This window comes from Micropterus salmoides, unplaced genomic scaffold (assembly GCF_014851395.1).
Source record: "Micropterus salmoides isolate LMB-PRFRI ecotype aquatic unplaced genomic scaffold, ASM1485139v1 Ms_hic_scaffold_7, whole genome shotgun sequence".
NCBI lineage: Eukaryota > Metazoa > Chordata > Actinopteri > Centrarchiformes > Centrarchidae > Micropterus > Micropterus salmoides.
Window position 1 is genome coordinate 27,484,553 of NW_024044459.1, and position 129,590 is coordinate 27,614,142.

The window sequence follows — 129,590 nt, forward strand, 5'->3', positions numbered from 1 at the left end:
CTGGGTCTTCACCTATCCCATGCAGATTTACCCCAATCTGGAATAATCCTGACATCCTGCAAAATAAGAAAACACTAAATTCCCCACTGTGGTATGACAAAGGGATAAGACATCTAGAGCATGTAGTGCAAGGCAGTAGCTTTATTCCATTCCAGGATCTAGTGGCACAATATGGAATTAGCCATAATAGATTTCTGGAATTTCAACAGTTTAAATCCATAATTCAGGCTAGATTTAAGGATAAAACCTCCAATGATAACAGACTTTCTTAAACTCTCGCCTCCAAAACTATTATCAAAAGTATACATGTTACTGTTAAAAACAGTTCAATCTCTCTCCCATTCTTAAAGTGGGAGACAGATCTATCCATTAGTCCAGACCAAAACTTTTGGATGCAGATATGTTTAAATACCTTTAGAATGACTTCAAATCCCAATCTACAACTTATACAGTAGAAAACTCTCCATAGAACACACTATACTTGACAAAGGATGTTCAGAATGGGTCTTATGCAGTCAAACATCTGCTGGAAGTGCTCAGGTAACATATCTGATAGTTACATACATACATACTATGTGGCAATGTGCACCTGTTCAAAAGTTCTGGCAGAAGATATGTGAAGACCTATCGATATGGCTAAGTCCCAGTTTCCCCATCACTCTGCGTGCTGGGGGACCTAAGCGACATTAGTATAGAGGTTGACACATCATACATGCTTCTCACTGCCTTATGCATCGCCAAGAAAACTATCCTCATGAACTGGAAGGCCAAAAAAGAATATAAGTATCACCCAATATCGGAATCACCTTATAGATCACATTAACATGGAGAAAATGTCTGCTATAAAAAAAAACTAATTCCAATCTCTCTGGTTCCCCTTGATCAACTTTATCACTTAATGGGGGTGGGTATGTACTGCCTTGCTGGTCAGGGACGGCGGGGGTGTGTGTGTGGGATGCTTCGCTGCTAGGGAGGAAAGGGCGCGGGGGTGGGGGTCTTCTGACCTGGCCTGAGTGACATTGCCTCCTGGGTGTGGGTGGACCTTCGGGTCTGGGCGGGGTCCTTGGGGACTCTGGGGTGCTGCCGGTGCTAGAGGGGCTCTTGCTACAAGCCCTGCATCCTCCTGCTTAGGGGGGTGGGGGACGGGACTGAATGAATGATGGAGCCAGTCAGGAATCTGGTCCCAGTGAGGAGGACCATTGTAGCCTCCCTATGACCTCCTTCACCTTTCCCCCTTTGGTCATGTCTCACAACATACACCCTTAGGACTCGGTGGGCGGGCAGGCTGCAGGGCGTTTGGTGGGTGGGGCTGCTTTATTGCGGCCTCGCCCTTCTTCCTCCCCCACTGGCCGCCCCTCAATTTTAATTACACATTAGATACAGAGGGCTTGAGGGGTGGGAGGGGCACGATGGGAGGCCCCACTACCTGACAGTTGTGGGGTGCCTGTGTCACAACTACCCTCCAATTTTAACTGCACCTTAGTTACCACACATCTTATCTTTACTCCACCATACAACACTTCACAATCCATGACATGCATCCAACACAAAACAATACATTTACAGAGGCAGGCAGAGGGGTTGAAGGAGTTGGGGAGATTCTCATTGGCCTCGTGTCCTGCCCCTGGAGCCCCGGGCGTCGGGGGTGCTATGGGGTTAGTGACGGCCTTGCCTGATCTGGGGTGGGCTGGGGGGGTCGGGGCTCCCCTGGCGTGGGGGCCCGCTCTTGACCTAGGGATCTGGGGACTCGGGCTTGTGGCTTTTGCTCATTTCTGGGCGGGTGGTGTGTCCTTGGGGCTGGGGGCCCGTTGTCTCCTCTCCTCACCTGGGCCCTCTTTGGCAGGGGTGGGGCTCCCGCTGCTTCCCCCTGCCAGCTCTCTCGCAGTGGGGGCATTTGGGAGTCTCTGGGGCGCATGGCCAGTGTTGTCGGGGTAGGTTTTGGTGCTCCTCCTTGGGGGTGCTTGACTGGGGGGGCTGGGCCCCCGTCCAGAGATCGGCCTCGGGGGCTGCTGGCACTGCCTGCACTCTGGGGAGGGATGCCTCTGGCTGGGCTGGGGGACCGTTGGCCTGGTTCTACCCCATTATCACTCCTTGGCGGCAGGGAGCTTCCCAGCACGGCTTTCTGCTGTTCTTCCTTGGGGCGGGGTACAGCTTCCCCCGGGACATGTGGTCTGGGGTCCTTTACGCTTTAGGGGGTCGCGGGGTGCCCTGGCTTCTGGAGGTGGGGGTCTCTGCGCGGGTTGATCCGGTTGGCTGCTGCTGGGCGTTTAGTTTATGCATTGGAGTCCGGGGGAGGCATTTCCTCATTGGCTTGGAGGGACCAGTTTGCGTCCCTGTTTTGCTTCGTTGGCCTCGGCCCCATGCTTCCCCATTTCTCTGTCGGCCAGTTGTTGGACCCCTCTGGATACTGAGGTATATAGTTAGTTTTCGGGATGTGCAGTGTGGGTGCGGGGCAGGGCTGTGCTCCGGTTTGTTCTGGGCTTGTGCCTGGAGTTCTCGGCCCTTGACGGGTGGGTGGGTTGCTGGTGGCATGCAGCTGAGCTGGTTGATTTTGCCTCGTTGTTGGTTTGGCTGGTTTTGCATGGCGGCTGGGGGGCGTGCTGGGCATGGGGGATGTCGGCTGGCGCCGGTGGCCTTAGTTTTTTTCCAGCGGTTGGGGGGACGGCGGACTTTTATCGGCAGGTGCATGGTGACCTGTGCGGCGCGTTTGCTGCCAGGCTGGGACTTGCTGCTGGTGTTTCTCTTCGCTGGCTTTCGCTGTCATGTTAATTCGCTTGCTCTCTCTCGTTTGCCAGACCTCGCACGCAGGATTCGCAGGGGGCTGCTGGGCATTGGGTGTCGCCGTGCTCGCGCAGTGTGCGCATTTGGCTCGTCACTTGTGCATTGGTGTTGATGATTGCGTGGCATTTGGACGTTTTGGTTGTTCACTGCGCGGCGGTGGGGCACTGGGGAGCACTGGTCTATGTTGTGTGCGCGCCACGGTCGGTCCGGGCGCTGCTCTTCCGCGGGTTATGCTTCTTGCGTTCCGTCGGCATTACGTTGTCAACTGGCATTTGGGTCGGGGCCTTCCGCGTTTGCATCGCGGTGCATCTGGGAGTCCTTGTTTTTTTGACTGATTTTTTTATTTATTTTTTCTTTCTCCCACCCCTATTGGCTACTGGGGTTCTTGCCTGCCTGTTGCTGGGGTAAGTGTGGCACAGTCGTGGCATCCCACTCTCACTAACAACTACATTCTTTAACAGGCTTAGGCGCACACACGTACACACACACATACAGACACATTCACCCACACGCACACAGACACACACAGTCTCACACATAGACACACAAAAATTTAGGTTGTCCCTGGTAGAATTATTCCTGATGCTTTTCTTTCAGTTACTTATTTAAATTAATTGTTATTATTCCAGCTCTCATGGCTGTGCTGTGTTGCTTATTTAGTGTGCTGGACTGTTTCTTGTTTTCATTTTTCTCTTAGTTGTCATACTATGTCAGCTGTTTATTGCTGCTGTTCAGCTGGTTGTCTTTTAATATTATTATTATTTTTATTGTTTGTGTTTGTTTGTTGTTGTTTTTCTCCTCTCCAAACCCCCCTCTCTGTTCAATTGCAGGTTTCGTTGCTTTCTGCAATTGGTGTTTCCCACTGCTTTTTCCTGTTGTCCCCACCTTCCATCCCCCTTCTCTTACAGGTCTTGTCCTTTCTCTGTGCTGTCTGTTTGTGGCCCCCCATCCCCGTGTCTGCCCCCCTGTCCGGCCCGGTGACAAATCAATACATAATTAAATAAATAATAAAACAGACAAAGGAGTATATTAATACTCTCTTGTTAAAGTAAAATCTGTCTGGCACAATATGGTATCCAGGTCATCATACTCTATACCAGGCTGCTGGGCAGGACAGGTTTTAAAAAAAAAAAAAAAAAAAGGTCTTCCACTGTGGTGTTGTCCTGCGGGATTATGTTGCATTGTTATATATTATGTGGGTCACATAAGTTATAGCCACTGACACGGTGGAGAAGAGTACCTGAGTCAGTAAAACGACAATAATCAAAATTGAACATTACGAAGCAAACTGTGGCAGATCCATGCTAACGTTAGCTGGCTGCCCATGCCTTGCATAATAAAAGCAAATTATATCGCTCCACATTTGCATTTTACCATTACATTTCTTGCAGGCTAAAATCAACATTTTGAAATAATACTGTTGGTATACAGTATAGTAATATGGGTCGCGTTTGCTGGTGAAGTAATGTGGAAAGCTCAGTATTAGCCCCCGAGTTTACATGAGCCAGCTAAATCACAATATCACAATATATTTCACATGCTTTGCAGTAATTTTAGTTTACCTGTCCAATAGGATGAAAGCCAACTCTGTAGGTTTTGTCGGTTCCAAAACAAAGCAAAGGTCACTTTGTGACTCAAGCCTTTCTAATGTTTACTTTTATCCAAAGAAGGTTAAATTCAAAGGCAACTGGACTTGGTTGAAGATAGTAGACGTTTCATCCCTCATCCAAAGGACTTCTTCAGTTCTGACTGACTGGTAGGGAAACTAAGCCTTTGACTCCTCCGCTCAGCTTCAGCCTCAGTCCACCATTTCTTCCCCTCCCTCCTCAGAGCTGGCCAGCTCCACCCCCTCCCCTCCACTCTCCATCACAGAGAGGGAAGTCAACGGTCTTTTCAGGAGGCAGAAACCCTGCAAAGCAGCTGGGCCGGACTTTACAGACATTCTTAACACCTCACTGGAGACATGTCATGTGCCAGCCTGCTTCAAAGCCTCCACTATCATCCCTGTCCCCAAGAAACTAAGGACCACTGGACTAAACGACTACAGACCCATCGCCCTGACCTCTGTGGTTATGAAGTCCTTTGAACGCCCTGTGTTGTCCCACCTAAAATTCATTACAGACCCACTCCTGGACCCCCTGCAGTTCACCTACAGAGCCAACAGGTCTGTAGATGATGCAGTAAACATGGCCCTTCACTACATCCTCCAGCACCTGGATTCCCAGGAATCTATGCCAGAATCCTGTTTGTGGATTTCAGCTCTACTTTTAACACCATCATCCCGGCCTGCTGCAGGACAAGCTCTCTCAGCTGAACGTGTCTGACTCCACCTGTAGGTGGATCACTGACTTCCTGACGGACAGGAAGAAGCACGTGAAGCTGGGAAAACATGTATCTGATTCCAGGACCATCAGCACCGGTTCCCCTCAAGGCTGCGTTCTTTCCCCCCTTCTCTTCTCCCTGTACACCAACAGCTGCACCTCCAGTCACCAGTCTGTCAAGCTCCTGAAATTTGCAGATGACACCACCCTCATTGGGCTCATCGCAGGTGGGGATGAGTCTGCCTACAGGTGGGAGATCGACCATCTGGTGACCTGGTGCAGCCAGAACAGTCTGGAGCTCAACATTCTGAAGACCGTGGAGATGGTCGTGGACTTAAGAAAGAGCACAGCCCCACCCTCCCCCATCATCCTGTGTGACTCCCCAGTCACCACTGTGGACTCCTTCCGCATCCTGGGCACCTTCATCTCCCAGGACCTCAAGTGGGAGCTGAACATCACCTCCCTCACCAAGAAGGCCCAGCAGAGGATGTACTTCCTGCGGCAGCTGAAGAAGTTCAGCCTGCCAAAGACAATGATGGTGCACTTCTACACCGCCATCATTGAGTCCATCCTCACCTCCTCCATCACCATCTGGTATGCTGCTGCCACTGCCAGGGACAAGGGCAGGCTGCAGCGTATCATTCGCTCTACAGAGAAGGTGATTGGCTGCAATCTTCCTTCTCTTCTGGACCTGTACACCTCGAGGACTCTGAGGCGAGCAGGAAAGATTGCAGCTGACCCCTCCCACGCCAGTCACAAACTCTTTCAGACTCTCCCCTCTGGCAGGAGCCTGCGGTCCATCAAGACCCAAACCTCTCACCACAAAAACAGTTTCTTCCCGTCTGCAACTAGCCTCATTAAGTCCCGGGTCCCCTACTGACACTACCCCCTTGCAAATGATACAAATGTTTCTGCATGTAAATACTGTTTCATCTCGTGTCGGGCACAGACCTGGCACGTCGCACATATTTGTTGTTGATTGTTGATCTTTGTTGTTGTATATTTTTATGTTGTCAGTTTATATATTTATATGTACATAATATTCTCTTCCGTTGTGTTACTTCTGCACGGCACAGACCCAGAATAATGCACATGTATATATCTGCAACGTTGTTCTTCCATTCCATATTTATATATTTCTACATTTATTTATGTTGACTGTATGTTTGTCTACGTGTAGCACCTTATCACCACAGCAAATTCCTCGTATGTGTAAAATACTATTTGGCAATAAAGCTCCTTCTGATTCTGATTCTGATTCTGATTCTATTTAACCTCAGTGGGATTGTTTGTCAGGATCATCGATACCGCTGGTTCGTTAGTGTTTCTGGCTGTTGTAACGACAGTCGTTATTATCGTTAGGACTACCTGAGGCCAAGACTGAACGACCATCGTTGGCATCCTCACCTGAGGCCAATAAAATGTGCACCTGGTGGTCCTCAAACGTGTCCTCTGTCCTTTAGATGTAAGACTGCAGAGTCTTGACCTGAGGAGTTGGCCCTTCTGTGTTGAGCCATGCATTTGTGTAGTGGTTGTTTAGTCTCCCCAATATACAGGTCTGTGCATTCCTCACTACATTGGACCGCATACACTAGATTGCTTTTCTTGTGCTTGGGGGTGCAGTCTTTGGGGTGTACCAGCATCTGTCTTACCATGTTCTTGGGTTTAAAAAACACAGGGATGTTGTGTTTGTTGAAAATCCTCCCGAGTTTCTCTGATACTCCAGACACGTATACTGTAGAATCACAATGTTGTTGCATTTGACCTTCTTTTCCTCATCCATAGTTTTGTTCTTCCTGGATCTTGTGGCTGTTTTCACAAAGGTCCATTTAGGGTATCCACAGGCTGTAAGTGCCCCTTCAAGTGTTTCTGTTCCCTCTCTCTGGCATGGGTGCTCATGACCTCTAGCTTATGCTCCAGAGGGTGGTGGGAATCGAAGAGTAGGTATCGGTCTGTGTGTGTGGATTTTCTGTAAACACCGATTTTCAGGCTCCTGTCCTCTTCAATGTGTACAGCGCAGTCCAAGAAGGCCAAACTGTTGTTGTGGACATCTTCTCGTGTGAACTTGATGTTGCTGTCCACAGAGTTGATGTGTTCTGTGAAGGCTTGCACTTCCTGGCTTTTAAGGTTGACCCAGGTGTCGTCCACTAGTGGCTTGGTGCTGTTGCTCTGAAGGAGTTGAGGACTTTGCTCTCCACTTCTTCCATGTAGATGTTTGCCACAATCGGGGATACCGGTGAACCCATGGCACAGCCATGCTTCTGTCTGTAGAAACCTCCGTTGTCCAGCGTGTGGTCTTCTGTTAGCGGTTTCTACTGCTTTTATGGTGGGGATGCATGTGAAGAAAGAAGTCACGTCATAGTTTCAGTCCTCGAACTTTGTTTACAAAGACAATGGAGTTTTGGATGTTGTGTGGCGTGTTTCCCACCAAGGGAGGTAAGATGGTAGAAATGTGTTTGGCAATGTTGTAAGTGACTGAGTTGATGCTGCTGATAATCGGCCGGCGGTAGTCCATAAATGCATGGAATGGGTTCTCCAGGATACAAACGGTAATATTGTTCACGGGAGATGGTGTTGTCTTTCTGTAGCTGTTGGAGAACACTGCACCACAGAGAAAACATAGAAACCAAAAAGCGCCCAACCCAGAGAGAAGGAACAGAAACACCTGAAGGGGGCACTTACGGCCTGTGGATACCCTAAATGGACCTTTGTGAAAACAGCTACAAGATCCAGGAATAACAAAACTACAGGGGATGAGGAAAAGAAGGTCAAACGCAACAACATTGTGATTCAATGTAGTGAGGAATGCACAGACCTGCATACTGGGGAGACTAAACAACCACTACATAAACGCATGGCTCAACACAGAAGGGCCAACTCCTCAGGTCAAGACCCTGCAGTCTACTTACATCTGAAGGACAGAGGACACTTGTTTGAGGACCACCAGGTGCATATTTTAGACAGAGAAGATGGATGGTTTGAAAGAGGTGTCAAGGAAGTCATCTAACGACAATAACGACTGTCGTTACAACAGCCAGAGCTGGGAATGGCTCCAGCCCCCGCGACCCTGTACGCAGGATAAGCGGTTGACGATGGATGGATGGATGATTACAACAGCCAGGAACATTAACGAGCCAGCGGTATCGACGACCCTGACAAACGACCCCACTGAGGTTAAATAGCTTAGTTTCTCCACCAGTCAGTCAGAACTGAAGAAGTCCCTTGGAACTGAACGTCTTCTAGTATCTTCAGTCCAGTCCAGTTGCCCTTGAATTTAACCTTCTTTGGATAACTATGAGCTTTTTACTCAAAACATGACGTTGATTCTTGTTTGGCCTGACGGGCTCCAGCATCTAAAATTTTGTTGTTGTTTTTTATCCTTGCATGGGTTTTTTGGGGAGTTTGTGTTGGAGCCTGGAGTCTGGCCTTTTATTGTGGCCAGCCTAAGTGCAATACCGATGCTGTCTGATCAGCATCTTGATATGCCACACCTGTGAAGTGGATGGATTATCTCAGCAAAGGAGAAGCGCTCACTAACACAGATTTTGACAGATTTACACAATATTTGTGTGCAAAAATATGCACAATAACTACAATATCATCATAGTTTAGATTTCCTAAACATTCCAATTTAAATTTTGCTAGAAAAGTAGACAGGCAGGTAGGCTGGAATGATTGGCTGGACTAATCACAGACCTGTACCAGCCACAGATACATTGTTTTTTTCTTTTCCCCCGAGACCATTTGATTTATGTAAAGAGAATCTCAGCAAAAAAAAACAAAATACTTCTGAAATGCATTACTAGATGCATATTAAGTCATTTCTTTCCTTTAATGTTTTTATATACCCTCTTTTTATAGCTTAGGAACACTCCAGTATCCCATTGAAAGAGCGGGGAGCATAGCTGAGAAAAACATCCAGGCTATCCCACCATGACTCAGATCTGGAAATCTGTCCGAAAATGAATGAAATGGATTGATGTATTTTTTAATTTACTTAATTTATTGTTCCAACAAAGGACAAAGGAGGTTTAATGGTTTTAGTGGAGAGTGATTAAAATATGGAGAGGGTGATTATAATAGGACGGAAAGGGAAATGAGAAAGGGAAGTGAGAGATACCAAGGATGAATGACGGATGATGGCGATGCACTGGAGCAAAGCTCTATAAAAAAGCAAGAGAGGAAAATCTCAGGGAGAAATCATGGAAATTGATGGTGGTCTGTTGTTTGCCCACTGGTATAGCTAGCTCTGTCAGGGGCACAGATGACCCAAAACCAGAAACTCTCCCTGCTGCCGTCCACCTCCCGGGACCTCGATGGCACTGACCTAATTTACACTGATTGATCTTCTTCCAAGCCCTAAAATGTGACCTCTAAGCCACTTTTCCCTACCTCACAACTACACATTTGGATTTGAAACTTTTAGTTTGAGGGTGTTAATGCTTTTAATTAATGTTATGCCCATTATTTATTTACATTTATCCATATTGTATGGATGTAGAAAAGTGTGCATCCATCTACCAACGAGTCTGACTACTGTCTCTTTATTGTGTTATTGCTTTTTCATGGAGCTTTTGCTTGACAGTGAGAAAGTAGTTTAATATCAAAAGAGTAGAAAGACAGAATAGAGAACATCATTGTTTAGAAAATCCACTGTAAGATCAGGCAGTGTAATTGTTTAACAACGTTAAATGTGCTGAAAAGAGATAGTGCATCTTAGGAATTGGTTTTATAGCATGTTTCTGAAAGGAAAATGTTGTTTACTTTTCTGAAGAATGTATGCCATACCATGTACAGGATGTGTCTGATGGTCCTTTTACTTGATTGGTTGATGATCCAACATAGAGTTTATTTACAGTAAATGTGAACATTTTTGTTCTCCTGGCACAAACTCAATATGATATCACAGCACAATATTTCAAACGTCTTCCAGTTTCTACTTCAGAAGTCTTTGTCTTTATCTGTGTGATTGATATGAGGTTCCCCTACAAAGCCTGTAATTTTTCACTTTATAGCCATTGTTGAACTATCAGATTGTTGGATTAGTAAGTCCGAATGAAGTGAACGAATGATTTTTGTATAAAAAATATGTTTGTAAAATCCAACATAAAGGCTTGGGGAAATTACTTTTAGCATATCAGTACAACCTGCAACAGTATCATCACCACTTCCCTCCTAAAACAAACATCAAATGAATAAAGCACACTGGGGGGAATATATGTTGCTCAATTCCAGTGTGACACCTGAACATTATAAAGGACAGTACTAAAAATTGAAACTTCAGTCTAAACGTCTTTTTGTCTTCACACTGAAATTATTTTGCATACGCACAAGATACAAAGACACAGTAAGATGAAAAACTTTGTATATATTAATTATACAGTTTTTCGCTGTTTAATATTTCTGTCATTAGTATTATTATCATTGCCATCATCGCTTCATTTTTAGCAGCAGCAGCCACAGCTGCATCATCATTATCATCAGTCACTAATGGCATCATCATTGTCTTCATCAGGTGAGTAAACAACTATGATTGCTAGGCAACACACAGCATAAATTCTGTTAAAAGATCTGAAACCCAGATAGAATGCAACTCCATCCATCCATCCATTTGTCCATCTTGAAAGGGAGGGGGAAATCAGTGAAGGCCTTAGACCAGCCTCTGTAGTCCCACGCTATCCTCTCCTGTCTGGGCAGAATCTCACTGAGTTAGACTGAGTGGCCTTGCTCCAGCATGTTGAATAATGAATTAGAGGCTGATATCCTGTGACGGAGACTGGGAGAGAGCACTTCCTCCCTGGGCCAGAGTGGGGCTTGAATACCCGTGAATAATACATGGCCAAAAGTGGGTCTGGTGAAATGACTCAATACTGGGAGTCAAGTGCGAGATTATCTTTCCACGGTTATGAAAATATTGCAGGCTTCGTAACACAATAGGAGAGGTGAGAAGATGATCGTAAGAAGCAGGCTCACAGTTACTGTTTCGTGTGAACAATTTGTTATCAAATTGGTCTGAATACCATAGTTGTTTCTAAATGCCCATCCAAAAGCATCTCTGCTGGGGCTTTGTTTAGTCATGTATTGTAGAGAGATGATATTTTTTCCTACTTTATCCTTCTATCCTACTACTACTAAAAGGAGTAATGTGTAACTATTACTTTTCACTGAACATGAAAGAAGAAGTGTGCCTCTGTTCAGCATGGAGTAAATCTGCAGTCCTACCTTATTTCTCAGTCTTTACTTTTTTCCATGTTTCATCATGGGATTCTGGTTACATGAATGTGGAAAACTAATGATCTCAGCACCTGTCTTTTCAAACAAAAATAAATCCTCCTCGATAGAATTATGATGTATTTACATATCTTTATACAGTTGTCAATTTACACATTCAGAAATGGATTTTCGGCCTCCCACAAGACTAACCAGGGCCCCCCTGTCTCTCACAGGGCCAAGTCAGCCTCCAAGAAAGCTGGAAACCACAGGCTCTCGCTCAACCCCAGCTCCCCCAGCTAACCGCTAATCCATGTGTTTGATACATTAGACGCTCTGCTTGGCTTTGTTCTGCAGGGATGTACTGTCCCTTCTCCTGCCAAGACTCCCTCTTTCCCTCGGCTATCTCTCTTGCTTGTGCTCTCAATTGCTCCTGCTGCAGTCCAGAGGATTATGCAGGAGTCCATGGGATTTATCTAATTGTGTTTAATTAGGGCTGGGTGAGGCCAGAGTCACAAGGCTCAGTGCTGTTGGATTTGAGGTAGCAGATACTGTGGAGTAACCCCTCCAGATCTGAGGCTGGCAGGTGGGTCTGAGGAAGGTGAGAAAGAGCCAGAAAGAGAGACGAAAGAGAGGATAAATATATAGATTGAGAGTGAAGAGAAAGAGATAGAGGGCAGAGAGAGGTGGAAGAGAGGAATCAGTAAGGCGACAACAGTGTCTGTGTTGGCTTCCCCTAAGGAGAAATCGATTGCCATGCGCCTCGCTGTTCCCCAGACCTCTGCTCCTCCATGCTTCTCTCCATGACACCATGCTGTGGGGAGCAGTAACTCACTGTGCCCTTGGTCGAGGCTTAAGCGGATTGTGGGTCAGGAAGTCTTCCCTTTGGCATGATGCACTGTATCCCTGCTAAAATAAATTCTCCGCTGAAGAGCATTAACAGCAAGCGGCCTCTTGCTCTTGTCTGCCGAGGACTACCAAGGGCTTAGAGGAAGACAAAGGCACAGAGGGGTTGCAAAAGGAAAGTGCCAGTTTCTTTGATTTTCATCGACTAAAGACCTCCAAGACTACTGAGAGCATTTAACACTCTCTATATCTGGGTTACTTGGATTCTTGTCACATCACAGTTCTATAATAAGTCACCTAACAAGCCATACATGCAGTGCATCTGTGTAATATAGAAGACAAACACGTCACAAATTCCTTGGGTCACTACATCACCCAGTGTAAGACTGATCTAAGATGTAACCATAGGAACAGAATCAAGTGCTTAATGACTCTCATCTCACCCAATAATTCAATAAAATGCCATTGATATTGAAACATACCACATGTAAAAATTCAACAATGCATCAAAGGAAAATGTTTACCCTTGTAAAGGAGCTGTCATGTTAAATCTCCCGAGCATTTTCTCCTGTTACAGACAAAATGAATCTGGTCGCCTCATAATGAGCCCTTATTATGGCATTGTGTTTATGTTGGGCGAAACAAATTGTTATTCCTGTGGGGAGGGTTGGGGGAAAAAATGCGTATGTAATTTGTGTACCACAGCATTGTCATCAGGAGTTACTGTAAATGCAGGCGGCCTCTGAAATGTGAGCTGTTGACACACACACATGTACACACACAAAAACGTATGCCATAACAAAGCCACAAAAAAAAGGAGTACTGGGGCCCATAAAGGCACGCTGATGGAGCGGCAGTTGTAAATGAAATGTAATGAAATGCTGCTGCTTGCTGTTGTCTTGGTTCACTTCATCACATTGTGATCTAAGACTTTATGAGACAACCACCCCAAATAACAAATCTATATAGTGTGTTTCTTTCTTCCCTCTGTCTGTGCATGTGTGGAACTGTGTGTGCAGGAGAGAGACAGATTTGGTGTTTTATTACGTTGAAAGTTTCAATTTTAGGCTTTAGTAATACGATTGTGGACATGTCGGAAAAGCCTACAAAAGGACCGAGACAGTTAGTCTCTATATAATAGCACATGTCAGTGCCCCTATTAGATAGAATTTCAGCCTGCTGAATTGCTCCATCCAAATAACTGCTACAGACCAACCATACTATATAACCTTATGATTCCCTGATGTCTATTATAACAAATGTGTCGATTCAGCGAAAGAGACAGATGGCCAGTGATGGCCAATGCTATCAACCTCAATTGACTCCAAAAGCTCCCACAATTACTCACTATCTCTTAATCACAATGACCCATAACCGTATCCAAGGCGCTCCACTGGGCTCAGAAATGGTTCACTGTACAATTATTCAAATCACAGCTGAACAAGAGCAATGGATGGAATTGTTGAAATTGAGTAATTACAGGGGCAGCCTGGTGTGGCTCAAAATGCCACAAGATTAAGTAATAGCCTTGTATCCACGGTAACCTTTCTGAAGGAAAGTAATATCTGTATAATATGGCCCCATCTGATCAGAAAGAAAGAGCAAAGATGTCGAACATCTTTGTGACCAAGTGAAGATGGAAGTGGTTGAACAAAGACTGCTATTATTGGTTTTTAAGATAGTATAGTTTTAATTTATTTTTACAGTTTTAATATAATACGTTGTTTCCATGATGTCAGTTTTAATATGATTTCTGACAAGTTGAGAGAGCCACTAAGCTGGCTTTATGGAAATGTTGCTGCATGCCTCTGGTTCCTCACATGATACCCAGGAAAAAGCTACCCTCACAGCTCTGAGCAACACCCTTCCCCCCTTTTTTTCTGGACATCCCTGACACCTGCATGTATCCTATCATAAAGAAGAAATTGGAAACGTCAGTGTGAGGTTTCATCACATGGAACCAGAGATGGAGAAAATGAATAAAACTTTATTATTCATCACAAGGTTGGCAGAGCGAACTACTAAACACAATATATCCATTTGCATCACCCTAACAACTCAGTCCTCTGTCATCCCCAGCATTAAGAATTGAGCTCTATATATCAGCCTTGGTCAGCCCCTTTCAACTCTCTGCATCCTGTAATACTCCTTACTTGAACTTTTGTTCTTCTGAAGTGTGTGTGTGGGTGTGTGTGTGTGTGTGTCTCTCTCTCTCTCTCACTCTCCTTGGCTCTAAAATGACAATAACAAAGAAAACCATTTTTTAAGACAAGATAGGCACAAAGTATTATAATCTATAATTTAACAACTATTTGATCATTTAAAAAATGTGACACATCCCTTATAATTATACAAACATAATTTAATTTGGATTGCACCACGGGGTCATTATGTATATTTTATTCCTATTTTGGTTTCAGACATTTGATATGTAAAAAATGAAAAAATAACACTTTGTGTTACAATATTAATGATAACTGAGGATTAGTGAGGAACCTGAGCCAGATATCGCTGACTTTTCAGCAAACCAGGCATCTGAGGTGATTTTAGTCTCCACAGGAATTAATCATGTTATTTAAATCTAAGTCAAATAGAGTCTGTCTCTGTGTCCTTGCTCTACAGTCACATTTCTGTTTTCCCAGGCTCTTCAGTGCTATTCTCCATGAATCCACCAGATATCCTCAGACTTTCCCTCTTTTCTCCTTCACTGGCTGCCCCACGCAACTACACAAACTTCCCGCATCTGGTCTGCAGTTACTGGACTTCCTCACCCACCTCCTCACCTTCATCTCCCTTAGCCACTCACCATTATACCGGTCTTCTTCCTTTTTTTCCTTGCCGGATTGCAACATGTGCTCATACCTTGTCATGTGACTTAATTCACGTGATTTAAGTCACCTATGTAACGTTATTTATCTTAAAAATTTAAAGAAGTAAACGGCCCAATCCCAATCTGCATACTCAGACTCACAGACTTTGAGGCAGGTAAGTCCGCAGGGGCTTATGGCTCTCCCACTATCAAATCATCAAGCGCAAAAGGACTCTCTCGCAGAGTTTTTTTTAAGCCCTTCATGCACACTTTCCATAAGTCCGCATCTCTGCAGACTTTGCCTGAGAGAATAACCCACAGTTCATAGTATTGTCATGTTTAACACAAGGTTTCCAGGGGAAGCCCGGAGGAGTTTAAAAGTTTTAAAAAAATAAACATGAAAGAAGCAACAAGAAAAAAAGGTTTACATGTAAATGCATGATGTTGCTTTGATAAAAATTAGTAGGTTGATTATTTAAAAATTACTTGTAGTCCATTTTGTAAGGCAAAAGCCTGAAACATGTTCATATCAGGCAGTCCATCCCTTTAGTTCCTTTGCAGTGACGTTAGTAAAAACAAGTACAATATAAAGTCCCAAACCCACAATTGTGTGTAACGTGCTTTAGTATCATCAAGGTAACATGATACATCACAAAGTGCTATGCCATTATACCATTTCAGGCCCTTGCAGCCTCTCACCACTATACTTTATTACTTACTAGTTGACGTCAACTAAGTCTGTGAGGGTTCAGGGTTTAGGCTTTAGGGTGGAGATTGGGCTTGGGCCAACGTAGACTGGGTTTCACATTGGACACAAACCCTGGTCTTCTGGGTGAAAGTCCTGGGTTTGTTTGACCCATACATCCACCCCATCGACCTCCTAACGTGGACTTTGTCGCTCTTTATACTACGTCACCTGACTTCCTCCTTTGCTCTCGTCATAATTACAACTGCCACTGGAAGTCATGGCCTAATAATAAATGTAAATGTGGGTTTTAATAAGCTTCTTGCACAGTCAACCTTATGGTTATTTTTCTGGTGAGGACAGACTGCAGTTTGTTATGTTGCTGTGTGCTTCATGTCTTGGTTCCATGTTTCTGCTTCTTGTCTTGGATCTGCCTGCCTTTCCTGACTTTTTGCCTATTGCTGGTCTTTGGCATAAAGAACATATGATTCTAAATGGCACATGAGTGATATATAGAACATATAAATCAAAATGACACGTGACTATACACATGGCAGTTAAGCTTTCATGTAAATCGTAATAACCTAAATAGCAGGGAGAATAGGAAAAAAGAGAGGGGAAGTCATACAACAATGCAGCAACAAAAAATTGGATCAAGGAGGGAAACTTGATGCACTGTTATTTTCTTTGCATAAGTCACCTTTGTAGACTACTATGAAGTATAGCTGCATTGTCCTGACTGCATGAGGTAAAAGTGGGGCACAGCCAGACTTAAATTAGAGAAGCACAGCAGTTGCATGTGCACATAACATTGAGGCTGGTTGCCTAGTCACAGCGGAACACATTCTGCATTCTGGTCCCAGGGAGTGGACTGGAGATGCTGACTCAGCCAAATCCCTCAGCTGCAGGCTGGAATTGGCCCTCAGGAGCGCAATGTCTGACCCACATAACTCAATGCTAGTTACAGTACAGTACCAGTATACATTAAGTTTCACTGCACTTAACTAACATTATGTCCCTACACATCGGCTTTGATAGACTCTATTAAGATATGTTTTATTCTAGTTGAACATTGCACAAAGTGATTTTGAAGCACTCAAGCACGTAGTTACTGAATTACATGCTTGAATAGGCTGTCCTCACATGACCCATGAACCTATGAGGACATTAAAAGAATCACCTTGTTTGTGCAGCATCTGTGTAATTTGTGAAGTAGCTTGCAGCTTAGTTATTCTCTAGTAGTTGGCTTTTTTATTCAAAGTAGGTTTAAATCCCACATTGACCAAATACTGGTCAATTACACATACCCAGACACACATACAAAGGCCAGTCAGATGTGTGGTGGCCTGAGGCTTACTTGCCCTTGGCAACAGACTGTGCGACCATCGCCTCCCATTAACCCCCTTCAAAGAGGGGGGAGAGAACTGCAAACAGACAACAGCTGTAGATTTTATATTTAGAGGTGTGCTACTGAGGCTCTGCTAGAGCTATCTGTTCCGTCTTTGGTCCACCTTGAGAGGCAGCGCTTGCAGGCTAGCAGTAACCTGGCAACAGGTTAGGTACTCTTTAATGATTGTGTGCTGTTACAAAAAAAAATTGCCTGTGTAACACAGATGAGAAAGTCAGGTAAGCTCACTCACTCCTCTTGTAAAAATGCTGTCTGTGTGAATGGTTGAATTGTTTTTGATCAGTAGAAAACTGCCATGTTGGAAACTGGAGGTTAAAGACTCAGAACAAAGTCGACCCAGAGGAGAGTCAGGAAGAAACTAGGATTCTTGCATGTACGAATGTGGCCTATCATATTAAAGCTGTGGCCTAGATGAGCACTTTTACTTAGACTAGGTTCTTAGATATGTGGTGTGTTCATGCTCCCTCTGCTCTACTCTGGAGATACTATCCTCGACATTATTCAAGATCAACGTTTGTGTGAGAGCGTGCTTTTGTCTGGGATTGATCGGCAGCATGGCCATTTATCATGCTTGTAGGTACAACTTGAGAGTGCTGGAGTTTGAGACTGCAAAAAGAAGGCACATGTAGAGATGGAGTTTGTCAGATTTTATATTCCTCTCATTATATTTTACTTGATCTGTGTGCCAGAGGTGACTATTTGAACCTAAAGATGTCAAACTGTTTGAATTGATGGCACATGCTTAATATGTTCCTTTCCACAGAGGCCACTTAATTAATGTGGTTCTGCTTTTGCCTGTTGGTGCTTGTGGTCTTCTGTTAAGCATAATTTGGTTAATATTGTTCTGAAGGACTTCTTCCTTCCTCCCCATCAATAATTCAAGGTGTTTTTTGAGCAGTGAGTAAACAGTAAACAGGATCCTGATCTATTCAGATAACATGATCCCCATTATGTTACCATGAAGACATGAAGGTCATTGATTGGTGGGGAATCATTAGCGACTTTAAAACTGATTCATCTGCGGCTCGATTAATAGGCAACATGATTGTGAATGGAGAAGTAATTACATCATCTAGCCCCTGCCGCTTCTAATCAATACACGCCACTGTAACCAAAGCTCACTAACTGAATAAAAATGGTCCTGAAGCTTTTTTTACAAACTGATGCAAATGATTAAAAGAACAGACTGAACATACTGAGTGGCCATTCTCAAAAAAAGCAGACATCGTAGTGCACATTTATGGTTGTATGCCTTACACTGTTTTATTTCTTATTCTCAAGTATGAAAGTTTTTGTGTACTTTTCCACACCAACTTTGATCAAAGCCCCTGGAGGAAATGGTCATCTGGAGTCTGTAAAGGAAACTTTGTCTTAATTGTTTAAACTAACACTGTGCAACCTGTACTGTGTTCTCCCTGGATTACAGTGGGCACAACGGCAGCTAGCTCTATTTTGTTGTCAAATACAGGAAAGCAGGGAGGAGAAAAACACCATGAACTTGTATCAGAAGAGAGAGAGAGGACACTTGGTATTATTAATAGTAACAGACCCATGACAGTGAACAGAGAGGAGCCTGTGTGAGCTGCCTTTTATTTCAACCACCCTCCCATATGCCCCACAACCTCCCACTTCCCTCCACCCAAGCATCTTATGAAATATGTACAAGGCAAACAGAGGTGGGGTTGATGCGCAGACCTTCCTCCTCTATGACTAACCGCTACACGTCCAGTACCATTACTTATTTATAAGGCATACCGTGTAAGTGCCAGAGTGGCCTCGCTCGCTTCCCTCCATGCCATAAGGGCACTTTCATAACACCCTGTTTACATTTCAACCACCAAGAGAGGAGTGATAACAAAAAAGGATCTCCAATTAGTTACAGTGTCCAGAGCATGGTGAGACACAGGCGGCTGTGATGGTTCTGATAAATATTTTTTAATGTCTCTTAGAACCCATTGGTTTGTGCTGGTCATCATCCAAGGTTATTGGGGGAGATGAGTTGAATACTTTTCCATGAGGTCTCAACTGAATTTCAAACAGAGGGGGAAAAGTGCAAAAACAATAACCTCTTAGTTCTAAAAGAGCTGTTCGTTGCAATTACAATGAAGGAATAGTCTATATAAGTGCTATTATGGTGTTCCTTTACATTTTCTGCACTTTGGAAATCACCTTTTGTCTTATTTTCTGGCTACATCTGTTTTTAAGCATGGCCAGAACTATTACCAGCATTCAATATAAGCACTGTGCATGGTTTAAAAATCATTTTGTAATGGCATTCATTTCAGTCCTTTTAATGATTTCAAACAGATGTATTGCACATTGAAAGGAATGATGGATGCTCAAAAGCTGGATTAGATTCTCTTGATACACATGGATTGAATAATAATTAAAATCAATTCTGACAACATTATTATAGAAAAATCAATGAATACAGCAAAGCCTCTTGCATAGTGAATATACTGCATGTTTTCACAGAGACCGCTGTAATAGAATTTGTGGGAGCTTTTAAATGTGGAGCTTTTAAAAAAAACACTCTTTGCCACTTGCATAGAAATAAGTGGGAGGATTCATTGTCAGCAAGTAAACAAAGCAGTGTGACAAGCCAATACACCCTACCCCCACCCCGCAGTTTTTTGTAACTCAATAAAGAATCAGATCAAATCTGGATTAAGAAAAAAATGCCTATAGCATTTTACATGCGCCTTCCAACTGTATAGACTGCAAGCTTTGGCAGGGTACTTACCAAGGGACACGATCTGGTATAACTACTATATTCTACTATATATATACTATATGGTATTATTTATTCTGTGGACTGTAAACCATGAAGCTCAATGGACTTTTCTAGACATTTATCCAAATTCATACACAATACAACATACAAATATCTTTTACCAGTGCTAGAAACTGGTGCTACTGATAGAACTGATGAAAACATTGTCAACCTTGAAATATGATAGGCTGAACAACTGTACAGCAAGGCCATTTTTAGAATATACTTTCTGGAAAAATGTAGGCTGCTGACGAATTTGTATAATGAATGTCTTTGAGATAAAGTTTTACATGTATATATATATAGCTATTGTACACAAAGTATTCAGAATTGCTTCAGTGTACATTGTGAAAGCTAAGCATCCTCCCTCCCTCATGGCAATATAGGTCATACTTTCCGCCAACTCTGCCTCTTGAGTGTCACAGCATGAGGCTAGCCCTGCCCCATCTCTGGATGCCACCAAACACAGAGCTGGCACTACCTCTAGGGACGCGCACACACACATATTCCGACAGAAACGGTGCCAGGCAGACCTCAGACATGTTACCACACTGCACCACTGTCTGGGACCTCCATTTCCACTGTATCCCCAAACCACTATCCAGCACCACGCCTCATAGATCCAGCCTCAGGGCAGGCCAGCCCTGCCCAGCTGTGTGTGATCGAGCCCTGACATGGCTAATACACGTCCACCCTCCATACACACCATCCACTCCATCCTTCTCCACATTGCCCACCTAATTTCTCTCATCACTTGTCTCTGGATGGATGGGGGCTTGGGATTGACGGCAGGCTTGTCGCCTCCGTCCTTGCCATTGCCATCTGCTTGGTGAGACCAAGGAAAGCGAGAGGAATGGTTGCGTGCGTCTGCCAGCCAACCAGCTAGCCTTGCAGAGGGCCGTTGTGTCCAAAAACGCTGTGCCGTTCCACAGAACCTTAACTCACTGTCACAGGGCCGTCCAATGTGATTGATCTAGTCCATTTAGTCAGAGCAGCCAAGTCTGGAGGAGGTCTGGTCCTCCTGTAGCCCCTCCAGCCCCCTATAGCCAACTCTAGCCCTGACATCCCAACTAGCACAACACAAACACTAGAGCCCTGCCAGCTGGCCCACAGGCTTGACATGCTCTGTCTGCTTTTTAGTTAACGCGCCACAAGCCTAAAACCAGGCTTACATGGCTGTCCACAGCTCAATTCTTTTGGCTGTCCTATTGAGTAAATTAACTGAATTGAATCAAAGTAAATGATCACATCGTGATATGCTTTCAGTACATGATAATTACATTGTGTTGGAAAAGCAGCAATTTCTATCTTATTAAACACAGGTATCTGACATTTAGTGGGTTCAATGTAGTTGTTCTGCACTACCAAATAAATGTCAAAAGAGAAGATTTTTACCAGCTCTTTAGAATTGCACTGCTTCACAAAGCAGAGACCCATAGTTCACAACAAATGTGTCCTCAAGAATATTTTCAACACATTAATAAGTGACAGATGAAATGTAGTTCAGAGGAAATTAAAGAGGTCATCAGCACAGGTTTGTGCAGTTTCATTTTACATCCCCAATATTATTTCCTGTTCAGCATATTTACGTACCCCTATCCCTTTTATTGGACGGTCGGTGCTCTGGCTTGGCTCATTCTAGGGAAGACATTTCATTGGTGTTTAGTTACTATGAAAATGAGGTCCCTAGACACAGAGGTCATGGCCACAGCCCTTCATCCAGTTGCTATTTATGCTCTGTGTGTATTACATCACTTTGAAATCAGGCTAGTCCAAAGCATCGACTTCTCAATGCTCCCCTTTAACAAGCCGAGTGTTAGTTTTTGGATTTACTCATTGCCAGGCTTTACGGTTTTCCTTAAAATTCCGACCACATCACATGGGCTTATTTTTCCTTTTAGATGTCTGACTGCTGAGGAGAAATCGATTCTCGAGCTGCTCCATTTCACTATATAAACAGAAAATGATTGTAGATTTAGCGTTAAAAGTCATGTAAGGTTTACTTGATTTGTTGAAATAGATGTGACATTTAGCTGTAACAGACATTGCTGTAAAGCTTTAAGTGTGAGCAGTGGTGCAAGGCAAAGATAAAGACCTTTTAGTTTCAGCAGAGAAATCAACTCTATGTACTGCATGTAAACTGAGTGAGTTTAAGAAACTCAGGGAAGTTAGGAAAATTGTGTGTCCTATCACATTAATATTTAACAAGAGGAGAGCTTTTTCTGTGAAACTTTTCAGCATCCTTTTGGTCACTGTATTTTCTTTTCTCATCTCACCAAGCCATCTTCTCTCTGTGTCTCTGTCTTTCTCTCACGCTCTCTCTTGTCACTCTCTCTCTCTCTCCATTTTTCTATCTCACTGCCTGCTGTTTCTTTATTGCCTTTGCCGCAGAATACAGTCTTTGTGGGGTTAAAAGGACAAAGGAATAAGGTACCTTAAATAAGGCAGCCTACAGAACCCCTAGCTGGCCATGCAGATCTGATATTTTTTAACAGACCGACTTAAAATATAATATGACACTTCAACCAAAAATGCTTACTCCCCCATGACTAAAGTGATTTGTATAATGTATGCTTAAGGATACACACAAAGAAAAATGTTCTAACATTCTTCGTAAATAGTTTGCTTATAGTGGGTCAATAATTCTAATATCCTTTGTCTGAATTTGAAGGCACACTATCATATGCAAACTTCCTAATCTGACTAGGGCAGCTGGAGTGCTCATCTGCGAGCTGTCCAAGGACCACCATGGGAACATTACTAGTGGGGTTGGATGGAAAGATTGTGGGAATGCAGTGACAGTTGGGGGACTTTTCTCATGTGAAAGGTACCCAGCATTCCCATTGCCAAACACACCACTACAAACAAAGAGCATGCATGGCCTGATAATGAGGCACTCTGAGTTTGATCATTTTAAAAGTAGTGGCAGTTTCCTAGCTTTTTTTTTTTCCCATCGCCACATTCGTAATCGTAGCCAGGTTAATTAAAGAATTCTTTTAATTCCCCAGAATATAATCATGACAGTTTTACAAGCAGCAAGGTAATATGATCTCATATTTTTGTTCAGTGCTGCTAACCGTGTTGCAAAGTAGTTTTAAGCGTGTCTCCAATGGTGACATCTCATCATGGCGCAGTATGAAATGGTCCTGAAGTTGAATGAGACTCAAACAAAAGCGTGAGGGAATTAGTACATGCGAGGCACATTTCCAGAAAGTGTTTATGTTCTTCTTAAAGCCTTTCTCTGGCAGAAGCGATTACATGAACGTCTCCTACTTATTTGTTTTCATCTAAACGTTTGGCTGAGGGGTTTATCTATCTTGACAAGCACATAATATGGCTTTTGGTGCTGTGAGGGAGAAAATGAGAGAGATCGGAGGAGAGAGAGGGGAGAAAACGTGAAAGTTAAAACAGAGGCTCTATGGTGGGGTTTTATCACTTTTCTTGCTCTTCCCTTCCTCTCTTTAACAACATGCTTAACCCCCCAAAGATGTGTTGAAAGATCACAATAATCCCCTCGAAATGACATTAGTCCTCACTCTCCTCTTTGAGTAGGTGGAATGTGTCTGAGCCAAATTACTGAAGACACTCTAGGGTGTTGGGAACGATGTGATAAACACATAAAGTTCCCAATGTAATTTGATTAAGTCTAAAAAGTATAAATATGGTGTCTGCTCAGCATTCCATGCTAAGCCAATTAGAGACTCTACAGTAAATGAATTTTGGTCCATATGATAGTTTGACTTGACTTCCGCAATAGTCAAAAGGCATCTTATCAAATAGTGAACGTATGTTAAACTTTCCATCATCCTCTGATGGTCACTATAATTTCTTAAGAAAAAAGCTTGAAATCACACCACATGAAACAGGTTATTATTATTTTCAAAGTCCCATTCCTATGCTATGTTGTATTCTATAATGTACCTCGCCAACCAAAACCACCATAGTGAAAGATCAGGACAGAAAACGTTGTTTTCTTTGCTACGTAGAAAGAAGGAAAGGAAAATGCATAACATTGCCTGGCTGGATTTGTCCTCTAACACACTGTCTCAACCACTTGGACACTACTTGAAGCAAACTTCAAAATAGAGCATTACAGAATGTGGACCTCTCTCTCCATCAGTGGTGCATTTAAACATTGCAGAAAGAGCACCAAAGTGCTTATTTCTACTCCATCAAATTGGGAGCCTGGGAGGCTGGATTGGAGTGCTCAGCTCCTAAAATTGCTGCCAAGATATGCCACTGACTTTTCAACCAGCTTTCAGTTACAACAGTATAATACAGGAGGGAAGAAGATGGGCCCCTCTGTGTTCTTTCTGTCTTTGTAGGGATATTTATGATACAAAAATGTTTTACTTTAAACCCTGTTTTTCCCCCTTTTTATTATTTTTTAGCCATGAAAAATTTCCTTTTGTTCTGACTTTTCGATTTATTTGTGTATGTATGTTAAAAATGTGTGACACCTGAAATGAAACAGACATGAGTAAATATTTAGATATGTTTAGATTATTTATGTTAATATCAAGTTGTAATGCTATCTATCTGTGTCACAACTTGTGTTGTGGGGTGTATGCATATGTGTGACAGTGTTTTTGCAGCCCATATAGTTCTGTATGTGTGTGGCTGTCTGTTGGCCGATCCACTTCCCCTGGTGTGTGAAGTGTTGGATAATTAGCTGCCTTATCAGCCTGGGACACGGGCAGTCTCCTCTCCACTGACAGGTCATGGAGCCCAGGACCAGCGGGAGGTTGGAGAAAAAGAGGAGGTGGGATGATAAGGCCACATGAGGAGAGACAAGGAGGAGAGAGAGGGAGAAGGAGCTGAAGGGAGAGAGAACAGGGGAGAGGGGGAGGGTGCAGAGAGGCAGACAAAACCTGAAGGAGAGAAATAGGATGAGGAGCCAGACAGAGGAGTAGACAGAGAGATGGAGCAGTTAAAAAGGGAGAGACAGTTAGGCCCCGCAAGGACAGAGCAGCTGCTCCGGCCTATCAGCTCTTCCACGAGACCTCGGCACTCATTAACATAAATTCGAATGACAAATGTGGCCCGCTTTGGCAAAGACTAATTAATTCACGAAGGGGGGAAACTCACCAGAGTAAGAATTCAAATCATTCAATGCCACAGGCCTGAACAAGTGTTAAGAGGGAGCGTGTTGAGTTCCATTGTGTTTTGGAATTACTTCAGTTACCTTCCATGTCCTGAAAAGGTTACAGCTTTCATCATTTCAGTATTTGAGTTGTGTTTGAGGTTTTTTTATATACATTTTTGCAGTATTCAAGTTGAGCACTCAATTTTTCTAAAAGTTTAAGTTTGTAAAGGTACAATGTTGCTTTTTTTTTTTTAAAGATATTCCATATTTACAAGTTGTGGGTGTGATTAGGTTGATTCGACTGATAGATTGTGTTCACTGTATTTTCACACACACAGGCACACACACTCAGAACTTCATGATTTATAAGAGGGAACAATGGACTGGAAAAGATTGCTTTGCTCTGAAATGATGGCAGACTGCGCTGGCCTGGGAAACACAGGGAAAGAATAAGTGCTCCCCCTTGTGTTCAGCACACATACTTCTGTCTCAATCTGGTTTCATAAACTATGATATTACTCTGTATGACAGTGTAACTCTAGGTCACATTAAATTATATTGTACTGTGTCACTATGGATACCTGAACAAACTTTTGTACACCATATTCAGCCTCTTAGCACTGTGAGAATTACCTCATTTTTGTTCTCCGTTCACTTGTCTGAAAGAGAAGCAAAGTCTTTCAATGAAATGTCTATCTCCTCAACCCTTGTTAACAAGTGGATCGTTCTCAGAGGATTTGTGTGTACTGAATCAATCCAACATGTTGGCAAGTGACACCAACTGGCGTGGGGTGCCTAAATTATCCATTTGAATGAGCTTATAAAGTGTATGCTTCATGCCCCAGCCTGTGTTAGCCCTCAGTCCTTTCTTTTCCACTTTACAGCAGGCTTAACTCATCAAGTCCAGGTGTTCCCGCAACAGCGCAAGTGTGTCTGTAAATATGTGTGCTGAAAAGTGTCTCACCCTATTTCACTCAATATCTGTCTCACTCTTTCTGCCTCCTTACGTCTCTGTCTTTTTTTTTCTTTTTCCTCCCTAGTCCAAAGCCCACCAAGCTCAGCCAGGTGCAACCATTTTCCTTACCAAATCCCTTGTTAAAGACCCCACAACGGTCGCCCAAAAGCTCTCCCTGCTAAACCAGGCCTCTTCCTGCACCATAATTACATCAAAACAGAACATGTTGTGCAGTGTGAGGACTATTTATACATCCGCATCGAGAGCCAGTTTTCACTCTCTCTGCTTTCAAGGAACATCCTTCTGCAACTACTGTGTGTGCATGTATGTGTGCGTGACTCGGAGTGGGTGCTGGGGGAGTTAATGGGTGGTGGTTGGCAGGGGAAGCATGATTCTCCAGGTGGCACACAGGGGCCCCAGTTGCCGTTGCCCATTACCAATTACCCCAAGACTCCTACACCTGTGAAATGCATTATATCTTGACCAAAACACTGAAAGTAGGTGGTTCTCTTTTTGCCTGACAGTGGCGGACAGCTAAAGCGATTTGAAGGCAATGCTATAACCAACTGTTGGTTCAAAAGGGATCATTCAGGCAAAGCCACAACTATTATGGGCCTACTATTCATATCTTTGCATGAGGCCATCACAATTTCCATACTAGCTCTGTATGTAATATGATTGCTCTCTGGTTTGAACTACAGAATGGTCTTTGTTGGACAGATCTAATAATTGTACAGTATTCCAGGCTGTGATGGGCTATTACACTGTAGGCCCAGTCATTTATTTATTTAATACTGTTGCTACCATGGCAATGACATTTTTCTCATTCATACTAACAGGCTGTGATCTACTATTTCACTTTATTTCCCAAATCTCCACATTTGCAGACAGACTTTTGTCAATGACACAGTGAGTAAGGCATCATCAGTTGAACGAAGACACTTTTCCACATATTAAAGTTAGGGTAGGTAACGTTGGAGAAACTAGCAAGAGACAGCTAGATTTTGAAAGTATCCAATCAAAAAAAATCCCACCTCCTCCCTTCAAGCCTCTGTCCAGCACATTTTTATGTGCAGTGAGGTAGGCAGGTAGGTAGGTAGACTGGCAGGTAGTCAAGCCAATCATTTCATATGGACTGAAGGAAGTGATTGGCTGGGCTTATTGCACTCGTGTGATAACAAATAACAAAAAAGGAGGAAAGAAGAAGAAAAAATTTAAGCATCAAGTTTGAAAACTCATTGACTTAGTTACTTTACTTTTTTTCATGCCTGTTTCTGTATGTGTATGTGTGGAAGAGGAACGATAATATTAAACCAAAATATGCAAAAACCAGTGTGTGCCATGTAAAGAGCTCGTCAGTCTAAGTGATAGTTATGGTGTTATGTGTTGGGAGCTGGACCTGTGGTTGAACAACAGCAGCAAAACAAGAATACACAAAGTAAAGTCTGCAGAATTACACCAGATGCCTCATGGGAGAGACTGACAGAATAAAAAACGTAATTCAGATCTATTAATTGTAATATGAATACACAGTTTAGCATATTTACAGGTTGAAAGACACCTGGAAGAAAAATACGGAAATCAATAGAATACCACACTTACTGTGTAAACATTTCATCTACTAGAGAAATCATTATGCATTGTAGGCAGTTATTTGATAAAGCCATCCATCAATTATGTGAAAAATATTATCTACACAGAGTCTGCTTTGATGTAAGAGAAAAGCCCTCTGCAGGGTACATATACAAACGCAGCAAAGAAATCCAATGCCCCCACACTCACTCTATCAACTTCAGAGTGTCATGACCAGTAGCTTTGATAGGTTATCCACTGAGGGGGCTCTAACATCACTGATAAGCCTGGGGAGCTTCAGAGGCAGAGATACACAGAGCCTAAAACTCTAAGCTAGTAAAATTAACTGACAATTTCAAAACTCACTCATGTGGACTCAGTTTTTGAGGACATTATGTCGTAATCACCGTTGACCAACAAGATATTGTTATTTGGTTATGCAACAAATGATTTGACCACACATTTATGGACAGATGCAGTTTAGAAGAGGCCTTTTTCCTGTATTCCCCCTACGGTGAATTACGAATACATTTTTAGCGACTATTACTTGAGGCTTACTGTCAATTACATTCTGATTCTAAACAGCACAATTATCTAATATAGGAAAAAACTTTAAAATATGCTGTATACACCTTTGAGGCCAGTAGCTATATCTTCTTTAAACTTTTTGACTTCTTTTGAAGAAGGACAGTGACATTGAAGCTCAAGTTATACTTTCCTGTAGGCAGTTAAAACTTGATAATCTTAAGATAACGAAATTTGGAGTTACACTAAGATATAACTCTTGCTTTACCTTGCTGACGCGCATGGAGGAGAGAGGAAAAGAGTGGAGGAATCATGGGAGGAAATGGTTTCATGGCTGAGCTGACTGTTTGAATTAGTGTATCTGAAATGGGCATCGTCTGCTAGCACTCTGACATGGTGTTGCTCTCGCCTTTGGCATGCATCCATCCCTTCAGACTGACACACATGCACAGACACACATAGTCACACATGCAGTCATACACAGACGCATATGCACACACGGAAACACACATCGTGCATTTAGCTTGCCTTCCTCCGACCTCCCCGCTGTGTCTGACACAGCACCCATGATCCTTTGCCTCGCGGGCTGTGAGCTGTCAGAGTGACAGGGCATGCAGAGGTTGACATGTGACACTGCGAGATAGGATCAAATGTGTCATCATCTCTTCAAACAAAGAAACAAAGAGATGAGAAACTATTTTCTGTGGCATAAGCTAATTTTTCTCAGTAATGTCACAGCCAGGTTTAAGTTTTCCATCCAATTTAATTTTGTCAGTTTGAGCTATGATTTCGCTCTTTTAATCTGTAGGTGCATGCAGGGGAGCCTTTGTTTTGAAACCAAAACTGCTGTCAAATAGGCAAAATAAATGTTATGCCTTTTTGTCATTTGTTGTTTCCTGTTTGTATCCAAATCGATGAGGTTTCTCAAAAGAAATAAACAGAGGAAAGTACTACAAAGAAATATGAGACTTTCACAATAAATATCTTCAATATGTCCATCTTTGTGAGTGTTATATCATAGTTATATTGTACCATTTCAAGTTCTACTTTTAAAAAGATCTGAATATTATAAGCCAATTGATTTGGATGGGTCAATACTGAGAACATAAGCTTAATTATTGTCTGATCTGAACAGGCTGGGGCGTTAAAATTAGATTGGGGCAAAAGGCATATGATTACTGCAGTAATCCTCTACTCGACTCTCCTGTGTCTGACAAGCTGTCGTCAGGTAGAGCACATACAGTATGTACACACACACATACACACAAAGCTGTCCAGGTCTCACTACTAAGTCCAATCTGTCCTGGGCTGTCCAGGCTTCTGCTGTGCTAGTAGACCACACATCAGCCCTTTATTGTTCCTTCCACTGTGGTAATGGAAACAGAGTCAATGTGGCATGGAGGGGGAGGAAGTGTTGGCCAATGGCTGCAGCCCCTCGGCCCTGCATGGCCCCTACATGGTTGGCAAATGCTTTACTCACACATACACACATTCACACATACACATTACTGCACACAACCTGTCTCTCTCTCTCCCTCTCTGGTTTTGACACACACACACACACACACACACGCACACACACACGCACACACGCACACACACACACACATATACACCACTGCGAGGGAGTTCAGCAAGCCACATTGTAGTGAAAACACACACCGCCCCTGCATCCCTTCAAATGGTAGGAAATCCTGGACATGTCGAGCACATTTAGAAAAATACTTGAGGTTTTGGAGAAATTGGGATCACCTCATCTCGGAGTAACGTGATGCTGGTTATATTAAAAAATGAAGGGGTGCCCATATGGAAGCCATCGCAGAGCTCGGGCATGCACGTACAAATCAAAGGAACTCCAGTCTGGCTGCTAATGAGGGTGACCGTGATGTTTTTATGTTGTTATCCTACTGTGTGGCTTAGGTAATGGCTGTAAAGGGGAGGTTTCATCCACACATGAACAGGGGTGTCTGGGCAGTATTGTTACAGCCTAAACACATTTTTATGGTCTTTATAGTCTTTGAATTATAGTATCACACGCTCCACACATGGCAGGTAGGGTTTAGTGGTTGGTTAGCAAGCTGGATTTATTTACTTAGAATGTCTCACAGCAGCCCAACTGACACAGTGGGACTGGTTCTGTTTTCACTGTCTAACAGCAAACACCAGTGGGTCATCTGAGCAAAGCAGAATAGAAGAGATGATAGGCTTTAATTTCCATGATGCACAGGCCATGTAAAATCCTAACGGAACTATAAAATTACTGTTTTTATTCCTCTAATGCTCCAGTGTGGCATTTTCTAATTGATCTATGTGTGAACAAAGAGATGTTATATGTTGTGGTATTAATTGTCTGAGTGCTACTCCTGGTTGCTGTGTGTGTGTGTGTGTGTGTGTGTGTGTGTGTGTGTGTGTGTGTGTGTGTGTGTGTGTGCATGTGCATGTGTGTGCGCATGTATGTGTGTGAAAGGTATAGACAGTGCGTGCATGCCCGTGTCTGTATATTTGTGCATCTGTGTATGTACTTGCGTGCTCCTGTGCTATCAGTCTTGGTCAGGTCCCCGCCTGGGTGTGTTAAGGTTTGTCTCCCTGTGTTGTTGCAGCCTGTGTAATCATGGTATTAATTATTAGCTGTTTGCTCTCCATCATCCTCCTCCCCTGGGGCGGGCACCGTGCCTGGCCTGCCAAGGGCTGGCTCTGGGTGTCTCATCCACTATAAATCTGCACGGTTAACATCACAATCATTGGAACAGCAGCGTGAAGCACCAAGTTGTTGTACAGGTCTTATTGCAGGGTGAAAAAATGTAAATTGGTTAGGTTTGTTCAATCTTTACTTACATACAAACAAACATTTTTTGCCTCACCCTTGTTATTGTTGTGATGTTTTTGCAGCTACTTCAAATGATGCCATGTTGTTTTTTTTTTATGAACCACACTTACAGCCTCAAATCATGTAGTTCAGCCAAGAAATAAACAATGTGTCCCCATGGGCTTAGCCTAAATGGTGTGAGAAAAGATGTCTCACTTTATCCTGCTTAATGTCCTCAGACCAGGCTGTGAATTAGTCTCAACTCTATCTGATCTCATATGTGTCCTTTTCACACACTGCCACCAGCATATCCCCATCACTCACTAACACACATGCGCTTATATACATTTTTCTCCCTCAAAGGCCATCGGCATCGCTCCTTCAGAGATACTTGTGAAATGAATTGTCTGAGAAAGTCACAGCATCTGGCAGTGATTGTGGTGCCACTGGGTGCACGTGTGTGTGTGTGTGTGTATGTGCTAGTCTTCAGACTAGCAGATCACATTATACCACCAGGACCTGCTTTATATTTTGACTTGTGACTTCTAAAAAAAACAGTTTAATATTTCTCTATCCTTCATACATATTTGACTATTGCTTTTTATTAAAAAATATGAAAATGTGTACAATCACAAGCAATCCAAAACATTTAAAGTAATTTACTGGATTGAAAGCAATTTAGAAAATCTTAAGATTAAACCCTATTATGCAGCATTTATCTTGGCCAATTTTGCTTTAGTTGCTTTTCAACGGTTACCACAGCCTCTGTCATGTTTCCCATTTCTTTCAAATTCAATGATAGTCATAAAGACCAGAAAAGATCATTTTAGCAAAACACATTTTACGTCAATTTACTGAATGGAAACATAAATGATCGCTATGAAACAAAAATCCAATAAACCTAAACCAGAGAGAGATATATTTCTTCTGGAACCACAGCAGAGTTAATAAAAATCACTGGTTTTCAGAGAAACAACAAGATTTCATTGTCCTGGATAACTGCTTGAAGATGAGGTAACAGATTTGGACACGCCTGTTGCTAGATTCAAAGCATGACTTTTTTTTTTTCATCTTAAGAATCAGGAAAATAAAGCATTTGTACAGAGTTTGTTGCATTAATTAACAACTACCAATGTTCCCCTTTGGTTTCCAACCACTTTGAAGATTCCTTCACAATAGACTGAGAGATTTAACCATTTACAAACTGAAGGGGGAAAAATCTCTGTGATTGGATCACAATGCCACATGTTGGCTGATTGCAAGCACAGGAATTGTATCATAAAAGCAAAAACCGCCTCTTGGGAATCATGTCAGGAAAAATCTCAGGAATGCTGCCAACTAGTCTTCACCAATGACTCGTAAAAAGAGATTTTTTTTAAATCCACTTTTTTTTTTGCTGCAAGACAGAGAGATGTTCTAATCCTCTGTTCATTGTTAGGGTTGTGTGGGACTGGCCGAGGGAAATAGCTTTTTGATGGCAAAGGAGGGGAAAGAGAGCTTTGCCAAAGAAGGCTTCAGAAGTTAATGGGCCAGTTTCTATGCTGACAGTAAAATCTTGGCTGGAGCCATCAGGAGCTTCCGAGGCGTTATCTACTTCAGCGGTTTTGAAGATTATCTTTAAAGGGAAAACAGAAAATGACAATGTCAAGAACAAGAGAGATGTCTAAAAGCAAAGGTTTAATCAAGACTTACACCAGATGGAATTATCGCCAAGCTAAAGCTGATTTATGTTGAGGAAGCATTATAGTTTAGAGAAATTCTTCCCAGATAACAGTTGTAGCCTTGAGATGGTCTCACAAGCAATTCACATTTTGATACACCACCAAGGGTTGCAATGGAGTTTCTATTGCCCGTGGGTAATGTTTGATCCAGTGGATGAAATGTTGCCTCTGGTAACTGTTTCCCTGCAGAACAAAGAGCCAAAAAGAAAATGAGACCTATTTTCACAGTGAGTGGTCTTACATACAGGTGCTTACAAACAGTGATCTTCATTTCAGCAAGGGAAGAGAAAAACAGTAGCTTCTTAAGTATTTTAAATATAACACCATATGCCTGAGCTCTGCCAAGCCTGGGTACTGTTTTCATAGCATTTTAGAGTGGGGAAGATCCAACCGGGCAGTCCTCTGGCACAAATATTGGTATGGTAAGCTTAGTCTTGGGGACAGACGTGTGACCCTGGCCTTCATCTTTCCTTCTACAGAACAATGAGCCAAAAAGAAAATACATTCGCTCACACTTGCACACAGGTTCTTGTGGCTTAAGTACAATTAAGAAGGAAGGCTGAACACAGATTTATAAGACTGCTGTGGTAAGATTTTTGTCTTGTGTAAACGGACACCTCTCCCAAACACATAATTAATCACAAAAAGTTGCAGCAAAGTATTAGTTAGACGATGACAGGCAGGGTTTAAGGAGTGGCAAGGAGAAGGAGGTTGATTCCAAAATGGGGGCGTCTGCGGTTGTGTGCGCATGTATGTGTGTTTCATGTGTGTATCAGTGCCCATGTGCATACGTTTGTGCGTCTATGCTTGTCCTCCCTTCCAAGTATCTTTGTTTTCCAGAATCTGCTTCCGAGCAGAAACCCAGCCAATAAGCCACGAGCCATCAGCAGCCAGGTCTGATTAGGTGTCTGTCGTTGGCCTTTGTGCTGATAACACTACAGTGAGTGGCACTTCCCTACCGCCACTTCACCTCGGCCATCCCACACTTGTCAGTCCTCCACCGGCCAGATAGGGTCTGTCAGTTAAATAAGAGATAAATGGAAAGTCGGGGTGGGGGGGGGGGGTCTCTGGGGGGTTCTCTGTGAGTTTAGCACCCTAGTCGAAGGGTTTTTGTTACTGATGAGGGTCATAGAAGAAAGGAACAGCCTACAGACAAAAAGGGGAAGGAAAAGTTGACTGGCACATTAGCCAGTGTCTCCCTATCACTGCTTAATCTGAAGAGACAAGGGATCCCTTGAGTTGTGGGGATGACCATGGGAACGGGGATATGGCGAAGCGAGAGAAGGGGGGACACAACTGTCGAGACCAATTTGCCATCACAGATGTCCTCTCTCTCGCTCAATGTATCTTATCTATATCTTTCATGCACACCAATGTAAAATTAAATACATTTATGTTATACGACTGAGTTTTCCTTTTTTTTCTGCCCATAAAAAAGTTTGGTTTTTTTCTATCTCTCAATCTTGCTCATTTGAGCTTTTCACGGTCATCTCCTCACAACCCAATTAGTATTTTATAAGAGGCTCATCACCTTTTCATACATATCACTGGTGATTAGCCTTCTGGGATAACCTCAACGGAATAGTCTCCTGCATAGATTTAGTCAGTCTGTCAACAGGCATCAGTTCAGGCAGGGTGAGACCCATGTCAAATATTACCTCTCTATTTAAGAACAGAGGCACATCTGCCAAACACTGTTATTGAACTGGCGCTACAAGAGCGTAACCTAGTCCCCCCCATAAATATTAAGGTGTATGGTTAAGAAATATTAATGTCATATTCAATCAATCATTATTACCCTAGGGGAAAATCCTGTTTGAGGTGTAGCAGCATTAGCAATTTTTAGCTTTGGAAATGTCTGGATATCCCGCTTCTAAAATGTGTGTAACAATGAGCCTCCTCTCTGCTTGTCAAAATATTTTGCCTTTTGTCCTGAGGAATCTGTTCATTTCAGTCAGCGCTTTCTCAATAATGTTGTTACTGACAAATTGGAAAAGGCAATGTCTCCACCTATAGGTGCAAATAAAGGACTACAGGACAACTTTTTTTTTTCTTCTACCAATGCATTTTAGAATCAATGCATAAGTTAAGTCCAATAACAAAAATATGTTATTGAAATCAAGTTTGTTCATGAAAAACTTTTATAGTAGAAGATACCAAAATTGCATATTCTACCAATAAAATGAATACATTTGCTGAAAGTCTCACGATGTTCTGCTTTCATCAAGGAATAAATAACCTGTTTAGAGATCAACCTGTCTATTTACATCAGACAAAACCAAATGTGTGATCGGACCAGTGATCACCTACTCACCTGATCACTTCACTGTTATAGTTTAGTCAACATTTGTGTGTCTGTCTGGAAAACTGAAATTTAATTTTTTCTATTGCTTTATTTAAAAGTAGAAAATATATAATGGACACTTTTCAAATTCCTGCAAAATGCCTGAAGGGACATTATTATTTAGAGACACTGTGTGTCCCTAAAAGGAAGAAAAGATTGAAATTTTCTTTAGATTTAAACAAGCTCAAGACCGCATTCATTAACATGACAAGACACTATGTACATGCTATTATAGAATATTTGAAAGAATGTAGACATTCAAAATACAGCTGCTAGTAATGATAAAATCAATTACAGTTTCTGTTTGGTTGTTGAAAACTGTAAATGTGAAGAATAAAGCAGGAGACACATTTTAAAGGAGTTTGAATTTGTAGAAGCTATATATTTGTAAGTTTGGAGTAAATACAAAGAACATACATACCGTCAAACAAGCATACAACATACAGGCCAAGTATAGAAAAAGAGAAGCTCTTTGACTTTTTTATACATTCTTATATACAGTGTAGAGTATTAAGATATTACACAAGATTAAATTTGGAAGATTTTTTTCATATGTGTCGACATAATGCCACTATGAAAAAATTTAAATGAGAATATCACAAAATGTTTGGAAGGACATCACCATATGAACAAAATACAGTCCATCTTAAAGAGCAATAGAGAAATACAAGTGTCAATACTGTGGCATTTTCATCTGCTTGTTCATCTTTTGTTATGCTGCTGTTCTGGTTTAGGTAATTAAAATGTGCTGTGAAACTGTCAGTAACAAGTACCATGCTAGAAAATAATTCAGGAAATACAGGAAGATGATTATAAGATGATGTCTGATACGTGTATCTTGATTATATATACCAGTCAAGCACAGTAAATTATTTTTTAGCAATGTAACATACAAAGCAAATGGTGGGCAGAATGGAATGCTTGTTATATGTGTGGATCAAAAAGACGACTATACACTATAAAAATCTGTTTGTGTTTCTTACAAGAAAAGCAAGTTTGTGATCATTTGTCATCGTGATCTGATCCCTCCCATCAACACTCCTGCTGTATCTCAAAAGGAAATAAGTTATTTTGGTCCAGGAAAAGGTCTCCGCTATTTTATCCAAGAAAATGAGGCTGGGTAATTTCTGCATACTTGTGAGAATACTTTCTCAACAAAAAAACATCAAAATAGAGAGTCACACTTTTCTTTATGCTTTCAACAAAATAGGGAGTCGCATTTTGCTTTATCCTTCCTACAAAATAGAGGGTACAAAGTTTCAGTGGGAGGATTAAGGTAACAACATGCGCAAATGTGAGGGGAGTTGGTGTCCCTGAGTGTGTGTGTGTGTATCTGTGTGTGCTAGTGTGTCTCTGTCTGTCTATATGGTCTCCACATAATTAGCAGGGAACAGGCCTTGACGGCCATCTTTGCTCCACCCCCTCCACCAGGCCTTGTCCACCGTTTCCACGTTCCTGATGATGTCACCAGGTTCAAAGGAGATCTCAGATTCATCCTCTGTGGGAACCGCAAGATAACATAGTGAACACCCACTAATCACAGTGTAATTACTGTAAGTGGATGCACTTTATGTGCACATGTGTGGCGATTATCCTCTAAATGGCAGCTTACCTGCTTCGTAGTCATACAGAGCTCGGACACACATTTGTCGCTCAGCTAAAACCTGAAAGGGAGAGAAAAAAGGAGTCAGAGAAAGACTGTAATCATGAAATCCAGGTCTTGAAGACAGAAGAAAGGAAAAAGAAATCATTCTAAAGGAAACATCTTTTATATTATACTGACACTTCAAAACATCTCTTTTAAATATTTTTCTTGTCAACAAAGCCCATGAAAAAAACAAAACTATCAATGAACTTATATCATCTCACTAACAAGTCGTGCCGGTGCCAAAGCCTGATATATCTTATTCATATGTGCCACAAGCCTCAATTGCTAAACAAAAGCTATTAAAAACTCAGTACTGAGCATGACATGTTCTGTTATTACTATGAACATAGGAATTGTAATTTACTCTATATCAACCCTAAATCACCGACATACACTGCCCTGCTGCTTTAAATTCTCACTGGTAATCCAAATATGTATTAATCCACTGCTGAAAACCCAACAAATGCACTATATACTCCTGTTGAGTAACGTTCGCTGAAAACTACAATGCCCAACTGGTTTAGAAATACTGAGCCTTGTTTAAATGAAAGAATATGTTTGTGACCCAGCTCTGCATCTTCATTAGAAAGCAGTGGGCTAGGGCCTGAGAGTCACAGATAGGGTAGGGATGTCAATGAGTACTGAAAAACAGACTGGTTTTGGTCCTTTTGTGTAATTTATTGACAATTTTAAAAACATATGATGATTTGATGATGCTTGAACCCAACCAAATATTCAACGATAAATGTATGAATTTAAAACATATGTTACTTAATAGCATATTTCCATTTTTGGCTTTGTTCAAGACACTATAAATACAATACCTCTTGTCCATTTTCTGAGATCTCCTGTTCCTTATCCTCAACAACGTCATCCTCCTCTGCTGTGCCATGAAGATCGTAGCTAACTGCCAGCTCCGGTGAGCTCAGTTCTGTATCAAATGGACTCAAAGATCGTTCTGTGTGTGTGAAAAGCATTCATCAAAGTCCAACCAGCACGGAGAATGAATGTAATAATGAATTATCACTGAATTATACAATTATATATTGTATAATATTGTTTAAACTGATTTGTTGCCAAACCTATGCCATTCTGTTCCTGTGTGTCCTCTCCATTTGTGATGCCATTGGCTGACAAGACAACAGTCTCATGTTTGATTTCTTGACAAATTGGTACGGCATCTGAAACAATAACAACTTTTTTTTCCATCATATTATCAAATTTAATTTTAACTTAACTACAGTGCATCATTTGAAAACAAATTGTGACAGTGTAACAATATTCCTAAAATAAATAAAATCTTTGTCAAGAAGAACAAGAGGGCTACCTTTGACTGCTGACTCTTCCTCTTTCTCTGAAAGCTCAGCAGGGGCCTGATTGTCTTCTGACTGGTCATTCTCCATCTCCACCATTGCCTCCTTTTGCTCCTGCACCACCTCCACTGGCTCCTCCAGTGAGGCAGGCTCACCTTCCTGTTTGAATCCCTCTTCCTCTTCCTCCTTGTCTTCTTCCTTGTCCTCCTCCTTTTTCTCCTCCTCCTCCTCTTCCTCCTCCTCCTGATCCTCCTCCTCTTGCTCCTGCTCCCCTGACTCCGTCTGGACTGGTTCTGTAGCAGTACAAGGGTGTGGTTGTGTTTCAGCTATATTTTCCTCGTGATCCTCCACATCCTCATCCTCCTCCACCAGTACAGTCTGTACTTTGTAGCTAGTGTCAGACACCAGCTCAGTGTGCACATGAGTGGCTGTGTTGAGGTCTGTTGATTGGAAAATATAAAATAATTGGAAAATAATATATAATTAAAAGCACAACTGTACATTTGATAAGCTTACATGTTGTTAAAGTGCCCATGAAGGCTTTCTAGGTCTGTGGTAGAAAAACTGATCTATAAAGCATTCAAAAGCCAGGTTCTCTGGGCGCACATTACAGTAAAGCTTGGCATGACTAAGAGTATATGTGGTTACTTTAGGAATATTTAATTGTGACTGGACTGTAAAAATATTCTGAGCTCTGTCATTTCTATATAACAGGCCACTGATTCATAGTCCCTGGCACAGTTTAGAGTATGCGGAGCAAATTTTGGCAAAAGCATCTAAGTCACTTTAGCTTGTAATATAATTTTTAACAACCAATATTTAATGTCAAATGAGTAATAAGCAGAGTACTATTCTCTTCTTCATACCGCATCATCACCCTTAATTGGCATTTTGCTGTTTATGCAATAATGAGACCTTCTTCGCAGATTAGTTCAAAAAAGAAAAATAATATAACACTGTATAATCAGAATATAATTCTGTCTGTCCTGTCCCATCCTACCTGTGTTTAGCTGTGGTCTCTGTGGAAGAGGAGCTTTTGGAGCCTGTGGAGACTCGAGGCAGAACATTGAGAGCTCTGGCTGGGTTGGGGTATTTGGGGGCGATCCAGGGAGGGCCTCTGGATGTGAGGGGTTGTTTTTTACTAAACTGGGGGACAAGGAAGCCAAGAGAGTAGGGGAGGCCGGAGGTGCAGAAGGTTCTGTGGGTGATGGGGCTTTGGGCTCAACAACGGCCTGAACTTGGTTGTTAGTTTGTGGAATGCTGGGCAGGGCTGAGACTGGAGGGGCAGGGTGAAGAGGTGATGTGGGCGGTGACATAGGGGCTCTGGGTCTTTGCGGAGATGTGACAGGGCGGAAATCAGGGCTTGTGGGGGGAGACATGGCACGGAAGATGGGGGAGGGAGGAGCCCGGGAGAAAGGGGACACCAGGGGTGAACTGCGAGGGGAGGATGTCGTGCTCTCTTCTGCTCTGGAGAAGATGAAGGCTGTGTCTGTGAGGCTGCGCTGGTATCGTCTGAATGGTTTGCCTGGAGAGAAAGAAGAAAACAGTTTGTTCAGAAACTGAAAAAATACACATTGTTTATCCATAAACTTCCAACTACATGCACTGCAATCCTGGGCTGATCCATGTGTTTCAATGAGCCCTTTGAGTGATTATGATTATGGTAGGGTCTCTCTCTCAAGCTCAGACACAATGTACATACCAGTACGGGAGGATCCAGGGCTGGTGGGACTTTGTGATGACGATGATGACAGCTGCCTGAAAAACTCCCGAGGATTCATGGAGCGTTGGGACACTAATGCTGCTGCCTCCTACAGGTCAAGTAGCATACATAAGCAGGAAATTAAATAGATTGAACAGATGCTAGTGTAGTTACTGGAGCAGGTTTTCACAAAATTCTAGCATTCTAATGACAAATGTGTGGCCTATTCAGTTCTTGCTAATTCAAAGCAATAGTAAGTAATGTTAACTGAATAGATTATAGTCTAAGATTCACTTACTGCTGCTTTCTCTATGGACTCACTCCTTCTAAGACGAGCCCTCATATGTTCCTCATGCTCCCTCTGCTGCTGCTCCTGTCAGTGCAGAAACACAGCAGCAATCATATTTACATATCCACAGACACATTTAAGTGCGATTAATCTCTTCATCTAAAATAGAACACTTTGAAAAAGTAGACAACACAACACTTATATTATATAGATATCTGTGCCATCTTCTAGTGTAGTGACCACCAGTAATCAGTAAGCTCACACAAAGCCAGTACTTTATAGCTTTTCTCTAAGGCGTCCCTGACATCTGCAAACCCCTCGCTGCCCTTACCCTTACTTCTCATAAATATAAACATACTGTAAGCAGTCTGCACTCATAACCAAGCTCTGAGACAGCTGCAAGTACAGGCCAGAGGTAACTTTGTAACCCTAATGAGGAATGCCTCCTCCGAACTATGGCCATATATACAGCCCACCACACACAACACATTTTTCTCTTATGCTTGTTTACAAAACATCTGGTATACTGGCCAAATTTTTAAAACTCATCATATTTAGTGTTGCACAGTTTGAACATGATAGCCACAGCCCAGAAGTATTTGTGCGCTCAACATGTTGTCTGTCATGTCATTGCTATTTTTTAGTGATTTATGTGCACAGCAACCATTCAGAGGGTGGATTCAGTGAATGTATTTTGGCTTTAGGTATAACATGATAAAGCTCTTATCAATTGTTTATACCTTTTAATATATCATTATAAACTGAAAAATTGGCAGTGGGTACATAGTCCATTTTTCCTTGTAAATGTAAATCAGTCCACTGTTGTCTTTTTTCATCAACACACATCTGCACATCAGCTGATGTTGTAGCAGACAACAGTGACCATTACATGGGGTCAAAGGATCTGAAAGGGAACCAATTACAGGTGTAGAATCAGACCTCACACAGCCCAATGTTAATCCTGTTCTAACACAGGGGTCGATGAGTTCAGGCCCATCTGACCAAACTCCAAATCCAGAAGCCAGCAGAGCAGGTGTCCATTTTGCAGCTTCGCAAAGCACCATGAAAACAAGGCTTGACCACTTTTGCCAAAGGGACTTTGTCACTCACCCATCTAAATTTTTCCTTTCTGCGCAGCTCTTCTTCTTGCTCTGCCTGTTTTCTTCTGTGAGACAGAAAAACAAATGAAGCAGCAAGTGTTATCCATTATACAATCTTCTTTTTCTTCCAATCTATGCAAAGTACAGCCACTAGAGGGCACTGCTGGCAGGAAAACAGACAGTATCCCAACCTCTGCTCCTCAATCATCTGCAATTTCTCATTCATCTTTCTGTCTCTCTCTTCTGCATCCCTCCGTTCCTTTAGAATTCTTTCTCTTTCAAGTCGCCGGCTCTCCTCTGCTGCTCGTCTCCTCTCTTCATCTTTCCTGTTTTCCTCTTCTTGCTGACACACACAATGGGAAACAATGGGAGACTATATTATACTTTCATTTCACCTTCACAATGGTAAATGGCAATGAACTTCCAGCTGCACAACATTTTAGCCACTGAAATGTGGCCAAATAGATAGGCTACTTTGGAATACCTCTGCACGTGCCCAGAAGGAGTCTCTGTTTATAAGTCTCATTTCCATTGCAGCATTAGTTTTTCTGTAGTTTGTACCCTATAAGAAAAACAAATGAATAGTGAATGCAGTCAACAAACTTTCCAATAATGCATACAGAACCATTTTTGTCACTGTATTATATTTCTGTAACTACAATTACAATTACAACTACAAAACCATTTCAAATGCCATTCTATTTTGTAAAACACTGAAGTTATTGTAAAACTGAGTTTCTTCCTTGAATTGTGTCAGGTCGTGTATATGAAAGTCTCTGTCTCCATCTGATGGGCAGATGAAGTAATGCAGGAGACTCACCACTAATTCCTCCTTGTCCGCAGATCTGGAGCTCCTTCTCACCCACTGTGCAGGAGTTTGAGACTGGGCTTTGCTGAGCTCTGCTCTTATCTTCTCCTCTGTCACATCCTCTATCTTCTCTGCACTAATGAACACATGTGCTTCCTGAAACATGCAGGGCAGGGAATGAGAAAGAGATGGCAAGTGGAGTAAGACAGATGAGAATTTAATCCACCCTTACATGCTGTACTGTAGCCCCACACACACACACACACACACACAAAACCACACACAATGGCTAGAAATCCATACACAAGCACACACAGTCCCTCTGGTGGTTTTCTCTTGGTCTGACTTGGAGTTATGCAAACTTGGAGCCAAACAGTTGTGCAACTGCTTCAGTTACTGTATAAGGATTGTGAGAGAACAAAAATACTCCCTGGCTTTAGTGTGAGGACAGGAATGCATTGGTTTGCATGGTCACAGACAGTAGAGGGCGACACAGGGGAAGTGATAAAAAGATGTTGTGAAAGCATGTGTCTTTGCAAAAAGGTGGGAGAGATTTCCTCACTTAATATTCAACACTTGCTCAATAACTGGAAGTCAAACTTAAGGGAAATTCAGAGAAAACAACCACAAACCTAAACATAGTGTTCCACTGCTGCTATTTATATGGAACAGATAGGTGTTAAACATGGGCTGAACTCATGCATGTATTTGTATGTGGCCAGAACCTCAGAATAATTTCCATGGAGAAAGTCCTGGCTTGTTGATGGAGGGCCAGGTCTGTCAGCCTCCAACAGGAAACCACAGCTTTATCTGAGTGACAACACTGACACTGACACTGAACAGAGCATTCAGTGTGCCCCATAATACATGTCAGTACAGTGTCTAATCCATATCACTCCAACTGTCACTGCCAACTGCACACACACAGACCAGTGTGGCCAGGGATGCTAGGGAAATCTTGGAAACAGACATAACCATAATCTACAGCAAAAGCTCTCAGTAGCATAGTGCACTGTTCAGGTCTGCAAAGTGCAAGTGTAGAAAATCACTATGTTTGCCCTTTTGTTGACATCAGCTCTGCATCCTCATGTACTGTAATTCATTAAGTACTGGATGTGCAAAAACTGCCAAGGTTTGCGATGCGATTCTCCGACACTCAAAATAAATGTGCTCGCAGTACTGCAAGGTAGTATAAAAGCAGGATAAATTGATATTGTGAAACATGCACAATTCAGACAGGTGTAGGCAGGTGACTGTAGCAGACAAAAGAACAGTTTGCTCTCATATCATACCATTTTCATGACTCTTTTCAACATAACATGGCTGGGAGTCATTCAGGTGCTAGTACTTTCATATATCTAAGCAAAACATTTTGTATCATCTTTTTTAAGATGTAAAGGCCCCAGCTTGCTCTGAGTGTCTCACCTTCCTCTCGTTGTTCTTTTCCCTCTTCTTTTCACTCCATTTTAACCCCATAAAGTGTTTTTCCGTAAATTTAATGACTTCACAAGTGGCAATTCAAAAGCTTTAGCATTTTACTCTTTCCATGTTTTTTAGGGTTCATGGCATTAATGACCTTGGCAGTGAAAACTCGCTACGAATATAATCTCTCTGGGTGGAAAAGGAGCACAAGGTGCTGTGAGAGGTTGAGTTTACAGCTAGATATGATCATGCTCAACTCTGCCCAAGCGGTCTGCTCCAGACAGCTGTGATACTCACTCACTGTTCCCAGTCGAAGTTTGACCCAGTTGATTGATGGGTCATGTCATGTTCAGGTTATGTTAAATGCTTTTATTTGTATGTAGAAATAGAATTTTGTTGCACACATTCATTACTGTTTTGAAAATGTTTACTTTCCTTTACATGTAAAATCCTTTTTTATAAAAAGCTTGTTATGTTCCTAAGAAGCCATGCCATTTACATTTGTAATGAGAGCTGAAGTTATTGTTTTTGGAGCCAAGGAAGAACAATTCAAAGTCAGTGCTCAGCTTTAATCTGTAATGTTAAGAACCACAAATCAAGCCAGAAATCTTGGTGTAGTCATGGACTCAGACCTGAATTTGAGGAGCCACATTAAGACAATTACAAAGTCAGCCTACTATCACTTGAAGAATATATCAAGGATTAAAGGACTTATGTCTCAGCAAGACCTGGAAAAACCTATCCATGCATTTATCTTCAGTCGACTTGACTATTGTAACGGTGTCCTTACAGGGCTCCCTAAGAAATCCATCAGACAGCTGCAGCTGATTCAGAACGCTGCTGCTCGAGTCCTCACTAAGACCAAAAAGGTGGATCACATCACTCCAGTTCTGAGGTCTTTACATTGGCTTCCTGTATGTCAAAGACTTGATTTCAAAATCCTGCTGTTAGTTTATACAGCACTAAATGGTTTAGGGCCAAAATACATTTCTTATCTTCTGCTTCGTTATGAACCATCCAGACCTCTCAGGTCGTCTGGGACAGGTTTGCTTTCTGTCCCCAGAGTGAAATCTAAACATGGAGAAGCAGCGTTCAGTTATTATGCTCAGTATATCTGGAACAAACTCCCAGATAACTGCAGGTCTGCTGAAACTGTCAGTTCTTTTAAATTAAGACTGAAGACTTTTCTTTTTACCATTGCTTTTAATTAAATATTTCAGACTTTTCTTTTTACCACTGCCTTTAACTAGTAGACTGATAACTTACACTGCACTGTAACTTTTACTGTCCTGTTTTCTTTTCTTTGTTTTTAGATAAAAAGCTTAGAGTGCTCTTTTGATTCTACCATCTCATACGGCTGATCCTCAGTTAACTGGGCCGAGTAGAATTAAATAATAAATAACTAAAGGAGGGATAGAGTGGGAGATGGGGAATCAAAGGAGTAAAATAAGCAAAGGTGGGAGACCTGCCTGTTTTTATTTTCTATTTAACTTTTAAAACTTTTTTATATTTCCCTGTTGCTTTTATGTTTTATGTAAAGCACTTTGAATTACCTTGTTGTTGAAATGTGCTATACAAATAAACTTGCCTTGCCTTGCCTTGCCTCAGCTGAAATAAGATAGCAATAGAGGGCTATGTTGGTACACATGAAAAAAAAAGCCTGTGTTCCCAAGTGTATGTCAGGGCAAGATCACAGATTTGAATGATCTAAAGTGCTTCAGGGTTTAGTGCCTTCATCCAGACATGTTGGTTTATTCCTTATTTACAATAGAAGCACTGTTCTTTGTTGCAATCCAAATCTCCTGCCTCACCTTAAAAGACATTTGGCCTTGTACCAGACTGCCATGTGGCCAGATATGATTATGCTTAAAATAATGTTTGATTTTTATGAAATTAAAAGTTAAAAGTTCTGACTTATCAGATACTCTCATATCTACCTTCTCATCCTTCATCTCATCAAGTATATCGCTCACAAAATCAACATCTAAAGCCCCTGAACACATACTCCTCAGGCCTTCTGACTCAACTTTATTCTGCTGTTATTTCAGTGGAAATGCAGAACAATGGAAACATCTGCACCCTATTCATATTTTAGTTTTTATAACATAACGCCACACTGGAGTACAGTATGTAACATACCCAAATCTGCTGCTGCAGACTCGCCTTGACAACACCCTCGCACTGCCAGCTGGGACATGCAGCATAGCAAGCCGGAAAGATAAAGTGAAGGAAAAAAAGAAAGAAGCAAATAACAAACAGAGTGCCAAGGGACATTCTAACTAACTCAATCCAAGGCACTGAAAGCCAAGAAGCATATTGAGCCCCCCGTTATTACCATTAATCAATGTATGTATGTAGGTTATTTCAGTAATTTTATTTCCCGGTCATTGCAAGGTCAAGTAGGAATTTAGCTGAGAATCAAGATTGTTTAAAGCTGCGGCATCATTTACATTTATTAATTTTCAATTGCTATGTATGTCAGGGGTCGCATGCTTCTGGAGCAACTAGGGGTTAAGTGTCTTTCTCAGGCACACATTGGTGTCACACAGTGGATTTGAACCCGAGTCTCTCACACCAAAGGTATGTGTCTTATCCAGTGTTCCATCACCACAGTTTATTTTCTGCTAAATTTGGACAATATTAAAATACAACCTTGCAAGGTTGTGGGTGATTTATTATGTAGGTAATAAGGGTAACTATCCTATGAATCCTAATTCATAAATGCATTATGTAACGCCATGTCTTTGCTTAACATGGGTAGCATTGGTGGAAGAAACCTGCATATCCTTTACTCAGTGTAGAAATCCATTACAAGTACAAGCCTCACATTCACAACTTTACCTATAAATGACTCTAAATAAGCATAGAGACTTAAGACAAGCACTGCAGCTAATGGTAACATAGATTAATAAATCAATCAATCTATTGGTTTTTTTTTATTAATTTACCCAATACAATGTAAGAAAATAGGAGGAAAAAGAAATTCATAGAAACCAATGGGGACAAACCAATGGAGATTTGTCCAGACCCATAAAACGTTTTCGATAAAGTTTCTACTGACAAACTTATCAATTGATTTAGAATTAATTGATTAATAAACATTATGCTGTCCTCATTTGGCCTCATTTGGTGCTTGTGACCTTTGATATTTATGAGGTTTCCACATACACACAAACTGGTATCAGGTAAAAATATTAAACTCTATACAGTGTCACTTCTCAGACTGCAAATTTTTGCCAGGTGGTTGTGAAATCCCACATTGACTGATAGAACCTACAAAAACAAACCGGTTTGAGTAATAATTTTTAAAGAATTAATCCCACTCCAACCCCAGATGATTTCCCAGACAGAGGTATGACTCAGACTGTTGTGCTGTTTTACAAGCTTCCCATGATTAAATTATTCTCTTCCAGCTGTTTTGAAGTTTTCACAGATCTGCTGTGTTCACGAACAACGTATGTGATGGGAAAGGTGATTAAAGATGATTATCTGGCCTTGACAGATTGTGAAAACCATCATGTCTGCTAGCAAAGTTCAAAATGAACAGAAGACGGAATAGCACAGTTAAGTACCATCACCACAGTCAGGATATTTCTGCAAATGCAATCCATGTGCTTGGCTATGATGTCCATGCTGCAAGGTGATACAGTATGTTCTTTCTGAGTCTGATTTACCATTAACTAATAAATTTAAGTTTAAAGAGCTGAGTAATGGAAAATGAATCTTTCTTTTTTATATATTCTTACATTTTTAAGCTTAGTACGGTCAGAACAACATTTTGGTCTTGATTTAAAATAAACTGTTTCAGTTCCCTTTTTCCTCCTAATCACAGAAAAGTGGGTTAGCAGTCACAGTGGCGTCCAATGGTTAACTGCATTGTCTTGACACATGTCTGACCTTTAATATACAGTAATATATGTGTGTTTGATAAGTTTATAGGTCACAATTCTCCCACAATTCACAGATGGAGACTGTACATTTCTTTACAATTTTGAAATCCCACATGGAAATGTACATAGGCCCAAGGGTGCGCTCACCCACACACACACACACACACACACACACACACACACACACACACACACACACACAGAGTCTGACAGGAGGGTTAGAGGCATTCACACAGTGGCTCACAAAATCCCAAACTCAACATTCACTACTAAAAAACAACAAACATTCCACAGATGCTTCTGGAGTTGACTGGGTGATGCCTTTATATGGAAACTATTAAACCTAGGGGTCAGTTGAACCTCTCATAGTTGGACTGAAATCTGAAATGCTACATAAACACACTTTGAGGGGCGCAGATGAAGAGGAGAAGTTGCAGCTAATATTCTGATGGACGGTTTCTCATATACTGCACACACATATTTCAGAATCATAAAAATATGTAGAAGTTCTCTATCCCCCCTACTTCCTGTCTCTCCTGTCACCACTTAAGTTTGTGATGTGACTTTGGATTTTCCCACAAACAATGGAGCTTTCAACCCCAAACTCAGCTGTCTTCCCCTGTACCGACAGATCGACCAATCTAAAACAGGACCAACACTGCAATAGAACAGGAAGTGGACTGAGCACAGGAAACTCTCAAAACAATACAAAGTAAACTACTGTGTGTAAATATAGAGTTTGTGAGTACAAAGTGTAGAGTCCAGGGATAAAGAAAACAGGACACATTTTGTTCTCTATTGCAGGGATTTGGGAAAATAAAGAGTACCAGGTATTATGATTACAATGTTTCCATGTACTATACTGCTTTTGCCCCTCCTCAATGCTAAACATCTCCCAGCTGGAAAGATGTCATCTTTAATGCACAGTTTAGTGGGGAAACCAAACAAACAGACAAACCACTGGATGAAGTGCACATTAGCATATGTCAGTTCCAAAGGTTAGTGATAAGTGATAAAGCATATCTTGATCTACTGCACCTTGAAGAAGTTTTTGATGGCTGGAAGGTGGCTGGCACATTCTGTCCTTCGGTAGTCATCCACATTTGGGCCGACCTGCAGACAAACACAGGGTGTAGACACCTACAACATTCATATCATACCTCTCTTAGATGGGTCTAAAAGCAGAGGAGGAAGAGAGGCTGAGGAACAATAGGATCCACATAGCTGTATTTCATAAAACTGACCATTTCAATCGATGACTCACTGAAAACAAAGGTAAATTATTAAGTCATTATTTATAGCATATAAACAGTATTTATTGTTTTATTGCCCAGCCCTACCTTTGTACTACAATGACATAAAAACACATTCTCACAGCATTTCCCCACATGTCAGACACAAAATAAGCCAAAACATGACCATAGAATGTGAATAAGCCATTTACTTTAGGACTTTCTCCAGTGCATTTTACAGATTAATGAGTGCATAGATTTGTCTGCATGTGACCACTTAAGATGTTAAACCCTTTATCTGCTAAATGACTTTTTGTGTGTGTACCTGCTATTGTATGTGCAAAGCATAGATGTAAGATTCAGTGATTTGTGTTGGTATGTGTGTTTCTTTAACATGACAGGCCCGTGCTTACATGAGCTAAGCCTCATGAGCCTGTCTGCCACTCACCCAGCTGACGATAGCAATCCGGGTGCCTCCTGCCTCCACACTTCCCACTTTGCACAGTCCGTATTGTGGCTTGGAGATGTGAAATTTCCCTGCCAGTTCTGCCACACCACCCGCTGTTAGAAAATAATGAACAAAGGAAAAGGGTGACTGATGGAGAGGTTGACTTTAGAAATGCTACAATTTTTCTCAAAAGCAAATTGTAAGATTGTTGCGATATTCTCTAAATGCAAGAGGCCATGTGAATTCCGTTCAGGCCGAAGTGAAGAAGCTGACAAGTTTCATTTTTTGTATTTCATGTAATTTCAAACAAACATACCACATGTGACAGTCCCCCTTACCTCCTGAGTCAGCCAGTTTGAGCTTGTTGGTGACTCCATCATATGCAAATATTGCCCTGCGGACATACAGACATAAACAGACAGACAGATTTGTAACGTTAAGTGTTAGAAAAAATTTCAACAAAACACTGGTTAATTTTAAACTACTTGTTTGATTTCTGTATGCCCAAGAATAAAGGCTCATCCACAACTTTCATACCTAAGCATGAGCATGTGGACAGCTGGGTACACCATTTGTTCAGTCTTTCATCGTGCACAGGGGACACAGAGACATGCACACATGCATAGCCAGATGTTTTACTGCACATACTTTGTCTAAATCATAAAAAGCTTCCCTACAGTGCAGAGAATCTATACAACGTACCAACAAAAATTAATTTTTTCTTCAACGGTGACACATGCACTTGTTCACTTTTTTCCTTTCTAACTCCCTTCCTGCCCTTTTTTCCCAGAGGCCTTTACAGTACATGTGTAAAACAGGAAGACACTCAACAGCATAATAACCTTCATTCATAGTGTTTGTCTCATAGTTCTTCTGAATGTGAAACAAAAGCAGCCAGTTCTGTCCTGTTCCCAGCTACATGGGTTTTTGACATTTTGCAGGTGAAAACCTGCCCTAGCGCACCCTTCAGGCAGTCAAACTGCAGGTCACTGTGGCAACAACTCATGATGTGTTTCCATGAGACCGCTGAGATACAACTCCACTGAACAAACTTAATGTGTGTGTGATTGTTTTGAAGTGGCTAGATTTCTGTTTGTTCTGCTTTTTTACCAAATTTTCAAGGCAGAAATGCGTGACTTCACAATCAACCAAAAATAAACAAACTTAAAGACAAATAACATTTTTACTTTGCTACTTATTATGCTACACATCTTCCTGGCTGTTATCTAAACCACTAGTTCAGGGTCCGAAATGATACCCATATGCTCTCTGACATGACATGCTTATAACACAATCCTGATTCATGTGTGTGTTTGAAGCACAACTGGGGGTAAATGTGTCTGTGAGTGTATGTGACTTTATGAGGTGGCCTGCAGAGAGATGAATTGTCAAAGCTGTGTAGGACTGTGTGTGTCTGTGTGTTAGTATGTGTGCACAAGTACATATGTCTGACTCTGTGTCTGTGTACATTTCTCTCAGTAGGACACCTGGGGGTGTGTCAATAACATCTGGAGCTAGGTAGCAAGAGCGAAAGGCCATGAGCAGCTATTACAATGGGCCAAAGTTGTGTGTGTGAGGGGGGGGGGGGCACTAGTGGGTATGTGTTGGGAGGAGAGAGTGAGTACAGGCTGACAGGCCAGCTGAATCACTCTGTTATTTTTTCCTGATACAACAAGTCTCTCTCTTTCCAAAGAACAAAAAGCGACAAAAGTCAATCAGTATGTGTGCTGAGGACACAATAACCATATTGTGCGCCCTATTGAGCAAGTTGCATGTGTGAGGAGGCCGGCTGACACGGCTCTTTCGTTTTCTTATTGCACTGATTGTGGTGACAAGTGTTTACTGTATATCTATCATGTCACTGAGTAAAACCGAGTATTATTAAATAAGATTTCATCAGAATATAATGCAATTCTTGGAAACATTCTCCAGGTTTTCGTGAGCTTTGTGTCATCTGGATCATTCACATACGTCTTCAGGGATTAGTCTAGGAAAAGTGACTATAAAAACAACAAACTCCACTCCCTCATTAGTCTACTTACTAGCATCCAGAGCTACTGACTAGCACCCAGAGCTTAGACACCACATTTACTGATTCTTGGTCCACATCACAAGCAGTCAAGGTCAAAGGTCACTGAGCCTCTGAAGGAGTCTTAATTGCATGTGCAAATTCTCCACCCACAGGGAACAGGCTTGCACATGAGGATACACTGTGCTGTGGGAGACTCTTTGTTCGGCCAGAGCACTAAGATGGAGTTCACAAAGATCCTATTTTCAGGAATTTTTCTCCACAGGACTTTACTTAATCCTTGTCTTGGATACTAACAAGGTTAAGGGGTTTACTAATGTAATGACTTTACAAAAGCAACCAAAATATGAAATCTATGAAATCTGTTTTAGACATGTATAAAGTATTAAAATTTAATAAATTTTATTTTACTAAAGCATCTGGAAGATCCATCCCTCTACTCTTGACTGCCTTGAGGACGGACACATTTCTCTGAAATGCACTGGCACAATCAGGTTTATTGTGGGGATCAAGTTACCATCCTGAACATTTTTCTACTTTTTCTGAAAGTCTCATTTTAAGCACTGTTCACCCAGCCGCCTGTTTTATCAAAATATTATCGGGATGGCTGAAATTTAAATGAAATACGCTGTTTGTTTAAAACTGTGCTTCTATTACACTGCTGTGGTACCCTGTGGTAAACAAGTGATTGATAAGCTGGATACGCCAGCAGTGTGGTGTAGTGAGTGTAGAGAGACAGATCTCTCTCTATGCGTATTACACAGACAGGCAAAGGTTCAAGCTCACATTACAAGTGTGTACCCTGCTGAAGTGCCCTTAAGCAAGACAATGAATCCAAAACAGTTTTACGCTCACTCTTCTGTAGCTGACCCATAGTATGCCACATTCAAGTAAGCCATTTTGATGCCCTTCTCTCTATCTCTTTCTGTCTGCACCAGATGATTAGCTTTGTTAATGCAATGCAATGTTTCCCAACTAACAGAGCAGACGGACCCCCATTCCTTCACACATGCTGGTTTCTTGAGAGCTACACTGACTGATGAGAAAAACAGATTCTCTTATGTGTGTACTCCAGCCCACCTCCAAACTCAGCCAGCTATGACCTCAGCTCTGAGAAAGGGAGGGACAGGGGGTGGAGAACAGAAGAGAAGAGAAGATAAGAAAAGACATGAAACGTGTAAATGAAGGGAAAGAGGCCATCATTAAGGGGAGAGGGGGGCATGAAAAGTGGAGAGGGTGCGGCAAAGAGAAGAACAAAACAATGATGGCATAATCCAAAACAATTTAAAAAAAAAAAAAGAAATTAAGAATGAGAAATGACATGTGCATCATTACCACAGCCAGTCACTCAATGCAGCTATAAAACAAATAAACAGCAAACATTCATCTCAGAGTATACAAAGTATGCATACAGTATATAAACACAGCCATGCACACACACACACAAGCACATGCACATGTGACATACTGTAAGCCTGAGCCAGTAACAATAGGGATGGTTTGTTTTGGACTACCAGAGCCCAAGTAATACCTCCAAACAGGCTACGCTCTACCATTTCAAGATGAACATAACAGAAGCAGATGGTGAGCTGTGCTGGAGAAGGCCTTGTTTTCACTGATCCAGGCGTTCTGCTACACCAGGCTAAACTCTGGACCATTTCAGCATGGTAATGTGCAGGAAATACTTGAACACAATGTACACGCTTCTTTTGTATTGTAATTTCTGAAGAGACATAAGGAGATTTTCTTCCTTTGTACTCCAATCCAATTTTGTTTTGATGCTCTCATTGTTACTTGTGCATTGTGCACAATAAGAAAGAGAAAATGAACCTATGAGGTTTGTGATATGATATTTTGAACCAGCAACCATTCCTCGTATTCCTTGTCCACTTCAACATCCCTACTCTCTCCATATATTCTGTTATCTCACCATCATTACTACTCTAAATTCATTATTCTGACCCCCATCTTCTACAGCACATATTTCTTTCCCTCCTACATTAAATCATGCACAGCATTTCTCTTTCACAAACTGAAGCAATATCTCACCCTCATCTGTTCTCTCTCGACTCTACACTTCCTACCCTTTGTGTCTCTCTGACAGGAAGATCTTGTGGGCTCATAGGTCATTTATTCATTCCATCTATGCCAGCGGGGGAGATGTAAGAGATTTGTGGTTATGCACACTGTTGCGATATGATAAACTGTGCATGAAGAGAAAGATATGAGAAAATGGGTGAGAAGCTGGGAGCTCCCACCAGAATTCACTGCCCAGATTAAACTCTCCATCAGATAGTTCTTTCGCTCCTTTTTCTCTTGCTCTTCCCCTTCCATATATTGCACACACATCCCCAGTGGTCCCACCAGCCCTCATGTTAGGCATTTGTCAAGATTTTAACAGTGCAGTCTTCTGAATGCTTATTCCTTATCTAACTTCTTTCAGATTTGTATTTTCATAACATCTACCTCCACACTTTCCACAAGCTTCTTTCTCTGCTTAAAGCTGACCTGGGCTCCAAGTGCTATTTTTAGCCTGTCTTTCTGTCTACCTCCTGTCTGTGTTGGAGCAGGGGAACTCAGAGACGTCCCCACAGCACATAGCACTCATTTCCTCTTGCCAAACATGGGCAAAAAAAGTCCAGCCAGACAGGCTGCTGAAAAAGTAATTTTTTCCCCCCTGTCCGGTATGTTACTCATATAGTATCCAGGCGGCGACCCCAGTGGCACACACATTCCTCCTTCCGTCTGGACTGCAGAGACATGTGGAGGTTTATAGGTAGAGGTTGAGAAGTGTGAGTAAGAGAGAGGAAGTGACGGAACAAGAGGGTGACTGAAGCCAAGTAAGAGGAGATCGGAAAAAAGAGAGAATGGCATTACATTTGTCTCTCTTGCAGAGGCCTACAGAGTGGTACAGTGTGCTCTAAGGTGATGCATCACTGTAAACATCATGACTAAAAAAACGTGGCACGATAAACCACAGGGATCTTCAAATTGTAATGTGGTTAAAGATGTTGCTAGGGAGCATCCACAGTTTAAATAAAGAAAAGTTTCATTAGATTTTTATAATGTTCTGGTTAAAAGAACAACATCCACAGTTCCCAGTACTTAAAACTACAATAACCCAATCAGTGTTTTTCTCTTAGGCTAAGTGATGAAACGCGGATGTCAAAATGATGTAGTCTGCTGCTGAAGGATGATGTTTATATGAACACCTCTCTGTGCTTATTAAACATCCCAGAACAGAGTTGACCCAGATCCATTCAGAGAAAGAGTGCAAGAACAACAGATACAGAGTCAGGAAGGAGCAAGGGAGAGAAAGGATGTGACAGTTTTCTTGAAAGGTAGGTAAGGAAAGAGCAAAGTTGCAAAGAAAACTGAGAAGGGAAAAGTATTGCCGTAAAGTATTGGTCCTCATACTTGTGGCCTGCTGCAGAGGATTCAGTCAGGTGCCCTGCAGAGAGTGGGCTGTTCCCACTGTTATCCCCACAGACTAAGCAACAGGGCCCCTTAATAAGAGCTGCTGAGCAGGAGGGAAGAGAAACCCGGCACCAAAGACTGCCTGAGGAAAACTTAAAATTATATCAGTTAGGTAATATTCTTCTCATTGCCACAAATTAAATAAATCTTGGTCATGAATTAAACAGTTAATTTTAATTTACATTTGAATGTATTGCTCATTAGAAAACACGGCTGATAACGTCACAAGACATAGAGCAGACAGAAACCAAAGACAATAGCTAAAAGGATGTTTGTGGATCCCAAAATGATGTGGTTGAAGTCGCATATAAACAAGCCAAACATCCTCCAGCAGTATGTGGTTTATGAAGTAAGGTGTAATATCCCTTTGCTGTCATTTCAACTGAAGATAATACTTAACAGGCCCTTCTCCCGCAGAGATGGGATTTAAGCAATGCCCTGTGAAAAGGGCAGTGTACAACAAAATCATTACAGATGCATATTTTTATTATAAAGAATATACTGTCAAACTCCAGTCCACCATATCATGTCTGGTCTATTCTACATGTATTATTGTGTCAGGAGTAAAGCTGCCTGGAGAAAAGGCCTTATGTAAACCTCTGGTCAAGGCTCTACAGTTATGATGTGATGGTGGTGTCCAGCACAGAAATCTTGATCTAGTAACCAAACCATGCAAACAACAGCATTTACACTTAAGGATATCCTACTGGACACACACACACACACTCACACACAAAGAGTTTGTCAATGCTTCATGTACAATAAAGCCTAAAATTATGTTTAAGATGTTATAGCAGTGTTGCCGTAGATGAAAGCCGTATATTTTCTGAGAAGAAAACAATCTAGCATTTCCCATTTTAATCATAACATGTTTCAACATAAAGAACAGTGCATCTGTAAATATGTAAATATGTAAATCCTATGCTTCAGTGACATTTCACCACAAAAAACCTGATCTTCTACTCAAGTTTAATTCAGCCATCTGCAGTAATCTTACTATAATGGCTACTAACAAAGACGTTGTTGAAAAGCCTCACCTTGTGCTCTGACAATTCAGATCAACGCAAAATAATGTTGGATCAGACGTTAATCCTTATTACTGTAATACTCTGGTACTCCCTGAAGCTATAACATAAAAGTATTAATCATAATATTCTGTATTTTCATTAACTGCCAATGTTTTTTAAAAACCTTTTTAGAATATTTAATGAAGTCTAGCTGTATCAACATAAAACTACCAATTGAGTAAACCTGCAGTGCTCCAGTGACTCCAGAGAAAACAAAGAATTGCACAAACCACAGCTTCCCATGCATGCTTCATGTACGGTTGAAAACTTTGATAGTCTGAGTGCAGGATGCTGAGACATGCAGGGGACTGGAAATGTGACCTCATGTTAGTCCAAACAACAACAGTTTTTTTCTCAAGCCCCCCCCCCCCCCCATACTTTACTGTCACCATGAAAATATTTCTTTGCTTTTGTACTCACAGTGGAGCAATGCTCATACTGTTGATGAATCATCTCCCCTTTAAGCTGTGCAAGTGATTTTGAAGTATAAGATGGTGCCTGTTTGAACTGTAAGAGTATTTACTCAGATCCACCCACTGAGTAACACTGACTGATCTGCATAGTATTTGACTGGGTGGAGGACACAGCAGACTCCCCTGGAGACTATTATAGGCCAATGAAGCAATTTGGCCTGCAGCAAATGGTAAATAGTGGGAGAAATGACAGAGGCAAAGAAGAACAAAATTATAAGAAAGAACAGAAAGTGTAGCTAAGTTAAATGTAGGAAAACGTGGGTAAAAAAGTAAATCAACAGAGTGCATACAATATCAGTCAGTGGGGGGGTGAGGTAGTGAGGGGCTGAGGGAGAGACTGGATGGAATGCTGACAGGAGGAGGGGAGGGAGGAAAATTTCTGTTCTCAGCAAAACACAGAGCCAGAGAAGTTTAGAATATGACAAACTAAACAAATAAGTAATTAAATCACTGCCAAGGACCAGTGAGAGAAAACAGCCCTCTGTGTGCTGAGGCAGATGGAAAAGAGCGGGGGATGGACAAAGAGAGACCAAGAGTATGCTGCTGTATAGTAGATGTCAATTCAAAATGACGTCAAGCAACAACAAACTTGCAACAAACAGAGAAAAAATACATCATTAGCACTGAACACTATGTGGTCAGGTGATGAACTATGAGGCAGTGCGTGGAGCTGTGGGTTGCATGGGCAGCAGTTGAGTTAATACACTGATATCATTAGCTAGTCATTGGGTAAATAAAGCTGCACACATACTAATTACTTAGCCATCAGTTTATGGTTGTATGTGTGTGTGTGTGTGTGTGTGTGTGTGTGTCTGTTTCAGCATATTTTGTTTCAAGGCATAATGTGATAGCAATATTTTTAACAGTACCATGACATGCTACTCTATTTTTAAACCTTGGATAGGCTGATGCATGGAGCAGCACAGTCTTACTGGTTTTAAAGAGGTTCACAGAAACGGTATCCTCCTTTTTCAAAGCTATATATCAATTGAGCAAGAGAAAACCATCTAGACATCCCCGGTTGTGTGTTACATATGTACAGATAACAAAGACGATACAGGTCTCTTTACACTCAAAGGTGCAATTCAGCACTAATTCAACTCAGCACTAAATGCACATGTATAATAGTACTAGTTCATATACTTTTAAAATGTATATGGTAAATGGACTGTACAGTAAATTTCTAGCTATATTTATATTTATATGTTTATGTTAATGTGTACTGTTAACCAAGGCAATTTTTTTGTATGTGAAAATGTACCTGGCAATAAACTTCATTCTGATTCTGATCCATTCACCTCCAAGCCACAGCAGGCCCGCCATATCCATGTACACTTTCTTTGAGACTGATAGGTAGCAGTTGTATTATATTATATTACTTTATAGTAAAAGTTGTTCCCCTTTGAATAGAGACTATGAAGAACTGATATTATCTTCAGTGTGAAGGTACTCCATGTGTACATGCTGCGCAGTGAAAGACTATTTTTTACTCAAACACGCAGCCGAAGTATTCTCAGTCCTGTCCAATTTTCATACTTATTAAGGGTTAGTGTTAACAGTGGTGAAATATTAGTATAGTATTTAGGGTTTCATAGAAGATGGGAACATGAAGATCAGTGTCATGTAGCTTAAAGGCCCATTTATACTCCTGCATAGGGTCTGCATGCGTACCTATGCCGTAGGCTACGCACGTAGCCATGCATTTATACTTGTGCGTAGGTCTGTCCGTCATTCTGCAATTACACCCCCAAACACTAGTCGGCAGTAGCGCTACAGCGTCCACTGTGTTGACTTTTGCCGGCTGAGCAGGCTAACTTCCGGTTTAGCACTCCGCTAACGTAAATGGGGGTAAAATTGTATACGTGCGACTGGTGTAGCCTTTTCAAATGTTACCGACCGAATGGATCACATTCTGATAGTGAAACGAGTCATTTCGCTCGGGTTGCGACGGTCAAATTGATTCACTGTGTTACAGCCGCCATTTTGGCCGCTAGTAAAAGCACGGGGTACGTCCGGTCGGCTCGGAGGTATTGCGAGGCTTCCCAGCCGACCAATCACAGAGCTTACGGTCCGCGCCGACTCAACGTGTAGTTTTTTTTTGAGGAGGTGCACGTCAGGCGACGGCGTAGCTTCTGCGTACCCGCTGCGTAGTCCCGTAGCCTACGCCGTCACCTAAGCCGTCAATTTGACGCAGAAGTATAAATTGCACTTAAGAGTGATGGAGCACATGGAGAGGGTGTACTAAAGGGAGGGACGCATTCAGGTTGCAGAAAAGTCACTCAAAGATTGGGTTCACACTGAGGAAAACGATGAAAAGCACCAGGAGAAGTAGATAGGTTTGAATGGGTAGGCTGAGATGGCCACATTTAACAATGGCACACAAGGTGAAACAGCCAGCGTGTATAGGAGGTTTTCATTGTGGTAGAAGAGTATGCGGTTATTGGGGGCAAGTGTCCTGATGGAAGTATTACAGGGAATTGTCGTGGGTCTCTATGGGGTAAATTGTTATGACTCTTAGAGGGAGGTACACAGTTTGTTTAGAGAGCTACAGGGGAGTGGATGGGAACATAATTTATTTTCTAACACCTGACATGGGAGGAGAGGAAAGGAGAGGAGAGGAAAGATGATAAACTCTCTAAAATCGTGGTCCACTGGGATCACTCTGGCATTTCCTGTGCATGCTGTCTCACACTGCTACACACACACACACGTCACAGTTATGGGACCATTAAAAACATGATGGCATCTCATCTCAGCCATTTCCTTCATTTAAACAATGCCAACTCTCAAGTGTCACATTTCCACTTAGACCCCGTTTGGACTGTCTACCCTGATGCCTCTCTAAGTGCTTTGATCTTTCCCTCATTCCTCTTCACACCTCCACCTGTCTTCTCACATTCCCCTTTTCGTAGCTCTGTCACTACCTGAACTTCAATCATTTACTGATTCTGCTTTTCAACAACCTCTTGTCAAGACCACCCTGCTGAACACATCTGCGCTCACTGCAGTTCTTTCATTTTCCTCTCTCGTGTTGTCCTTTCTCAACTTGTTATTCTTCTATATTTCTTACCTAGTGTCCTTGCCCATTCATTTCCACCCACTTCCCAGCTTCCTCAGTCCCTCCCCACTCATCTCCCCCACTTCATTCAGTCTCTCTCAACAAACAACCAAGCTTTCCCACCAGGGTCGTCAGGACAACGGAGCCGACTCTCCTCACCCACTCACAACCCAATCCCACCACCAGCAAGTGAACAAACAGGACAGGAAAAAGGAAAGTGGAGTTCCCAGTAAAGGGCTTGCATCCATGTGATTTTGCTGCAAAGTGCTCATAGTTAACCCCCAGACTATCACGATTGTGACCATGGTGATTCTTGGAAACTATGGTAAAGAGGGAGCAATTGCTTAAGTAACTCAGCAAACCCAGGCGATGATACATTTTTACCTCATAGTGTCAAGACAGCTATGGGAATAACAGAGGGGTGTGTCCTTATTGAATTGTCTCAGTGTCTGTCTGTGTGTATATGTCAATGCACACTTGTATAAAATATGTATGAAAGTGTCAGTGCGTGTGTCTGATGATCTCATAACTGTGTAATTAAGAGCAAAATAACAATAAATATGTTATTGTCTGTCAAAGGATTTAATGGCTGTCTAACACTGCTGATGTTGTGCTTGGCAGGCTCACAAAAAGACGAGCCACAGCAACACAGAACATGACGAGACGTTTCAGCATGCACTTGGTTCCTTCCTTTTACCACATTCAACATTTAGTTAGCTAACAATGCCCAAAAGAAAAGAGACAGACTTTTGAAGACACCCTAACTTTTCTTTCTAGATTCACATAATTGGTTGATTTCTGGCATTAGGCAAAGCAACGCACCTCCTATCTCTCCAACAAGGACCTTTAAGACCTTTAATCTTTCGTAAATTAATGAGGTAATATTTTTTTACACAGCTGTGTGGGAGCCACTCTGGAGTTGTGTAAGCAGCACAAGAGAACATTGTGCCTCACTATCAACTGCTTCAACACTTTGCAATCCAAGCATGGCAACAACAGTAAGATAGGTAGCTGTCATACAACAATATGAGTCCCAGTGTGGTGAGTGCCAAAGGCTTGGTGTCACAGATCATATCTTTGGCAAACTCTGCAGCTCACATGAAAACATCAGCAGAAGAATATATTTCTACGATATCATATTGTTACTCAGACATCCATTAAAAGTGCCTCAGCTGGGTTTAGGAAACACACACCATGCACGACATTCATCCTCTAGCCAATGTTTGAAGAAACGATGACATAAAGATGTTTTTAGACTATCTGACACACCCTTGGAAATCCCACTTTGTCTGTTGCACTCAAGGCCCATTAGTTAGATTAAACAAACAATTCACCTCAATCCAGCTTCTACTTTTCATAGTATTTGCAAGAAAAATCCATCTGGTTTCAGAAAGACACAGCCAATGTTTTCCAGCAGTGTCTCAGCCTTGATCGTGAACTGCAAAGGGAAACAATAAGATATTTGTTGTGTTCACTGCTGTAGGCAAAAAAAGGACAGATTTCCAGTGGAAACAATGTGCAGAGGGCATCTAGATTAAGGTCAGCTGGTCTGAGGCACTTGAACAAACAAAAGGAGGATTTGATAGAAAGGTCGCGCGTGAGGACATTATTGTTCATGACAATCTTTATACAAAACCTATACTATAATAAAAACAGAGATGCCACACACCGGCCGGATACAATGCCTTTTTCAAGGTAGCACCTCTTTTGTGTTAATACTCTTTATGCTATTTTGTTCCCAATAGAAAATTGACACCGTGAAGAATAACAGCACTGCAGTGACACCGAGTCATGAAACATTAATCACCAACCTTTTGCATCTTATATGGGGCAATTACGAGTCACACTTCAACACGGTGTCAATTTGTGGTCTTGCACCTAACAGTTTGCATGCTAAGGAACCCAAGCATACGGAGACACACACAACACACACATACAGTATAACCTTCTGTAGTCACGTCTCATCATGCCCGAGACCTACTATTACCCTGCAGCTTCATCTTAGACCCCAGTTAAATCTAAACAACGTTTAAGGGTGTAGTAAGCAGTTGTTTAGTGATTACTGTTAGAATCATTCTCTAAGTTCATCCAAACAGAGATACATATAACAGCCATTACAGCCATCATTGTCATCATCTTCCAACTTGCCACCCACCGACATGCTCACACAAGCAGCTAGGTGAGCTGAGGGCACCCTTTTGTAGAATTTGCGAAACATGTCAGGTGCAAACCTTCTGTCTTTGGGAATTATGTTGGTTGTGTGCAATAGCTTTTAAAATCCTTTATTTAACCAGGATATGCCTGCGCCCTAATGTCACACCAGACACACTTCAATGTCCCAAGTACTGCTCCGTTCAGCCCAAGTTAGTGCTCAAGTGCCCCAGTCCTCCGATCAGGCCAAGTTCCTGTCTTGCTACCTCTTGCAGCTATGATGTGACCTTAATGTAAAATTACTCCTAATTCTGAATCTTTTGTCATTTTCACTGTTGCCCCTTACAGAGTGTGTGCACACCATGTTATGGAAGGCATTCATGATATTTGATTTTAGGGATTATGCAATATTTCAGTAAACATCTTATATACACATACATCTTATATTGTAAGTTTTTCACTACAACAACAGTGTGATGAGTGATATGATGCTCGCTTCCTTGGAAACCGGTGGAGATCTATCTTACACAGATAGCTGCAAAGTAATATACAAGAAGCAGAGAGAAAGAGAAAGACAGGGAAAGAGAGAAAGAGAGAGAGAGAGACAGAGAAAGTGTGGACTGGGCATTGGTTCAGTGTAACTGCCCGTTGACTTTCCATTTACATATACTGCTATTTATATCAAGGATAGATCAAACGTGTCCTGTTATCATTCAGCCTGATGACAACACTGTGTGCTACCTTTGAATCCGTACCCTGACCAGCCAGAGGAAACCAACCAGACTGCTTGTTTTCCTTCTGTGGGATTCCACAGTCAGGTAATGGATTGTGAAGGATTTGTTTTAACGTTAAAAGCTGGACAATAGTTCATGTGATGACCGCTAGCATTAATATGCCATTTAGTCTCTTTTTGACAGTTGGGTCTTTGAAGATAATTAAGGAACTGAACAAAAAGCAGAACCTGTGCAAGGAAGTTCAGGCAGTGAGTAATTTCTTGATAACAGTGTGATGATAATGGTTGTTCATCCTTTCAAACAAGAAAGCACCTAAACACATGCAGAAGCACTTAAGCATGTGCATCCACACACAATGGCAGCCTTGCGTTTCACCATCCCCCCTCCCATCCTCTCCCCACACCCATAGGTGTATTCCATGTAGCACGTAACTTTAGAGGAACTTTTCAGGTCTTGGTTAATCATGCATGAGCCTGTGGAAATTTTGGCAAGTAGCAGCAACACAAACACTGCGGGCCTATGCTGAAATAAAGGATCCCCCATTTATCATCAACAGGACAGTCCCTTCACAAGAGATCAGAGGCCTGCTGAGGAGAGGATAGTGTGTTGCTTCTTAAATGAAAATGGGTTAGCTCAGTGACTTATGTTTCCCACCGACTGTCAGCCATTTATACAGTGTTACTGAAATATGTGTTGAAAAAGGTGAATTTCTATTTCAAACAATGCTAAAATGAAAACTTAATATAAGTAATTCCATGACAACTACCATTTGGTAACAGATCACTTTGCAGCTACTGTTCTGCCAAAAGAAGGTCACGAGTGAAGCCTTTATAGCATTTAACAATAGTTCCTCTTAATTCTTACATGTTCAAATTTATCTGGTGAAGTTAAATCTGGGCCAGTAAGAAAAAAACACCCCAAAACAGGATTCATGAATTTTGTCTCTTTCAGCAATCTAGTAACAATTATATTACAATATAAACCACCTAAAAAATTCTTTAACTTCACTTTCTAAGCAGCTTCCTTTCTTTCTGGAAACATGGCTACAGCATGTTTCATTCATGTATAATAGAACCAGACTTTCAAACCAAAATGAATGAAGACCAGACTGATTGGTTTCTGAATACTCTGTCTGAACTCAATCACTTTGTTACTACAATGAAATCAGATATTTACTTTATGCGTCACTGCCTATTGACTGTAATAGCCCCTGCAAGAGAACATAGTGAAACACATAACACATTCTCAAAGTGTGGACAAGAAAGAAGCCTATTTAGAAGGTGTGTTCAAAGTCACCAGGGCCCACAGATGTCTGGATACAGCCCACACCCAAGTCTGATGAAGAGAGGTCAAACTGCTCCACAGCTCAATAAGAATTCCCATCTGATATGCTTTGCAAGGCTGAAACAATGCTGTAAACATTTTTCTAAACTGATTTCTACCCCTCTTTTACATGCTTGGCTAAGCTGGTGCTGCACTAGCTGGTGCTGCTAGTTGGCAGTAAGGCACCTCTGGTAATTCATGCTGCTTTGGAAAATTGCTCTTATTTACAGGGTTGCATTGGCTTGGAGTTGAAAATGTGTAAAATGTGCTGAGCGAATCACTGACTGGGGTATTTTATTGAAATGTACTCATCCTTTCATATAAAATGAAAAGCAAGGGCTTACATGAAAGATGTCAGCATAATTGCTTACAAACATTTCTTTTTGTGTGTGACCTTACCTAAAGTGCATATTTGAATAGTTTAGTTTGGTGAAAACTGGACATAAATCACAATTTCAAGAATTAGACAGTGTCCTTCGGAACACACATTTTCACTGCTTCTCTTTCTCTCTGCCTCTCAGAGCACACACAAACACAAAACACATGCAGACTGTGCAGGATTCCAGCCTACGAGTGAGACACTTTGTAATCCTCAGCGGTCTGGGAGAGCAAAGAGAGACCTCCAAGGCTGTATGTTGAGCAGGGACGTCTGAATGAAGGATGCATTGAAATTGCTCCTCTTTTTTTCAGTCTCACCCACAAAGGATCTGTTTCCCATTCAGGACACAAGGTCATTAGATAATACACACACAGACCTCAAGGCCACACAGTAAGGGCAGGGTCGTTCAACAAAACAAGCCCCCTACCCCTCTCCATGCAATCTTCACAACACCCCAGACTCACTTTAATAGTCTCTGCGGGATGCATAATGCACACCCAGAAACAAATTTATTCACATGCAAACTCATAAAATCCCTTCAACACACACACAGACACATGCGAGGTGGGTATCTGTTTCCGTGAGAATCATGACATCATCCTGTCCGCTTCCCACCTCTCTATTTAGTCACAGTAGAGTTATTTAGCTTTCTAAGTGGGCTCAATGAATGTGGGGAGATTTCTCTCTTTCTTTTTGTTTTTATTACCTTGCACAAGTGTGTGTGTGTGTGTGTGTGTGTGTGTGTGTGTGTGTGTGTGTTCATTGTTTGACAGCCGGTGGGCTGGCAAACCTTTAGAGATTTTCCAAATGTAAGAAAGAATGGAAAGTGAGCATGTTCTGCCTGGATGGGGAACTTCTTTCCACCCCATTCATGAAGATGTCAGATTTCAGTTTTTCAAGGTTAACTCATAGTCTTCTGAGTTTTGCCAAGTTTTCATGGCATCATGAAAAGCCAGGAGGAAGGTAGGACGATAGTGGGCTGGGTAAGATGTGGCAGAGAGAGATGTGAAGCAGAGGAAGATGAAACAGAGGTGGACAGACTCTGTCCTCTACTTCTGAGCACTTGTGTGGGCTTGGGCCTTGACCTGCTTTGCTAAACTATAACTTCATCAAAGTGAGTGGATACATGGAAAGAGTGGGGTCATAGTATATCTTATTCTCCCTGAGTTTAGCAAGCGACAGCATGGCTGTGGCTGGAGATGACAATACCACACACGCAGTATAAGCGAAAAAGAATATGGAGAGAGAGGATGAGACAGACGGGCCAAGTTAGAGATTGGTATTGTTTGGAAAAGCTGGGTGGGTCACCGTAGTTACAGACCTGCCAAACTCTGTGACAAAAGGACAGAAAGAGCAAAGTGTCAGGTGGTCAGGTTATGGCATGATATGGTCTCATACATGCCAGAGCAGAGTAAATGAAACAAATGTGTTATTCCAAGAGTCAAATAAAGTGAGCTTGTTCTTTTGGTATTTGCTTATACTGGAATTGGTCAACTGGTCTAAATACTGGCTCTGTATATGTTTCAAGGTCACTCTGCAGGTTGGTCTTTAAAATTCTGTTCCTAAATAACCTTTATTTATTGTACTCATGGTTGTTATTGCTCAACATTTAAATTAGTATTATTGGTTAGTAATGTGGATGGTACTCATGCGTGCTGTCGGTCAAATTAAAGCCTGCCTGAAAACCAACCCCTCTCAGAGATCAGCACAACGGCAGAAACATGATCCTCAGCAAAAAGAATGAAGCCTTACAGCTCCTGGGGGAGAATAGCAAAGTCATGGAGCGCAAGGCCCGGGTGAGGGCAGCGGGCTGCCGGCCAGGTGCTGCCCTTTGAGCCACAGCAGCCGCCTGACGTGCGTCCCGGACGGCAATCCACACCTCGCATCAGCTCTCCAAGGGGAGGGAGAGTCAATACATCCCTTTGTAACTAAAATACCCTGCATGCATTTCTCTTCGCTTGACTTGTAAATAAATATAGATAAGGTTGCGTGCTGTCCCCGTGCTGGCCACCTCCGTATCCCTTACCGGATTAATTAAAATCCAGACTTTGCTTATGCAACAGGCAACCTGGCTATGCGCAAACGGCTCGACTCGTTCAGTGAAACAAGATGGAGAACATGAAACTTTCATGAAAGTTACTGATTCTACTTTTCTTCGTTATTTTCGAATTATAAAGAAGCTAGATCATAAAGTTGACATTTACTCGTTTATGTTCTGATGCAGACAAAAATTAGTCAGTTATGGCAGGCAAATGCAAAATTGTTCAAGAGCACTATGTTACCAGTTGGTGGAAGAACGGGGGTTGAGGATGTCCTCTTTGGCCGTGAGCAGTGACAGGCTGTAGGTATCAAGGTTGACCGTGCTCATGATGGCAAAAGTTTCAGACTACTCCCGCTGCTTCTCTCTTCACTGGTCCCGACGGTTTTCGGGATTGGCGTATCTGCTGAAAAACAGCCACAGCGGGAACACTGAGGGTCGTTGACGGCCGTGAAAACAGCAGTAAAGGTATGCAGGTTCATGCAAAATGGGCTTAAGTTCCAAATTCAAGAGGTCTGTGCTGGCGCTGCGCACTCACAGCGTGGAGGAGACTGCGACTGCACACTGGTCTTTGTGCAGCGGGGTAGAATAAGTTTTCACTAAAAAGCCCCACCTCCTGTTGAGAGAGTGGAAACCATAATGACTTCACTAGCTGGGTCACTTGGAAGAAACGCAACCACGCTTCACGTATAGATCATAATTATCTCATACACTCCCCTTATCCTGATATTTACTATATCCTAGTATAGGAAGGCAACTTACTTGCCCTTCAACTGCCTTACACTGTGACTAACATGCACTTTGCTGTGTTAAAGCAAAACAGAACACTGGAGTTATTGCACCACCTCACCACTATTTACACAATGTTACTAGCAAATGAATGATAGCAGAGGGTCAACAGCATGCGACAATCCAATAAAATGATTTATTTTGTGAATTATTGTAAGTTAACAGGATTTGTTGATGTGGTTCAGAGGGGGCTAGTGGGGAAGTGCGGCAGCTTTGGATCTGTCAGTCTCTCTTTGTCTCTTTTTGTTTTTGAATCGGCCCCCACTGGCCCTTGGCAAACTCCAAAGAAGCCATTTACAGTGCAAGCAATCTCTGGACAAGCCAAAGAAGGGCTAATTTCATGGGAACTGAGTCTAAAGCAGGCAGCACATAAAAAAAGAGCAGGGGAGGCTGTTTCAGTGTTTAAGAACGGTCTGTTCAATGGTTGCGCAACACTTACATACACACAAACTGACCAAACGCTCATGCATGTACACACACAAACACTGCCATGCATTGATGCTCAAGCTCACACACATCTACATACACACATAGGCCTGCACATTCACTGGTATTTGACTGTGGGTCAGTGGCATGGGGGTTTAAGATCTTGGATTATGGGAATGTTCCTGAGCTCTGTAATTTATTTAGCAGCCATTTTTAGATAATCCAGGACAGATGTAGAGGATAAAATTCACAGGTTTTTATTTTCTGATGTGGCAGGCTCAGGCTGGATTTGACTTCATGAAATCTGATTTTAGGTCACTTTTCCTAACAGTTAATACTGCTAAGATTTGACCTGTTAACACACCACAGTAGCTAATGAGTAATCCTCTGGTGAATATGGGATTGACACAGTCACCCAATGCAATCACTCATGAAAGTAACCACTTCCTTTTGAGGCAAAAGGTTTCCATTTCCATCATTGTATTGCTCTTCCTTGAGTTGCATTTTTCACTGTCAGGGCTGCAGCTGGTTTTCAATAATGCCAGAGCCAGGGAAACAGTTAATTGGTCTACACTGTAAATACAATGCAAATTTTTAATAATTCAACACCTTTAGTATTTAGATTAGAGGAGAAAGAGCCACTGTGAAAGAAAGGATATCAAGGAGTAAAAATAATGACAACAAATCTGGCGTGATGCTTTGTAAACTGTTAAGCCTCACTGAATCCATTTGTGTTTCTCCCCAAAAAGCCCACATCTGGTAAACCCTTACTGTAAGTTGTGTGAAAAATGTTGCAGTAGTTGTATAATCAAGCATGCAGCATACATAGACTCTGCTATTTTGGCCAAAGCTTGCATGCCAAAAGGACAGGGGGCATGACATCCCTATGCCGCTATTATTCTTACAACTTCCTGCTATTAGAGGCTCTCCTGCCCTTCCAGCCTCTCAGTGCTTCTCCGTGGATGTGATCTGCAGTGCTGTTATGCTCCACTTCAGAGGACTTTGGCATTTCCTTTGCTGGGGTGCGGTGGCAGCTGTTGTTGGAGATGGGGTCTAAATGTGGGAATGATTGTATGTCCAGTGGGGATTTGGATATGTGTGTGTGTGGTGGGGGGGGTACAAATGGGGATTTTCTCCTCATTTACTTTCTTACTCTTTCTCTAATTCACATGCTTTTTGTCCAGCTTCCTGCCTTACTGACATAGTCTAAACTAACAGTGTGTGGGTGACGGAGTGTTGAGGGGTCCTGTCACATGCAACATCCTCCTTAGAGCACTCTTAAATTCTAAATCCATTCATGAACAAGTCTGTTCCAAGTCTGTTGACAAAATGTACTTCTGCTACCAAACAAACCACTACCATGTAGGCATGGATTTGTTCAAATCCTGTTTTCCTGGGGAGTATCAAGGCTTGTGTGGCAGGTTTATGTGTTCCCAGACCTGATGGGTGGTGTTAAAAGGTCAGATATGCGGCATATGTGGTATATCAGGGGTCACAGCTTGAGCCTTGTCCTCCTGTTGTCCAACACATATTACACCAATAATATGTTTTTCCATTTCCCCTCTCTGCATGCTTTGAGAGGCCAATACCTACGTAACTCTTTATGTGTGAGCAGCATGTGCTATCATATTTGCGAGCGTATGAACAGTTGCAATGGTTGTAATCTTCTGTTCAAGATGTCATAAATATAGCCTTTTCTATGACATTATCCCATTGCCTTGTGAATCTATTGAATTTTTCTTCAGTGCATGTTGTGCCATTTGTGCCAGCTGCATTTCAAACAAGTCAGATCTGGCTGTACATGGTATAATTTTTTCATCCCATGGAAATCATCAAGTACTGTAGCTCATGTCATGATTATTAGTGAGTTATAGCAGATCAAATTATAGAATTTAACCAAAAGTCAGTACATTTTACATTTTTATGTTACTTCTTTCAATAAGAGAATGCACATGTTTTTTTTTTTACTTCAGCAGACTAAAGACACTTTGGCATAATTGTCTCTCCTCCTCCTGTAATGGTAATGCTGATCTCAGCGGAGGAGTTGTGTTATTGCTTTCCTGGAGGTAGATAACGAGGTGGATGAAGGAGAGGCTCACTAATGGTGATGATACAACTGATTGGAAGTTAGTCACAAATGGTGTGCCAGTATCATAGACAGCTGAACCAGCAGCTGATCTTTCATGATTTAGCCTTAAAAGACATTTGAGGTCAATGTGGGTGTCAGACAGGTGTGAGAAGAGAATGAAACATCAGATATATGTTGCAATGATGGAAACAAAAGGCACTGAGAGAAAAAGAGAAACCTCGCCCTGAATGACACAGAGATCAAAGGTCTGCTGTATGCAGATGACTTAGTGTTGCTTTCACCTACTAAAGAAGGTTTGCAGCAGCAACTTAATCTCCTGCAGAGATTCTGTCAGACCTTGGCACTGACTGTAAAGTAAGACTAAGATAATGATCAATCCACTTAGCTTGGCCTCAACATTACATACACAGGAAACCACAACATAGCCATGAAAGATCTGAGGGACAAAGCAAGGAGAGCTTTCTATGCAAAAAAAAAGGAAACATTAAAATCTATATTCCAACTGAAATCTGGTTAAAGATTTTCCAATTTGTACTAGAACCAATTATTCTATATCACAGTGATATTTGGGGACCAAAACAATCATAGAATCTTTGCACAGCAAGTTCTGTAAGAGCATCCTGCAGGTGCAGAGAAGAACACCAAATAATCTGTGCATGGCAGAGCTCAGCCAATACCCCCTCCTTAATACAAAAAAGATCAATAAAATTTAACGATCACTTATATTCAGTTAACCCCCAGACATACCATCACAAAGCCCTAACATGCCAAATCTGAAACCAGAGAAGAGTCCCCTGAGCCAGCTGGTCATGAGGCTCTTTGGTTCCTCATGCCACGAACTGAGGACAACCAGTGGAAACTCAGACTAGACTGATAAATAAAATTTATTTATTTATGTTATTTATATTTATGTTATATATTTCATGGGTTTATTTGTTTTGGGGTTTTTTTACATTTCACATTTTTCTTTTCTTTGATACTGATTTTTTTAATAATATATTGTTGAGTCTTTATTGATCCTAAACATAAATTTACTTCTGTATACTACTGACCTACTGTATGACACACACACATACACACACACACACTCATTTATTTTTTTAATTTTATTTATTTGATTAACTGTATTGAATTCACAGCACATTCATACACATACACACGCTTATTTTATTGATTTTATTTACTGTATGAATTGAATAGTTCTATTTTATTATCCTTGTAGCTTTGGCAATATTGTTCTTTCATGCCAGTAAAGAAAATTGAAATTGAGAGAGAGAGAGAGAGAGAGATACTTTTATTTTACAATTGTTTGGCTATATAAATGTCTGTTTCCCATACCAATAAAGCTACAATGAATTCGAATTTGAGAGAGAAAGAGAGGTCTACACATTCTCTCTGAATCCATGTGTCTTCTGATCAGGCCTCCAGGTGAGGTCACTGCTCAGCTATGCGCCTTCACAACAACCCTGAGATATCTTTCCCTTGAGCCTGAGTGTGTACATGACTGTGTGTGTGTGTCTGTGTGTGTGTGTGTGTGTGTGTGTACGCATGCGTGTGTGTGTGTGAGTCTATGTGAAATATGACAAGCATAAACAAATATCATGGTTATGTGGAAATAAAAAGAGACCAAAGTTCGCTGTTAAAAAGAAGGAGCTCCACGTCTGCTTTGCCCTTAAATTAGACCACGGTGTCAGGATGACAAAGTATTCATAAACTTTACTTTGAGAGGCCCTGATTTAGAGGTGCATGCATGTGTGCGTGTTGGGGGGGTAGACAGTTTTGTTTATGGAGCAGACCTAGGGGAGGTCTGGACCAACAACATGTAGATGAGACACACTTGGAGGAAGGTGCAATATACAGAGGAATGTGCTGTCACTCTTCAACCAATAGACCTCCTTTGTACGTTTGGTATTACCGGTTGGTTCACTTTTTTATTGAAATGTCCATGGCATGTGTGCTTGTGTGTGTTTGAGTGTGTTATTGTGTCCTTAAAAGCTTTACAGCTTTGAAAATACATTCTTGGCTTTGATCAGCTTAGATTGTGAAAACTAAAAAGTGCTGTCCCAGGTTTGATCAAGTCTGAAATGTAAATCTGCTTCCCACTCCTCCAACATATTCTTTGAAGACCTCCCTCAAGCATCAGTAAGATTACAGTTTTTTTTTCAATTGCTAACCAGCATTTACCTAAACTTAAGATACTTTATCGAAACTCTTAACACAGCGATACACCTACCTCAAGCAATTAACCAAATGGTACATTTTCTTCATGTTTCGGCTCTATCTGCATATAGTAGAAATATGAAATCCATTGTTTTTGTAATTCAGTTTCCTTTTTACTGTAAACCACCCTACATTTTTGGCTTGACGGGTCGAATGTGTGCATTTTTGGCAACAAACTATGTAACTATGTAACAAACTATGTGAGTCATCTTTACTTTAACGTACAGTAGATAAAAAATGTAAGTGACTGAATTACAGAAGTAAAAGCTTTATTAGCAACCTGAAATTGCTACCAGGGATCAACATGTGTAAAAAATACTGTCAAATACAAATGCCGTCTGGCTCTGCCATCACGTCATCAAGAATTCTCAGTCCCGGCTGTTCTCATCTGTAACACACGATGGTGAAACAAACTACCACATGCCATCAGAGCAGGGGTGTACCTCTCTAACTTCAAGAAGCTCATGAAAACTCATCTCTTCCTGAGAACACTTCCTCTTATAACACCACTAACCACTAACCTCTGCACTTCCTGTGCTCTTCTTCTTCTATCTCCTTTCAATTCTCTTGTATTGATTTCACTATTCGTTAACTCTTACTTCTTTCCCATGGTATTTACCCTATTGATGCTGGGTGTGCTAATAGCACTTACTTACCGCATTGATGCTTTATTGATGCATATGTTGTTCCTCAAATGTAAGTTGCTTTGGATAAAAGCGTCAAATGAGTAACTGTAAATGTAAATACACAATTACATTGAAACAAAAAAATGCACAGAAGGGATAGAAACAAAAATACCTGTCCTGTTCTAATCCATATTATCTCCAGCATTTGGCCACATGTTCTCATCCACATCACATCTAATGTCATCTCTCGCTGTGGACCTTAGATAGAAACACTTTCTGGTTAATTTACTCCTCTCCCTGGGCCAAATATTCTTCTCCCTTGTTCAGACATTAGTCTTTCTTTCTCACCTCTTCTGTGTTGTTCTGTATCCACATTGGATAAACTCAACTCCAGTCCCCTTTTTGCTGCATTATGTATGTAACTGAAAGAACTTCAACACCTGTCTATGTCTCGAGCAGGCCGATGTTAAGCTATGTGTGTTTAGAGTTTTGAAAATGTAACTGTAGATTGGACAAAATTATGTTAGCGGTTGTAAAAAACTGTAAACTAGCTGATTGCTTCAGCTTTTACCTGTATGGCCCATGAAGAGCCCCAATAAATTCACACTGTGCTATTCTATAATGTAAGACAGTGTTTTGTCTTGTGCTCTCAAAATCAGATCATCTTATCTGAGGGAACCCTGGAAAATGAGAGCCAGATGTGGTGATGTCAACGCGTGTCTCTGACTCTCAAGTTGTGTTCTATGAGGCTGCGGTCCATGAGCAGGGGTAAGGTTGGTGGGAAATATGAGCACAGCCCACAGATCAAGTAGCTGACGCAGCATACAGGTCTGTAATCAGTGCTCAAACCGATGCTTGTGACCATGGATGATGCTGAGGTCGCTGCAATAAACACACTCTAGTAAATTCCTGCATTTACTAGAGAATGAAAGGAAAACTATAGCTTTGATAAGAGTTTCTTGGTAGGTAGCTAACTGGTGTGTTTTCCTGGAAGGGTCTGAATGACACACACGCTTCAAGTTGACATGTGGACAAAAAAATTCCACAACCCCCAACTGCCACACCTTCCCTCGTCACTCTACTAAAGTTACACATCGTCAGCCACATCACTAAATGTCACCATGGCAACACTCAGCCCTCTCCCCCCGTGTTTCTGTGGCTTTCTGTGATCCTTTACCAGACTTACTCTATTAAAAGTATCAGCTCACAGCATGTTGCCTCTGATGATGCATTTGCTCAGGGAGCCACTTGCGCAAGTTGCTGACTCAGTCTTGCTTTCATCCAAAGTTTCAGGAAAATGTAATGTGAGAGGGAAACTGCTTGGAGATTTTAAAGACAGCTTTTAATACCGAAACTGAGCAAATAAAGCCTTAATGATGAGACAGAAGCCGATTGTGTTTTGTAAAATTTGTAAAGGTTAAAGTCAAGGTCAAGTTTAAGCTATATTTTCTTGTTGTCAGCACAATGACAGCAACACTTACACATCTAATGCATTCCAATACAACAGACCTTCAGTAAATGTTAGCTTATAATGTTCCTTTTTGACACTGTGCGACAGAGGCACTGATTCTACTAACTTATATCAACTTATATCACAGTGTATTGAGTTCAGGGCTTGCTGGGATCGTCCTGCTGGATAGAACCAGTACATGGAAGTTTTAGCATGCTGCTCAACAGGAGTTAGTGCAGGGACCTCCTGACAGCAGCTCAGTCGCGTGGATGGTATATCTGAGGCTTTTTAAAAAATAAAAAAATAGGTTGCTTTAACATGTAGAAAACAGATTATGAATTAATATTTTTTCTGGATTTCACACTCTATGTTGCGTGGTTGTTTTTTTCCACTAGGTGGCAGAGCTGCATCAAACTTGCAGTGTGTGAGTTTGCTTGCATTGTGTGAGACAATGGGCCTGGAATCTACTTTGTTTGTTTGTTTGTTTTCTTTTTCATTCTTTGAGACTTTAATACATTTTAATTTACTGTAACCAAGATTTAATTTGAAAAAACAGATCTGCATTAATTTTCCTAAATTAGGTATTTTAATTGTGTACCTTAGGGAATCAAATATTTTACATTTCAAAGTGATTTGCTAGAACTGGAATGACCAAATCAGATTATTTGACGCTGGTGAGTATTGTGATGTGAACTGGTGATTCTAATAAGTTGATTAAATATGATATATCTATACAAAATCATTTAAATAATATTGGAATGGGGATCTGGATGTTAAAGGTTTCAAAAGTTTCAACAGGCAGCTAAAATTATCATCACTTAACTTAATTGCCTGTTTTTGTATAGCCCAATGTTGTATTTAGCACTTTGTACTGCTGTCCATTGGTAATCATGTGGTTAAATTTAAACAAGTGTTTAATCACATATTCTGAAACTGGCTGTTCTGGCTATTCTTGATTTTACAAACTCTATAAACAAAAAAAAAAATCCTATTCCTATTTTGGAAATTCACATTTTTCACATTATTTAATATACATCAGGCGCTGTATCTTAAAATTGAGTAACAAAGTGGAACAAAGAATATACTCTACTCTATGAATTACAAAACACACGATAACAAGCATGTGAGACAAGTTCAAAAGATTACCAGTTTTAATAAAATCCATGTCAAACATCCAAATGGCAAAAAAGGAAAAAAAAAACTTTTTTTCTACTTTTGTTTTTTGAAATTTTGTACAAATCACAGTGGTTCAAAAATATTACAAATTTTTTGTTTCAAAACATCGTTTGCACAGCAGCAAAACATTCTGATTGTTGTATATTTGCTTGAAAGCCCTTAATAGTTTGTGAGTGTGGTGTGCTCTTTCTTTTGCCTTTTTATTGAAATACACACAATAACATGAGCAGTAAATGTAAATAAAACTCACGTGAGTCAATGGAAACAAAAGTGCATAACAATACTATACAGTATATATGATCCACCTAAAAAATTACAGTACAGACCAGGGGTTACTCACACCATGTGTGTCTATATAAACACCCCCCCTTGTCCTGGACCTCCCTGTGCATACAATCCTAAGTATACACTAGCTTAGTAAATAGATACAGTGTGGTGAACAGTTATACGGTGAGAGGTTAATTCCAGTTGGGACTCATATCAATTTACAACACTGTACTGTACTTTGGATAACAACTATCTTCATTAAAGCATAATACATATAGTTGTCACAGGTAATTTCCAACCAGTAGTTCACAGATGTTGTTCCCCAATACACTGACTTTATGTATGATTGCAACACAGTTAATTGCAGCTATATAGTGGAAGCAATAGGGTATACTATTGAATTTGGCTTAGAAAGAAAGATAATTAAATAATTAATTAAATTTTGATCAACAAAACTGTTAGTATAAATACTTAGCATACTTATCAAAAAAAGTATTAGGCTACATAATAGAAAGTGCAGGCACCTGAAAGAGTGGGAAAATATTATTTTAAAACTGCTGGTTTGCTGGGTTTCTTGGTCATTTCATAATTTTAGTTATTTTTTGCTTAGCTTTTTACAAACTTGTACAGCTCTGATCTATCTTATCATTGGAAGAGATCATTATTACAACAGCAGGAAACTATGCTAAGATCCTGTATATTAAAGAAAGCTGCCTACTTTTAGTTATGTGCTCGCATCGTGTATTTCTTATTTATTTATTCTGAGCCCAGAAGGCTGCAGGTGCAGTGCCGTCAGCCTGTACAGAGCCAAAAGAGATTTCACTGAAGGCACAGGAGAGGAGACAACAAAGACTAAAAACAAGGCGTTCTCTCAGTCACTAGGCATCACATTTATAAAGACAGCTTAGGCTGGCTAAGAAGGAAGAAAACCTCTACCTAAAATAAATGAGGAGAATGTGACTGTAAAAAGGATGTGATAGAACAAGACAATCCAAACGAATACCACAACCCTACATCCAACATCAGAATATGACTAGTTGTAACTTTGGTCTGTAGGGGTCAATACGAGAGGAAATATTAATGGCTGAATGAAGCCAACAAGGTTCAAAATTTTGCATCTCCATCTCTCCATCTCTCCCTCTCTGTATATCAGGGCTTCTCAACCTTTTCTGACCTGAGTCACCATTCATATTTCCCACAATTGTAAATTTTCACCCCAACAATTAGAGAGTACTTAAGTTGCAGTAAACTGGAGGTATCCAAATATCCCAATAACATTACAGCAATTGTAAAATACATTACAAACCTACAGTATTTAATTTATTTTACATTTTAATTTAACTTTTAGAATTTCCCTATGACTCCATATACATATCAAGTGACCCCAGGTAGTGTCCCAGCCCCAAAGAAACTTTGCCATAAATAGAGAAGCCTATACCTAACCTCAGAAACATGCATCATGTTTTACCCAAGTCCTCTGTCATGTCTCTTTACATGCAGGCTAAACCCAAACGTTAACACTTGGCATTCAGCCATTTTGGACATTCTTAAAATATGTGCATTACAATACGTTCAATTGAAATTGAGCTTTTTATGCTTTTCAGTTTTATACATGTAGGCCTACTCAATATCTTTAAAAAACAACAAGAATAAGCTTGATTTATTGTATTAACCACAGTAACAGCATAAAAGGAAAAGCAATAACACTGCACAGCAGCAATATATCCACTGCATTCATTTTTCAAGCAAATGTATGTAGAATGTCCCAGCATATTATTTAAAGTTGTATATTTTGTGTTGCTACGTTAAGCTGTACTGAACTAATTTAGTAGAGTTGTGCATAAAGCCACATAGCAAGAAGAGAGCTACTTTGGGGTTCAGTGCCAACTAGATCTTATAAAAGAAGCTGGACAAGCAATGTTTTTCAGCTCCTCTCTGAGCACGTTGGGGGAGAAATTGGAAAGACTTCAGTGGAAATATTGTGGTACAATCATCAGGTTTAAAAACAATCTTACATAAGGAACATATCATTCTAAGCACAAAAAGAGATAGTCATAGACAAAAAAGTGCATTCCAACACCAAGTGTCATTTAAATGACAAAGTTAGGCCACCATGCAAATGAACCATATTCCAAAAGTGGTTGCATCCTGCCAGCACACAGGCCAGTCAGTGCTCATCAATAAGCTTTGCTTCAGTGGTTTCGAAGTTACACTACAGGAATCAACCTGTTGCCCATTTTTATCACTACCTCTCAACCACCTTGTCAGTGGTTGAGAGGTAGCGGTGAGTCATTTTACATCCAAATAACTACCAATCTAGAAAACATACTAATCAAAGGCCATATAATTAGACCAACTGTACTACACTCTATAAAGACTTTAATTCAAGGCAATTTATCTGCATAAAAACAAGCAGTAGGCCTAAAGATTCTCCACAGGCATGGCTCGAATTGACTCAAAAATCTCTTCAAGAAGCCAAAGGATAATGGTTGAGAGTGCATAAAGCAACACCATAACCACAACCCATTTTGCAGTGAAAACATTATCATAGCCATTGTCTACTGCATCACGTCAACCACTGCAGAGCCTGTCTGCAGTTTTCAACTAAGATGTTAAAATTACTAACTACTAATTAATTAAAGTAAAACTACTTTTTTGTTTTGTCCAACTATAAGGCACACGGACCAAGAGAAGAGGCTTAATGGGTCATGCCAACAATTAAAAAGACAAATCTAATAGCCATCCCTTCTATGGGGAACTAAAACGAGGCTATAGAAGTCCATCAAAACCTGTCCTCGAACTTGTTCCTCTGTAGGTCTCATTTCTAAATTCCCAAAGCCCTTCACTGGGATGAGTTTAAATATCTATGATGTCATTCCAAAATATGTAGGTTGCATGTAATGCTGACTGAGACATGTTCACTTTTACTCCACTTTTATACTTTTCAGAGTGGAATCAGCTCAGTTCTCACTTGGGTCTCGTGAGATGCTATCTGACTTCTATTTTGGTAGCTGACAATGACTTTAACACACCTCCCATGTAGAACGGCAGAACGCACCACATGTCTCACACAATCTACGTAACTCCTACAGTTGCTGTGGTAAAGCTGAGGGGCTCAGACCCATAAATAGAACAACTTGCTAATAGAAACTCATCACCACAAAGTCTCTCGTTTTCACATTCTGTCCTAAAAGCCCAAAGAAATTAGCACCCTTAACAAGAAAATCTTATTTCCGCTCATATGCAGTTATATATCAGACCGTCACTTGAGACAACACTCGCAATTGCAAATTTAATCCAAAGTAATACTACTTTCCTGGTTAACAAGAAAGTGAAACAGATCAGACCGTTTTTAAATACAATAGCAGAACAGGACATTACAAGATTGTAACCACTTTATGTAAAATCTGAAATCTACACATTCTAAAATAAGTGACCTATTATGACTTCTTGCATAATGGAGCATATGGAGAAGCAAAATTAAAATAACAATCTCAAAAAATCTGTATTAAATAAATGTCTGTTAAGTCACTATCTTTCACCAAATGAGGTAACACAATGGTGATTGAGCCTATGATGAAAGTATTGCAATATTTATATATTTGTGTTTGTGGCAAGATTCCTGGAAAATATGCTGTATGAAGTTACTGTTAATGCAAACAAAATATTTCCTACTGCTGCAGCTTCATATTAACAGCATTTTACTGGCAAACATGAGTTGACTTTTATTATGAAGTAGTCACAGGAAATGCAATGTGTTTGTCAGTGAGCTTAGCACTTACTGCTATTGTTCACAACCAATGCGTCCACAAAACAAGACAGCGTACAGCATTTTTGTCATTTTTTGACAGCAGATCGGAGCTGCAGGCGACAGTCTGCATACCTTTAACCTCTCAGCAAATTAACCAACTCTTTCGACTGTGCCTTGCTGTTTGCAGACTCATGCTGTGTGCAGCATAAAATCTGATCATGGTTGCTCACAGAAGGGTAGGAAAACACAAATTATTGCCTAATTTCTTTATTAATATGTTTTGCCCCTAGAATTATGTGACTTGTAGTATCAAACCGCATGTGTCGCAAAATCAGCCAGGACTGAAATCTTAAGGATTTCCACTTTAAAGTTTAAAAAAGGCTTGTGTCAAATTTGAATACCATCATTAATTTTTGCACGTTCATCGCAGGTAAACACTAAACAACTAGACGGAAGCTTAAACTGTGAAAATAAAATTGCACGCGTCTGTGTGTTCATGTGGACACTGTCTAATTGTGTCTTAAGCACCATTTTCAATTCCAGCAGGAGGAATGGAAGGGAATGTCCAGCAGTGACACTTTTCTCCTAATACCACAGACTCAAAACACCACCACGAGGAGGGACTCGATTTTTATATGATACTACCTCCTTTTCCTACAAGCCACTTGCTCTTTTCTCCTCCATCTCACCACTAAAGGAAGCAGAAATGAAGAAAGTGAGGAAGATAGAGATCAAAAGAATCACAGCTTTGGTATTCAGAATTAGGTGGAAATCAATAGTCAGGTGCAGTTTTTAAATGCACTAATAACACTGTGCCTGTGCTTTAGCTTTCTTTTGAACACTTTGCAAGGATTGAAGTTGTACTGATGATCTTAATAATTGAAACTAGAGTGAAGAAACTCCAGGCATAAAAAGTCCTGTTAGTGTGAAGGTTAGTGTCGGGGCCCTGAGCAGTGCTGCCCCTAGTGGTGTAGGAGTGTAAAAGGCAGGCTAACTGAGGTGCTTCAACCCAACCTGGTGGTCATGGACGCTACAAGCTCATTTGTTTAATACTGTATCCATCATTTCTCCATGGTAGAGGTCTCAAGTAAGGCTAGCACTCTTGACCCCCATCATTGCTATTGAGTGGTCACTTTGAATGTCTCTGAAGTGCAGCTTGGTTAATCCAACTCATTTTGCTTTTTTGCACCTGTGGTGTGTAGGAGGGGGTGCGAGGTGCAAGAGTGGATGATGGACACCAAGGACCACATTAGTACTAGACTGGAGGCTAACAGCTATGATCAAGCATACTAACTTGCTAATGGTTTTAAGGTTGCTCTACAATAACAGTCCCATCTTTGTGGTTGCAATGGCAGTCAAGGTCCTTAACACTTCCTGGGAGTACTGCACACCATTTCCCCTGATAAGAGTGTCCTAGAAGGCGCAAAAAAATATATATATATAAAAAGGTCAAATAATATCAAAATAATTATAATTACATTGTAAGTGTCAGTTCCTGGGAATCCAGTGCTGGTTTTAGAGGGGTGGATCTTTTGCACGGGTCTGTGTGTGCACGCTAACAGTCTGCGTAGAAGTGAAGGCAGAGGTAAGCTCCCTGAGAGGAGCTGCAGTGGTCAATGTGTAATAGTCATTAAGGTCAATGTGAAGGATGGAGACTGAGAGAGATAGAGAGCCCTTGCTCCCAGTCCAATCACTCAAAGGCTGGGACACTGTGAGTGCTGGTGGAGGGACAGAGCTCTTGTGGATGGGACAAGGGGCTGCACTGCAACGCTGCAGGCCCTTATAGATAAGGGCATCTGGGAAGCACTCAACTCGGAAGCATCTCTCAATCATCATAACCACACACATACAGACACACATCCACGCACATACCTTTCAGCTATGCCGACGCTTGTCACACAAGCATACCAAAATGCACTCAGGAAGTCACCCACAATTATAAAGAGGCACATACAATCCCCCAAACATGCTGTAATTCAGGCATAGTAGCACTGAGAGTCATTTTTCCACTAAAAGAGGGTTCAAAGCCGGCCTCCTCCTCTATATGCATTAGAAGGGGGTTAGTTATCCTGGGTGTGATAAGCCAGGTCAGGATGAAGAAGTCAGTGGAGGAAACCCTTTAGGAGACGTGCGGAGAGGAGGACGGGTGTCTCCAGAAACACCAGCCCCGTTTGGTGTGTTGCTTGCGTAAGATCTCCTCCTCACGCTCGCGCTCCTTCTGAGACCTCAGATAGCGGTCCTCTTCCTTCAGGAACCACACAGGAGGCCAGCGCTGCTTCTCAAAGTGCTTCTGGTTTTCTACAAAATGGGAGACAAAGGAACCGAAATGGAGATTAAAAAAGAGAAAGATTTCCAATGTCAAAAAAAAAAAGACTTGAAAGATTTCAGGTGTCATTTCAGATATGCACTGACACAGTTAAAGAGAGTGCATGAGAGAACCAACATTTTTAAAACAGGACAAATCATCAAAGACAATAATTTTTGCACAGTACATTAATAATAATGTCATTAAAAAAGGGTGAAACGATTAACAACAGTAAAGGTGTAAGGACAAGTGAATGAGGAAATTAAGCAATAGAGGTCACTAAAGATTATTGTACACTTGAAACCCATGATATTAAAGTGTCAGACTTGCTAGCAGTTGTTGAGGTTTATTGTGGTGAACTACCATTTATAAAAATTGTGTAAAATGTATTCACACCTCAAGAAATGTGAGGATAGATGTTGTACATGATGCAAGGGGCTCCTGTGTTTCTCGTATAATTTTTATACTTTGCGTCAGTGTTTTCAGACAAAAAAATAATAATTCCGCCCTCCCACTCCTACCAAATGCTTGCTATGAACAAGTCACAGCATGCTACAATTTCTCAGTAGTGTGCTTAACCCAGAAAAGGTTTTGTTCAAACTAGCACTGCAAAAGCAAATTTCTACTGAAGGGTAAGCTGCATGTATGAAAGGGCTTTGGGCAGATTATCAGGGCCAAGATAGGCGAGGTGTCTGTACCTGGAGACATGACCTTCATGTCTTTGGGAAACTTGCGGCAGATGCTATTATAATTAGTGCAGATGTGATGGAGACACCAAGTTGACAGTTGTTTGGCATTGTGGAACTGGAAAAGGGAAAAACAGAGGAGGAATGAGAAGTTATTACAGCTGTGAAAGAAGAGCTAGACTAAAGACTAAAGTTAAAAGGTTAGATGGGAGACAAAATATAAACAGACTGAGATCAACTTTTATCAAATTATGGTGAATAATTATTCATCATTTAAAATAAAATATACACCTTAGATTATAAAATATTTTTTATTTAAAGGACAAAGACAATTTTGCAAGGACAGACCTGTGCAAGCTCGAGATAAGCCAACACCTGTCCATCGATGTCACCTCCTTTCACTGCCAACTGGAGAAGCTCATCCACGGCGTGCTGTTCTGAAGATATACATGGACATAATCATGTTAATATTTACTGTTTAAATGCACCAATGACATGGGCCTGCATTTTCTTCTCAGTCTGTCTGGCAGTCTGCGTTAAAAACAATTCACTGCACATACAATCATTTACTGAGACACTGATATAAGGCTGTGCACAGATAAAACACTGTCAAAATCATAGTCTGTCACATATAGTCAGTGCAAGAAATTCAAGTAAATATTTTGTTTGCTTTGTAACATTTCTAATACTTCAGAGAGTTTACCTGTGAGGGCAACAAGGCGTGGCAAACAAAGACGGTTGGCCAGAATAATTAGTTCCATGGGCTCCAGACCAGGACAGGGTGTCAGCAGACCGCAGTACAGGAACTCCAACACCCCGTGCATACAGGCTGTAGTGGTGTTAGGAATGGAAACCTGGAAAATTAATAGATCAAGAGGAAACAAAGAGGTAAACGAACATTTACAGTGGATCTACAGGAGTTCATACTAAGTCAATAAACATCGCATGTGTGTATTTTCTCCTGCACTTGCACACTTGTGTTAAGATACAAAATAATATGTTGACAAATGTATATATGCTATATTAAGTGTAATGGCTAGACATGGGTGGGGTCCAAAAATCAGAAATATCAATGAAAGCAGTGCAGTGGGTGTTTGGAGGTAAAGGGCGGAGGACATGCTGTTCGGGTCATTCGCTTTGATCTAAGCTCAGATGAAAGCACTGCCTGGGGGCTAGTGATGTGAGCAATATGGCTAACACTAAAGACCCTAAAACACTGTGACATTCAAGCACCCTTATTGTGCATTAAAGCTACATGCAGATTCAGACCCTTTTCACAAATGAAAAGCACATAATACGCACGTTACACTCCTATAATTACTGTTACAGTTTGTAATGTGTTATAGTGGGGCAAAAGTTTAACTTCAATGCCACACCAAAGTCCACTATAAAAAGCAATCACCTGTAATGACCTCTAGATGTCACCATATCATCAATTAGACCTTAGCTACACCAAAGGCACAGGTCATGCTGCAGTATAGCCCATTTAACGTTGGGTTGTTAAACAAATAAATGCATACAAATTAGCAAGACCTTTTTATGATTGTAATTACTGTTAGTCAGGCCAATAGCAATTCAGTGGCAGGTAATGCACCCTAAGCCCAGGAAGGACGGAAGGAAGGCAAATGATGATGAGAGTGATGACCTGACCCCTCGAGGAGCTCTCTGAGTGTACCCACTGTGGTGCTCTTCAACCTCCGCTCCCATAACCAATTAGCAGAATGTCAGCTTGGCGTGACCTATCGTTATGACTAAAAAGTCAGAGAAGGTTGGTCTCTTTAGCTTAGAGCTCCAGCTGGAGCCAGGAAGCATTAATGAGTGGACACATTCACAGTAACAGGACATTTATGGATACGACTCATCAGCTTTACTGACAGGTGTTCTTTTGCCCCCTCAGACTGCTGTCCTAGAAGTAAATTAATAGTTTGGTGCAAGTTTATCTTATTTGAAAAACAAAAATCAAACCTAATGGTGAAAAGAAATATAGCTGAATGAGTCCCCAAAGGGCTTAAAAAAAACATCACAATTGAACATTTAAAGATGTAATGAGTGTAAAATACATTATAGTTAAAACTCAAAAAATTGTGTGGGTGAGGAAAAAGCACTGAGTCACATAGCCGCCACCACTAGCACAGATAAGGTACAAAGTTTAAGATAAAAGTAAGAAAATTGAGGTCATTCTTCCCCTACAGTGAAAAAACTTCTGCAGATAAGAATTTCAGTTAAATCTGCTTTTTTGTGACTGAGACAGGAGCATAACAGGCTTTGACATTTTCCAGGCTAGGCATCTCAACATGTAACACTCCACTGGGATGCACACTCACATGGTGAACACAAAACCACAGGCACACACCTAGAACATAATCCAGGGGTGTACCATGACACACTCTGCGGTAAGTTTTTATAACTGCCTGCATAGACAGCAAACCTCAAGACATGTCTTTAGACTCATGGTTTCTGATTGCTATTCAATAGATTTTAGCTTTTTCAACTATGTCTTAGTTTTTCACAAACATTCTTACTGTATGAAATGTCCATAATGTTGCTAATACCAATAATAAAACCAGGTGATCAGATGCTCCTCTTACAGTTATAGTTACAGGTTCTGTGAATTTTCATAAAGTGGATTTATATCATGCTCTTCCCAAACCTAAGAGAACAGTTGTAATATGTAGATGAGATGATGTAGACATCAACGTGTTTATTTTACAGGTCTATGAATATTCCACTGTATAAAACTTAGTGAATGAGTAAAAGTTGAGAAGTGGTTAGTGCATAGATATTTATTAACATTCATAAGTGCTTTATGCTTGATTTAATTTAGAAATGGACTGAGACCCATCTTCAGCTGCAACTTGTATACTTAGTTAGGTGGCTCAAACACGTTCAACAATTATATCCACTACATATCACTGGAAGTTGTTGAACAATAATGTTTAATTATCACCCTTATTTACCAGATCTCATTTCTCTTGTCATCCATTTTCACCTATTTTTGTAAATCTCAACATCATCATCTCTTAATATTTTCTACAGTACTGATTCTCTTTTAGAGTAATTGGATAGAACAAGACCATCTGATGTGTCAAGGTTGCTCAATTGTGTTATTGTGTCCTGCTCTAAGAGCTCTGCTTCTACTGAATTTAAGTGTTTTAGCAAGCTTTTCTGCTCACATCTACTGACAGTGCTTCTCATTTGTGAAGATGTGTGCCTTAAAAGGAATAAGATACATAGTCCGCAAATAGCATGGCAATTCTGAAACTGCAATCTAGAAGTAACCTCTAAAGCCACCAGAAAACCCGATAATTGCAGCTTGCCATTACATAAGATCAAATTCACTAATTAGCATTACAAAGTTTTTCAACTAAAAAATGTAGATACATTTACATGCAAACACAAATACACTCAAATACACTTGCTCATAAACATACAGGCTGACAGTGTCATTGCGCAGTCAGTCTTGTCTCCAGGGTACCTGCCTTCTATGCTGTGCCAGCTTCATGCCATAAACAATGCCACTATAGTCACTAACATGAACCATTTAGAGTAACCATAGACACCGGCAGCCCACCAGCAGCAAACACTGTGCCCCCTCAGTGATGCTGATGTCCTGTTTTCACCACCGTCCACAATAGCTGTAAAAGCCCACACACATGGTGTGTTCTAGATTAAAATCTAGACTATCCACATGGAAACACACAAAAATAAATAGTTTTCTTACCCAGGTCCTTTCTTTAAATATGCCTTATACAACTTTGAGTTTTACCTAAACTGAATATACACATTTTTTTATTCCTGGTCTGTCTTTCTGTTCATTTCCAAAGATTACTTCCAGTCCCTTGGGCCAGAATCTGCTCAACCTAACCCTGCTGACCTTGAAAGTAACCATACTCCAGGGGATCTGGTTCTGCAACACAGTCCGGGAAGCGTCGACTTTAAGACAGCCAGAGATGTGAACTTCCTCTCTGGTTGGGTCAGGTCCGGTGCACACACCCTTCCCCTGGAGGAGCATCAAGCGACCAGAAGCTGAAGCTCAGGTGAGAGCATACCTGATGTAACCAGACCTGCCACTTAGGAAATGCTGACCTGCTTTCACAGGCTGTGTGTGTGTGTGTGTGTGTGTGTTTGTGTTTCATGCAGGTGGGTGGGTGGCAAACAATGGCCTCAAGCACCCTGAGCTGTAGACCTTCATACTAGATGCACTCAGTGTGAATGCAGACACACATGTGCAGGTTATACAATGTCACAAATACATCTACAAAGTAATAAACCTTTTCCAAGTAACCCATTTACATTTACCTAATTTATTGAACCTTTTGTCAGATGTTACTGCCGAGTACAAGTGTGCGATTAGGTTGCTGCTAAAGGCTGACCTGAGTTTACTGTTATACATTTCCAAGGATTCAGGACACAGAAACTAAATCCTTATTCAAAATTTAAGCTCTTCCAGGTATGTCTCAACTGACCTCCTCAATGTAGCTTTCCATGAAAGAGCCACGGAACATGGCAGCCATCCAGTTGCAGCTGGAGATGAGCAGGGGCTTGTGGGCCGGGAGGCAGCCATCGTCCAGTCGGAACACCACATCTAAAACCGGGGTGGGAAAAGAGCATTCATCTCGTGGAGTGCCACAGAAGCCCAAGCTACAGAAGAGGAAAGACAGACAAGGCAGACGCACAGACACACACACACACAGGCAGACAGAAGGCCAGACAGACACACAGAGACATGGACACAGGTAGACAGACAGAGAGATAAATTGACAGAAGGACAGAACAGCATTTGACACAGAGTAAGGGAAGGAGAGCTGACGCAGGGTGGTAGATCATCGAGTAAATCCTGTGTGGAATCTGGGCTTTGGTGGAGAAAGTGTCAATAGAGAACACAGTAGCTATGTTGGTGTAATAACGTTGTAATCGGCTACATCTGAAAGCAAAATAGTTAATCTATCTTTAATTCATTCCTTGAATAATAAATAGGGTGACGCAATGTTTCTACAATTGTTCACATAGCAATATAATCTCTTATAAGCATTTTAAGGATTCACATTATTATAATCGTGAAGACAACAGAGAAAATATAGAAAGAAGTGAAGGCTTTTTTCAGGGACAGCAGATGTCTGGCACTGGCTGCAAATGCTGTGATAACATGCACACATAACAGCTTAGTTCAGTTTAGTTTGGGGACCATGTACATAATAAATTAATCTCAAACCAGATTTAGCTACCAGCTAATTTCCATCTGTAGTCCCTGGGCAGGTTATGTTAGGGAGACACACAACACCACACAAACACAAGACACAGGAAGCACACAAGAGCGAAGACAAGACAACCAAGCAGACTGAAACAACAGCCATCAAATCACTTAATGACTTTAAAAATACTTCAGAAAACAGATAAACTACAACATACACAATGATAGCAAATATTCACTGGAAAATATTCACTGGCAGATATGTGATCAAATGTACACAAAGTGTACATTTGATGCATATTTTCATAATCCTCTACCCCTCCCACTCTCTCATACACGCACACACCAACACACACACACACACACACACACAGACAAATACACAAAACTTACTGATGCATACATGAAAAATATCTACAATCACACCAGTGCTAATGAAAGTATTGGAGAACCAAATGGTTGGCACAGTGGTTTACCAGCAAAGGTCCCCTTATTGAGACACTCCTTGATACGATTGGCTCTGCGGACATGGAAAGCCTTGGTGATCTCCTGGTTCATGAAGCTCTCTCTGTTGAGAACATTGGCCACCATCATCCGCAGGTCAAACACCTCAAGTAGCTCTGCAATAGTGGCCACCTGCATCAGATCCCCTCTGCCCTCATCCAGATTGCCGGTGTACAGATACTGAAGCACCGCCTGAAACCACAGCAAATGGAGAGGTAAAACATACTTTGGAATAAAATTTAAACGGTTACCGCTTGAATGATAAACCACAGTAAAATTCCTGAAGGTTAGTATTACGCTTACGTTACGTTTAAAATTTTACTCATTAAAACCGTGTTTGATTACAGCCCTTTGAAAAAACTCACAGTAAATACTGTCCAGCATCAACCAAAGTTAGAAACGGTCTATGCAGGATATGTTAACTTTTGGCTCAATGCATGTGGGGACTCCAGCATGAGGGAAAATGTAATGGTTTGTCTGTATATCTTTTTAATAACTTGTAAATTCAAGCTCTCAGTGTTACTTACTCTTATAAAAGCCCTACATGTTGTTCTGCTGCTGCTGTATGCATCGTGTGTCTGCAGACTCTATTTGCCCATCACACATGATAACTTGTTATGTAGTTCAGTCTCCCAACCACCATATTTTGTTCATTTTAAATATGGCAGTCTTCGAATTCGTTGTAAAAGTGTTTGAACTGGAGAATCACTATAAACTCCTACACAAGACTCAAATTCAAAAAAAGTCAAATGTTGGCTCATTGCAGTTACTACACTGTCTTCTTAAGACTTCTTTGTATTTATGTAAATTGTGCATGAGGTCACAGCACATACTTTATAACTTTATAACATCTTTAATGATAATGCACATTTGATGTTGTTTTCATGTGTTTAAAGAAGGTGTTGGGTATTATTATTTTAATGTTTATGCAAACAAGAAGAGCACAGCACTGCTAATTTTATTTGTAGTTTTCAATATAAAACTTGGTGAAATTGTTTCAGTGTTTGTTTAAGTAGGTTTTTTAACTAAATTCACATCAACAGAATTGTGTTATTTCCCCCTATTATAATGTATGAAAATATTTTAGTAATCTTGTCGCTTTTAAGTCAATCACCTTGAATGGTTCTTCCTGTATAAGTGCATCCATGGCTACAACTGTCATGAGTCGTGGTCGTCCGGTCATGGGATCATCAACATGCTCCAAACACACACTCAGGAACCCTCTTCCCCATCCTGAAAGAGCTCGACCAGTCCCTAGTGATCCCAGGGAGTACAGTGCTCTAGAGGGGAGTGCATTATCACTCTGGGAAGTCCTCAAAGAGCCCTGCTGGAGCAGCTGGGGTCGATTCAGGCCCCGCACTCCTCCATCAACCCCGTCCTTATCAATGTCAAGGCTCTTAGTGCGCCCAGCTTGCTCCTTGGCTCCTCTTCTGCTCTGCTCATCTTCCTCCCCACTCTCTAAGTTTTCCTTGTTTTCCTGTTCCTCCCACCGTGGCCCCATACATGATCCACCAAGATCAAGGGTGAATAGGTCATAGAACTTGGAGCAGGAAGTAGCCAGATAGACTTTGTGTGCAAAGACGCGAGTGGTGCCACCCTGCAGAAGGAAAAGAACATCTGCACACAGTGGCTGGCAGAAAAGGGAATCAGGGCCCTCGCCCTCTGTGGGAGGGGGGTCTGGGATGCCCACTATGGGGCGAGGTGGGCGAGGAGGCAGGAAGGGTGCCTGGAGAAGGGGCCTCTGGACCTTTTTCAGGTGGGACTTCCAGAACTGCAGGTGACGACGGGAGATGAGGGCAGCTCGGATGGCATTGTCAAAAACATCTTTGACGCCAAACTGGGCAACAATGCTGGTCTCATAGTAGGGAATGCCAAGTTCCTTTGCCACCTCGTGGCCTCTCTCTGGTGGAAGGATATCTGTAGGCTTGATGGGTCTGTGGGACAGGAATAGATAATGATGTTAATGATGACAGTGTTTAGATAAAGACTGAAGTACAAGTAGGAGGGAGGAAGGAGGAAGTTGAGTATCTCAACACTATTAGAAATGTATACAAAGCAAGACCGCAATGTGTTCATTTCAGTACTCATTTACACAACATTTACCTACACTGTATTTATATGATGGAACAATTGAGATTACAGTTAATGAAAAAAAGATCTCTAAACACCTTACAGGTTTTTCTTCACAACATCAATCAATGATAAGTAGAGCAACTGTCAATGCCTTATTTACAGTGATTCAGTTATCAATGCATAACTATAACTGATCATTGATTAACTGGATCAACCTCATGTGCAACCTTCACTGAAATCCACAATGGTGCATGTTCTATCTGAATTAGTCTATTAATGAGTGATGTCTGACGGTGTCTCACTTGGCCAGGGGTCGTCGTGCACGGTTAACTGCATCAAGGTCGGCATAGCGCAGATCCAGCTGGCAGCCAACCAGAATGATGGGTGTTCGGGGACAAAAGTGCTTGATCTCTGGGAACCACATGGTGCGTACGTGGCGCAGGGAATTGGGATTAGCCAGAGAGAAGCAAAGCACCACTACGTCAGATCTACAGGTAAAGGAGGGAGAGAAAAAGTCTTAATTTTACGTATATTTACAACATGACAGAGATCATAGATAAGATTAGAAAAAGATAGCAGAGGACAGTTGATTTGTTGCGTCAGCAAGAGAGCAAAAGATGTGAGCAGAGAGAAGGTATGCGGTTTTTGATCAAGTGAAGGGGGCAGAAAAGAGAGAAAGAAAAAAGGGGTCAGTGCTGAGTCACTGAACATCTTGTCAGTTTATGTTAAAACATGTGTGATATATGTATGGAAGATGGTTGTTCAGCTGATGCAAGGCATTATGGGAGCATGGACAATGCCATCAAGAAAGCTGGGGTCACAAGACGTGTGTGTGTGTGTGTGTGTGTGTGTGTGTGTGTGTGTGTGTGTGTGTGTGTGTGGTGTGTGTGTGTGTGTGTGTGTGTGTGTGTGCTTGTGTGCATGTGAGAGAGTCTGGGCCTCTGGGCTGGTGATCTGTGTGGCCCATCTTTTCTCTCTCTCTCTTACGTAAATCTTCCTAAGCCCTCTAAGGCTCCTTGGACCACAAAAAGAAGACTAAGAATAGATCAGGATCCACACATACAGACACACAAATTCATTTCCTCAACCGATGTGTTTGTGCAAGCAGACAGCAGTACTTAAATCTATTCTCCGGTGCTGATATTTCTGTAGCATGTTTGTGCATTAGTCTGTGTTTGTTCTTAAATCCAGCTCTGTGTCAGTGAGACAGATCTTTTAGTACCAGTACAATGCCGACAGTGCAAGAATCTACAATCTACAAATCTACAACAATCAACACAGGGTTTTTGACCCCAGCAGCCCAAGGCCAGGCGTATTTTGCATTAGCACCACTTCGGTGACTTGCATGTTACATTAGCCATCCTTAGATAATGCAATTTATATTCCTGTTTTTGACGTCTGGCAGGCATACAGTATTCAAGACGTGAGGCGCTAAACCACATCCTGAACTTGACAGCAGCATTATACACTACTTAAACAGTTCTCTTCTTTCCCAGGGGCAAAATACCGGTGCTACAGCAAACAAAATAAAACTATTTGCTGAGAAGACAAAGGCTACACTTAAAAACAATAAATAAATATCTTACCTATTTGTTTTCTCTTGTATTTAATCTTTAAGTCTGACTTTACTTAGATCAAATCAAATAAATAGGCCGGCAAAGAGAGGTAATTCCACCTGTTTTGAAAGAAGTCTCAACAGTGATTGAAAGTCTTAAAAAAGTAATGGGAAATACATTGAAATACACTGAAGAAAATTATAAACGCAACACTTTTGTTTTTGCCCCTATTCATCATGAGCTGAACTCAAAGATCTAAGACTTTCTCTATTTACACAAAAGGCATATTTCTCTGCAATATTGTCCACAAAATAGTATAATATATACTATAATATATATAAGTATAATAGTAATAATAGTGAGCACTTCTCCTTTGCCGAGATAATCCATCCACCTCATAGGTGTGGCATATCAAGATGCTGATCAGACAGCATGGGTATTGCACAGGTGTGTCTTAGGCTGGCCACAATAAAAGGCCACTCGAAAATGTGCAGTTCCATCACACAGCACAATGCCACAGATGTCGCGGGTTTTGAGGGAGCGTGCAATTGGCAAAGACGTCATAACTGACTTGAGTGGGCAAATGCTCACATTTGATGGCGTCTGGCACTTTGGAGAGGTGTTCTCTTCACAGATGAATCCCGGTTTTCACTGTACAGGGCAGTATGGCTTCGTGTGAGTGAGCTGTTTACTGATGTCAACGTTGTGGATCGAGTGGCCCATGGTGGCGGTGGAGTTATGGTATTGACAGACGTGTGTTATGGACAAAAACGAGATACTGTGATGAGATCCTGAGGCCCATTGTTGTGCCATTCATCCACGACCATCACCTCATGTTGCAGCATGATAATGCATGGAAGCTGAAAACATCCCAGTTCTTGCATGGCCAGCATACTAACTGGACATATCACCTATTGAGCATGTTTGGGATGCTCTGGATCGGCATATACAACAGCGTGTTCCAGGTCCTGCCCATATCCAGGGTTAGAGTTGAAGAGGAGTGGACCAACATTCCACAGGCCACAATCAACAACCTGATCAACTCTATGCGAAGGAGATGTGTTGCACTGCGTGAGGCAAATGGAGGTCACACCAGATACTGACTGGTTTCTGGACCCCCTCAGACCCCACCAATACAGTGAAACTGCACATTTTCGAGTGGCCTTTTATTGTGGCCAGCCTAAGGCACACCTGTGTGCAATACTCATGCTGTCTGATCAGCATCTTGATATGCCACACCTGTGAGGTGGATGGATTATCTTGGCAAAGGAGGAGTGCTCACTAACACAGATTTTGACAGATTGTGAACAATATTTGAAAGAAACAGGCCTTTTATGTACACATAGAAAGTCTTAGATCTTTGAGTTCAGCTCATGATGAATGGGGGCAAAAACAAAAGTGTTGCGTTTATAATTTTGTTCAGTGTACTTAGGAAATCACATAGCACTGCATGAAATGACTTTTTACAAAGGACATTCTTTGTAGCGCATACACAAGTTCTACAGGCCATCTTTACTTTCACTAAGGTAATCTCTGAAAAGATCCTACCCCCAAGGAATATACACTCCCAAAGCATTACATCACAGCTCACACTCGCACACACATAGGAATTCCCATTAGCACTTTGTTAAAGGATCATTATCATGGCTTAGTCTGTTTGAGGTCATGTTATGTGTTACATGCCTATGCTCTTGTGGTTAGAGGAAAAACATTTTTTTAACAAACTAGGCTTACTGCCTATGCTTGGGCCAGTACATCTTTATGTTAGTGTGACACTGTATTCCATATGACATTGTAGAGACTAAGGGAATGCACTTTGCAGGAAACAGCTTTACAAAGGCTTCTAAGAGGGCTAAGGAAATTTTAGCCCCATAAGGCTTTTGAACCTGTCTTGACCTATCTTTCAGAAGCAGCTGTTTGAAAGTCAAGTGTGTGAAGGTGAACATTAAAAATTAGTACCAGAATAATCCATTACAAGTGCTGCTTTGCACTGAACTATTTAAAGGTTCAACCTGCAGCCAACCCAGACACCCTACTTATTGTAGTCATTAATATGTAGTTGTTCTTTGACACAATCTAAACATTAAGGAAAGATGGACAGCTGTGACAGAGATGGTCAGTTGGCCCCTCCCCTTCAGTGTCCTCTTTACATTAAAATACAAGTGACACCATACAACAGTATTTTTCAATTTCATTTGTTTACTTCTGCATGAGAATACAGAGCATGTTTTTACTATTGCACTTTTGTTCAGGCAGGTCAGGCAGGTCAGGATAACGTGATTAGAGTGGCCTTAAATGTTTGCAACACAGAAAAAATAATGTCTGAATGAATAGGAACTATGCATTAGGCTTCAAGTGTGACAATATACAGTTTGTCAGCCAGTGTGTGTGTGTGTGTGTGTATGAACATACAGGTTTGTGTTGTATGTACATCTGAATGACAAAGCTCATGTGAGTCAAATGAAAAGGCAAACAAGTCCACTATGCTGTCACTAATAATTTACCACCAGCACTAATATATAACAAATGGCTCGACCAGTGACTGTTTTTATTGTGTGTGTGTGTGTGTGTGTGTGTGTGTGTGTGTGTGTGTGTGTGTGTGTGTGTGTGTGGTGGAACCTAACTACAAAGGTCATCAGTTACCAGATTATGTAAGAAGAGAGACACAGGCACTCACACATGCACAGGCATGTCCAAAAAGAATGAGATTTGCGATAAAGAAATTAACTTGTCTCATGCAGGCATATGTGTCACTCTGCAATCATGCAACCTGGCATGACAACCCTCATCAGTCAGTAAGTCAAAACACTATTGTGAAAGTTGATAACATCAGAATCACAAAGACTTTACATACAATGCATGCTACTAAAACTGCTTACAAGAACAATGTTTACAAGTCAGTACGGCATTGTTTTGCTTTAAATACATTTCTTAAGTTGCAAAGGTTAAGTTTGGCTTAGCCTATTTTCAGGCTGAGATGGTTTCCTCAACCAGACTGTTCCTCTTTTAACAAAGCATGTGATAGTCTGGGTATTATCTGACAATGTGATGTTTTGAGTTTTCAACATCAACAAAAGGCTGCAGAATGGGGGGAGGTGTATGAGGGTGAAGGAGAAGCAAAGTGTCAAGGGCATGGAGGAGGCTAGTGACGGAAGTTGAGTAACAGGGTAATGAGGGACATGAGGGAGATGAGGGAAAGGGGAGGTGAGGAGAGGAGTCTGGATTGGAGTTGGAGGAGAGGGCACGGCTCAGATGAACGAGCGGGCGAACAGAGCTGGAAAAGGAGGGGAAGGAGTTGGAGGGGAGGTTGACGCCTGGAGCTGCAGACGTCAGGGAGGCAGGCAAGCAGGAAACAGCTGAGCTGGCATTGCGTCTTTATCAGCTGACTGCAGGCTGACAAAGCATACAAGACATTCGGACAGGCTCGTACACACACACCAAAACACACACAAACAGAAGCAGACTGTGCAAATGTACAGACACAGAGAGAGTGGAAGAACACAAGAGAAGGAAATTTGAGCCACAAACTGAACTACACACAGCATACAAAACGCACAGTCTGTCATGCAGATACACTTGCAAAAAGGTGACAGGGCGACACGTTACACAAAGCACATCCACCCACACTTGACTGATAACTCACGGACTGCACCATGTGATGTACATGCATCTGTGTATAGATGTTTGTGAAGTCTAAGTGCCTGATTGTGGCTTATGACTAATTAAGGGACACATTAAAAGATTGAAGATATAAATTAAATAGATAAAATAGCAACATAGAGAGAAATTTATTGTTTCACAAAAGACAAAAAATAAAACACAAAATAAGTGAATTTCGATAAATACATGGATTAATAATGGTCTATATACAGTACTCATTTAATGATGTATGAGGTGTATCTTTTCTGCGTTACTGTCATGTGGTCAAGTTTGGTCACTGTCATTTGAATTGGTAGTTGCGGATTTTGCTTTGGCAATAAGTACTTCTGCTTTTCATGCCAATAAAGCAGCTTTAATAGAGGCATGGGGAGTAAGAGGATAGAGTGATGATCCAATCATGTCTGGTGGAGGAAGGATGTAACAGCTTGAGGGCAGAGTTCAACTAGAAAGCGTGGCAACTGGATTACACAAAAAACAACTTTGGGGAAAGTAAATGTTATGTGGACCTGTTTATGTGGGTTTGACAGATTAGTTACATTCTCATTGTAAGTTATGTTCTCCTGAACCAGCCAACCAACAATGAATTTGGTCACATATTAGGCCTAGAAAAATGTGTCAATGCCTTACAAATTTTATAGCCAATCTCTTGGCTGCACCAATTGTGAAAAATGCAACATATTGCAAAGAAGTTAACCTTGTGGTCGGCCAGTAACTGTGTTATTAGGTCAGCAACTAGGTTCTGGCAGCTAGAATGTCCGAAACTGTGTGTGTTTGTGTGCCTGTTTCTGTATATGTATCTGCTCACCTGCCATAGGCAAATCGTCTGTCTTTGTGATGATCCCCAAATGTGTCCCAGAGCCTCAGGGACACACTGACCTCATCCACTACATCACGAGATCTCTCCAACACCTGCAACATAGACGCATATCCCTGTAATCAGGTCTTAACTTCATTGTGATATTTGTGTTTTTAGTGGAATTGAAGGATTATGCAATAACTAGGCTAAAGGAAAAAAAACACTGCACAACGTCAAACTGCATGGTCAACATCTTTGGAATTAAGTTGTTTTTCATAGGCCTGAAAATAAATGTTTTTACCTATGTTACAAATGCACAGTAAACAGAATTAGCCTTAGTACCATGTCCAAAAGTGTTTGTCTAGGTGATGCTCTTTCCACACACTGTGTGGAAGTGTGTATATGTGTATGTATGTGCCCACCTCTTGGCATACACGGTACTGGTCGATGGCCCAGACGGTTGGCACGTGGGTGGCAAGCAGCTGATATTGTGTGAGGGTGGCATTGCAGGCCCGGGCACAGATTAGTCTGGTCTTGCCTACTGCATTATCCCCTACCACCACACATTTAATGGTTTCCACATTGGGCCGCTCATAGTCTGTGTCTATATCCATGGAGAGGGCCCTGGAGAACAGGAGATAGGAGCGAGAGAAAAATAAAAGAGGTTAATTCAATATTCATGGAAAATTAAAATCACATTGATAAAGCATCCCAGGAGGAATGACACTGGATTTCAATAATGAAAGCAACTGGCATCAGGTACAGTAGCTTCTTAACTGCTTTGTTAAGGCTCTAAGCACGCGTAGCTGTACTGACCAATTTACAGAGTCTTCTGCCAAACTCCTCAACAGAACACATGGTTCGCAGGCTGAGGAATAGAGGGACTGCAGAGCTATTTCTGTAACAGCGCACAGTGAGAGAGAGAGAAAGACAGACAAAAAGGGAGACAGTTCCCTTGAGCTCACCGTCCTTTCCTACCCTTGCCTGGCATCCCCATATCTGATCCCCTTTTGATGCACTGATAGCATCTTCGCTTCAGAGAACACATAATGCAAAGTGATGAAACATCTACCTTGGCAGCACAAATGACAGACAATAAAATCCTTCATAAAAGGCATTTGTAATTAACTATTTTTAGGTCATTCGGGAGCCCAGGAGGAGCTGTGCATCACCTTTTGGGGTCAAATATATTTATTGTAGGCATGCACAGAGGAAAAAACACAACAGAAAAAAGTGTTGTTGCATGTTTGACCACCTGTCAAATCCTAACCTTAACACAAGGCGGAGGTGGTTATGTACACAGCTCAACTGACTTCCTCTTTTTAAACCACACATCACTGTAAAAGGCTTAGCAAGATCCCCTTTCCATAAACTGCTTACAAACATTTCTGACATGTCAATGTTGTTACCCATGTTAATACTACCCATTTTTTTTAAAACATTCCAAGAAGACTGTTCTATTGCATAACCACCCCCCACACACACAGTTAGACCTGTAGTCAGCTAATCAGTCATCCGTCCAACTAGTTCAAAGACTCACCCCACGGCCCTATAAATAGAGCATCTAAAACATTCATTAAGACCTTCTCTTCTTATTCCATTGATGTGGATGCTGATGTCCAGCACTGACATATACCAGCAGCTAAAAATGGCATCTATTCATCGGACACATGGGTCATGCATGCACCCCTGCTATTCAGCCATGACCTATTCTCCACATCCTCACACACCCCGACAAGTTGTTCATAATACCACTGCTGCTATGTAGAACTTATTTATCCCCCACATAATTCAGACATCACTTTCCATTAACAACAACAAAAACATCTTTCCTGTTAAAAAAAGTCCCAATTACATCAGCGAGGAAGTAAAGCGCAGAGAGCCTACCTTTGTCTATCTGAGCTGAAGAAAAGTCTCTCTCAAAGAGGCTGTTTCCTGAATGGTCCATATAGAACAGATAGAACTGTGCCTTTGAGAGTTATAAATACCCTTTTTTTCCCTAGTCACCTGTCTGGCCACAACACCTACAGAGTCACGTACTACAGGTAGAGGAAAGAGATAGAAGAAGCAATAAAAAGTAACCACAACCTTGCACTTATCTAACAGCTAGCTCCCTAATGGTAATGGCAGCTGCCAAAGCAGCAGTAGGCAGAGTGTGACAAACTACACAAATGGTCCTGAAAAACCCACATATGTGGCAAAGGAATTATGAGCAGAACAGGACAAAAATGAGAGGATGCACAGTATTGTCAATTCCCAGAATTTCCAATGCAATAGTAGATAAGTAAAAGCGATTGCAAGAGAGACTAGACAGGGAGGGGATTATTAGAGTCTTAGAGAGAAAAAGAGGGACTGTCAGCCCAGCATTACAATCCGTCAGTCATGCCATGGGGATCATAAGGGCAAGACCAACAATAACTAAGTCTGCTCAGGTGATCAAATCAAAGCTTTTCCTGCTGATGCTTCTTTCTACTGTCAAATGTGTGGTTCTCTAACAGAAAAATACAGAGGAGGGACCTGAGTACAGTTGTAGATCCTCTACTTTGACCCACAGGGAGTATGGAAGTCAGTACATGTATGTGCATGTGAGCGTGCTTGTATGCATGTGCATGTGGTAATGAGCTTAGGGACGGTCTGTGAGGCATAGAATGATGAGGAGCAGTGATGTAACCAGGAGGCGGCGTTGGTGACGGTGTGGACATTTTCTCAGGGGGATCAAGAGTACCCGGCTCCCAGATATCATCCTCCATCTGAGGCTCTGCATCAGGCTCCGAGCAAGAGTCCAGTCATGCATCAGTCCACACACATAACACAAATGCCTACTCACACATCACTGAACTTGATAGATATGCACCTGCTCTCAGGTTTGTATTTGAACCTTATGAGCTTTCACAAACTTCAACAATTATTTATAATTGCATGACTGAAGGATGAGCAGAAGCCAGAGACTGTGAGAGCAGAGTGGTGCAGCTCAGAGTAGTAAAAAGAGAAACAGTTTCATTTTTAGCCAACAATCTATAGAGAACTATATAGAGTAGTCTACACTTCATCTGCTGGCCAGTGTCATCTTCCCAACAAGGCTGCAAGGACAATGAAGACTCGGAATGTAACAAATAAATGTGTGTGTGAAAGAGAAAATGAGATTCTGCCCCAGTTTTTTGTGCATGTGTTATAGTGACATATTGACGGGTGTAGGCAAGACCACAGTGATAGGAACACTGTGACAGGAACTCAGACGCCCACTCAACACACAAACGCCGACCTTCTGGTTTACTCTAGAATGTCACGGATTGAGTCTGTGTGTGTGTGTGTGTGTTCAGCGCAGGAGGACTAGACAGACAAAGAAGCTCATGCATAATTTGGTCAGTGCATCTCAGTTTGGCTTTGCTTTAAGGCCAGAGGGGGTTTCATAAGGAGATGGATTACAGATCTCTCTTGTTGCAGACTTCCTGGCATCTTTACCTTTTGTTTTTTTATACACACCCGTTGCTTCCATTCTAAATCCGTTCATTTATCCCTCTGTCTGTCTAGCTCTGTCTGGTTTGTTCCCAGCTGCGCTGACTCAATCACACCTTCTGACCCGCTGACAAACTCCCTCACTCTCTTTCCCATTCTGTATTCATCCTCCAAATGCAATGCTCCAGCTCTCAGTTATTCCATCCTTCACTCATTGTCTTTTAGTAACCTCCCTCCACCGCCCCTCTTTCATCTCCTCTGCCAGTTTTACTCTCACATTCGACTTCATGCCCCATCCGCTATATTTATACATGACCTCACACTTTTCTGGATAGCAATCAAGGAGCAGCATTAAGCACACAGTCCTCCCACACCCGGTCTACTTCCCCTTCTGTCTCCCTCTCTCTGTTATGTAACACCTTTAGCAATCCACTGGCAGCAACTGCTCGTCCCAAAACCCTCCATAGTGGCCAACCCGCTTCTTTCTTGTCCTCTTCCTTGGGGCTAGAGTTCACCCCAATGCCCTAACAAAGCCGCCTGCCTCTCCGCTTCTTCCACCCAGCCCTGCAAAAATATGACCTCAATAACCACCCACTTTAAACATGGTCCAGCACTTGCACACTCACACAAAGCAAAGGGGTTTACACTATCATGGGCTTGACTGCATAGTTAAAGTGTCCATGTGTAATTGTTGGGAGAAATTATGGATACACGTGCAATCATGTATGCAACCTAATTCTTTTATAATATTTATTCTCAAAATCTGCTCTCGTGGCAGAAAGTGTCTACTCGTTCATACTTGTGTATGCTTTTAAAGTGTATATGCTCTTGTGTGGGAAGGAAAGTGTGTGTGTGTGTGTGTGTGTGTGTGTGTGTTATACGGGTGTTTGAGACAGTGACTGCCACAGGCGCAGCTGGCACAGACTGGTTACATAATCTGGTCTGTAGCCTCTGCTTGGCACCATGGAAGGCTGACAGTAGACCACAGACTCGCACACACTGGCACAGACATACATACCCACACGCACGCCGGCACGTACTTGCCTCACCTACTGCAGATGTTACGGCCTGTGGCAGACAGTGATATGTACGCATCGATCCTAACAAACGAGCAGCATTCCTGCCTGTTTGGGAAAGCCTTCTTCGTTTCGTCTCTCTGCTCAAATAATTAATTGAAAACACAGAAAGGCTCCTCTTGATGCCTTCATTTCCTTTATCGCTTATTTTCCTCCTCCCCTATCCATATTTTCCACCTACTCTTTCTCTCCTTTTCTCCAGCTGTCTTAACTCATTTATCTTTATTTTGTTTTGTATTTCATGCCCTTATACTTTCCAGTATCCACTCGAATACAGAATATTTTTATACAACATTATCTCCCAGTATGCCTGCCATTCACTTTCATTTCATTCGCTTCTGCTTTCTTGCCCATTGTTACTATTTTCTTTTCAAGACTTTTCTGATGAGCTGTCAATTCCTTTGCCATTTACCACTGACAAGTAAAGTGCTATATGATTGCTTTGGCTCTGTTTTGAGAGGTCAAGTCTTAATTAAAAGGGCAAAACATTCTTGCCAAAAAAGTTTCCATCATATACAAAACACACCGGCTTTGCAAAGACAGTTTCATATTAGCACAGGTCATTTAATTACCATTGCATACTCAAAATGCAACCAGGACACAATTATACAGTACATAAGATACATATAGAATGTTCTCATACTCTGCATCAGTGATAGATATGATAGCCTCATTTTTGATGTGAGAATTAGAAAGTATTTTAAGTGCAGCATTTTATGTTTTACTCTAAAAATCAGAGTCAAAGAATTTGTGAATTACTGTAACACTGAGCAGACTCAGTCAGTGACCCTAATATTATTCAAACTTTGTCGATGGAGAGGTGGATTAAGTTTGCCTGAAAGACAATATTCCAGGTCACATATCTCCTTTGGGAATGTAACAAGAGATTTAAACATAATGTAATATCATGTTTAAAAATGGGCTAGAATATAAAACCTTGGTCCTTACAATTCAAAAATAGCCTGGACGCTAATGATCAAACTATTTTACACTATATAGCTACATATCACCAACAGTGCTGGACATAGATAAAAGTAAAATACTTTTTCACACCAAAGCTCTATGGGCCATTTTATAACATACTGGCTTCAGGCCAAAGAGGACACACACATCAAGCATAAAAGATACACACAATTGTAAGGTCTATTACTTCCATGTTCCTCCCACTAAAGCCTGATACAGGGGTCAGAACATTCAAGCAAGCCATATAATGCTGGCTGACTCTTCCATGTGGGTCTGTCAGTGCTGCACTATGTTATCTCAAAGCTGTTGACACAGTCAAAGCGTTTGGCATAGTGCCTAACCAGGACAATAACTAGCTCTGTTCCAGATCCATCTGACGGTCACAGTATACATAATGACAGCCCCCATCATTGAGTCACCAACAGTAGTAGTGACAGAAGGTCAAAAACCAAAACCAAAAAAAAAGTTTTACCAGCAGGCTGAAATAAATACTGAATTTAAAAACACTTTCCACAAAAGGAGGGGCCACACTAACAAGGTGTCCATTAATAGACATCTTTTCAGGAGATAAATATATTGGCCAAAAGACAAAGATTGCACAATATGGAAGAGAAGTGTGCCAAATGGTTTCGCAATGATATGATTTAATGCTGATGATGGGAAATGAAAAGATTGTCAATTCAAAACTCCTCATGTAGAATTACTTTTTCTTTATTAATTTCCTTATAGAAGTGAGTCTTCCCCCTGCCACCAGCTACTTGGGTAACGCGAGCCTTCTGATGACGTCATAGCCACAGGATCAGTATTCCTGTGTGTGTGTGTGTGTGCGTGTGTGTGCGTGTGCGCGTGTGCGTGCGGTTTTGCAAACTGAGATTCTGCACGTTATCTATTGTCTCAGTAAATAGGCTACTGTAGCATCACCACACTCATCAATGAAAAGCACCTCGTGTGCTCCCTCCCCTTGCAGCCATTCATAACCACCTGGCTCATTCATATTTTTTTTGGAAACCGACAATCAATCTATTGTAGCCTACTGCATTAATTGTCATCGATGTCTGGGGATAAATGCAGGATACACAGCGCGGTCGTAAGATGTCGATGTTGTATTCAGGCAGGTGAATATCAGCCTGTATCCTAAATGATGCGCTGCTAAGTCTTGCATAACGTGCCATGCCCATCAGCTGCATTTCAACACTGAAAGGCTCTAATAACAGCAGTCTGTGCAGCACGCGTGGGATTAAAAACTAACAATAATCTTCCATTATAACATCTCTTGCTTAAAAGTTTTCATACATGTGAAATATAAGAGCCACTGGTATTATTGTTCAATCCAATAAAGTCACCATAATGTGAATTTAACAGCTACAGTCGATGATCTCAGAATATTTGGAGAAAAAGATATTACAAGCTGTGTGTGGATTGTTTTGTGCATAGCAGGAATTGCACTGCTAGCATGTGAACCAGTATTCCTGCAGCTGGGGTCCCTACCTTCCGACGGTTCCGGAATTGACCCACATGCCACACTGCTGGTGGTTCAGCCGGTCACTCAAACCGGACAAAGGCGCGCCAAGAATGAAGAGGTGGCCGCGGTGGTCCCGTTGTTTGTCAAAGAGCACGTATAACTACAGACGTAGCACAGGACCTCTGCCTTGTCACATCCTCCTCTTACTTCCCTCCGCTGCCTCCTTAATCTAACGTCTCACGGTCGTCAACAAGTGGAGCACTCGCTGCGGCAGTCCTGATATAATGCTTTGATTTTAAACGGAAGCTTTTTTGGATGAAATCTAAACATAACTAGCATAAAGACTGCTCTAGTCTGAGCCACCCTGCTTATGTTGTTGTTTCCCCAGCTGATTCCCTCTGAGGCACGCCTCCACGACTGCGCGTCACGCGCAAGTCACCCAACTCGTGTTGTGCTGCGTTCAGGTGCGGTCAGAAAAAGGGACATTTTCAGTAGAGCGCAGCTCGCAAGTTATTTCGATTATAATCGATAGGCTACATGGTTACTTCTAGCCGTGACACGATGGTAGACTAGAGACAAAGAGGAATTAATGGAAGAATTTATAGTAGAGAACGCTTATACAATAATTAAAATACCAAAGTCAAACCCTGGCGTTTTCATTTTCACTTACAATTTCAATTTTGCTCTGTTTAGTGACTTCTAAAATTAAAATCAGCCATCAAATAGCTTTCTTCTACATAAATGTTAACCACCAAAAGCTACTGAACGATCCAAACAAGTTGCACTGACTTCAACTGTACTGTATATTTGAGCTGAGGAGGAGCATTTTAATGTGTCATCAGAGATTAGAACACAAGAGCCAATCATATCTGCAAAGCTGTGCACTTCCTACCCTGTTAACTCACAACATCCCGCAATGCATGCTGCCTTTTGTTGGTGGAGCACTCACATCTACCGGTGGGCTGGTTGTATATACTCAATCCCATTATGACTCTCAGCTGTCATTATTAGGCTACATAGAGAAGAGGGATGGTGAACTTAAAAGAAAAAGAAAAGGCATGGCAAACATTTACTAAAATAAATAAAAATCAATGATTATTGTGTAAAATTAGAAATATCCATCTGGATTTATCTTAAACTCACCTTTAATCCCTACTCATACATATAAATCATGCTCTGTCAAAACTATAATCCACATAAATGATGTAATAGAGTAGTTATTACTCATGGGCAATGGAGAGAAAAAAATTTTCTATGGTTATTCTGGGTGTTCAGGCATAGCAACTACCTACCACATAGCAACACATGAGTATTTCTACAAAAGCCAATACAAGAGCCAAGAAAAAAAGGCAGATCATGGATTGCTGTGGAAAGTAACCCACCTTTTACCCTCATATTTTTCCAAGATCTCAATGTCTGGGAATTCATTTCTGTAATGTTAAGCTGTACCAGAGAATAAAAATGCTGCCATGTCCCCAATAGCCAAAAAAAAACCTAAATAAATGTGATGTTATCCGACTGAAGACTTTGCCCAGACATGTTACTGAGACACAACCTTCTTTTGAGTCCATCTGGCTGTCGTTATAGCCCTGCCTGCAAATTGAGATAAAAGGTGAAAGTGGAATTTGTATTAGATTACATTTTTGATAACAATTCATTGGGGATATTTTCAGTGTTTTGCCATGTAGGGACCCAGAACAGTCTGATCCACCAACTTTCTTTCATGACGATGGAAGACTGAAGACAGACATCTACTGGTACAATCTGGTACTGACCTCTCTGAAATAAAGGAGTATAAACTCTGTCTGCTACATTATGTCAGTGCTGTCATTCAAGGACACTGCACAGAGAGTTACATCTCTGTGAGATATCCTAGTGTAGACCAGCAGTGGCTGTCAGACAATATGCCTATTGAACCAGTTTAATAAAGCAGGATCATGCTATAGCAAGCCGCAAATCTATTAATTGACTCTTGGCCTCCTCAGTCTATCCCTGCAAACTCGTAAAGGTATGTGTTTTCATGTACATGTGTTCTTGCACACAATATGCAAAAGCACACAAATGATAACACAGCACCAACACACCACAATTAAGTGAACAGAATTTCAATGTACAATAGCGGAGATGTCTGTTTTATTTAATTGTCCAAAGTTGTCTTGAAGCCATGAGAAAACACTGCCCCCTGACCTGGCTGGCATGGCCAGAATGAAACAGCATGAAAGATGGGCTGGAATGCTGCTGGGGATAGCAGGGGGAAATGTGGAGAGGCAGCCCCTTTGTTGGAGAAGTGCACTTGTGAGAGAACTCTCAAGCAGCACAGGCTGAGGTGATGTCTGGCCTTTTCAGCTACAGTTATACAAAAAGGACTGTGTGGCTTTGTTTACAATCTTTATGGCTCTTTTATTAAGTGTGTGGGAAGACTACTCCCATAGCTTTTACACTTTGGTGAGATTAAAGTTGGAAGAATGAGCTGAGATCATTTTCTGGCATGACTACTTCAACAAACAGGGTCCTGCTGCTTGGACAAACAGTTTAGTTGGCAGTATATTCAACCCCATCCAATGTTCCTCAGGTTTTACTGAAGGATTGGTACGTTTACATTTGTTTATTTAGATGAAAACATTTCGTTCAAGTTCAGTAAATCACAGTTAATATCCAATATGACTCAGTTAACAAGTATTACCTCTTCAAAGTACATTTCAAGAGAAATTACATGGTTAAATCTTTTCCCTTTTACAATACTTTCATCTTACCTCTGAAAATCCACTCACTTTTCATCACACATTCAGAAAAAGGCTTCATTTTGCAATCAACAATCCACCATTTTAAAAATGTATCACCAGTTATTACAAAATAGTCGCTGGTGTGTGAGTAAAATCCTCCACTTGTTAACATTATGGTGCAAGTGATAGGCCTCACCTCAGATGGATTGATTTCAAATGACATCAGGAGTTTATTTAATATTGAGCAATGGATATCGGGTATCATTTTCATGGCCGCAGAGCATCTTTGAAGGAAACTCTTCACTTCTTCTCATCCCCTCCCGTCCGCTCCTTCACTGACCCTATTCTCACCCCTACAGCTCGCCCAAATACCCAACAGGCCAGCACACCCCCTGTCCCAGCACTGTACTGGAACTGTTCTAAAGCTGTCAAAACACTCAGCTTCTCACACTCCCCGCATCCACAGAGAGTTCGCTTCAAACACACACTGTCCCAAGCACTAGTAAAAACACATACACACACACTCGCAACACACACTCAATGAAAAAAAGTCTACATGCAGCCCCGTACATTGACACAAGTAGGTCAGAGCTGCAGTGGTCTTCCAAACAGTCCTCCAGCACCATGGAACTGATAACAGTATCAAAGATTAAATTCTACCTTCAGCCCTGACACACACATGCAAACACACACAAGAAGAAACATTATATGCCACGTGTATGTATATAGATCTAGAGTTGCCCTTGACTTTAACCTTCTTTGGATATCTATGACCTGGATGACTGAGAACCATCACAGACATCATTAGCTTGTTTTTTTTGGCAGGATGACTTTAAAACACATTTTTGTTTTGCAGAGGGACAAGAAAAAATGCAACAACAAAGGAATTTAAATTTGTTCCTCTGAGGAGAAAAGGTCTACGGTGTGAGAAATATGACTGGAGGCTAAAGTTAAATGAGTTTGTGGAAAAATGGCATTCCTAAAAATTCCAGACTAATTCATAGAAATACGCATACATCTATGTCAAACTCTGACTTTGAGTCTCTTTTTCACTCCCACTCTTAATCTTTATCTCACATACATACACACACACTTTGACATGCTGAGATGTGTTGCCAGAGCCGGCACCCTGGCATGAAACAGAGTGTGTTTTGTAACAGCTGGCCTATTTGGCGATGGGTGATGGGCATGTTAGCAGAGTGTGAGTTTAAGTGAAAAACATTCAACGCCAGATAAGAGACAGACAGAGTGCAAAAGAGAGAGAGTTAGGCAGGGGACATTGTTTACTTGCTAGGTTATCAGTAAACTGTCTTATCTACAGTCAGCCGGAAAACTCTATTTGTGTGACCAGCTGTTGTTGCCTCATTATATCCTAATGAAGAGATATCACTCAATTGGTCACAATAGAAAAAGGAAAACACTACAACAGAGTGAAAGGCAACAGAACACTAGTCAGAAGCTACATGTTATTTTGTGCAGACATACATCCTTATATCTCTTATGCGCAGTAAAAGCAGATTATTGTACAGATTCATGTCAAAAAGGCTGTAACAGACCATTTTAATTAGACCAGGTAAATAACCCTCGTGTTTTATTGGCATCACCATTTCTGCATTCTTTTGAAGTACCAGAGAAACTATACAAAAATGTTTCTTTGTATCTAATAAATATTAAGTAAAAAGTCCACAAACTGGGTGGTAATTCTTCCTCTTTGAAGTGTGGTTATGTTGAGAGATAATATTGAGTCAGCTGTGAAAAATATATGAATGTATATGTACATTTTTTGTGTACTTTTAAAACATCAGTCATCTACTACAACGCATATTTATAAGCTGCTGTCATAAAATGAGAAAAAGCCATGAAGCAGAACTGGGTATGATTAAGATGTATGAGCTATTTAACGGTGTCCAAGGTTTTCAGCATCCTAAACAGAAGATAAGACACTTTGTGTTAACATACTTTTCACCAGGTATTATTCCCTCAGTACCAGAGTACGTGGAATGCCCGTTTGTGAGTCTGACTCCCAGACTGTAGAGTGTTCATTGACACAATACTGATGTATGATTGAGTCAAGCCTGTGCTGGTGACGATGGGCCATGATGGTGGAATATGTCAGGAATGTAAAGTGGCTTGAGGTCCTGGGCAAAGGCTGAATAGAGGTGGGAATAGCTGAACTGAAGGATAGGATGGTACGAGGGTGGGATGAGTGAAGGAGAAAACAGCACTGCTGAGGGTGGGGTAGGTGGAGGGGGCGGGGGGGGTCTCTGTTTTTAACTGCCTGCTCTCTGCCTGAGAATAAACAGACCACTGATTATTATATTAATGCCAACTTAAATGTTTCACAGTGAGGTGTCTGGCTCTTGCAAAGCGGTGCCTGAGATAAACAAAAACACAGTGCTGCATATACCTCACTGTCCACAACTAGTTGCCTCCTGACTGCCAAATCAGCCAGTTTAGAGTTATGTGGCATCTGGTACACCCAACCACCACCAACAACAGCATATCTGCCACTATCAGGACATACCCATGTCAAGTTACCTCAGCTATCTCGTGGCTATGGTTTTCCTGGCATGGCCTCAAGTGCCATCAGTAGTTAAAACATCTCAAAGTAGGACACACGCTTTGGTGTGAAATTCAAGTGATTCTGTGGGCTTTTTGTTTAATTGTTTTCTTGTTTGTGTAATATCCATGCCTGTAATTTTACCATCCAAAATCACACCCTAAGACAGGAGAGTGTCTAGGGACACACAATGTGGGGGGAAAATAAGGGGGTTAGAGAATTTGAAGGGTTGGCTGCATGCTCTAAATTCCTGAGTGGCAGAAATGTTCTGTGATAAAGGCAAACTGTGCATAGCTGAGGGAATGAGTTAGGTATATGTTGTGTCCATGCTGGCTTGAGGGGGTTCAGGTTGCACAGGTATTTCTTGCTTGTCTTGCTATGCTTAAGTTCATGTATGTATGACACATAAGACATACATGCGGCAAGAAAAACATAGAGGCATATATGCAGACACAAATAACTCCCACTAACAAACACAATTTTAATATTATGTGCACACACAAACAAACAAATACGCACACTCTGCTGGATAGAGACACACAGGTCAGTAGAGGTGCCTCTTATGCTGTGGCTGTCAAGTGGCAGGGCTAATCTTATTAAGGTTCTCTTCAGCTGCTGCTCCTAACTCTTAAAGTGATAGCTCACTTTGCTGGGAAATTAGCACATTTGAATCTAAGCTTTTTAAAACCTGAGATGTTTCCCTTTTGTTGAAGGAGGTAGTGTCCTGTTTGAGCACAGTTCGTACTGTATTAAATGTACTAGATGTATGGGTTTCACATGTTCTCCAAAAATTTGAAGCAAATGGAGAGTGAAGTGAAAAATCTACATTTGCATTAAAATATCAACAGATACGCAGATATTCTGTGTAGATCACAGTAGCTGGATGACTCATAAGGGGGCACATGTGCTAGATAGTACAGCTAATACTCCAGAAAAGTGAAAGATCTCACCTTTGGAAGTGAGTGCTGAGTCAGTTAGCTTGGCGGATTCTTTGACTGCACAGGTATGAGGGTATTAGAGGGATGAAGATGAGCTAGGTGTATAGGTCAAGAGCCTGACTGTAGATGACGTCAAGGTGGGGTGTGTGAATCAGGTTGAGGAACCAGACAGATATGGAAATGAGGATGAAGATCAGGGAGGAAGGGAATATAGACCAGAGCTAGGGTAAAGCTAAGGACATGAACTGCATAAGCAGCTAAAGACGACAACTATAGAAAGAAGAGATAGAGACTGAAAGTCTGATGTGATCTTGTTGGCAAACCAGTGAGCCTGGTCTAAAATCCCTACTGAAAATATGAATACTATCTGAATGCATCAGTATTCAGGGTGTCCAATGTTACCTATGGTGAGCATTTAAATACCAATGTTTATTATTTAAATATGAATAGTGCTGTCACAATGCACTTGTAAATAAACAGGTGTAGTAGATCCCATAGTTATTCAGTATTATCAGTATATACTTTCCATTGTGATGTTGGACTACACACCAAAAGGCAGAAAGACAAATAACTGCAAAATGACTGAATGAATATGTTGAGGAATAGAGAACAGACCCAGGACTGGCACATGACGGTGGGATTCTGACTCACCGGGGTCATAATGATGTCAAACATCTCTGCTATATCATGCCTTGAACAAGTTTAACAAATGTAATCCACTGAACATGTTCTCTATGCCACATCCGATTGGATTTATCACACTTTACTCCCCAGATACACGGAGGATTCAATGTCAGCTTGAAATTGATTTAATCCAGTTATAATCCCTAGTAACTTCTTAATATGTTCTTTAGCAAATCCATCAGCCGGGATAAGGGGGGAGGTTATGTGTCTTACATGGGATATTTTATTCCTGGACCGTGTTAATATGGTGATAGCAAAGAAAAAGTAAATGGTTGGGGTATTAGAATCACTGTTTAGATTATGTAAAAGAGGAAACCCCACATGTTAAATTAAAACAAAGGGGTGTCCCACTTTCTTATCATCCTACCTCTTCTAGTTTTTATTGCATTCTATGATGGATTCTATTGTATGATGGATTTTCTTTTTCTGAATAACTGCCGATGCCAGTATGAAGTGTCCAAAGTCCATTCTCCTTTATTCAAGGCACTGAGACTAAAACCAGGTGTTTACTGATGACCTGTCAGGTAGCTGAAATACAATTGGCTGTTCATTGCGTCACTGTAGCTGCCCAGTTAATAGTCACCTAATGAAGGTCACCACGTAACAGAAATTGAAGATACATGTCTACTTGCCATTTGTTGTGATACTCTGTGCTTTGTAATAGTTTTTAAGGTGAATAGGTTCTATATGTAATCCTCAATAGAGCCAGCAGTATCAAATGCCTTCATTCTATTTAAGTGCAGTGATAGGTTACCATACCAACATCATGCTCTAGAGCTCTGTACGGTACATTTAAGAGCATTATTGACCAGCCCATTAATGGCAGATCAATGGGTGGCCAACAACAAAGTACTGTAATTTGTGATCTCCCGGGGGGTCTTTCCATCAATACATGAAGTCCATTACTGGTTGACACCTCACTGCTACCTGTAGTGATGTTGGGAATGCTGGTAACCTCTCTGAAATGTCTGCAGCCACTCTCACAGTCTGGTGAGGATGTATCAGAGTAAACTATAGCTGAGACAACAAACAGGAAAAGGTGAGGGAGGGCAAACAGAGCTCTCATTACTCTCATATAGGAGGTTTTGCTGCTGCAATGTGGGGCATCTAGTAATGTATTAACACACAGGGACAGCCATATTGCTAGATTATTAATTCTTTAAAAATGTATAAAATGCAATTAAACTGTACAAAGTTCTGATCAATGTGACAGCAACCAGGGCAAAAGAGGCAGTAGTGAAGGAAAAATGCTTAAGTTGTGAGGAAAGAGATGCATTTGGCCTCAGCACAGGTCAGTCAGTATTCCAGAAACAGCTTGATCAAACAGAGAGTGAAGCCAAGTCAAACACTGGACTTCAGTCTGACACAGAGAAGCAGAGCTGAGGCCCTGCCGAGCTCACACTGCACACAGTCCGCACATCAAGCCGGCACACTCTGACCCCTTAAAATTAAGTTTACCTGGGATGTTATATACTGCATATATCCAGTATATGTGTGTATATATATACTGTTATGTTCCCAGATATGGAAATAGAATTGGAGTATGTAACTGCTATAGTTAGGTAAAGTTTATAAAACTGTAAAATATATTAGCTCAATACAGTTGTTTTGTTGTTAGAACTCTATAACATCTAAATTTGTGTTTGTGTAAAAGATTAATATCTATCAATATGTTGTTCTTTTTCAATGTGACTAATCCTAAATATCTATATTGGTATCGAGCTAAGAAATCTCGTATCATCCATCCATCCATCCATTGTCAACCGCTTATCCTGCGTACAGGGTCGCGGGGGGGCTGGAGTCAATCCCAGCTAACATCGGGCGCAAGGCAGGGTACACCCTGGACAGGTCGCCAGTCCATCGCAGGGCCACACATAGACGAACAACCACTCACGCACGCACTCACACCTAAGGACAATTTAGGGTAGCCAATCAACCTAGTCTGCATGTTTTTGGACGGTGGGAGGAAGCCGGAGCACCCGGAGAGAACCCACACAGACACGGGGAGAACATGCAAACTCCACACAGAAGGGCCGGGGCAACCCGGGGTCTGAACCTTCTTGCCGTGAGGCGACAGTGCTAACCACCGCACCACCGTGCCGCCCCATCTCGTATCATACTGCCTCTATTTAAAACACACTGTTGCTCACAGATACAGAAATAGAAAAGAGGAAACAGAGGGTAGGGAAAGGAGTGAAAAAAGCAAATATCAGAGACAGACTGAGACATAGACAGACAAATAAACCACATTACAGAGAGCCAAGACATAACAGGAAGGTCCTTTGCTGTGTTTACTTCAAATAGCCTGCCTGTTGTTTATCCATTTGTGCTGCTCTGTTTGTTAGAGTTCCTCATATTGTATTGCACTTGCACAAACAAAAACAAACCCGTTGTGAGGTGAAAACCTTGCATCTCACAGACAGAGCAAAACAACAATGTATTTATCTCAATGGCAATGCAGTTTTTGATTTTATCCAGTAGGGCTTTGAGTGGGTGTTTTAACCCTGGGAGGTCAAACCATTTTCTCAGGCAGCAGAGGAGCCATGTAATCCTTCAGCTGGCCTGAAAGCACAAAAATCACCAAATGTGGAGATGTGATTTTCACCTGACACCATGTGGAATGCAATACCCCACATTGTGCTTCAATCTGTCAAAATGGAGGTCAACATGCATGAATGCCATTAAACAAGACAGCACAGGCACATTCACACCCACACACACAAACACACACAGCTGATACATTATGCACAGTGGGCATCCTAAAATAGTGTGATGGAAAAATCTATACTGGTGTCTGGTTATTTCTGCACTGCCACGACATGGCCTAGTGATACAACCAGCATACAATAGTCACCGCATACAGTGACCACATGTCATTCACCTGCCAAGCTGCAGAACGGTTACACAGGCTTTAATCATTCAAATAAGGGCAAGGGCCAACGGTGTTGAAGCTCTTTTGGATGGTGCATTACTGTTGATCCCAGCTAATCCGAACCACTTGTGAACAGAGGTCATTCAGACCAGAGAAATATTCAGATGAAACACACAGATACTCTGGAAATTTGTACACATATGTAACATATAATCATCTCAAAATGTCCTGTGCTATTTTTGACTTTTAACCATTTAGTTTAGAAATACATGTCCCTACTGTTTTACTGATCATTGTGTCGAGGTGAAAGTAAAATTTAACATTAAACCATAACAGCCATAATGGAGCATAACAACACTGAGGAAGTCAATATTTCTGCATAACAAGACCTCTGTTGAGAAATGCATCAGTATTAAGTAGCACATGATTTTAAATAGGAGAGACGATTGACGATATTGATTAAATATTAATGTTCAAATGAGAGCAATGTACTCTAGTGGGAGGTAGATAAACAAACTCACTGCCAAACTGTATGACGAAGTGAATGTCCTTAAATGACCACAACTGATTTATCTAGTTGTATCTAGATAGATGCTAAAATTCACAACATTTTACCTGGTTTAAGTGTGTTGCTGAATTGTAATGAACCAACATAACTTTCAAGTTGTATTACGTTTTCCTGTAATTTTTTTTACTTCAAGGAAAGGCCCCTGAAGTATGCAAAGACTAAAATTAGAGCCAAGCTGAAACTGGCTAACCAAACCACATAATAAATGGTGAGTCAATTTCAGATTTTCATGGGGGGAGCAAACCACAGAGACAGGAGTCAGACTAACACTGACTGGGATGATGACAGAGTTCTCATCTGCAACTTGCTACCCTCAATCAGCTAATCTGATTCATCCATTCTGGTGTGTGTGTGTGTGTGTGTGTGTGTGTGTGTGTGTGTGTGTGTTTGAGAGAGAGAGAGAGAGAGACAGGAGAGAGTGTCAGTGAGGTTGCATCAGCCTCCCAAAACTGCAAAAATTCCAGCATCCCTCGATCAAATCACATGTGACTGATTACGATAGATTAAAATAGGTGTGAAGGACAAAAACCTTTACCGGTGGACATGTACACACACAACAAGCACAAAGGTCCTGCTGTTTCATGAGTGCCAACACTGAAACTGGTCTGACCCCGATTAGCAGGAATGGCACCCTTGGGCGTTTCTCTCACTACAGATTAGTTCAAAGCCTCCAGCTCTTACCAGAGAAGAGACAGACACACATAGACAGGCTAAGAGTGTCTTTATGTGTTTATGTCTATATGAAAGTGTTTGCAAACATAGGTACGCAAGTTCATGTGCTTCTCTGTCATTGTGTCTGTATCTGTGTATGTCTACTAATAAGTATGGGTGTGTTGGAAGTTGTTTGGATGCATACAGGCCCTTTGACTAAAGAAACCAATTAACCATTGTTCTCTATTATATTTATAAGTGTCCCATTAACACCAGAAATCTGTGCTAAAATGATATGAGGGCAAATGTCTACGTGACATTGAGCATGCAGTGGCACCTGCAGGAGTTTTTTTTCTCTCTCTCTCTCTCACATAGACAGTCACTGAAGCTGCCGAAGGTGCTAATTGGGGGGTTCTTAATTCTCAATTAATGGAAGCTACAGCTGCTGAATAGTGTGTGTGATGGGATGTGCGTTGCTGTTATTACAGGAAGGCAGGTGGATAGATATGCAGACAAGACGTGAAAACAAACAGATAGGAGAAGAGATAGGCAGCCAAGGATTGAAAATAAGAGACACTACAGTTTACCACATCGTGTTAACAACACAGAAGCCAGACATATGGGGCTGTATGGTCTCATGCAGACATGGAAAGTGGTTAGCGCATGGAGCAGCCTCCTAAGTCCTGTAGGGGATGCGATGGTACCCCACAATACACACATAACTATCTTTATAAAAGCCTCAGACCTCCTATGGAGTGAAATGTGATCTGTGATTGCAGAACACATGCCCTTGAATACCTAGTTGGCATATCATCAGCCATATGACTTTGGAGCCAATTCACCCAGGGGATCGGCTTTCCGCCACAAATGAGAGGAGCAGATGCTAAAGAAAGAGACACCCAGGGATCAAATTGCATACAGAGTTGCACACATACAAAAATATGCATGCATAATGACACGCAGATGCACAGGAAGATATATTTGTTGCAGCAATACATCCACATCACCATGATACACAGAAGCGCACACACACAAACATGAACATAAATAGATGTGAGCTACAGCCAAGCCACCAAGCTGTGCCTCTCGGTGTCTGTAGCATAACATGCTGTCTCATTCTGAACACACAAGCAGACGCACACAGACTTGGTGAAATAAAACGGAAAAAAGCTGAGGACATAAATATTTAGATGCAATCACTTACTGTATCCATGGATTAAGGAGTATTAATCTTTAAACACTATTTAAGTTAAAGGGTGTCTATTTTGAGTTTCTAGCCTGAACCCTCAGGGCCCATGTCAGTCCTTTTCTTTTATATCAATCCGCCAGCCATCTTCTTTAAAGAGCAGCCTTATTCCTCTTCAGCTGGAACAGTAGCTGACCCTACCTTGACCCTGTCCTATCTCGGGCCTGTGGTAATCTGTCATTTTGACAAGTGACACTTGGAAAAGAATTAAGGCAAGGAACAAGCACTAAAGTTGAGTTTCTGAGGTGAATTTGAGAAACTATTTTGACATACAGAAGAAAAATCGTGTACTTTTGTTAATTAATTACAATCCAGAAGCACTGACCATACCAAAAATAAAAATTTTTTGCTGCGATAAACCTTTGGCCCAGTACTCTTTCCCCATATTCTGTCAACAGTGAGATTGTGCAATACGCCTCCCTATTAGAGCAGCCTGCCTGGATCTCTCGATACAAGCCACTGTCAGACCCTGGCCTCAGCCCAGACAGGAGCTGTCCGGGTGGCCACAACCAAAAGAAGACACCCACCCTGAAATTAACTGGCTCTTTTATCTCCCCTCGGCCTCTTGGTCTTGCCCTGCCCTCCCTTGTCCTCACTGGCAGCGCAACACCTTCTTATCCAAGTCTTTCACCACACACCCAAACAAACAGCTCATTCCCCCGCACATGAGTTGTCTGGCCTTGTTTAGGTGTGTTTTACCTCCTGCATACATGAAATCATGTGACAAGCAAGGTATAAGGTGTACGTCAAAAAAACAGTGGCAGGCACATGTGTGTGATTTTATATGAATATTGTTTTTATTATTTAGTGGACCAGACTAATAATGACATTTGTTTGCTCACTTTAATTCAGACCAGCTGCAGAGGCCTATTAAACTAATCACACACACACATATAGTAAAAATAGAGAGAGTGGGAGTGCTAGTGACACAGTGCAGCAGATTACCACATTAGAGGACGTTAGGTGAAGACAGATGTTGAAAGGAGTTTTATATGTGGATATGTGGAATAATTTCTGAAAGAGTTGGGGGGGGGGGGGGGGGGGGAGCTAACAAAGCTTTTACTTCACCCCTGACCTGAACAAAATATCTGGAGGGAAGAAGCAGGAACTGCTATTTCAATTTCTTGTATTTCTTTCCTTACCCTTTTTTCTGTTCCAACTTAGAAGAGGGAGCGGGTATGGATGTGAAGTGAAAGAGGGTTCAAGCAACATGTTACGCCCTCTGATTAATCATGTATACAGTCCTATTCAATCTAGAGCCTGACATACTCTCTCTCATTTGCTCCCCTTTCTCAATCTCTCTTTTTCTCTCACTCCCTCTGCCTGCTCTGCTCTAATTTCCCATCAGCCAAAACCCCTTCGTGCCCCTCTTCTTTAGGATCTGCACTCTTTTTTCCTCCACTCTTTCTCTTACTCTCCACAGCTCAATTTCTTTCTTATTCACTTTTAAACAATCTCCATCTCTTTTCTTCTATTCTCTTCTCGTCTCCTCTTCTCTTCTCTTCTCATCTTATCTCTTCTTCTCCTCTCTTCTCTTCTCCCAGCACATAAGGCCTATGTTCCCTAACTTTCCTCTCACTGTCTAGCTCTGCTTTCTGCTCTTGCATACACATTCTTTGCTCACTGACACCCTGTTTAAAAAACAACCAGAGGCAGCCAATAAGAGAGAAACAAACTGTACAGTTGCCATCACCAGCACAATCACTTGCTTCTCTCTCTTTCGCTCTCTCTTGCTCCCACCCCACCACCACCAACAGGTTTTCTCTCTCTCCAAAACTTACTTAAAAGGACAAACATCATGTGATGCTGGTAAGAGAAGAAGACACTGTTGTACGGTTACTGTGAGTCTCTGTTGGTTTTATTTTTCCTTTTCTATGTGTGAATGCCTGTGTTGGAATCCAGGGACGTGTGTGTATGTGTGCATTTGAGTGCTTCTCTGTGAGGTAATTACAACTCTCCATCCTATCTTACACGCATGCACATACAAAAAATCTTTCCCATGCAGACATCTCACAGCCCCCAGTCCTTCTGGGTCCGGTTGAGGGAGGCATGGGCTCGAAGTAGACCATCTTATGCATGTGTTTCTGTCTCAGCCTGTGTGCGCATGTGACCGAATACGTGTGTGCAACTCACACAAAGATACAGCTTCTTATATGACTCCCAGCTGCGTGGACTTGGCCCACTAGTCGGCCATCCAGCACCCAGGAATGTTCAGTGTGCAACCCTACTGGAAAGCCCCAGTTACCCACACACACTCACGACCTCCTCTGGATTCAACTTACTCCTCTGAGGAAAGGGAGAGGAATGATCCTCCACAAAGAAAGAATGTTTCAAATTCCACAGCTGATACAAAAACACAGAAGAATGGGAAAGAGTGGAGGAATTGATGTCAAGTCTTTCAGACCATCCCCCCACACCCAACAGATGGTGGGTGTGGGGGGATGGTGGGTGTAAAAGAAATGAAAAGAAAGCAACAAAAAAATGAGGAACTATTCTACTCATTTGTGCATTGTTGGTGTAGCTGGGAACTGGATGGTTTTGTAGCTGTTGTCAGACATACTAAGTGTCCTTCCATGTTTTGGCTTTTGTGTGCTTTTAGCACATACAGTAACTACAGCAGCCACTGTTTGGCTCTGGAGACACCAGTGACTCTACTCCTCAGCCATGCCTAGACTTTTGCAAAGCACAGACTGATTCACTGATTGTTTATCATCGAGGAAAACCTTATTAAAGTAGATCCTTAATCACATTAAGGATTTTTATAAAAAGTATTTTATTTTATTTATTATCATTCCACATTGTAATATTCTGTGTGATCACTAGAATCTCATTGTTGAGTATTTCATTTTTTTAATATAGTTATAATTTAAAGAAAAAAAGAAACCACAGTACAACAGACAATAAAAGCTGTCACGCATAAAAATATTAAACTGCCCCTTTAGGGCAGAAGCCACATGACATGGTGTGCAGAGTTTGTCTGGGGCTGACTTAAAGTGACACACCCACATTGGTTTCATAAACTTTACTGTTTACCCTGGTCTAAGCATTAAACTTAAAACATAATTTGCGTTTTATAACTTAATAAGATTTTGTAAGTATAGGCATCAGACAAATGACAGTCCAATGCACTTAGTCTACTCTGAGATGCCTAAGAAGTCTTAGCTGATATCTCCCAAAAGACTCATAAACGAGCACCATCCCGAGCAGAAATAAAAACCAGGCAGTTCAAGTTCAACCTGAGGTTTGTCCAAAAGTGCAAAACTGTGAACTACCCAACCGATTCGTTATGCAACCCTAAGCCTATCTACTGAATCCACATGTGGTCTGCATCGCTGGCCGCTGTGTTGCGAACATAGCTACAGTTTAAATAACAAGTTAAAACATATAGTATGTAAAATATTTCCCGTGGCCCCTACCTTTGAAAGACATTCACCTCTGGAATCAGTTCAGGTCTCTGTGCCGCTCGACGTCCACTTTCGGTTCACACCTCTCCGCTGCTCTTTTCCCCCTCAGTTTATTCTGGGAAGTGCTCGTCTCTCGCTTCTCCCCATTATACTGCAAGGCACAAACACATGCGATCACTTCAGAGCATTCCTCCGTGTGACTACATCTAATCACAACTCACATGTTTTAACACTCGCAACGTTTCAGCATGTGGACTTCGTCCTCAAATTATCGGCTTCGTTTTAAACGCGCGTTTAGTGAAGATCTGCCTGGACTGACAAGAAAACACTCCAGAATGTTGCAGCCGGGAGACGCCAGGAGGAATGTAATTACATGAAGACTGCTGCATATTGCAAAACCTGCAGACATGCTCTTGTTTGCAGGCCCCCGCTATTGTGCTCTGTCTGGACTGTTGTCCGCCTGTGGTCCTGATGCGAGTTTTCACGTTCCTTTGTTGTTTCTGTCACACCTACAAGGGGAGAGCACATGGAGGAGGAGGCCCTTTATCTTGACTTTCTTTTGTCTGTTTGTTTGTTTTTTTGCGTCGCCGAGGTTGGATGAGTTTTCTTAAAAAAAAAATTCGATATTGACTTTATATCACAAATGCACGAGGGGATTTTTCCACGAATTTTGATCAGCTCGCATGCAATTCAGCCCCATCACATCTGTCCGATCTCATCGCATCTAATCTCTAATGATTTCCATTTATTTGATTTGTTTACTTATCATATTACCAATGACTATCCTGAAATAAAAGTCCGTTTGCCTTTTGTTCTACCGCACCCTTGTTTTCATCCCCCAAAGTCCCCTATCACCAACCTTTCGCCAGAAGTTTAGTCCTCACTAAAGATTGAGCTGCCGCCGCTGTCTATGTCTCTTTCTCCCTCTCTCCTCCCCTTTCCTTCTCTTGTTGTCTCTCCAAAGCTGTGTCAGAGCCCAGTTATGTTTCACTGTGGACAAGCCTTCACCCACAGCATGCCCGCGCCTATCAACTGAGCGCAGTGACGACAGCCTCATTGCTAGTCATCAGTGCCACACCCATCCATTCATAAAGAAGAGAGTGTGCCAGCTTCCAGGCCAGACGGTGCGCACGGTGAGGAGGCAGAGACATAACCATTTTATTCCTATAGGGACTGATAATATGGCTATTTTAGAGTGTCCTGGGTGTTATAGCCTATGCCTAACATGTGTGCGTCTGATATTCTAAATTGGGAACTTATACTTAGTGTTTAGTGCTTTATTACATGATCACTGCAATGTTTGACTTGTCATACCATTTTAAGAAATTCAAGTCATTTTTTACCAGGATGAAAATCTTTATTTACATAGCTTTATTTACATTACACAATTCACAGTGTCCATTTAGTTGAATAAATATTTTTACACCCTTGTTTTTACCCTTTTCTACCCACTCAATATATTTTGAAACTATTTGGGTGGATGTTCAAGTCTAGTAAAAGCTCTTGTGTAGTACAAAAGGTCTCCACCCTAAGGGAGGATCCTGCCTACAACCATTGTCCAGCGCAGACACTGAACTGTAGCTCTAAGTAGAAAGAAATGTTATTGTCATGTCTGTGTTATTCAGACACTGTAGTAGCCCAGCTTGTTTATTAATGTTAATATAGAGACAATTTATTAGATTACTTTTTTTGATCACATTCTTAATTGGACTAACCATTCTGACACTACCGGAGTTAAATTCTCCGCTGGACCAAATTATTCAATGAATCGTGACAGCAGTAATGGGAGCATGTAGAGCTGTACTATTACTTCTCTTCTCCAGCAAATTTTGCAACTCAGTCTAAATGTCTGAACCAACAACAACATTTCCAGTCCCAACCCAGCTTTTGCAAACAACCGTGGTGCTGACATGATGCTACCTTTATTCTACATCAGTTTTAACCGTATCTTAAGTGGCTTAGACCAGGGGGTTTCAAAATGTGAGACTGTGGACCTCCCTTCAGACAAAGCTTGGAAAAATGTGCCCCTTCTTTAGTTAGCCTTGATTTAGCATGTTTATGTTACATGTTCACATATATATAGACAGAGACAGACAGAGTTAATCCAAGACAGACTAATATTGCTGTTTGACAGCACCTAATACATAATAAAGTTCTGTCCTGGTATCATGATTGATAATCTGGGGATATACCACCATCCTTCTGTGTGGGTTCCTTTGGGTCGTTTTCGTGTGCAAGGACCTCTTCAGTTGTCACCTACTGTAAACAGCCAGGCAGCTTGTGTGAAGCTGGTGTTTTCAAGGTTTTTCTGAACTCAGTTATGGAGATCTAACCAAATTACAAATGATTAAACGTCCACTTAGAAACAAGCAGTGGCAGGATGGGGAAGTGCAAAATGACACAATAAGAAAAAAGCAGCACTCTAATTCAGTCCTCAATGTTGATTCTTTGTATGAGCTGTCATGAAAACATTTCAGCATCAGCCTTCATCAGCATTTTCTAAAAAAAAAAAAAAATGCTGTTCTCTGTGTACAAAGTACTCTGTGTTGAACTTGGCAAACGTATAAAGGTCAGGCAACTGAGGGGCTGTGAGAGGCCCCCTGTCGCTCACAGATTCTCCAAGACTCCCGCTCAGCCAAGCATCTGAAACAGCCATTGTCCTGTGAAGGGAACGGAGCGACCTGCCCAGGCTTGCTCCTATCTCAGTATGCATGTAAGTCCTAGGCAACCGTCCCCAGGCTTTGTCTAGCAGGTATGGGATTCATCACACACAAATGCATGCACACTGAGGTGGGTGGTGGAACATTATGCTGTAACTATGATATGGATACCTGTGGGATGAACTACTACTGTGGAAATATGCTTAATTTCAATTCTGCATGCAATGTTTCAGAGTCCCTAAGTTCTGCTGATATACAGTAAAGTACACTGATGCTCACATGGCTGTGTGTGTATTCGGTCTGTCCACCTATCTGCTCTCATCACACAGGTGTACTGAACTTTTATCTCAAAGTGTCTTGTACAGCACTTTTCCATTGGCAGTGGCCTCTGCTACAGCGCTATTGATGCAGCCACATGGGCACAATAGGGGCATAATGGTTCACCCCTCTCTCTGTCAGTCTCCCTCCTGAGGGGGCAAACTGCTGATCCCAGGGGTGTGAAAGGCCTACGTCAGCTGAATTTCCGCAAACAAACACAGCACACAGCGCTCAACATAGCAAGCTCACATACAAATTCACATACAAACAAATGTGCTGATAAACAAACAATACAAAACTTACACACAAAATTGGGATCTTTGTCCCGCTTGGATCGATTTCACTCAGCAACTCTACACCTCCACTGTGACATGTGAGGAGGTACAATAGCCTTTGACACCAGCCATCGAATGACCACAATGACATCTAACTTCGGGCGCTGGCTAACCACAATGGGCCTCTGTTTGCCTCCGAGCCGCTGTTATTCTTTTGTCTGATCTCTCAGACAAAGCAGTGTTACAGAAGTACTAATTGAGCTTGAACAATCGCTGACAAAGGAGGCACTGACTTGGTGTTTCTAGCCCGCTTGCCAACTGTACCCATTCTGGGAAGCGTGGTGTGAAGGTATGTTCAGAAATATAATTACAACTTGACGTTGTGGCCCAGTTGCTGATTTGCAAACAATTATTACATGAGATTTTCCAGTTGATATAAGCCACGGCGTCAGACTCAGGTTTAGTTCTCAGATGTTCTACTTTTCTTTGCATATATATAGGGCCAGTCTGCTTGGATGGGAGGAGGGGTGTTAAAACGTAAGTTGCGCTCAATGTTTTTTATATTTACGTTTACACATATTTTATTTTATTTTATTCAATTATGAATCTGTATTTGAACACAAAAGGTAAGAAAATGGAGCAGACAGACACATAGTATGTTATTGTTTTGTTAACACCCCAGAACAAAACAGGAAATATGACTAAAATTAAGAAGTAATGACTATGAGTTAAAGACAGAGGAAACCCAGGATCCTGCTGAGGCAGGGAGTGGTGGGTTACTACTCATCTACAGGTCCCTAATCTGATCATCCAGGAATTGATTTGTTTTCTGTACCATGTTCTTATGGGGTGTATATTTACAGTATGTTGTACATGTTGCACGCAAATAAAGCTGAACTTGAACCCTGAACCACTGTTCCTCAAACAAATGCTATTTGACCCTTGATGACCCATCAGGTTTGTATAGATTACTTTTCCTATTGGAGGTTATATCATCCATACACACTTCATGCATGTGCATATGTCTAGAGACCTCAAAAAGCAGGGATTTGTGTAATTCTTTGTGTTGACTAAGGGGCCAGGTGTCACTTTGTCAGTGTAGAGAGAGATCAGAGAGAGGATGACATAATCCCATCATCCATCAATCCCTCTATGCATCCATCCATCTCCATGAATGGATGCTATCCGGTCCTGGGCCAGCACCCACCCTGTTTTGGGCACCTGGCCTCCTTGGCCCAGACTCCAGGCTGCCTGTGTCCCTCCCGGGCGTCACTTAGGTGCTATGAATAGACACTGGCGTATGCTCAGTGCTGTCAGCTGGGCATTGGCACGTGTGGCTCATGTCAGCACGGCCGCAGCGCAATGCTCCCAACTGGCGTCACTACATCGACAGCACATTCGGGTCGCCATGGAAACAGGGACATAGCTACCTCTGCCCTGACATCCATTGGTTGTCTTTTCCAGACAAACTCTGATCTCTTTCACTTTCTCTATTTTTTCCTGTCTGTCCTTCCCCATCTCTCTCCTGCTCCATCTATTGCTTCCTTTTTTTTTTCTCACTTTCTTTCTTTCTTTGTTTTTGTTTCTTTGTCTTTTGTTTACGTGACTTATGACGAGCAGCAGGGAACTGGTGGTTTGAGATTTTTTCCAGGGGGCTTTGTAATTATGAGCTGTTAACGTGTTTGTCATTGTTGTTCCCATTGCTCTAATGAAAAGTACAGGAATACACCCATGAACTGATTCATGATTTGTGCAAGGTCTGGCCTTTAAGTCTCCTTTGATACTGTGTACGCGTGTGTGTGTTTGTGTTTGTGTCTGTGCTTCCCCACCAGAGAGTCATTGGCCAAAGTATGAGCTTCTTAAGGTCTTCCAAGTACTTCTCTCTTCTCCTCTGACTTTCTCTCAGACCCAAACTCTTTTCCTCTCCCTCCATCCACACAGGCATGCGGTGTGGGAGTGACTGGCCTTAATGGATGGGCGTGTGGGTCACTGCGTTTTCATGTAGGTCCGACAGCTTTCTCAGGACATGTGAGCAGATTGCAGTGTTTGTACTTCTGCTCCATTTAACACTTCCTGTTTAATCGTCTTCCTGTGTACCTGCTGGCAGGCAGGAGGCCTGATGGGTGGAGGAGACGGGTACTAAGTTAATAAAAATAAAAATAAAAGGCAGCTCTGCCCAGTATTGTAGTTTTTAATAATTAAAGCATTTATATTTTTCTTTTAAGAGAGTGTGTATGACATTGGTTTTAACAAAACAATAATAATCCTCCTGCTCTTCCTCCAGTTTTCCCTGCTCTTCCTAAGCATTGTCATTGTGATTAAATATCCATCCATCCATCCATCGTCAACCGCTTATCCTGCGTACAGGGTCGCGGGGTGTGATTAAATATATTTTACAATTTGAGCAAATATCAGATTTTGCGTTTTTGTCAGTCTAATCAGAAGAGTTTATTTTATCTATTCAAACTGTAGGGTTGTTTACAGAAGTTCAATATAACATTTTGAACCAGAGGCAAGACTCACACCTCATCTCTTTTTCAGCCTCGCTCTCTCATACACCACATGTGAGTACTGATACATGATACTTTGTCGCACACTTTTCAAAGCAACCATTTAGCCTATATCGCAGTCATGGTAGGCTTAAGTTCATTTCCAGTGAGTTTAGGGAGAAAAATTCTAAATGAAGCCAGAGCCAGTCAGTTAAAGTTCAGACCACTCCTACGCTATTTCTATGGGTCACTGTCTGTATGAAATTAAGTATGAGTATGTGGGTGCATATATGTGGGCACATGTTTAATGTGTGTGTATTTCTGGTGCATGTGCATTAGTAAAGGACACCACTCCAGCTCAGCTTATCTGATGTGAAAACTTGCATGTTTGGGCTTTTAAGAACAAAACTTTATTACTGAAAAGAAAATATCAAATTTTCAAACAAATACTGCTTTGATTAATGAACTCCAATCCAACCAACACACACACACACACACACACACATACAAGACATGCACACCACAGCTGAACTGAAGACCCTCTGTTGAAACACAGCCGGTGCACTGCCGGAACATTAAAAATCAACCAGTTTCACTTTTATTTACTAACATTAAAAATAGCCATAGAAAAGACATGCTGTTACAAAGTCACCATGCAAAATTTCCCCATAGCACAGATTTAAAAAAAATGCTCAATAGACTGCTTTGTTTCTTGGCTGCTGAACATGATGCCTCTTGAGATGATTAAAATGACTATTTGCATCTGTTTTCCATTGGTGTCCCAGATAACCTCTGTGTGACATCTCTGCAGAGTTAGTTTGCCTGGGCTTTCTCCAAAGCTACCAATTAGGAATGGTGAGTGTGCACTGAGGTGAATGCAAAGTTGGTCCACTCATAAAGCCTGCATTTCACCCTCTCTCTCTCTTTATCTGTCTAATGCACACACACAGACACACACACACCTATGTGCTCACACATAACCAGATGCTTGATGGAAATGTTTTTGAATTCAGGTTGTGCCCTGAAGATGCCCATTCATCTCTTTCATATTAACCCTATTAGCAGGCTCACTGACAGAGCACAATGATATGGGTTGCCAGGATATTGCTGTTGTTATTGCTTTATTTTGAGACTCAATAAATCGCTCACCCACACACTAGAGGTAATGAGAGGAATGTTTATGTGTGAGAAGACGAGTGGTTGGGAATTAAAAGTGACTGCATTTTGATCAGTTTCATAAAGCAGATGTCTAAAATCAACCATCTTTCACAGTGATCTAATAGGGTATAACAGACCATGCGAAGCATGCCTGTCTAGTTTTGTCTTTCAATTAATCATATTAATTTTTGATGATAAAATCTCCTTCCTGAAGGAAGGGTGTGATGTTAAAAACAAATTATCAGATATCATTTTACAATAATTATCACAGATCATATCTTTATAATAAATATCCTAGACTAAATACACAGAGCGTATGCACAAACACGCACACAATTGTACACAGGCACACACACATTTGAGACAAGACTGACTTCTTTTGGAAGTCTGTCTGGAAAATGAATCCATCATCATTTGAACAGTGCCATCTGTACATATAGCCACACACACACACACACACACTAACAAACACCCCAACGTCAGCACATCAACGTCAGACAATCCAAACAGTGCCCAGTGCTAAGCAACCATGCAATCCCAGTGCAGATGGCAGGGTCTGATCATGTTTATTTTACTCTAATCTAATGCACTTAAGTCCCACTGCCTACCCATGCCTTCTAAATGACGTTCCGGGGGATATATATTTAAGTGTGTGTGTGTGTGTGTTTATGTATAATGGACTATACCTAAATGGTCAAGTCTGCTTAACCCTGTATTTACTTCCCTGTTTTCAACATCCTGAATGGGAAATTACCAGATAACATAATCCTGGAGTGAAGGATGGCCTCCTGTCCTCTCCTCTAATTCAAAGATCTCCTGACAGCAGCGGTGCATTTTTCCCCACCTCCAATGTGCCCCTGGCAGCAGAACATGGCTCCTCTGGCATCCAGTACAATAGTGCTTCCACATCTGGCCCTGCTTTCAACAATTTGCACCATTCTTCAGCTCTCATCTGAGAATGTTGTCTTACAGTTTGTAAGTAAAGCTGCTCCTGCTGCTCCTCCACTCCTGTCAATTTCTCTGTATGGCCACCCTTCACAAATCAGGTTCATGGTTAAAATGGTTAGCCAAGGTGTGGGAGCTTTTCACTCATGATGAGACTTCAAGTAGAAGAATAGAATAGAGAAATGCACAGTAAAAGTAGCCTTCACCTCTCTGCTATCAGCATGGTTGATGGAGTTAACCACTGGATATCCATAGATTGTGTCTTTTTTAGATAGCAGTGTATCTAGGTTGACCTAGGTGACTGTGTGTCTGTATTTTGAAGAGGTTGAAAATGATCCACAAAGCACTCTCCCCTTTAGAGAGCTGAGGTAGGTGTGTGATCTCACTGGGGTGCTTTGTGAGGTCAATCAGGCTCACTTGCGTGTAGCAGCTAGGCAGGGCCACAACTGAGGGCTGTTTTTGCACATTTTTGTGTGTCAGTGTAATTTCTTGTCTGTTGGATGGCTCCATTTATGCTCTTAGAACAAAGGTTAGGCTACAACATGTATCTCAATGTGTCTAATATGACAGGGATACAGCTACTGAGAATGTCACAGTATACACCTTAAACACATGAAAGATGTTTAGTTTTTTTCCCCTACAGAGCTATTTCATGACTTTTTATTTATAGACCGACAAGCAGTAAATCTCTAATCAAGCTTGAAAGATCGGAACATTAGAAGATTCTACAGTTCTTGAATGTTACTGAATAGTGAGTGTTACACTCAAAGTAACTGGGGTATCAAAAGTGTTGTTAACACACCCAACCTTTTAACAAGACAACCTTTTTCATTCCAATTAATTTCAACCAAGTCTGACATGGTAGATGTACCCTTATAATTTTTTCATCAATGGAGCATCAACGTGTCTTCTCATGAGCCATGGTTTCCAGGGAAGATTTGAGGTACAGTGAGTCAGTCAGTACTGTTTGTTGAGACATTTCCCTCAAATCAGACGCCCACATAGGAAGGAAGGGTGGATCGTCCTGGCATGACATGTGTGGGTGTGGTTTACCATGGTACAGCCTAATGATGCCCAAAAGCTGTGGCTGTGGAGGTGCGTGGGTTGGCATGGCTTAACTATAATCTGCAGTAGTGTGTAGCAATGAAACTGATCCACCCCACTGCAGCGCTGTCCATCAGTGTTTGTCATTGGTGCATGTTTGCAGAATGGATGAGCTGCCTAAGTCATCCAGCCCCATCATCACTCCACATTCCAATGATCATAATCACCATGATGAAAACTCTTTCATTGACACACCCTTTTCTCTCTTCTACTTATCATTCTACCTGCCATCATACCTTAAGTATATCTGCATATTGTGCTGCATACCATTTGGCGTGCCAATCACATAAAATAATTATTTTAATAATTTAATAATAATTAACATTTTTTAAATCAACAATTCTTAACTACTCCAAATATTGTGGTGATGGCGCATAGATAAGATGCTTGCCTTTGGTGGGGGAGACCTGGGTTCAATTCCCACTGTGAGACATCCACCATTGTGTCCCTGAGCAAGACACTTAACCCCTAGTTGCTCCAGAGGTGTGCGACCTCTGACAATGCATTGCAATTGTAAGTCGCTTTGGATAAAAGCGTCAGCTAAATGAATAAATGTAAATATTATAAGAAGATTGCAACATATCTCAATTCAGCATCAGTAGTTCACAATATAAGTTATTATAAATTAAAAAATGACAGTATTGGACATTAGATCAGTACCTTTCCATAGTGATGATCAGTAGAGAATAAGATTTAATACATTTTTCAACAACAGCAACAATACTGTTTCATTACTAATACAAAAACAAGACTTTTTTCAATACATTATTTTGAAGGATATAAACATGTTTTTCTTAAAAACAAAATAAAACAAACTTTCCAGATACATCTGTTTAATGGTGTCTTGGCAAAGCAGCCACAACAGGCCCTTTGTCCCAATTAAAAAACATTGGCAAAATAATGATTTAAAGCTATACTTTTTATAACAAAATCAAAAAACAGTAGAAAAAAATAACACAATGTGAAAGGTCTCGTAAATTATTAACTGAATCTACTCCCCTTGGGACTACAGCTTCATAGCGAGTTTCAGCTTATTGCTTAGCTGTCCTGCCCTCAACTGTTTACTGTTTTGGTTCACTCTCACCATTCTCATAGTGCCGTTTACGACAGACAGGCACAGTTAGTGACCAGCTGGTGAACATAGTGGAACCTTTACCAGCTAAAGAGCTATATATTTTCATCAAGAGTTGGTAGAGACCAATAACAGAGCTAAAAGAGTGTGAATATTGGACTACATTGGACTCCAAATGAAAGATAATGTTGCTCCGTCTGCTGGATGTGTGTAAGCAACCGTTTGTTAAGAAAGTTCACAATATCAATGTAAAAGGTAATAATATACCAGTGTTGTGTTCGTGACTTGTTTCAGCTGCTCCCAAAAAAATCACTTACAGCAGGTTTGAATCTGAAGATAGAATATGCACAAATAGAAAAAGTAAACAAGACTAAGGTTAGCTTTTGGTGCTCTTACTGTATGGTAAAAAGCTGCTGCTGTATGGCAGCTTTTCAATGCTACAGAAGCATTTCAGTCAAAATCAGTCTTATTAGGAATAACATATTTAATTTTATAAAATATACTTTACAAAACAAACTTATTAAATGCTATTTGCATTTATGAATGTTACCAACTTCTGGTTTGCATTCCATATTTGACACATATCTGTGCGTCTGTCAGTCAGCAGTGGCAGTTTTTCAAGTCTGTCAGTTTGTAGTACCCCCTCCTTCCCATTTCAGTGTGTTTAAAATGGAAGATCTATTTATACAGCGTGTCTGTGGGAGCTGGTTTCCCGGTTGCTTCGTCAGATAGCTGGTCGGTCTGTGGCAGCAGGCTGGAGGGGCTTTAGGCTCTTCATCCCCCCCCTGGTGAGACTCTATCCCAGCAGGCTTAGTGACACAGGCCTAGGCAGCTGCGACAAGGCTGGATGGGCATGGGATAAAATTGCTCTTTTTCCACCAGAATAATGAAGAAAAACACAAACAGCCTAAAAGATATTCACCCTGGTAATCACTTAAACACACATACAGATACACACCACACGCACATAAGGTCATAACTGGTCTAGTTGGATGAACTTGTATTGTGGCATAGTATTTGACAATCCAGGCTTGGTCGAAACCCATGTATTGTTTGGATTGTACACCAAAAAAATTGTCTTGTTGTTTTTTCACTTCGATTATTGAATAAAAATGAGAGATTTGTCATACGCCTTAATTGCTGGACAGCTGAATAAAACGGAGGTTTATTTTATTCACACTGGACCACTGGGGGCCTTCCATTGAAGGTCTTGCAGAATCTATTTTTGTCTTGTCACTCTCATTAATAAAAGATTAAAAGAATAAAAGTGTCTACTGGGAAATATGAGTAGGAGAATGTTGCTCTAATACCATTATTACTGGACACACATGCACGCACATGTAACAGTTCACGTTGAGGTCTGAGCACCCCAACATTGTGTGCTCAGCTGTGTTTAACACCTAAGAGCTGACTATTGACAAGTACTGTAGCAGTACACAGCATGTGTGGCCCTGGGGCTGTGTGCAGGACTAGAGTGTCACACAGAACTATTGATTTGGTTAACAAGGAATAAATGACTGCCGTTGTTTGTTGCCACGTTTTTCTGTAATATATTCCCCTTTTATTCTCTCTGCCCTTTCTTTAACAAGCTCTTTTACACAGCTATATACCTCCACTACTATTTAAATCCTTTGCTTATTTCATGTGTCACTTTTTAACCAACCTTTTCCTCCCTCTGCACTGTTCCAGTTAGTTATGTAATCTCAGTGTCATTTGAGACCTCATATTGACAGCTTAGTCCCCTACTGACCCTCTACAGCCATTTTAGTTAGCGACCCCACCCCTTGCAGCTGGAAAGTATGACATGGCATACTGAAATATACATCAACATACTGATTCAATTAAGACTGTGTGCGTTCATGTCACTGCAGTGCATGTTTGTGCTTTACATTTGACCCGGCCATCAGCATTAACATGATTGTCAGTTGGTACCTACCAAATTGAAGTTACATAACCTGCCATGTGTGTGGGTTCAAAA

General features: G+C 41.4%; 2 protein-coding genes across 5 annotated transcripts; both read right to left on the reverse strand.

The window, feature by feature from the left end:
- Positions 1–35,192: 35,192 nt before the first annotated feature.
- si:dkey-40c11.2 (drebrin-like protein A) lies at positions 35,193–66,189 on the reverse strand. Its single transcript, XM_038703190.1, has 16 exons — positions 65,668–66,189; positions 49,033–49,088; positions 48,695–48,807; positions 48,053–48,127; positions 41,715–41,858; positions 41,379–41,456; positions 41,086–41,237; positions 40,905–40,959; positions 39,804–39,878; positions 39,506–39,614; positions 38,804–39,328; positions 37,818–38,243; positions 37,573–37,671; positions 37,315–37,448; positions 36,455–36,506; positions 35,193–36,340 (listed from the first exon to the last, which is right to left on the reverse strand). Exons 1-16 carry the CDS (start codon positions 65,751–65,753, stop codon positions 36,204–36,206), a joined length of 2,316 nt encoding a protein of 771 aa, XP_038559118.1. The 5' UTR covers positions 65,754–66,189; the 3' UTR covers positions 35,193–36,203.
- A 7,958-nt stretch (positions 66,190–74,147) lies between these two features.
- On the reverse strand, positions 74,148–118,603 carry rhobtb4 (Rho related BTB domain containing 4). Of its 4 annotated transcripts, none has more exons than XM_038702472.1 (12): positions 118,451–118,603; positions 117,604–117,742; positions 95,411–95,612; positions 94,998–95,101; positions 89,279–89,464; positions 88,018–88,837; positions 86,876–87,095; positions 85,675–85,793; positions 81,912–82,062; positions 81,557–81,645; positions 81,221–81,326; positions 80,337–80,515 (listed from the first exon to the last, which is right to left on the reverse strand). In XM_038702472.1, exons 3-12 carry the CDS (start codon positions 95,600–95,602, stop codon positions 80,337–80,339), a joined length of 2,166 nt encoding a protein of 721 aa, XP_038558400.1. In that variant the 5' UTR covers positions 95,603–95,612; positions 117,604–117,742; positions 118,451–118,603. The 4 variants fall into 4 exon arrangements, with proteins under 4 accessions (XP_038558399.1, XP_038558400.1, XP_038558401.1 ...); XM_038702473.1 differs by lacking the exon at positions 118,451–118,603 and adding an exon at positions 117,813–117,957; XM_038702474.1 differs by lacking the exons at positions 117,604–117,742; positions 118,451–118,603 and adding exons at positions 95,805–95,886; positions 101,972–102,345.
- Between the last annotated feature and the right edge of the window lie 10,987 nt (positions 118,604–129,590).

Coding starts and splice junctions, on each gene's coding strand:
- si:dkey-40c11.2 (XM_038703190.1), bottom strand. CDS start 65,753: ATGAGCACGGTCAACCTTGATACCTACAGCCTGTCACTGCTCACGGCC. Junction 41,238..41,378: donor CCTTCTGGGCACGTGCAGAG/GTATTCCAAAGT, acceptor TGTGTGTGTCAG/CAAGAAGAGGAAAACAGGAA. Junction 37,672..37,817: donor GGAAGAGTCAGCAGTCAAAG/GTAGCCCTCTTG, acceptor TTATTGTTTCAG/ATGCCGTACCAATTTGTCAA.
- rhobtb4 (XM_038702471.1), bottom strand. CDS start 102,000: ATGTGGGTCAATTCCGGAACCGTCGGAAG. Junction 89,465..94,997: donor AGACGATTTGCCTATGGCAG/GTGAGCAGATAC, acceptor CTTTACCTGTAG/ATCTGACGTAGTGGTGCTTT. Junction 85,794..86,875: donor CAATAAGGGGACCTTTGCTG/GTAAACCACTGT, acceptor CCCCGGTTTTAG/ATGTGGTGTTCCGACTGGAC.